This window comes from Coenobita brevimanus, chromosome 67 (assembly GCF_032717465.1).
Source record: "Coenobita brevimanus isolate Jiangsu-jjx chromosome 67, ASM3271746v2, whole genome shotgun sequence".
In the NCBI taxonomy this organism is placed as follows: domain Eukaryota; kingdom Metazoa; phylum Arthropoda; class Malacostraca; order Decapoda; family Coenobitidae; genus Coenobita; species Coenobita brevimanus.
The window spans coordinates 31,516,992-31,649,585 of NC_137020.1; the positions used below are offsets into that span (position 1 = coordinate 31,516,992).

Consider the following 132,594-nt stretch of genomic DNA (forward strand, 5'->3'; position numbering starts at 1 on the left):
TATAACTTACATCTAGAGAATTATTTAAAGATTTACTCGTACATTTTAGCAGAATGTCATATACTCTAACAGTTTAATATTAGGAGGGAAATACAGTATATCTTATGCTTTGTTCACCATGATGGGTGGGTATATGTGTAGCTAATACTGATAATTTCCCAGTTTGTGCAGCCCAGTGAGTGCGGGAGGTTTTTGTGTAATGATCAGCGTATCTTGTTAGCCAGAGAAAAATACTTAAGTAGTGCAAAGTAACTAAAAGGTTACTTAGTTTAACTGATGATGATGTGACAGCCAGGTACAGACAGACACAATTATCTTCCCAAAGTTTGATGAATACATGGCGGAAAAATTGAACCATCTGAAACACACACTAGAAGAGATTGGGTTTTCACTGTATTCCACCATCCGTAAATTTCCTTCAAACGGAAATGGGAAGATGGTTGTTTTTCAAGAATTTTATATGGCACTGAGAAAAGAAAATGTAAATTCAGGTAACTTCTAATAAGAACTGTGTGTACATGGCAGACTTGAATGTATGTTGGTTACTGTGCCTATTACTGTACTGATGGAGGGGATAAGTTGGATGTTTATACCTGTTTCTACTGCACTATATGAGAGACTGTCATATACTTTGTTGCTGCTGGCAGAATAATATGCTCTTTGCTTTTTATGATCAGTTTAGCACTGTACACTTTTTAATTTAACCCCTTCAGTATAATGATGTTCCTTTTTAAATTTTATTCTTACTACTACTACTACTGCTACTAATATGACTACTACTACTACTAGCAGAATATCCAGGGAATAGAGGAATTATTGAATGATATCACGGTCCAGTGAGGCTGGTCACCCTTGCCTTAAAATATTGGGACTGAGTAGCCTAACCCCATGCCCCTATACTCCTGATAGGGGGAAGAGAAAGGATTGGATGGATGGATGAAAGGATGAATAGATGCATGGACAAACAGATGGATGGATGAGTGGAAGAACCGGTGGATGGATGGATGGAAATATGTAGCAAGAATTAAATAAAAAGAAAATTAACATACTGAATGGGTTAACTAAAATGATGTCACTTTCCCCAATTAATTTCCTTACTGTTGTTGTTATTGCTTATGTTATTAGTTTCCCTGTACAACCAATTATTTAAGGATTCTAGTCATACAAGTTTTTCATTAGTTTAGAGTTTGATGTTGGCACTGAGTAAAATATTGCTGTAGTGTATAGAGTGTTTGTGAGGAGCATATCATCAGCTGTGCAAGAAGATTAGGAGTGCTTATGGTTAAATTACTGTCGCCACATTTCATCTTGTTTTGAATAATGTAATACTGAAACATGCTTCTCTCACAAGCTTATAGTAGAGAGGTATGTTTCACTGACCACTGCTTAATCCCTGGGTTGTATGATTACATTAACATTTAAATTATTGTGGCTGAATTCCATCCTGTTTTGAATACTGTAATACTGATGCATTTCTCGGATATGACAGAGACATGTACTTCATGGATCACTACAGGATACAAGAGTTGCAAGAGTAAACCAGCAAAATACTGGTATGTCATATGATTCAAGGGGTTTACCAAGGCTTGGAACTATAATCATAGCATTACCTTGCCAGATATACGGTTAGTCCTCATTTAAAGGTGTTTCATTACTAAGTTCCTTATGATTCATTATATAGTTACCCTGTGTAATTTTTTTCTTAACCTTTTGGTTACGAATGAGACGCATTTTTCACTCATACTGTGATTGTTTAACTCAAAGAAGCATTTTGCCTGCACACACACAGTACTAGACTTTAACTGAGGAGTGACTGTTACCCACATAGGAGGATATAATGTGTAAATGAGGCCAAGGAGTATTATCATAACATTACCTTGCCAATGTACATTATATTTCTTTACTATCATCTCTCATCTTCTGCTCTGCAATGGGTCATATTATTGTCAGATTAGAAAGTTGTCTGGCATCTTTTCCTTAGCAATTTATTTTGCATTGTAAACTTTACTACACTCTTGTATGTTATTTATGAGGTCGTGCAGAGGGATGCCTTCATGTGGTAGCACTGATATAACTAAGTGCATGAGCTGCCCAGTTATACAGACGTCCCACAGCTCCCTTATTTCCCTCCAGAGATGACTTGTTAACTGAAGGATATGGAGAGTGGTCCACCAGGTTCATATTTAGATTAGCCTAAGACCCCAACAAAAATATACTGTATTCTTTGGCCTGTATTCTCATTGGTTAAGGAAGCTTCCTAACACCTCTTCCTTTACAATGTATTTTTAAGTATGGCTGGTTAATATCTTTTTATCATTATTTATGCAGAATATGACGATACTGGAAGGATTTAAGTAACACAGGGGAGGACAGTAAGATGTAATAAGCAAAATAAATCACGTAGGAAAGGTGTTAGGAAGATATCTTACCCAATGAGAATACGGTCCTTATGTCTTTGTACGGTAATCCTGCAAACAGATTAAATAAATAACTTACAAGAGAATATTAACATGCCAGATGCAGAAAAAAATTGGTAGGGAAAAATGATAGACAGTCTCTTAAGCTGACGAATGTATGGCCCCAAGACTGTACCATTGTTGTTGAAGTGAGACTCATCACTTGTATATATATATATGAAATAAACACTTGGTGCTTTTATGTCATATGGAGTCTCCTATTCCTGCAGTACTATTTATCTTTGTTATCATTGTCATCATCATCATCACAACCACCATCGCCACCAGCATCGTTATAGCCCTTACTGTGGCTAAAAAAATATGGCAGGTAACATCCAAAAACAAGAAGAAGGAGGCACAAAGGCAGATCAATTAACAATGCCCAGAAACGACTAAAATGGCTTACACATCATTAAAAACTCATAAAAAAAAAAAGTGTAAGTCCATTAAAAATAAAAAACTTGTATATATTAAATCTTCAAAAAATTCACTACATACATCCTCCAGCAATATACTCCAAAATACAGTATGGCAATGTCTGAAACTTACCTCCCTTGGCCAACTTTGCATAAACACTAATTACTGCACAGTCTTCTCAAAGGTACAAACAAACTACCATTACTGTGTTCATTCCTCTCATATAATTCACTATACAACCACAACTCTCATAGCAAAGTCCACATCTTGCAAAACAATGGTCTCTTAAACTACAAGAATACAGTAATATCACTACAAGGAGGGAATTAAGTACAAAATTCTCTGCTCTGCTATTTACAAGTACTTACAGGCAGTACAATTTGTAACTACATACACTAATGGAAGATCACAGACAAAAGTTTCCTTATACTCTTATGATTAACAAATGTACACATGAAGCACCTACCCGTGTGGCTAAATTAAGGGTGCCTTTTTCTTTCTTTTACTGGCACTTCTCTCTCTTCTCTCCCTCTTATCCTTCTCCACTCTCTCCTATCTCTCTTCCTCTCTATTCTTAACTCTCCTCATTTCCCACTTTCATTTCCTCCCATTACCCTTCCTCTTGCTCTCTCTCTTCCACTCTGTCTCTCTCCTTTGCTTTTTTTTCTCATTTACCTTTAACTAGAGTCAGCAGAACTACATTTCACTTACTTTTCCTACAAGTTCTTGAGAATAAAAGGAAACCATTGACTGTGACTGTGATAGATCAGTAACAGGTGCCATGAACATTACCGGTATAAGGTGCTTTAAGCTACGGTTAGTGGGGAAATGAAATCATCAATACTAGCAGCTAAGGGGAACAATTTAATGTGGAGTAGTGATCATAGTTGTGACTGGTACCTTCAGCTGCTGTCTTGTACAACATCTTTTAAAGGAGATGACAGCCTCTATGATTACTGCTTATCCCCTCAGTCTGATGATGTATTATTATTATTATTATTATTATTATTATTATTATTATTCCTTTATTACTGTTATCTCTACACAATTTTCATTTAATCTGGGAGAAAAAGCTTTTAATGATGGGGTTATAGACAGTTTATTTAAATCCTCCATATGAAATGTGGTAGTCAATAAAATTTTAAAAAGCATCATCAGACTGAAGGGGTTAATGGTGAGTATTTAGCAGCCATGTACTACCGAACTATTAATAAAGCCCTGATGATAAATTGTAACTTCATTCCTACTGGAGTATAATCTTAACAAACTACAGACATTAATAACAGTCCTGGGGGTGTACTTATAAATTTTTAATCTGTATATTGTCAAGTATATTAGTCTTCACTTATGCAGCTACCAAATACTGTACTTCACAATCAGGGTGGGTATTCAAATAACAAAATGCATGTACAGCGTATGATTACCTGTACATTCACCTGACTATTTATACAGCTACCAAACCCTTCATAATCAAAGAGCAAATATTAAAGCAACAAACCATGAAAGACGAAATGATCTGTGATTGTGTATTTAGCTTCTCAACACCAGTTTATCCTGTTAATTGGCTAACACCATTTATAAATACTTCCCTTGGTCTGCACACTCAAAAACATCACAGGGCAACTACAGAAAGTGGCACCAGTCTAATTAATACCCCCGGTTTACAGATAATTCACATCCTCTTCGCTACACAATTACTGGTTTACATTTTAGATCACAAATATCATCTTAACTACCTCCTGCATCCTTACCTTAAACTAGAACTATCCCTTATTACAAGTCACCACAATATCACGTTTTCTGCATAGTTTAAAAATATCAACATTATCCATACAGTTGTGGAGAAAACTAGCAATTCAACTTTATAAGTAGCAAGGGAATTTCACGACATTTTTCTGGTGACTTTTGATTAGTCTAAGTTTGTTCTTGCTACTACCACAAATTTTAAGTTTAGGAGAGACTTCTGAAACTGTCTGAGTTACATGTTGACTTTATTAACTCTTTACTACAGTTCCTGAAGTTGTATCAAACTGTGTGTATACAAACTGTGTCTAGTAACGAGAATAACAGATTAGACTGACAAAGGCAAAATTTTAAAAATCAGTATTTGCAACTTATAACAAGGACTAGGTGTTTCTGCATGTTGGTCATCGGATCCTCAATTTCCATGGTACACAGCCAAAAACTATAAAGAAACCAGTTCTCTCCAAAAAAGTTGGATATCTGACTGTTTCTAAACTTTTTCTGATACTAATTTCTGTTCTCACAGATTTCCTCACTTCACTACAGTCCTGTACTTCTAAAATATTGCTGGAATACTTTGTCTAGTACTTCCTCTCAACCACATTCCTATTTATAAAACCATACATTAATAGCAATATTCTTCTGAGCTTCAGAGACTTTGCGACATCCATTCCTCAGCAATTATTTAGTATATTGCACTGTAATATTCTTGTGTATATATTACCAGTATTTATATCTTTTTAATATCAAGAGTTTCCATAAAGCAGAAGAGAATATAAATGAGCCAAATACACATATAAATAGGTGAGGAAGAGAAGCTAAGAAGCCACAAGTGCCCACAAGAACACAAAGAGTCCTCATTATTAAGCGAGGGATGTGATATTATAACAAACGAGTTTTCACTAAATTGTTACTGTAAATTTGGGGAACTGGCAAATCAGCTTTATAAGAAGCAATAGAACTTTAAGGGGCATTTTCTCTGTACTTCAATGTGAAATTAATACAAGGAAGGATCATAGGAAAAAGGTAATACAACGAGAACTTACTGTACAGGCCTAAGACGCTACTCTCCTTACTTCCATATGAGACCCCCTACCTTTGAGCACTCCTGTATGACACATTGTCCAGTGGAAGCCCTCGTTCCTGCCACTCATAGGATCTGGGTGGCTCTGAGCTCAGCATGGAGGCAGGTGGAGGTATGGGCTGTCCTGGAGGCCCTGGAGGTCCATTTGGGGGTCCAGGGGGTAGCATAACAATGGACCCCGGTGGCAGAACTGGACCAACAGAAGGCGGAGACTCAAGAAGGCGGAGATGGCGTTGGTGGCGCTTAATGCGACGGCGGTAGCGAGAGTAGAGGCAGCATACAGCAATGGCAGCAGTCCCCCCACCCACACCAATGAACGCAGCAATCACCAGCACCCACACTTCAACCCAGTCTGCACCAGCTGAGGCTTGACGCGGTACACAGCGCTGAAATAACACACACATTTCATTCCTCCACAAAATCCCCACACAAGATAAGAACAGTTGCCTCCTTTATGATTCCATCCATACTGATGAACGTAATAATCAAAAGCACCCACACCTCAACCAAGTCTGCACCAGCTGAGGCTCAACACAGCACACAACATTAGAATAACACAAATTCATTTCTTCACAATACCACCACACACTCCCTTCATGAAACTTCTGTACAGCTACAGTAAGATGTAGCTTTATATCATGTATTCCTCTCTGAGGGGGTTATACAATGAGCTGCAGTAACAAAGTGGTTGGCAATGTTAGCTATAAAGCTGCCATTTCATAAGTGTAAGACCTCCTAGAGTGGACAGCTATAACCACTTTAACTTGGCCCAAATTATTGCCCTTTGGCAGTTTATTTCACATAGCTGAGCGGCAGAAAATGACAATGTCATGGCTATACATTTTCCCATACCTCTTGTTCATGACTAGTATCATGGCCTTGTGTTAATTTATTGCCACAACCTGGCATTCAAGGTGAAGAGATGGCAATTTTAGGCCAACCCTACCAATTTAAGAGACTTGTTGAAACCTGCAGTATTATGAAAGTGGATTTTCTCTCTCTGGTTTCAGCCACTGGAACAGATACAGTCAATACCAAAACATAACTTACCTCCACCTTCCTAACAGTGAACCTCTCGAACACTTGGCTCAGGTCAGGGTTCTGCCGGGTGTCCAGAAGAGCCTTGGTGTCGTGAAGGTTCCGGCCCTCAATTTGGAAACATGACCTGAAAACATACCTCTGATTTAATACAGATACTATAGTCAGGTTGTTGCTACCTGACAAAACAGGGCCACTCTCCGTACAGCACATCCATGCTGTACAACTGTTCAGTATACAGTACTAACATTTTCTTACAAAATCAATAAGAATCTAGGACCTTTTTTTTGCTTTACAATTTTCTTTTTTGCTTTTACAACGACTGTGATGCCCAATTCTTGCTATACGATCTTTTTCATGCTTAATAATGCTGATGACCATAGTAATCTGAAACATCCATGAACAGTGGTAGCCTATTATCATCATCATTTCCAATGCCTTGCTCCCTCTAGGGAACCCCCAAACAGGGGATGGCCATGACAGAAATCCCTTAAAGATGCCTTATCCTCACACACCCGTCTCACTCTCTCAAACACTCCTCTTCCTCTTCTTATTCTACTGCGCCCAAAACATGTCATATGGTCCTACTGACTGGCAAATGGCAAACAAACATGCACACAAAAGCAGAAGCCACTGACAGAATGCCAAGAGAAATGGGCTTAAAAAATCCATTTACTTATCAAACAAGTCTCTGAAATTTTTTCCAGCTCACAGGCTGCAGTCGTATCATGTCATTTACAAAGGCTCCAACATGCTTGCATGTGTCAGCTTTGGTCACCTAATGGTGGCTCTCCTTACTGCTTGATCTCTGGCAGCCTAATTATCTCACCCTGTGGTAGTAAAGTCAATGGCGCCATCAGCATCAGAGTAGTATGTGGTGTCGTAGATGTTGAGAGAGGCGGCAACAGGCAGGGCGCCCTCCACCTCCTTCCTAAAGTTGTCCAGCTGCCGACGCACTTCACCAGGGGTCAGGCTGAACACAAACCTCATCAGGTCAGAATCACGTAGTACATAAATCTGTGGGGCAAGAAGACAGGCATTAAATATACATACATATCATCATCTTCACCTTATTACTCATTGAAATAAAATGCATTTTTTTACAGAGCACTATAAACACTGCAGGAGCTGTGACTTGCATTCCATGGGTTAATTGCCAAATACAAATCTATACCTCTGAATACAATGGATAACTGAGAAACCTCCAAGAACTTATGGAATATTAAAACCTATGTACACAAGACATGGTTGTCATGCTGACTGAGACAGTTTACCACTAGATCAAAGGCATCTCATGTTGGGGCCAATGATCTTAGAAACTACTTATAGCCAAAAACACCTTAACGAAACTCACAATAACTTTAGCCAGTGCAGGTGTTGCAGGTGGTGGTGCTGATGCAGCGGTGACATAGACAGTGAACGTGCCATGTGCGTAGCGTGTCAGAGGGGCATTGGTGCGCAGTGACCCCGTGGCAGCCTCCAGCAGTAACGTGCCCTCTGCATCTACTTCCTCATCAGGCAGGAGTTCAACTGTGTCTTTCAGGTGTGAGAAGCTGATGTTGTGGATGGCATACCTGTAAATATACAGTATGGAAAAATTTAAGTTAACTCCTTTCTACCTTCTTTTATTCTTGTTGCAGTGTTCCCCTCATGTCCACCTCCTTCCTGGGTGGTAATTCAACAGTGTCTTCCACATGTGAGATGCTGATGTCAATGGCATATCTGCAGTGACAATACAAAGTTTTATGTCAACATTTATAACTTGTAGGAAAACTTTTCTGTTCATTCTGGTCAGTGTTGGTCAATTTTATTCACCACTGGAAACCTCCCTAGGTAGGAAGTTAAGAATTACAGTACATGTCAATGATTAACTGCTTGTACTTCCTCAGATTTTCTGAGGATTCCTAACAGGATTATTTCATCATTATCATCCTATCCCAATTTTCCTTGTTTAATATGGAGGGCTGTTTATTTGGACTTAACAAAAAGAAGGGGGAGGAAAGAAGCCTCTGACAATCTCTCCCTTCCATGCTGGGCAGTTGGGTCATCACATTCTTCTGCCATAAAATCAAATTCCCTTGGTAACCATCTATAAAAGTAAGGCTATGACTCACTTTACTAATATCACTAACTCACTCCTTTACCAACAGATGAACTATTGTTTCTTCAGCCAATACAGTAGCTATATGTAAATTTCTTGAAAGGGTATACAGTATATCAAACCAACAGGAACTGACTTGATAGGCTGGGCAGTGGGATCCTTGTCACATGCCTTAAGCCGCACCACCTCAGTCTGCAGTGCTGCATCAACACGCACTCCAGCTGTCACCTCTGGATGCTCAAAGGCTGGCCTGTTGTCATCTAAGTCACGTACCATTATATGTACCTGCAAAGAAAATGTACAACATAAAAATACAAAGAAGTAGCATACAGTATATATACAGTATATATATATATATATATATATATATATATTGGCTGTACTTTTACCCCCACAATTTTGGAATGGTTCCAGCACATATGATTCTGACAGGTAGGGGGAAATACAGATCAAAGAAGACAGTGTCTGACTTGAATTTTACACTCAATGTCCAACACTAGCACACTGACCTGCATCATGGCGGGATTAGCACTGTCATACTCCATCCTACTGGGCATCCTACGACTCAACTTGCCACACAACACAGTCAACGTCACTGTGTCCACCTGCAGAGCAAATGTGACATCATACACTACTGGTGTTTTCTCCTCAAGACTGCTAAGTGCATTTTCAGAAATGTGAACAGTATCCAGCAAGAATAACTAAAAGGCATATCACTTGGATTTAAAGTGCTAATAATTCTGCTGTACAGCTCAGAATGAAGCTCCATCACTCACCTCCTCCCGATCGATCCTGCTCTTAACATAAATCATCCCTCGATTGTCAGCCGTGCGGTTTATACCAAACAGTCCACCATCATTACCATCTGTCATATAATATAAATACTGTTAGGATAATGACTATTTCTAAAGGAATATGAACAGTTATGTTAACAGTGATAAACTAAATTAAACAGCAAAGTAAACCTGACTATAGTAATAGAATTTGCATTACAGTGAATTTACTTACATAAACCTGGATAACAACACAAAATACTGGCTTGCATACTGTTTATCAGGTTGCCAATCCCCAACAAGCCTTACATGTGATGCGGTAGTCGACAAGTGCATTGTCCCCACTGTCGCTGTCCTGAGCTGATACATACCCCACCACTGTCCCTATGGCTGCCTCCTCCTCTACCTCAACCTCCATAGCCTCGTCACCCTAGAAGTGAGCGAGAGCAAATGGTGGATTACATAGTGAATTGAAAGTTATGAGGATTATCAACAATGTTGTTGCAGAACTAGAAGAAAATACAGGGAAGTGCTAAAAATTAAAAAGGTAAAATCATTGCCAAGTAACATATTCAAAATATCTGGGCCTAACTCTCCTCTCCTTAATCAACCCATTAACTTTAAAATGTACTGTACCTAAAAACTGCTGGAACACAATGAATTTTATATTGTTCATTCCTAATGTCTCACTATACTACCCTAACCCATTACATGACAAGGTTTCCCTCAACTAAAGAAAATGTTGTAAGTAGCCCGAATATACAGCCCAAGTGGATACATGCCTTTTAATGGGTATTAAGCAATGCTGGAAATGTAAGGGGCAGTAAAGAAAAATTACACTGTAAGCATATCAAACCAGTGGATGCAATAAATTCTCCATCCATCCATCCATCATCCAATCCTATGTTGTCCCATGAGGAACCTGGGGCTAGGCAAGTTGGTCCTAACATTAAGATGAGAGTGAGAGTCTCTCAGCTGAATAAAAAAATGCTAGTCTAACCTGCATAAAAAAGTTAGGTGTCTCCATCCCATGACACTGAAGATGATTAAACCATCACCTGCATCTATACAAACTTGTCTTTGAGCCGAATAAAAATGCACAACAGTAAAAAGCATGGACTATGAATCGTCTCACCGGAAGCCTGGCAAAGATGGGTGGATTGTCATCAGCATCAGTAATGTTGATGGTGAGGACACGTGATGCCAGCTGTGGGGGACGACCCAGGTCCCGTGCAACCACCACAACCGTGTACTGTTCTCGCTCCTCACGGTCCACTGCACCAGCTGTGCGGATCATGCCTGTCGTTGGATCTGGGGTGCAACAGAATAGTGGGGCTAATGTAATGGATAAAACAACTAGTCCTTATTGCAGTAATGGGGATAGTGTAACAGTAAAAACAGATAGAAAAAAACATTATTATTGCTGGTACAGTTGTTATCCCAGGCTCATATGGATGTGAGCCCAGTCCACTGTAGAAAAGGGCTGCTTCAACTGGGCGTTCCTAATCTTTTGTTGAGGTTATGCTGAATGACTGTCTTTGCTGTGCTAATATGGTACCTGACATGAGAGTCATATGGTGTGAAGAGCTATCTGAAGTGGAAACATCAGCAATAAAAAGTGACAGGAATGATGGGAGAAATAGGATGAGAGGAGGAGAGACAGAGGAAAAATGCTACAGATGAATAAAGAAGTAGGCAGCACTGCACCAAGTGATTGGATGATGGTCACCAACATCCACCACTACTGAAAGTGTGAGAAAGGTAAATATTAAAAAAACTGCATTCTCTGTGACCATTCTGCAACAGAAACCACAACACAACATAACTCACCAATCTCAAAAGTACCAGTGTTGCTGCCATCATCCAAGAAGGAATAGACAATTTTTCCGTTAGGAGTGTTTGGGTCATCTGGGTCCTCCGCCTCTACCTGGAACACTGCCGTCCCAATTTTCGAGTTCTGTGAAAAAATAAACACAAATAAATATAAAAATACAGTAAACGGCAAAAATCTTCCTCCTTCCATCCCTTATCTTTCTCCTCCACACCAACCTCTCCCCTTCTGTCCTTATCTCTTTTCTTCATATTAGTCTCCCATTCAGTCCTTATCTCTCCCCTCCACATGATTATCTCCTCCATGCAATATCTTTCCCCTCCACACCAGCCTCTCCCCTCCACATCAATCTCTCCCTCCACACCACACTTTTCCTCTGCTCATATCTCTCCCTACACATTACCCTCTGCAATCCATACCTCTCTTTCAGCCATCATCTCTCCCCTCCCTTCATCTCACCTCAAGTACGCTCGCTCCCTCGTTGGGTGCTGGGTGTACGAAAGACGGAACCCCATCGTTAGCGGAGACATCGCCTATGAGGAGCCGCAGCGTTGTCTCTGAGTACTGCTGTGGGGTGCCCTGGTCCACGGCTCTCACTGTCAGTTCGTATGGCTTGGTGCGGCCCTTACCATTCAAGGGAGCTTTAACTGACAACACACCAGTCTCTGCATCCACTGAGAAGAGCCCTGGGGTACAAGAGATGTAGCAAGGAGCATTAAGTAAATGTTTATTGCCATTTTACCTACCTTGATAGAAAATCTTAAAATAAACTTAATTTCAGGCATAATTAGCTACTCTGAACTGCTGAATATTCACTACAAATACCACATACCATCCAGCTCTCCCTGTGGCTCTGGCAACTGGTACCTAACGAGGCCATTCAGCCCCAGGTCAGGGTCGTTGGCACTAAGGGTGGCCACCGCACTGTCAACACCTGTGTTCTCCGCCACCACCACTGTGTTGCCACCACCATCCTCATGCCACACTGGACTCTCATCATTTACATCAACCAGTTCTACTTCAACCTGCATCAGTGAAAGAGAGAGAGATAAACATTGTGTATTTTTATGGCCAATGTTCCACTGTATCATCATCACCACCACCACCATCGTCATCATCATCACAATCATCATAAAGACTGTTGCAAAGGTGTTACTGTGTGTTCATAGTGTACTGTTGTTACTGGTTTAGCAATGTACTCAGCTGAATATGAATGCTTTGGACTGCAGACTGAAGTTATCTTTCTTCTGCAGTCCACCATTCCCCAACTTAGAGACAAGGAGGGAGTTGAGGTCTGTTTGTATACCTAGGCAGATCTCCCAATTATGCTGGTCCTACCATTACGAAAGTACCTCTCACCAGCACAAAGTATAGTACAAAACTGTCATTCTAATGATACTGACTATGACAGTGGTCTTGCGGCTGTTGATTCCCCCGCCAGGCATGTCATGAGCAGTGACCTCCAGGGTGATGATCGGGGATGCTTCACGGTCCAGCTGTGCACCACGAGCAACAATGATCTGCACACAACACACCAATATTTACTGTTCTGGCTACAGAGCACACCATGTTCATGGTGATGCTATTTTAAATTATAGTTCTTACAAGTTTCAGCTTTGGGGACACACATAACATAATTCAACTAATGACATTCTGAAACACACAATTCTTCCTCCCATTAGTTACCTCGCCTGTGGTCTCATTGATGACAAACAATAATGCCCCCTCGCCTCCCAGTGAGTAGCGCACCTCCCCTCTCTCCCCTGTGTCAGCATCTGTGGCTGCTACCGTCAGTACAGACTTGGGAAAACGTGCATCTTCAGCCAGCCGAGTGTGGTATTCCTGGTGGTACATGTTTATTATACATCTTTAACTTGGTCTAAAATCACCATCCATTCATCCTAAATACTGAGTTGTACCAAGAGATTAACATTAGACTATGATGCTGATCACGAAGAAGTGCTATTACAGAAAAAGGATGTAGAACTGAGGTATTCTTTAAGTCTACTATCAAGCTACATGAAACAAGGCACAAAAAGACAAAAATCAGGGCCAAGTCAAGAGTGAGAGGAGCATAGCATATTATTAAACTTTCTCTTTTCCCTTCACTAAGTGGAATCAATGGAACAGGGCAGTTCTACTGCCCCGTTATACAAATGTCCTTTAACTCCCTCTCAATCCCCAGAAGGAAGGATAGGGGACTGCAGCAGGGGGACAACATCAGCCTGCAGACTATCAGGTTCACCTTCAGATAAGCCTGGGGTTGCAACTACTACTACTATTGCTGCTCATTACCACAAAAATCAGAATTATTGAGATCAACTTTATCATAACCACTATGGTTATTCTCCTTGCCATTATCCCCACTAAGTAATGGGGTGGGAAGGATTAAAAGATATGATAAAGAAAATGTTAAAAGAGGAAGCCTCTTCTCATTCTCTATAATCCGTCTCTCCTTATGCCTGCATGTTATATCACTCTCTAAGTCCACCAAATACTCATCAGCAGTAGTTCACTTATATTCCCAGTTCTGCACAAATTATTAAACAGTTTCCTGCAACTCATCTATTTTCCTAAAGACAACTTAAAATATTACAAACTTTTCATTTTCAAATTTCCAGTCCAAAGGACTGCTCCTAAACTGAACATCATCATCTGTCAGCAACAAACTTAATAAGGAATGTTTTCAAATTCAGGAGGTTAAAGAAGACTGTTTCCAACTCCTTCATGTAAAAAGGATCTTTCTCCTGTGTCGAATAAATCAACTACGGGTAGCAAAATCTATAAAATATCCTCAAATAAATGGGATGTTCTTATACCTTCAGATAACATATATATTCTGCACCTTGCTCTGTGTAACACCAAATTTTCTGTGTACAACTTAGGAAGGAGATCTAGAAGTGTAGCAGTCAGTGAAGGCTGTATCTAACCATTCCAGTTCAAAAAGCCTCTGCTATGCTGAATAAAACTGTGTGGGGGTACCACAAATACATTGCAGAAGAGTTAAATTGAAGGGATTAACACCAAAAATCACTATGTTCAGTGCAGCAACAAGATCATTCTTCCATAAACTTACATCCTCAGTAAAGATGGGGCTGTTGTCATTAACATCTAGTATATCCACTGTGACCGTGGCCTGGCTTGAACGATCCCCAGCAATGGCCAGTACTTGCAGTGATGTCATCTGTAACAAGCATGGTCAGTCAGATATACAAAGAGCAGGTCCAGTAAATTATAACAACAGTAACATTAATGGCAAATGCCAATTTTAGTACCAGTAGGGTGATGGCAATGATGTAACTATGTAGTGCATCTTCTCCTCCAACTCAAGACATCTTGTACGGTATATACTGAGGTAATTTATGTTTTTTCAAAATGTAACCAACTTAACAGTCACTGAAATTCTACTTACTGCTATTCTAAAACAACAACTTTAACTGTCACCATAGTATAAAATGAATCCAATCTGTATACAGTACCATGAAACTAGATATCACACTACTGTACTCCAACTCTTCTTCCATACTCACCTTGGTCTGTGATGTCTCATAGTCAAGTCGTGCATTAAGAGTGACCTGTCCGGTGATGGGAGCCACACTGAACAAGTCCTCGGGGTCAGAACCCTCAACCTTCTGGTACCGACGCACAGGCTGATCTGGCGTTGGGATGGTGTAGGGGAGGATGGGATTTAATGGCTAAGTTTCTAATTCTCATTCTGGTAAGCTTAAGTTCTCTGTTACTTACTGGGTGCAAAGTACTGTACTGCATTCTGTACTATAAAACGCCTGGTCCTTTAATATTCTTCAGTGACAAACGGAATATTTGCAAGAGAGAAGTCTTTCATTGGAATCCTCAGGAACATATCCCTTCATATATTAATATATTTCACTAATATTAATATATTTCAAGAAAGAGAGGCCATGTGCAATTTGCCACAACAGCATGGGATGTAATTCCATCTTGTGTAGTGTCAGTGATAAGTGGGTGCATTAGGGTTGTAGTGATATCAGTGGTAAACTGCGAGATAATGTTGATTTCATGTGTGCAGTGTGTAGTGGAGAGCAGGTGGAGATTGTCAGGTGTGAAAGGACTGAACTTGCTGGTGAGTGTCTTGAGTACATGGAAGAGTTTTGTTATTTGAGGGACATGTTATGTGCTAGAGGTGGGGCTGGAGTTAGCTCTGTGGCTTGAGTTAGGAGTGGTTGGAAGAAGTTCAGGGAACTGTTGCCTCTCCTGACATTGAGAGGACTCTCCCTCTGTGCTAAGGCATCTTTGTATGCAGCATGTGTTAGGAGTGTAAAGCTGTATGGTAGTGAGACCTGGGGAGTAAAGGATGAGGATATCCGCAGGCTCAAGCGTACAGAAATGACAATGATTAGGTGGATGTGCAGTGCGTCCCTGAGAGTGAGGCCTGGGGGGACTAAGTTTATGATGGAAAAGTTGAGGGGTAGAATGGGACTGGAGTGTATTGGTGCTGTGATGAGGAGAGGTAGATTGAGGTGGTTTGGGCATGTGGAGAGGAAGGGGGATGATAACTGGGTGCAGAAAGTGAGAAGTGTTAATGTTGGGGGTTGGGCTGCAAGACGTAGACCTAAAATGACCTGGGAGGAGGTGACTGAGTAAGATCTCAGGGAAATGGGACTGAATAGGGAAACTGCTAGAGACTGAGCAGCATGGACAGCAGCCATTAGGTGACCAAGGGCAACACATGCAAGCATGCTGGAGCCTTCAAAAACAAAAAGAAACGAAACGAACTAATATTCATTACGCAGATACTTTATATTTACTTTTTTTTTTTTTCATCAGACACAGTGATACTCTGACATTCTATATCATACAAAATAATCATCCCTAACTATAATCATCCCTAACCTACAACCTATGCTAACCTCTAACCTGTACTAACATCCAACCATAACATACTTGTGACAGGATCATGTGCAGTGACTGAGAATACGATGGTTCCCGGGTCCTGCTCCTCCTCCACCTCCACCCTTAGCTGGGGCCGATCTGGGGTCCATGGAGGTCCAAAGATGGGGTTCTGGGCACTGAATGCTTGCACATACAGGGTCACCTCAGCTAAAGAGAAATGTAGGGTTAGTTTGGTTGTCAGAAGGGAGTTCATCATAGGTTATGACAGCACCTCGCCACAGCCAAAAGAGGGAAAGCATAAGAAGGTTTCATTTATAGAAGGGGAGGGAGTAGGGGTGACATAAACAATTTGCACAACAGAAGGGTGGCACCAACCTGTGTCAGTCTGGTTAAGGAACTCTGGTGCTGCACTGGTGTCATTAACAGTAACAGTGAGAATAACCACAGCCGCCTCATTGTGGTCCAACACACCAGACACATACACCTCACCAGATGTCTCATTGATGCTGTAAGGAAGGGAAAATTATCATGTCTTTACTATAAGTTGCAGGATTGGCTTTTGCTACTGAGTCCAAAGGAAATATGGTATATGAAAATGGTCTGTTCAAGTACTGCTTATAAATCTAATATGCCAGTTTCCCTCAATTTACAATACCAACTGCCTGGAAGAATTTATGATACTGGCATCTGAAAAACATTCTAAACAATTGATGAACCTATAATGAAAGCTGACCATATGATCAAATTTCAACAAGAATCATCCATACATATAATTTTCACTTGTTTTCTTTTAACCATTTTCATTCAAATTATACAATGAAACTCCAAAGCACTTTAGGCACTTACCTGAAGGCATTCATATAATCATAGGGTGAAGATGGTTTTAGGGCAACTCCAGTCTTGTCCCGTGCAATGACAGGCTGGGTGAGTTGATACACCAGCTCGGCATCCAGGTCAGGGTCACTCGCATGTACCCGCACCACCACCTCACCCTCTGGCAGTCGCTCACTGACATACTGGACATATGACTCCTAGGGGGAATTGAAAATAATAATCATAATAATCATCATTATTAGTACTACCTGTATTATTATTGTTATTATCCATCTCCATAATCACCTTCCTCAGGAGTATCACCATAACCATGATCATAATCATCGTCATCATCAGTATTGTCATCATCCTCTTTCACACTAATACATGGGGTAGGCAGAATCCAGGTATAAGATGCTTTAAAGCAAGAGTACTATCTACAGACCACTCTACTGGGGGGTCATGAAGGAGAAAGAAAATGTAACTCCAATGATGAAAGACTTCTACATAAAGAATAAAAACAAAATAAGGTGAACACACACACACACATAAGCATGCACACATGCACACACACACACACACACACACAGACAGACAGACAGACAGACACACACACACACACACACACACACACACACACACACACACACACACACAAAGAGTACAAACTGCAGGTACCTGATCAAACTTGGGTCTCTTATTGTTGACATCCTGCAGGTCGACAACAATGGTGGTGGTGGAGGTCTGCTTTGTCTGTGCCCCACTGTCCACCGCCGCCACCACCAGCTGATGAATGTAAACAGAGGAGAAGCTGAGTATATTGTCCGAGGCTGCATATCTTCTATGCACCCGACAGCATTGCATGATCATATCTCTTGCTACCTGTTAGGAATCTGATATTTTTCATGACTGTTTCTAAAGACCACACAACTACCAAGATGCTGTGGTCCAAGGTACATACACGGTACCTAATTTAACTCTAGTCTTTTTATCTTAATTTGACCCAGATTTTCATCATTTTACAGCTTCCTTCATGTAACTGTGGCACAATAAGACAATACTATCTATAACTCTGCACCCTTTCCATAGCACTTTTTCATGACTAGCATCATATTCTATTGTTACCGTACCTTATTGTTACAACTCTGTGTTCAATATGAGGGATGGCAATTTTAGGCAAAGTTAAAGTAAAAAGAATATACTTCCTAACCAATTCAGCCACAACTTGGCAGTCTCAAATATCCCTCTCCTCAGTTTTCCCCCTTGAGCTTCAACGTGACGAACTGACCTTGTATGTGGGTGTCATATCCCTGTCAAGTGATGCCCCTGATGCCACAGTGACCTGACCCGTGGTGTCATTAATGATGAAGTTATCCCGTGCTCCGGCTGTCAGCAGGTACCTCAGCCCTTCATCAGGTCCATCAGGGTCACTTGCATTCACACGGATCACTTCAGTCCCTATACAAAGTTGAGAATCAGGAGGTAACTAAGCAATCCAGTGCTAGGTTCCTACACTATATGTCATCCAGTCCTTTATTTACCCATCAGGAACATCTGGGCCCAGGACAAGCAAATTACATCTTTTTAAAACTTACTCTTCCTGCTACCTAAGAATTTATTCAGCTTTGAGACAAACCCTGGTAGTCAGAGTGTTAATTGAGACTAATATAACTGTTATTACCATACAATTTTATTCAACGCCGAAGAGAAACCTAGTTGTGCAAAGGTTAAAGAAGACTATCTGCTGTTGCTATTATTCATAATTTTATTCGGTCCTAAAGAGAACCCTAGAAGTGAAGGGCTACTGATGGCTATATCTAATCCCTTCAGTTTTAAATATCACTAAAACAATAGATGGAAATGAAAAGAAGCAGGTGAAATGAAGTTAAATGAGGTAAAGTAAGTAAAGTACTGTACTGTAATGTTAAGTAATGCAAGGTGAGGAAAACTGAGGTGAAGTGATGTGAAGTAAGGCAAAGTAAGGTGAGGGGCACAAAAAGGACGCAAGGGAGGTGAAGTACTGTAGTAATGTTAATGGAGAAACTGAAGTCCGTGTAACTCACCAGGCAAAGTGTCTTCTCGCACCTTAGCCTTGTACCCCCGCTGCCTGAACCTCGGGGGCCTGTTTGTGTCCCGGCCCACTGTCACAAACACTCGAACATCTGTATGTTTGCGTGGCTCTCCTGCAGTGAAGATATAAGCACAACTGAACTACTTGTTAACAATCAAAAGCTGAGGGTAACAAGCAATCCTTTTTTACCCTCTCTGAGCTGTGGGCGCCCTGGCTAAAACATACAGTACTTAACACACTATTAAATCATCCCATAATATAAATATCTGAAAGCTGAGATCTGCTTAACTTGCGTAGGATCCATACTACTGAAATGGATAAACAAAACACAAACACACACACAAAATCACCCACAAGCGCACCTGCATCAGTGGCACGTATGGTGAGTGCATACGTGGATGAGGGTGTGTCGAGGTGTGTAAGGGGGCGTGTGATGGTCAGCTCCCCACTCACAGGTTCCATGAAGAATGCCTCGTCCTCAGTGTTGCCCTCCTGCAGAGAGTAGAACACCTTCCCGCCACCCTGCTTCTCTCCATCAGCATCTGTAGCCTAGAGGTAGAAAACAGAGCTTTAGAAACAACTTTTAGAGACAGTATATAAAGTTTTCAGTATATCACCTTTTCTCACAATCTATTTTTTGTTTATAAGCCAATTAGTAACTGAATGAAAGTTTGGCCATGTGGAGAGGATGGAGGGTGAAAGACTGACGAAGAGAGTGTATGTGAGCGAGGTGGAGGGGGGAAGAGGGAGGGGGAGGCCGAGGATGAGATGGAGGGATGGGGTGGAGAGGTATATGAGAGAGGGGGGTGTGAGTTGGGAGCAGGGCAGTGAAATGGCAGGGGACAGGGCGACTTGGAGTCGATTTGTTTGTGGCCACCCCAAACGGGATTGAGGCGTCTGGCAATAGATAGATAGATAGATAGATGAAAGTTCCATTGTTACCTATAAATCTAAACAAAGATTTTCCCCAATTTGCATTACCAGCTATAAGGAAAAAGTTGTGGTATTTTGAACCACATCCTTTACTCATAATAAGGACTGCTGTTACCGATAAGGCACTGTAATGCAACCAATAAAAGTCAGTCCCACCTTAAGCCTGTATAGGTGCTGGGGCCCAAGACTAAATTACCAAAGCCCATCACATTTACCAACGCCATAAATTATCAACACTATCAACCATACCACAAAACACCAACAACCAACCTTGACGAAGAGTGGTGGGTCGAAAACACTGGCGCCCTCATCAACAGTTCTGCGGTACTCCCTCCTGGAGAACACAGGAGCATTGTCGTTCTCATCCTCAACATCCACGAATATATTCACTGACGTCACCTTGCCCCCTCCATCTGTAGCAGAGTAGGTGAGGGAGTATGTGCGCTGACGTTCGTGGTCCAGGCAGTGGTCTGAGCCACACCCCGCTACAAAGAGTTGGCCGGTTGTCTCATCTACTCGGAACTTCTCTGCCCCAAAGCCCTTAAGACTGTAGCTGTTGTGGAAATGTCATTTAAGAAAGTTAGTTAATCTTTGAAAACAGGGTTAATCTGCAAAGTGCGAACGTGATAAAGAAAGCAAGGTAACCCTATCCCGTGAAGGGAGGAGCGTAAATTCTGGCTGTGCGTGTAACTCTCGCTCGTGAGCTTTCAGAACAGTCGCGTAATGATATTTTACTTCTAACGCTCATAGGAAAGTTACTATTCATCATAGAAAGGCCAACTTTGGTCTCATTTTGAAGATGAAGAGTTTTGCTGACATGCTAAAGTTTTACACTGTCCTTTAAAAAAAAATTCGCCCAAAAAAAAACTATTCAAGAAGTAATAATACTTTTTGCTTCAATACATAGCAGAATATATTTCCTTTCCAATAATGCATTATCTGCTGTATATATTTAAATAATAATGCCACATATATACGCAAGAAAGAGGAGCATAAGTGTTCGGCAGGAGGTCAAGAGGTGTACATCCTACCTGTGAGGAACCTCACACCACACTAAGCCAAGCAAACCAAGTGAGCACACATGCACCAGATGTGGCAGGCTTAGTTCCACCCACTTTTGCCCATCATCCAACAAAAATGACAACTCCCTAAAAATTCCTTTAGAGATTACATCAGATAACAGGCAAAGTCGTCATATTGATGTCAGAGGCTGATAAATGCATGATGACCCAGGTTGTCATTGGCAAGTCTAAGGGTTAATCTATGAAGGATGGGTTAATGTATGAAGAGCAAGAATCATATCTGGACATAACACTTCTTCATTCTAACACGGATTCCTAAGATCTGGGGTAGGAAAGACTCAGAACCCCAGAAAAGAAATAGGCAAGTAGGCAACATTATCATTTCAATGTATGGCTCAAATGCATAAAATAATGACACCTAAACTCTGACCATAATCTATTACTTCTGAATATAAATCAGCATTACCTCCTGAAAAATGTCTGCTTTATTACTCACCTCAGTCGACCATACTCTCCTGAATCTGCATCGGTGGCCACAAGTGTAGTGATGGCATGGCCGGGACCCACACCCTCACTCACACTAAACCTGTAACAGAGGGAAAGAGGGGTAAATGGAGGGATTTAGTGATGCTGACGGGGGAGGATAATACTGCAGTCCATTTGTTTTCATATAATGGAACAGGGCTATTCTCACAACTTGTGATAGCATGAAATTATAAACAGAAACATGAGTAAAAGCACTGACCTATATGATGGCTTGGGAAAAGTGGGAGGATTGTCGTTTGCATCAGTGACAGTGACATTAACCACCGCTGAGGCTACTGGTGTTCCACTCTCACTCGCCACCACTGCAACACCAAATACACATTACGTAAAAATCAGAGCAATTACATGCTTAATCATCTTATGAATACTGTCCTCCATGAAGTTCAGAATATGCCTGTTTTACATACAGCAGTCATATATGCTACAGTACTGTACAACACAAGTCTCCCTGGTTAATAATGATTTTGTCTATTTACTGCAAAGCCAGCATCTTTCAGAAATTATCAATAAATGGATTATATTGTTTCTCATTCTGTCAATTATGGAACTTGTACATATTAATTTGCTTGATACCCAAGAGCATAATACAGTATATAATAAGTTTTGAAAGTCACTGTTCAAAATCTCATTGGATCTTAATGAAGCAAAAAGGAAAAATAGATGCATGCACAATTTCTACAAACAGAAATTATAGCATAAACTCCCTACCTTTGAAGACGAAATTTGATGCTTCGGGGTTTTCATAATCAAGACGGTCAGCACGTGCAACCTTAATTACAACCGGTGTTCTTCCCACAGCAGCCTCAGGGAAGACAGAGAAGGTGCCCTGTGATGCAAATATGTCCTCCAGAGCAAGGGTGAAGCGGGCATTCTCCCCAACGTCTCCATCAGTTACCACCAGGTTCAGTCCAGGTAGTGGTGTGCCATCAGCTGGGGAGGAAAATGATTGAATTATGAAACAAATACCTAAACTTTTTAAAAGGAAGGATAGGTGGGTGGTGTAAGGAAGAATGGGTTGATGGATGGCAGGCTGAATGAGAAGAGCAACCTCAGCCTACAATCTACTAGATTATCCTCAGATGAGCATGGGGCCACAACAAAAACAAGGCACTTACCAATATCCTCCGGGACTTGCACATCGATATAGTCATGGCTGAAGGTTGGTCGCTGGTCATCAACATCTGTCACCACTACTGTCACCTGAGCCACAGCTGCCTCACCACCTTCTTCCTGTGCCTGTAGACAGGAAACAATATTTTGCTTTACATAAACTCCTAAATATTACCTGAAGTACTGCCTTCCACATATCACATGACCATACTGTATTATTCTGCCAGATTTACACAAACAGGCTGCAGCTCCTGAAAACTCTTAGTCTGCTTCCTAACAGGATATAATTATGAGATACAGATATCAAAATGTTGTCGAATGCATGTTGCAATATCATCATCATCATCCAGACCTCCTTTCCCACCCTAGGGCAGAGTGAGGAGTAGCAACATTCAGACAACCAAAGTCTGCCTAATTCAATGGGCCACGCTTCCATTCACTCATCATTTAAGCCCCCCGAATCCTGGCTCTATCTGATATGCCAAAAACTTTCACCATATTCTACAGCGTCACATAAACTAAGCAATCCCTATATGCATTCCACAGGCTGTCCAAATCCATTTCATTCCAATTCATTGATTCTAACTCATCCCCTACATTGGTCCTGTATTCATCTGCCAATTCTTTGATTCTCAGCTTCTCGACTTTCAGTCTCTCTCCCTGACTGCTCCTCTTTTTCCTGGTCCACCTCATTCCTCTCAGTATGATCTTGCATACCACAAATATATGAACTGACAGACCGCCACATTGTCCTCTCATGGCCTTTGTATCAAGGAATAACTTTAGCAAAAGAAAAGTGCAAGTGTATGCCAAAAGAAAATATGACAGTTATGCTGTTTCTACTCTAATGACCTAAAATTCCAATTTTTCCAACTTGATTACAACAAATCAATGCTAGAATACAATGCTAGTTTAAAGAAGTGTTACGGAAAGGATGGTGAGCCACATTACTGTCTCTGTCTGCTAATACACTATATAACAAAAGAACAAAAATCAGGGCAAAGTTCAGGTGAAAGAACTACTGTATAGCATCACGTACTCTGCTGAAAACTTACTCTGACATAAAATGTATAAAGACCTCCATTGTTAAGGATAATAGGGTCCTCACGATCCAGGGTTATGTTGGACGTTGTAATGGTGGTCACTAGCGTCCCATCTGGTTCAATCATCCCTATGCCCAGCTGGAAGTAACCAGCATCGTCCCCCTCCAGGGTCAGAGCCAGGGGTCGTGGCTCACCCAGGTCACCATCACGCGCCTGGACTTCAACCACTGGGGTGTCCTGGAGTAAGATATCATACTAGGTTAAACATCATCATCATTATTGTCATCATCATCACATCATCTTATTATTTTCAATCACCAATGCCATCATCATTTTCAATCATCATCACCACCATCATTTCTGTCACCATTGCCATCACTCTCACCATCTCCATCACCAATAATATATCAAGAACATTTTCCCTGCCATCAAAGAAGACCAAAACAAAAGTGTACTAACTGGTGGTGAAGCTTCCCGGACAGTAGCAGTGAAGGGAGCATTAAGGAAGACTGGTGGTTGGTCCTGTACGTCCTGCACCTCAACCTTCACTGTAGTTGTTGCGCTGAGGGCCACTTCACGACCACTGTCTCGGGCACGGATCTGACAGGAGAGAGAGAGTTGATTTGATGACAGGGAATGGAAGATGAGACCAAAAGCTACGGGAGGGAAAAATAAAGAGCTACAGTAGAACAAAGAACAAAAAGAAATAAAGATATCATTACCATCATCATCATCCCACCTACGGATGGGGTAAGGAAGGATCCATAAATAAGTACTGTCAGCTGCCAGAAAGAGAGAGCATGAAAGTGGAGAAAATGTTAAAAGTGTGCCCACTGAAATGGCCCACACAATCACTCACACATCATTCATGTTCCCTAAGAGTATGAGAAGCATCAAAATATGAGAAAGATTGTATCATATGGGAGTATATGAATGGATGAGACTGATATCTGATAAAGTGTAGATACTAAACTCAAGGAAATGTAAATTTACAGAGGCAGTCCTCATAACGGTAAAAAAATGGGATGTGTTCTTATATATCACAGCTAGTTTTCACATGCAGATATATTGTAAATCAGGGGAAATTTTCTTTGATTCATTGAGGACTGGATAGCGAAAAAAAAAAAAAAATTATAATGACGACTTACTATACTGGTATTAATCATTCACGACAAAGTTGAAGCAAACAATCATTCTACCTAGCTATCTATCGGTTCATCTGTTTACTTATTCATCTACAGTCAGATGCCTTAACCACAAAAAGGGTGGCCAAGAACAAATCTGCTTCAAGTCATCCTGTCCACCATATTATATAAGCTTGGAGATGTAAATGGTACTCACAGCAATACTATATTCAGCTCGAGTCTCATAGTCGAGGAGTTCCCTGAGTGATATGATGCCCACATACTCCCCTTCTGCTACTCTGGCTTCACGCACCTCAAACTTCTTGCAGGCTTTGGGGGTCTGTTGAAGGGGATAACATTAGTGCAATAATTCATCATCATCATTACAGAGGGAACATTACCAAAGGCACCATATTCTACTCAGTCTACTCCAGATATGAAGTACTGAAACAGTAAAGCATATTACTTTGCTCATATTGCAGTTTCAACGTAATCTCATTTTGGAAATGTAAAAAAGCATACTCATAATATCTAGTACCCTACCTTTACCAGTAACACCTTGGATACTCAAAATGGATTACTAAAATCCCAGACATTTTATATCTGGTTTCCATATAGTGTAGGCCAGACAATTTCACTTGATAACACTTCTCACCTTGCTTTGTTTTGTGGCATTATGCTAGTACTACTCCTAGATCTGTGGTGAGCACACACCACTTCTGACCTGAAAAATCATATCTCTTTTAAGTAGAAAAATTACCGAAAGGCCCAAACACCTACCTCGTCCTTGATACACTCCAGCTTGAGCTCAGAGTTACTCCCACCATCAGCATCTGTGATTCTGATTTGGGAGTACAGGGTGGCACCGGGAGAGGCAGACTCAGCCACAGTGAAGCTGTAGGGGGCGTTGTGGTAGAGTGGGCGGTTGTCATTGACGTCGATGATGGGGATCTTGCGGCGCAGGGGCACTGTGTTTGCCTCGGCTCCAAATGTGGGTTCATCTGTTTCAGAAGTAGAAAAAAATTACTGTACAGCATAAGAAAATATAAAGAAGGCAACATATAAAAAGGATTTGCTGTATGCAGCTGTGATTCATCTGCTAAAGAAAGAGAAAAAATAGGAGGCCAGTGATTTACTCAGGAAATAATGACACAAAGGACTCACTGCACTCTACTTAATTTGGTGATGAGACAGAAATCAAGACAAGACAATCAACCAACCTGTAACTGTAATAATGGCCTCTATGGACGCTGTTGTCTCGCGGTCCAGTCCCTGAACAAGTTTAACAACACCCGTGTCCCGATCAACACTGAGGTAATCCCCAGACACTGTGAAGGAGATGCCAGTGCCTTCAGGGTCACGGCCCTTTAGGGTGTACACCACTGACCCCACTGCTGTGTCCTCCCTGCAACACACACACATATAATTACAATAATCAGGTTCTGTATCCACTCCTCCACTCCCCTCTGTTCATTGTATAGACTGTGGTAGTGTGCTCACTCTTTATCCATGAAAGTGTATTACATTACAACAGTACTTAAAAATATGATAGTGTAACACTAGGATAAAACAAATTGTATTAAGATTAATGTCATGTTGTGGATGCAGAATTTATATACAGTAAAGGTACAGTATTTATGAGTGAAAATAACAGCTGAATTTCCTATAACAATGCATAAAACATTAGCTTGTAAAACAGTAACAGCAAACCCCTTCCTATCCCTTGTTGGCCTCAGAGGACCAAAAGTTTGGCTACTCCAGTCTCACTTAAACCACAGAAAACAACACTCCATCTCTGGAAGCATTTTAAATGAATGAGTCTGTACTGAATTATACAACATAAAACAAAAATTGTCAAACCCATATTATCTACTTTGAACTGGAGGGACCCATGGATTTGCTATCACAGTTAAAGATATGAGTTCAACTTACCTCAAAGTAAACCCAGCCATATCCCCACCCGGCAGGAACTCAGGTGGTCTGTTTATGATCTGCTGAGCGCTGCACCAACTCAGCATCAACAGTACCAGCAGCAGCGGCCCCATCACAGCTGCATCTACTCCACCCATCTTGTCTGTGGCGGTTCCCAGCAGGACACAAGTGGTGCTGGGGAAGGAATAAATTGTGGATACCAACTTTTATCAGCTATACTGCACAGTGAAGGAAATAATGGAAGAAAGGTGAGTTAGAAAGAGGCCAATACGAAAAAGATAAGTCGATAAGATAGAGGAAAATGACAACAGAAGTTCTACCTTTTTTTTCTACACTGCACACTGAATGAAATATTGGAAGGGATAGGGAGGAAATGATCACAGCAAAAAATAAAACAAGGGAAGAGAGGATACAGGAAACTGACAACAGAAATAGTACCAATCAAATGCTTATTACTAGATAACTGTAACATATTCAATCTAATGATGTACTTTTCCACTTTGTTCTTGCAATTCAGATGATTTTATTTACTTTGGAGGAAACATTTGGAACTGCAGGGGTTAGATAATGCCTTCATGGACCCCTTTACTACTAGAGATCCTTCCTAAAATTAATAAAAATTATTTGATGACAATCTATATAAAGTGAATAATGCATCATTGGATTTAAAGAGTTAATCAGCTTGGAAATGGTCTCTTGCTGCTTACGGGTTAAAAATTTTCATTCTCCTCTAACAGAAATAGAAGTTTTCCACTATGTACTCTTCCTACTACCAAATAATTTTAATTCAGCTTCAAAATTACCTCTCACCATTTAAGGGGGTAATGATAAAGTTCAGTAATCAGAGATGACCCTTAACCTCACCCAGGCATAATTTGGCCTTTCCATGATTGTCATATAATCACTGCTCAATTACTCTGCCTCCATTTCTGTAACTTTCACTCCCCTGCCTTCTAATGCTTTTTCTTCTTTTATCAGCCTGTTTTCTTATTCCATCTCGTCTTAATCTCACTATCACTCCTTTCTTACCTTTAGGCTACTTCCCATTACTCTTTTACTTTTTACTTTTTCTTCCTCTTGTTCAACTTAATCTTATCTTCTGAAATTTTACTGCATTATCATCTTCCTCCAGTTCCTCTCCTGCTCTCTCTTTCTTCCTGACTTCCCTTTCTGTCCTCTTTCCTCCTCCTCTCCTCTCCTCTGCTTTTCTCTTCTCTCTCCTTCCCTCTCATCTTCTCTTCCCTTACCTCTTCTTATTGTCTCTCCTTCCCTTTTCTCTTCATCCCTTTCCTCTTTCTCACTGTCTCTCTCCTTCCTTCCCATCTCCTTTTCTCCTTTACTTGCCATCTCTATCTTCTCTTTCCCCTTACCTCCTCTCTCTCTCTTGCCCTCTCCTACCTCCACACACTATAAACCCTCGTACACTAGCAACAGTGTTTCAAATGGCCCATGCAATCAGCAGAAACGCAATTGTAATTCAAACTATGCAATCTCCTCTCAACTTTCCCATCCACTCTTACATGAGGGAGTATTCTGAAAGGATCTTAACTAATATTGCATCTGATTTTTTTTTTTTTTTTTTTTTACAATAAACAAGTACTGTATCTGCAGAAATGTATTACTCTTATTACCAATTATCATCCTTTCATGCTGATTCTGGAAAGAATTCATATGAATTTTAAGCAGTATTTATCATACACAAATCTCCATATAACAACTATTATCAGTAATAATTTCCCCACATTAACTTTAACAATCTCCCATCTTCCTTATCTACTGTTTATAATCTCTGCTTTACTGTATTTATCTTTTATAATCTCCCACCTACTTTCTCATTCATATACAATCTCCTATTTACCTTCTTTCCTTAGCAATCTCCCACGTACCTAATCTACCTTTTATAATCCCTTATTTACCCAATGTACCCTTTATACTCTCATATCTACCATTTCTTTCACAACCTCTTATCTACCTTGTCTTTATAATCTCCTTTGAACTTCATGTCCCTTTTACAATTGCTTATGTAACCTATGTACACTATCTCTACAACATACTATCTACAATGCCTTATCTCCCATTTACAATCTCCTATCTTGGAGGTACTCTACAGTGTATATTTAAAAATAAATAAATAAAATAAAATAAAAAACTAGCATGATTCTTCTACAATGCAAATCAAAATGAGGTGAAACTGATACAGTACTAAAAAAAAGAAGAGTGTAGCCAACTGTCAATAACCACAAATCAGTCGCGTATATTGGGGGGGGGGACTCGGCAATGGCCCCCCCCCCTTTTGTCCCAGTAGGCCTACATATCTGCAGATCTAAATACATATACAAGTAATCAATGAATTCAGCCGTAAATATAGGCTGCTTGATTTCAAATGATCAACTTTCACACGACTTGAGTACAGTACGCTCTCTCTCTCTCTCTCAACTTCATTCATGCGAGTTATAGTTTAATTTGCTCAATGTTTCATATACAGTACTCTCTCTCTCTCTAAGTCATTAATGCGAGTTTTAGTTTAATTTTTTAAATGTTTCATATAAAAATGAACATTGCAGCTTCCAGGAATGTAGGAATCAACAATTGCATATGATTTACCTTTTTTTTTTTTTTTTTTTAACATACCGGGTACTGTAGAATTCCCTATTTAAATATTTTTGAAACAGCTCATTTTTGTTTCAGCCAAGATGCTTAAACTTCGTTATATTGTTTTGCCACTGAATATCAAATAAGTGCAATGTATCCCTCCTGAGGCCTCAAAATGCCCCTAATAGTGTTTGATTTCCAAAAAATTTCCTGGGGCGGCTTACACCGCCCCCCCCAGACCCCCCAGCTGTAAAGGCTCGCTTCGCTGGCCCCCCACCCCCCCTTAACAAAATTCTGGATTCACCCCTGTGGCCCCCCCTTTCCACGGACCTATATACGCCACTGCCACAGATATTGGTACTGTTCACAAGTAAACATGTAGATGTTATGACGTACCGTGCAGTATTTTCCTATACTACTTTTCAGATACCTTACAATCCTTACATACACAGTTAAACGCAAAAATATTAAGTAATTTTAATGCATACACAGGTAGGTATCTATAATGTCAAACAGAACTTTATAATATTAAGGATTAGGCTGGTTGTATTGCAATAAATTGGACATTTACAGTAATATACATCACAACAAACTAACCCTTTAAGTATCGGTACTATTCTCAACGTCTCATTCTGTAGAAGGGTACACAATCTTACTTTAACGATTCGTGAATGGTCATCTCACATCTTTGCACCAAAACCCACCCTGAATCTCAAAATAACCTACCCATTTTGTTAGAGAACCTACAATATGCCCAGATAATATTATTACCACCATACTTAAGCTACGATATTGTGATTACCGGTATAACTGTAAATTGATCGTGACACTACTGGCCTTGTAGTGTCCTATTTTCATCACCACCATGAATTTTGGTTATTTGCTCATTAATACTTTGTGCACCATCTTCCATAGGGTCACGTCTCTTGATATAACTCATAAATGGTCCTGAAATCAATAAGAATCCTCGCTTTTAAAGGAAAATGGATACGTTGTCTTTACCTGTATGAATCAGCTGCTGGGGAAAGGTGAAAAAGTCTCTTCCAGAATGCTTCTCAAATACATCGCATTTTCCCGCACATTCGATCCCTCCTTACCCACAATCCCTGTTTCATATCACTCTCTGCACTTCACTACACACCACTGCACTGTCCTAACACATCACTGGTTGGGATAAATGGGGAAAAAGGAGGAAAATCTGAGGAGGGCTTCAGGCTCCAGAGATGTCTTGAAGGAACCTCTCGGCCTGACTGATGTACGATGATTCTTGCTTCCGCCTTTTAATTTAATCATCTTTCGTATATTACAAGGTTTTTAATATATTTTTTAGGGTTAGATAATGGTTAATTATTATATGTTGTTGGTAGTCGGTGGCTCGTACATAAAAGAGGATGTGAATGGAAATCGAAAATAAAATAGTCATCTTGGACCGCAAGTGACCCCATGATGGAAGTATTCAACCCACCTTCCCCTCCCCCTTGCGGTCTCTCTCTCTCTCTCTCTCTTTCTCCCCCCCCCCACCTCTTGTCGCACCTGTAGTTACCCCACATCCTTCTTAACCCCCCATCCCATCACCTCCCTTTGCCTCTTCCTCCCTCCCTACGCCGTCACCCATCCCCTCTAGCTGTACCTCTCACCCCCACGGTCCCCCATCCCTCACCTATATTTACCTTCCCCCTTGCTTCCCTCCCTCTAGCCGTCCCTTCCTCTCTCTCTCTCTCCCTCGCTCCCTATATATCCTCCATCCCTCTTTCCTCCACGCCCCTCTCTCTTGGTCACCTGCCAGCCTACTGCACCGTTGTTTTTGCTTTCATTTTCCGATGTCCGTCGATTTACCTGGAATGGGGACATAAACAAGGGCTTAAATTTCGTGACCCCTCTTCCTTAGCGATTTAATCTGCATATTACTCCTCAATATCCTCTGTGGAGGTATGTGCGTTAGCTGGATTAAAATGTTACGAGTCGTCCTTATCATGAGATAAACGTTCGTTAGATAAAAACTATATAAAACCAAGGCTCATAGAATTTCATAGAACCACGACTGACCCACTTCCATCTGGTAAGACCTAAGACCTTACCCCACCGTCCCCACGTCTCCTCACTCACTTGAGGGAACTGGACCACCCACAACTTGAACGACTGGGCTTGGTCAGGCCTTAGTGGACGTGGGAATGTCTCCTTGGTTACAATACTCCGCTCAAACTCGGTGATTAAGAGATTTAATCATCCCCGAGCTAGGCAACTATATGGTCACATACAGACCACCTGTTGATGTCCATATGCCAATTTTATGTGTAACACCTTTCCATGTTTCAGTCCAACACAAAATACAGTACTAATAAAAAATGCTCCGACATAGCTCCCCATATCACCAAACAAACCCACCTCAAGTAATTCTCTCCCATCACTGTAAGCCTGCCCTCCACACCATAACACATGTCATGCAGTTCTTGTATCCATCAATCATCCAATCTTATGTTGCCCCATGAGAAGCGTAAGAGCCCGGGGCTTGGCAAATTGATCCTGACATTTGAGATGAGAGTGACCAGCCTCACTCATCCCTGAGTGGCATTATGTGAGCAATAAACCCCAAGTACCCCTTGGACATAAAGCTACACAGGCTCAATCTGACTGGGACACCTTAATTACCCACTAAATCACCAGGTACCATAATTTGGTTATATGGTTACCACCCAGCATAGTAAATGGTTTCCTGGTGTACAGGAAACCATTTGGCTTGTCACTCAGTGTAGAGTCACCCATGAGCAGAAGGAAGCCGAAAGAATGAAGGAAAGAAAGACAGAAGAGGGAGTGCAAAGTCACCCATTGGCAGAAAGAAGAATGAATGAAGGAAGGACAGAAGAGGAAGGAAGAGAGGAATGGGCGGACACACAAAGCAGCACTACATTGAATGAGTGGATGGTAGGTACCCCCACCTACCACCATTTAATATTGACAAATATTTAATGTACCTTCAACAAATATATCCGAGTGTGCAAGAGTCCAGTTGTCTACAGTCCATTGGGTTCACATCCAGATTAGCCTTGGGCCATGACAGCAAGAGCATGGTTATTTTTTGGTTGTTATCACTATCATCACCATGAATTCTTTCTCCCACAAAAGGATGAGTTGATGTACGGGACAATAAGCAAGGGAAGAGAACACACACAGGAGTACTAGATAGATGTGGCACCATTCAAGACTTCACAAAAATCATACACCATGTGAGGCTTCAGTTGTGACGCATTTTGTAAGTAATAATCCTTGTGCCATGCCACGTTGAGTACACCGCTTCCCGTCCGATAAGCGAAGTTAAGCAACGTTGGGTCTGGTTAGTACTTGGATGGGTGACCGCCTGGGAACACCAGATGCTGTTGGCATAACTCCCTACGTGTCAAGTGGGGTTGGTGGAGGATTAGTGCCCCTCCCTGTAAAACAATTAACTCTAAGCCCTTGACCACCCCGTTTGGGATACATGGCGTCTGGGAATGGATGGATGGATGGATGGAGTTTCTGTAAAGTACCATATAGGGTTATAAGAGGGTGAAACATCTTTCATTTGGTAATCTTCACAAACCTCAAAGGAAGCACCACATGGAAACTCATTTGAGTAAACTACCTAGGGCATGAAAATTCTCAGTGTGACTGACTGGCCAGGTCAGTCCTAGAGATGCTCCTGCATCTAAAAACATGATAGAGGGGAACCCAATCAACAGCAGGCCCAATGAAACTGGGCCACACACATATTCATTCACCATCTCACTGGCATAACCTTCCTCACAATTTTCTTTGTATGACAAATAAAACTTCAGTACAAAAAGGGTTAATGTGTGTATTGTAAGTACAGCAGAATACTAAAGTACAGTTCAAAGTCTGGACTATGAATGCATTATATACAAAACAAAGTCACCAAAGCATTAAATTCTCTCATCCATATATATATATATATATATATATATATATATATAATAAATATATATATATATATATATATATATATATATATATATATATAAAGATCAGTAATGACAAACATCATCTATATATTCTATATATTCATTTCACAAATATAAGGCTATACTGTAATATCAAAACAAAACAATATTACCCCTTTCTCCATGAGGACATCTTTTCGCCTTTGATGTGTCAGCCCTAAATGATTTTACCCAACTCATGGAAGATTTTTTCAAACTGTTAAGGTTAGACACTGCTTTCATTAGTACATTCACTGCTTAATGTACTTCCTGAGCTGAAGTGTCATCTAAGTGCACCACAATTAAAATAAAAATGACATCCCAAAGTGAAGGGAAAAGAAAAAAAAAAATCTTGCTATACAAGACTGAAGCTGTGGTCTGGACAATTCCACCATTCTGGCCTGGATCCAACAGTATTGTCAAGGCTTTGAAGGGGGACGGGGGAATAACTATAGTATATTGCATTCAAGTGATTGTATATTCACAAAGGAAGGTTGTGAGAGTAACTACTACAATAGTTTCTCTCAGGCCTGTATACTACATGCTAATGCACTGATTCACCAATTACTTATGATCAATTCTCTCTTGTATCTGGGGTTGATTTCAACAGGACACAGAAAATGAATAATCTTCCAATAACTCCTTATCTATCAGTAAAAACATATCTTGGCTAATGCAGATGTCATTCTATACTATGCAAGGACGCCTTTGGTGAAGTCTGCCTGGAATCTTGTGAGTGGGTTGGAAATATCAACCATTCTTTTCAGTGTCTCCTCTAACCTACTAAACCAGAACAACTGAGAGGGAAATTATTAAACAATAGTTTGTGAATGTGAATCTTGGCCCAGTGTTTGTATATTAGCAAGATAAGGTTGCTAGAGCAAACACTAGCTTTTCTGAGATGTATATAAAAACTAGCTTCTCTGAGCTGTATACATAAGTATACTACAAGCCCAGTATGTTGTGGCACCAAGCCAGAGTGAAAGAATTCCCAATCTCTGATGACCTTTTCACTAGCCTCTTCAGTCCAATGACATATTCTACTGTATAATTGCTATCACCAGAGCTATCCACCTACTACCAGGCTGCTTTAATCCCAAAAGGAATGGTCACAAACAAACTGCTTCCAAATCACCATGTCCTCTGCCTTTTCACTCCCACATTATTTTATATAACTTAGGACAGACTTGTATCAGTGGGGGGAGCAAATAACAATATTAACCCATGGATTATGCAATTACCTTTTCTATCCCACCCCATGCTGTGCAAAAAATGAAGATTATTTTTTTTTTTAACTTGAAGATAAACATCTGGGGCATCATCTGGTTAAAAAAAAATAATAATAATAAAAACCTCTCTCCATGTTTGCATAGCACAATGCGTAAGTTTGCATAGGGGTGGAGTAGTTAGTGGTGATGGACGGCCACTGGAAGGTTAGCACAGCCTGAGCTGTGCCTTGCAATGCGATGCCACCCAGCCTGAGCTATGGCTCGCAATCCATGGGTTAATCAATTCAGTTCCATAAGCCTCCTTCAAGCTGGATAAAAATGTCTGGAGGTGGCATGAATATTACACAACAGATGTCAATGGATTCAAGGGGTAAACCCAAGCAAAGTGGAAGACGCCTGCAGGTAGCCTATGGGAACTAAAGCCTATAATTTCTTTAGCTTAGGAGGCTTTCCCTAGCACCTCTTCTGTAAAATCTATTTCTGCACATGGCAAAATACTGTTGGAAGGAATAATGAAGAACCAGCACCAAGCCATAATATGACTATATGGCACTAAATATGGCAAACTAATTTAATCTTGTACAGTACTATGTTTATGCAATCTACAGGGTGGCCCATGTATGATTCTCCTCTTCCACTCTGCCAGGAACTTGTGTGTGTTGTGAGGATGGCTCAGACAGCATTATCAGTGCCTGTCCTGCATCATTTATTCATTTCTTACTCTCAATGCCATGGCCACACCAACAGACTGAACCATCCCAGCAACACATTAGGTACCTTCAGCTACATTTATAGTGGAGCACTATTTAACGAGTCACCCTATGTGTTAAAATTACAGCAACATATAATGCAATACTGCAACAGTTGGGGGGTAATACAGAAAATGAACTGCAGAAGAAGAGGACCTACAGCACCTCCTAAGCTGCAAAGAATACCAATCTATGACTGATGTGGCTGCCATCGCTGTACCATGCCATTGTGCTTCAGGGTCAATGCTTTGAAAGCTAATATGATGACATGTAACAGCAGCCTGGGTCCCCACAGGAGGGTAAGGAGAAAAACATGTCCACCAGTCAATAATATTCAGGGCAGTATTCTAGGTGGCAATGGAGGTTTCACAACATCTCTTCTCTAGGAATTTATTCTGTATATTACACCTTAACACAGTCTTGTACATTACTGTATATAATTTTACTTAAGACACAGCTTGCATCAGTAACAAACAAGGTTATACTGTGAAAATAATGTAAAGAATATACAGTATAACTAGGGAAGTGATGTTATGAAATCTCCTAAGCCATTGAGAACTGTCATATAATACATTCATGGCATACAGGGGCCAAAGGCTGGGCTACTGCAGTCCAGAACATTTAGAGGCAGGTGATTTTATGCATATGAGAGATGTGGGTGTGAGCTGGGAGCAAGGCAGTGAAATGGCTGGTGACAGGGCAACATGGAGGCGACTTGTTTGTGGCCACCCCTTACAGGATTAAGGTGTCTGGCAGAGAGATATAGACAGATTTTATGCACGCTATATCATCAATCTAACTGGCACCTTTCAACCACAAAACCACCAGATACTTCAGACATCTACCAGTCACTTCTCAATACAGGGTATCCCAGGAGGAAAAGGCATAGATTTGAGAAATGACAGCTGAGGGAATTCAAAGGGGACAAAAAGGTATGTTAACAAAGGTGCAAAGCTCAAACATTACAGAGCTCAAGTTACTGAGGATCTTATAAGCGAATAATGCAGATCATTTTCACCCATGATACCGTCAGTAACTCTCACCCTGTAACCATTCTTACTTGAAATCAAGTTGACGCAGCACAATTTACTTAGAATTCCATTATCTCTTATTTCCTAAATTTAAACCATTTAACACCTAGTGGGTTAAGGCACCCCGACTGAATGGAGCCTATAAGAGTTTTCATCTATGGGGTGGTTTGGGTTTCTTGGTTACAAAATGTCATTCAAAGGTAAGCAAGGCTGGTCACAGCTAACTTAAATATAGGGACTGATTAGCCTAGCCCCAAGCCCCTGCACTCCTGTTTACATGGGTCACAATGGGACTGGATGTTGATGCTGATGCTGTTTCATGCCCTTTCCTCCCAGAACACTCTGTACAGCTATATGATAAATGCTACAGCACAAGTCCTGAAACTCCAGTGAAACAAGATATCACCAGTATGGATAATCAAGGGGTGACCAGTATTTACAAATCAGGGGCAGGATTTGCAAACGTACATATGATCCTTTCATAACTGCAATTTGTTTTTACGAGAGAAAATGAGTGTAGCATCATTCCACATCGCTTGTCCTTTCTGCATGTGCAAATCTTAGTTAAGAGAGAAGGAAATTATATACATTATGGTGGCAAATCAACTGTAATTACATCTGAGAATCCCACCTCAGAATTATACACTATCAAATCTCCTCTCATGCATACAACTAACCACTATGCAAAATTATTTGTTCTGTGGTTTGTACAAGCACACATACTAAAGCTAACACTAGTCTAAATGGTATTGTATATGTTCCCATCATTGTATACAACTATATCTTCAACACACGATAATAATGATTAAAATGTGATTGCATGACACATACGCTTCCCCCTTTATAAATGTACATGTGTGAACGAGTGAGAGAGAGACTTAGTCTGGGAGTGCAAAAATTGGGTCCTTTCTGGCTGATGAGTTATAGCAGGGTAGTGGGATTGTAGTAGCTCCTTCTCCTCACATCCCCCCCACCTGATGCCATTTCCCTACTCTTCCCATCGTAACTTGTCAGTCAGAAATGACCCTGTTTTGTGTGCCAGGGCTATGCCAGTGTCTGTTTCTTTTATCCACACCTGTACACTAAACCTTATCAATGAAAAATGACCATCTGCTAATCTCATTGTCTTCCAAGTTATATATTATTTAACTACAAAATTCATTAGGCGAGGTGTTCACCATCCACTCACTTGATGTAGCGCTGCTCTCGGGTGCCTGCCTTTTCCTCTCTTCTTTCATTCCTTTCTCCTCTCTCTTCCTTCTGTCTGTGGGTAACTGTACACTGAGAGACAAGTCAAACTCTTTTCTGTACACCAGGAAACCATTTGCCATGCTGGATGGTAACCATATAACCAAATTATGGTGCCTGGTGGTTTAGTGGGTAATTAAGGTGCTCCAATCGGATTGAGCCAGTGCAGGTTTATATCCAAGGGATAGTTGAGGTCAACTCTGGAACTGCTTCCCTCTCCATCTGTCTGTATTTCCTGCTTCCTATGATCTCCAGTCTTTCAAATGCAGTGTGTCCAGGCATCTCAAAATGAACAAATCTTGGACTTGACTCTCTTTTGTATTGTTTTTGTTTTTTCTTGGAAGGAACGTTTTGCAGGCTCCTGGCCTTTGGTTCCTTCTTCCTTGCATTAAAAAAAAAAAAACTTGGATATAAACCTACACACGCTCAATCCGACTGGAGCGCCTTCATTACCCACTATACCAACAGAGACTAATTGTCAAAGACAGAAAAGCAGGAGAGACAACAAGACTTTACATAGCAATACAGTAATAAAAAAAAATCCATCTAATGACACAGAATAAAATGTACATGTTCTGTTACAACTCAGGAAACCACGAGATTTTGTGATGGTGGTGGTGGAAGGTCATTTACCATATCAAACATCATATAAGGGAATTCAAAATATTGTATAAAATGGTGAATATTTTACAGTAAGCTTGTAATAATAAAGTAAATCACTACACCATAAGCCAAAATATGTGTATAAACAACACAGCAAACAATCATACATCAATCCTCCTTTCATCAGCGGTACAAATAAACTCACCATGACAAGAACATGATTAAAAATGTATATCGTGATGAAGTATCTCTGGGACTTGCTGGTAAACTAAAGTCTTGCATGAACTGATACACATAAACTCCCTACGTATCTGTCTGGTCGTTGCTACTCCTCACCCCGCCCTACGGTGGGAAAGGAGGTCCCAATGATGATGATGATGATGATGATGATGATGATGATGATGATGGTGACGTACCTGTGAAACCTTGGTAGACTTATTATACTGTGTTCTGAGGTTAAAATCCCTGTTTCATATACCTATACCACGTTCATTAGAAGGCAGCATACTTCAAAATAATCATTATCTTAATACTAACTCTTGAGAAGGTTTAAAAGTACTTACTGCTGCAATCACGTGCTTCAGGAGATGCTAGTTTCATAGTTCACAACTCCTACAGTTTATCACTCTTCAATAAATTCACTCTTTAAAGCTGTTGTTTTGTTGTGGGCCCTGGGTCACACAATCATAACCCAACAGGCTGCAACATCCACCCACATCAGCTGGTGTGTCTATAAATGATAACCATACTATTTTTAATATAATCTGGCCTAAAATTCTCTCTCCACCCTGAATGCTGCGATGTAACAACAGATTAATATCAGAATATGATGCAAGTCACAATGATGTGCTATGGTAAGGATAAATAGTTGGGGAACCTATTCTGCCAATGGGTTATGTGAAATGAGCACCAAAAGGATGAAAATTTGGGCCAAGTTAGAGTAAAATCAGTAAAGGTTTTCTTGAAGTACTTGTCTGTGCTGGCATGATGTATATTCTGTCATGTGTGGTATTCTTACAGGAGAAACAATGTGCAAGGTCTATGGGTGTCCTACTGTGTCTGGTTTTAGAATGAGCAAAATACCACAGCATTTTACTCTCAAACACTATTTGTAACACAACTTGCTATCATTCAACTGCTATTTATATAGTTTTAATTCTGACAATTTAAAATGACTTGATTCATCTACAACTCATTAATAGCAGCCTGAAAGTGTTAATACTGTGGTTTTCCCAGTGCTACATACAGCATCACTTGGGCAGTAACAGCACAGTCATCAATATTTACAGTCATTTCATAAGAAGAAAAAAAAAAATGTATACTGTAGTAACAGAATTGGTGAGAAAGTTCAAATAACTGGGTACAGTGATAGAAAAAAGAGGAAAATGTACAAAAGAAATGGAGAGTAGTGACACAAGGCAGGAAGGTAGCTGGAGCTATGAAGGCCTTGATAAGAAAAAAGGCTTGAGTATTCCAGCTGTGTGAGGCTTACATAACAGAGTGTTAGTGCCAACTTTAATATATGGATTTGTGACCGGTGTGGAATGAAAATGAAAAGTCAAGAGTGAGAGCAGTGGAGATGGAACTGCTGAGGAATGTATGTGGAGTATCGAGACTGGATAGGATATGTAATAATGTGATGCATGAAAGATGCGAAGTGAGGTATTCTGTGGACACCAGAATCAAAGAGAGTGTAATAATATGGTATGGCCATGCGGAGAGAATGGATAACAATAGAGTGGTGAAAAAGGTATGTCTGAGTGAATCTGAAGGAGGGGGGAGGCGAGGTAGGCCAAGGAGAAGGTGAAGTGATATGGTGGATGAGTGTGTGAGGAAGTGAGGTATGGGAGTTGGTGAGGCTGGGGAACTAGCCTCACAGTTAATATTCTCTGTCAGGTGTCCACAATCCATAATTCAACAACTGAGATATTCACCATAAAATATAATATAATGACTCCTCTGTACAGTAGTTGCAAATGCAGTATACACTTCAAGCATCCAGAAGCAATCATATAAACAAAAATGCCCTCAGGTTATTGTCATGGAATGTTATAACTGTATGTACAGTGGAGCCCCGCCATTAGTGGCATCATCGTTCGGCAGAGGAGGGTGGAGTGCCAGAGGTGGTAGGGTGCAGTAGCCTCATCACCTGCCTCAGAAATTACACCCCCACCCCTTCCACTAAGCACCTCACTCCAGCCTTCCAAGTGAGTTTCCTAGCCTATTATGTACTTTGTATTAATACTAGTTTTTTTTCAGGTGTGATCAGTAAATTTTCATCCATTCATCATCCAATCCTATGTTGCCCCATGAGAAGTGTAGAAGCCTGGGGCTAGGCAAGTTGGTCCTGACATTTAAGATGAGAGTGACCAACCTTACTCATCCCTGAGTAGCATTATGTGAGCAATAAACTCCAACTACCCCTTGGATATAAACCTGCACTGGTTCAATCCAATTAGAGCACCTTAATTACCCACTAAACCATCAGGTGCCATAATTTGGTTATATAGTTACCATCCAGCATAATAAATGGTTTCCTGGTGTACAGGAAACCATTTGGTTTGTTACTCAATGTTGTCACCCAAAGGCAGAAGGAAGTGGAAAGAATGAAGGAGAGAGAGATGGACGAGGAAGTAAGGACGAGAGGAAAGGGCAAACACCCAAAGCAGCTCTACATCACATGAATGGATGGTGAACACCCCCACCTACCACTCATTTTACATTGCATAAATGGGTTTTAGGGGGATTTGGCATGGGACCTGGAACCAATTAGCCTATATCCCAGAGGATCAATGCCCCAACTTAAGTGGTTTCATTGTTCGTGGTACTTTTCACAGAACCAATTAGGTGCAAAATGCGGGGCTCCACTGTAATGCCATGACAAAGAAGGGGGTGAAAAAACTTACTCGTGAAGTCATTGCATGTAATAGGCAAACTTCTATCCCCATTTGTTCAGAAAGTTCTAGTTACCCAATACAATAATATACTAGAAGAGCCGAGATACTGTAACAATAATATATCACATCAAATAATACCAGCCCCAAACAGCTCATCATTTATCCTCCTCCTAAACCTTCCTGATATTTCTCCTATCCTTCTCCCATTCACTCTGATGATGTATATTTCAATTTGTTCTACCACTCTTCACATTGTCTTATTTACACTTAGGAAAGACCTCTAGCACTGAAAGGGCTAATGAAGGCTATATCTACCCCTTGTTGTTTGAAGACTCCATGTGGCTGAATAAAATTATGTGATGATACAAAGAAAACAATAAGGGTAGGCAAATGCAGTGATGCTGTTAAACTGAGAAATTTAGTGTATTTCATTTCTGCTACCACCAAACATTTCTATTAAGCCTGAGAGAGACTTTTCAAACTGAAGGGACTAGTTGCTAAGGGCAGCCCCTTAGTACTAAAGAGGTGCAATCAGTCCACATTAACTTGACAGCATCTTTGTCACTTCATCCTCGCTACTACCAGAGTTTTATTTAAGCCAATTCCATCACAGTGAGAGGGTTACAATATGTCTCTATTAATTCAGAATACTGTCACACTAGACAATTTTAATTAATTAGATAAAACTCCTTTACTGCAGTGTTAAATTACATGGTGTTGAGTGAATGATGAATCCCCTTAACCATGACCAATGGATCACATATTTCTGCAGGGCAAAGAGAGATCCTTGGAAGAGACCACTACAAGTCTCACCAGAAATCTGTCTTATCACCAGCCAGTCCAATGAGAGCCTTGCGTATTTCCTGGTTGACCTGGTAGTTGTCCGGGTGTTCAGATATTACCCATGTGTCATCAGTGCTGCTTAGAGACTCTCGGCACACAGGGCAGGTCTTGTCCTTAAAGTTCCTGCAATGGAGACACAGAGTTATTGTTTTGAAAGGTTTATTAAGGACAGTACATAACAGCACAGTTTGGAAACTCTCAATCAAAATTACATCACTACTAATATTCTGATATACAGTACAAAATACCACATGCAAGATCCATATTCACGGTATTTTCTACCTCACTGTATTCCTGAATCAGGATACACTTCATCACATCACTGTTATGCACGAAGCATAAGTAGCCTCCTCTAGATAACAAAATGTTTTTTCATATTTAAAAAATTATGTTTACATCTATATATGCAGTATGTATCAGCATTTTACAAATCTGAAAGTCACTGAATGAAATAAGAATTAGTCTCTGTGCATGTCAAACAATGACATCAATGCATAATGTTACCCATCTCCTGAAAACTTCAACATTTCCTAACACCAACTTGTCTGACTTTTCACTGACATCTTCATCAGAATCTACAATATGGCTGTTCCTACTGTAATGTCTGGGTGTTTGTATGCCTATTAACTACACTGTCTACCTTACTGTTAAAGGGATGATAAATTACAGTACTTACTAATTTCAATATTCTTTCCTCTTCCTTCTGTCTTTGGGTGACTCTAGACTTAGTGACAAGCCAAATGGTTTCCAGTACATCAGGCAACCATTTATTATGCTGGGTGGTAACCATATAACCAAATTATGACACCTGGTGGTTTATTGGGCAATTAAGGCAGCCTAATCGGATTAAGCCGGTGTAGGGTTATATCCAAGGGATGGTTGGGGCTTATTGCCCGCGTATTGCCACCCAGGGATAAGTGAGACTGGTCACTTTTATCTTAAATGTCAGGACCAAACTGCCCAGCCCTGGGCTCCTACGTTCCTCATGGGACAACACTGGATTAGATGATGATGATGATGATGATGATGATGATGATGATGACTAATTTCAATGTTGAAAACTTAAATACTGTATTCCCTCTTAGTTTACCATGGGGATCAGTTATATAAGTGCCAAGTAACTGATACTGTGTTGACTTCTTGCTTCTTTCTGGCATCCCCATACAGTTCGTGCTCTTGGCAAGGCTGAAAAGATGATGGGACATATTCCACATGACTCTGGAAATTTCTTAATACCTCTACTTCAGTGCTTTATTCTACACAATACACCTAAATATCCTCCTGTACGATGATGATACAAACTCTGCTGATACTAAAACTATACAAACAACACACAAAAGAGTGTAAGATGTAATAAGTGAAACATATAACTTAGGAAGAGGTGCAATGAAGCCTCCTATACTATCCAGATAATAACCCAACATCTGTAGTGATCCAGTGTGCAGTGAACTACCAGCGCTGTCCTAACTGCTCAATATATCCAGCCAGCCACACAACTGAAATATGGGATGTATGACAGTATCTTAAATATTCAAGAAGGCAAATAATTGTACTTGGTCTGTATTAGAAAAATCATACTGGTACTCATTTTATCAATGGTCAGATACAGACAGTCCTTTCCTAAATACAGTATATATTTCCCCCACTTACGAATGGGTTATGTTCCGAGAAACTGCTTATAAGTCGAAAATGAATTTAATAACACCTAACCAACTGAACATCATAGCCTAGCCAAGCCTACCAAGCCTTTTAACTAAGCTTAGAACACTTACATTAGCCTACAGTTGGGCAAAACCATTTACAAACAGCCCATTTTATAATAAAGTATTATACATCTCATGTAATTACATGTAATTTATTGAATATTTTACTGAAAGTACAAATTCACAAGTGCGAAGTTTTGTAAGTCGACCATTCGTAAGTGGGGATGACCTGTACATAAGTTAGAGATGACTATATCATATAGTATTAATAAAAAAAAAAAAAAAAAAAAGGATAGGGCACAGACATGTGATCTGTTGTTGTTGTCATGACCCCAGGCTCATTTAAACATGAACCCAGAGGCCTGTAGCTTGAAGATGCCCTTCTGCAGTCCTCCAGCCTCCATTCAGGAGATAAGGAAGGAGCCAAGAGATATTTGCAACAACCAGGAAGCAAAGCTGTCCAGTTATACCAGTGCCACCACATAAAGGAGTCCCTTCCCAGGACATGAAATATTTATGAAATTAATATTGTGAGATTTACTAGAAACACATATATCCCATTGTGATTCAACTGAATGATTTACAATAATCAGAAGAGAAGATATAAAGCAAAACATCAGCAGACATAATACAAGGCTCAGCTGAATACAAAATTAGCCATGTTTCACACACACTTTGCCACATTATGGAAGATGAACACGACAACAAACCTGTGTGAGTCAAACTGAATCCTTTGGCTCTCTCAACCTTTGGTACTGATCCAAGATTATAGGAAACAACTTGACTGATATCAAAATAATTACTTACCTGAAGGAGTAAATCACTTAACTGTAGTTTACATGTAAAGGCAACCAAAGCATGATTTTTCTACCCTAATGAAGATCCCTCATCTTTTTCAGCTCAGCTGATGGCCAAGTGTAGTCATATAGGAGGGCTGATCCGACTAGCAAACAAGGAAATTCATCTCTACCTTGTAACTAATGCTCAGTCAATTTCATACAGCCACGATTTCATGCTGTATTCAGGCTGAAGGAGTGACCCAGTTACCTCCAATAAAAACATACTGACTATAGTGATGATCTTACTATTCAGATGCTTGAAAACACTGTACTGTACTCAAAATGATTGGATCTTGAATTTGGCTCTCTATTGTATTTTGTTTTTCTCTTGGAGGGAACTGTAACTGTGGGCTCATGGCCTTTGGTTCCTTCTTCCTCGCATTTAAAAAAAAAAAAAAAAAAAAAAAAAGTCAACTGCATAAAAACAACACAGACTATTCATGCACACCATGATGCTTCATCATCATTCTGACCCATTTTCATACCTGAAGATAGGGTTAAGTGGATCCAAAAACAAGAGAAAACAGAATTAACAGCATGCCTGGTGAAATGGACCTCACAATGATTCATACAACAACAAACTCACAGCATCCTGGCTCCATCTCATAACTTATCACCATCATTATACTCTTCCTATCTGACGACTTCCTCCCGAGAACCCTATACACAGAGGATGGCTATGACAGACCTGCCTCCTGGCTACTTTATCCTTACATACTTCTCTCATTCTCTTAACCAACCTTAACCATTTGCATATATTTTGTTGCTGTGATTTTTCTTTATGGCTGCACTTGCAACATACTTGCTAGATAACCATTCTATTTCCTAATATATCTATCTATATATGTGGAAAAGGTTGGGGCAGGCCTTTGTTCAACAGTGGACTAGTTATGGCTGATGATGATGATATTATATATATATATATATATATATATATAATCATTCATTCATTCTTCATCTAATCTAGCATTGTCCTATGAGGAGCATAGGAGCCCGGAGCTAGACAAGTTGGTCCAGACATTTAAGATGAGTGACCACTCTCACTCATCACTAAGTAGCATTACATGAGCAATAAATCCCAACCACCCACTGGATATAAACCTGCACCAGCTCATCCGATTGGAGTACCTTACTTGCCCACTAAACCACCAGGCACCATAATTTGGTTATATGATTACCACCCGGTATAGTAAATGATTTCCTGGTATACAGGAAACCATTTGGCTTGTCACTCAGTGTAGTGTCACCCGAACACAGACGGAAGATGAAAGAATGAAGGAAAGAGAGACAGAAGTGAAAGGATGGAAAGAAGGAAGGAAGAGAGGAAAGGACAGACAACCAAGAGCAGCACTACAATGAGTGAGTGGATGGTGAGCACTCCCACCAACCACTATACATGTATATTTATATGTACTGTACAGTATATATATTTGGGGGGGGGGGGGATGCCAAACCCTTGTCATGTGCTTCCCCATACATACTTCAACCAACTAAGGCAACCTTCAGTCATTTCCATAACTCATCAACTTCTAAATTTCACTTTCTCACACGCTCTTGAATAATGATGATAAGCTATACTAACCACAGGCTAGCTAATCAAAATAAAATACTCAAAAAATGGTAAGGTAATTACAATAAGACAAATGCAGTACTGACTGAACATTTCTATCAAGCAAAAAATATTATTATCCAAATTATCAACGATACTCCACAGCATCAAAAGTACAGAACCAACCACATTTCAGGTCTACCTCTTCAGTCATGTGGGGTGAAGACATATTATTAGTGCAATAAGTCCTTGTTATATACCACCATTCTTGGAGTTCTATTAAACTAACAGTATGTATTACAAAAAAATTGGTCTATTAGTGTTCCTAGTTGTTGTTGTGACCCAAGGCTCATCTGGATGTGAACCAGGAGAACTGCAAGCAGGAGTTGACCTTTAGCAGTCCACCACTGCTCTTTCAGGGGACAGGAAGGGAGCCAATAGACATTCATATAATCATACAGCAGAGCTGCCAGATTGTCAGTGCCATCACAAAAATGTATCCTTCTCCAGCACCTGATGTTCACTTGTATCTAAAAAGTTAATCTCCCAATTCTCTTTGTTGTATAAAGCAGGAGATGTAAAGAAAAAGTTATGATATTTAGGAACACATCCCTGACAAAGAATGGTTGTACTGAAGTTGCTTCCACCCGACATGATAAAGCCAGTGCATCCACCTCCCCACGTGAATGTGTTGAGTCATGCAAGCGTGAAGCCATGCAAACACACTGCCGCCGCTGCTTACACTGGGTACATGAGAGTGGCATGGCTCGGGGAGGAGGATGAAGAAGTGCACTCGTAGTCGTGAGGTCTAGTGTATTCCCACCATTGCTCGATGCAGGGGAGGCAGTAGGCATGAGCACAGGGCAGGATGACATCTGGCCGGCGCTCCAGGCAGATCACACACTCCTCCAGGCTGGTGCCCCCCTCACCTGTCCCAGGGCTCTCCGCACTCTTCCCAGCCTGGCAGCTGGCTCCTGAGGAAGCCCCGGAGACATCTTGCATCCCACCCAGCACCATGGAGGCAGCCATGGTTGGGGGAACTGCCACACCGTGTGTCTCAGGTCTGATGTCTGGTAAAATACACCATAACTTTTATGTTTAATAAAAGCATTACTGGGACTGATTAAAGTACAATGACTGCTGGCTGCTCAAGCTATTACTATCTTCAAAGGGATGATGCAGCAAGAAAAGGATGTCCAGTACTTAAATGATTATTACATACATTCAGCTGACCTCGCATGCCACATATGAACAGCTAATATAAGGTAATGGTAACCAAAAGATCAGAATTTTCCTCTGAAGAGTAAGCATATCATACTACCTGAAACCTCAGCACCAAATATCCCATCAATGTTCCCCAGCGTCCCACCTGTGCACTCATATGTTATTCTTCGGAACACCTGGTGGGAAGGGAGACGCAGAGGTAAAAACCATCATCCATTTGGGATTTTATCAAAAAGATTAATATACTACAAATATCTCATGGTCAAGTTTTCATTAAATGTTTCTCTTGCTTTTTCAGGAACTAATCTTCCTTCTTTCTTGAACACACTATCACTTAACTTTCTTCATATTACTAATGTATGCATGAAGGAGTATAACATGGCACAAAATTGCACCCCTGATTCCTAAGCAATTAATGAACAGTGAAGAGTAGAACTAAGAACTACCATTGCTGCAGAGTCTGCAAAACTGAATCTGACAGTAAGGAGTTTGAAATTGTAGCATCCAGGTGCCATTTAGTAATTATGATATAGTAACAGATGTAGTAGTGACAACCCCAGGATCAGCTGGATGTGCACCCAGTGAACTGGAGGCTAAAGCTGCCCTTTTTCTGCTGTCCAACATCCTACTTTTGTGGGATATAGAGAAGGACGAGGGTCATTTGTAAGGCCAGGTAATGATGTTCCCTGGGACCCTGGCCATAATGGTGCCAATGCAAGGAGTAGGCTATTTTCTCTCCATGACCATGCCAAAACAGTGATGTATTAAACAGAAATATGAGAGGGAAGTGTACTTTAAATCCCAAGCAACTACTGTAATGAGTTCTGACACACAGACCTGTAAGAACTGCCTGATGTTGAGAAGGCGACAAGACTGAACCTTGTTGGTGGTGGTGCTGTGTTTGACACAGGCAATACGAACAGTGGCCTTCCAGAATATAGTAGAGTCTGTGCCCTTCTTCACAGCAAACACTAACACTTGACCATCATCATCCTTGTATTCACGACATCTGAAAGTGATTTACATATTAACTGAAGTTTCATTTCCATCATCATCCGGACCTCCTTTCATTTCCAACAAGAATAACAATACCGTATGGATGGTGTCACAGTATTTTTGACACCAGGGGATGATCAATGTCCATACTTTTCATACTCACATGTTGTTGAGCTGTGTTATGTAGCTGAGGAACTGATCGTAGGTGAGTGTGGTGGTGGTGGCGATGTCGTAGTCAGCCCCAGCATGTCTCATGAGCTGGGTGTGAAGGGATTCCAGGTTCTCACGCAGGGGATTGCTGCTGCCCTGACCCATCCTGTATGGTGGAAGAAAATGTAGCCACCCTTGAAAGCTGAGCAGTAAAACACAAGTAACAAATCCTAAATAGCTACATTATCATATTTCCTACTCACTGTTACTACATCTGGGATGTGTTAGTAAATATCTTGCAGTATCTTCTTCTTTATAACTGGTACTATACATTGTAGGGATCAGATGATTAATTTTATAAAAAGCAACTGAGTTTAAATGAAACTGTTTTAACACCTATCCTGACTCCCAGCATCATGAATTTGGGACTAACACAGGTGATACTGTATGTGCATGCATGTCAAGTTTGAGGTGAAAGTGACTGTGATTGTTGCGCATGCACAGTGTGATGACACAAGTGAGAGAGACAAAGACAGATTTTGGGATGAGCTGGATGAAACAGTGGGAGAAATGCCCAGGAACTATAAAGTGACTGTAATGGGCGATATGAATGGAAAAGGAGGCACTGATCCTGAGGATGACATAATGGGTTGTAATGGAGTGCCAGGAGAAAATGATAATGGGAAGCAACTGAAGGATATGTGTCAGGAAAGGAGGTCGTGCATCTGCAACTCGTATTTCACACACAAAGATGCACAAATATACATGGTACAGAGGGAACGGGGATCATGCTGAAAGGAGCCTGATTGATCATGCGCTTGTAGAAAGGTCAATGCTGGGAATGGTTGTTGGTACGAGGGCTGTGAGAGGACAATGCGGAAGTCTGTCAGACATTATGATTGTGGTATGCAGGATCAAGCTGAGAGGAGTGAGGTGGACCAGGACGGAGAGGAGCAGTCAGGGAGAAAGACTGGAAGTCGAGAAGCTGAGGATCAAAGAAATGGCAGATGAATACAGGACCAAAGTAGGAGAGGAATTAGAATCACTGAACTGGAATGAAATGGATCTGGAGAGCCAATGGAATGCCTATAGGGATTGCTCAGTTAGGAATGGTGGAGTAACAACAAAGAAGAAAGGTATGGCATAGTGGGATGAAGAGGTTGAGGAGCAGTGGAGGAAAAGAGGAATAAGTTGCTAGAGTAGTAACAGGGCAGGGGTTCAACTGAAATAAGAAATGAATACTGTATATTGAGAGCAAGAAGCACGTAAAGAGTCTAGTGAAGAGAAAAACAAGCACTTCACTCTGCTCTCTCCACTACACTTAATCATCTCTGCATACACCACATCAACCTAAGCTGCTCTTCCATTTTTCAGCAGTTTCATAGCGTTCTTCAGCTACACAAGTGTCACGTTTTCTATCACTGCGTTCCTTCTCCGCACACCTCCAAAACCATTCATATATACAGTGGCTCTGCTCTCTCTGTTCCCATTCATTAAGCTTTCAAATATTCTTTTCATCTGGTCCTTATGTCATCCCCATGGGTTAATAATCTACCACTTACATCCTTCACACTTTCACATTTCTTTCTGCTGTCACTTTTATATTTCTGCACCTCTTTCCAGAATAACTTCCTATTTTCAGATTAATTTGCATTCATTTTTCTTCCTAGATCATCATTTACCTCCTCCTTTTTCCTCTTCACTAGTCTCTTTCCGTGCTTCTTGTTCTCAATATATTCAGTTCTTATTTCAATTGAGCCCCTGTCCTCTAATGACTCTAGTCACTTCTTCCTTGTTTCCTCCTCTGCTCTCTTAACCCCTTCATCCCCACTGGTATGCAGCAAAAGAGCAATACCTGTACAAAAACCAAAAGTACCAACCTGTAGTTTAAAAAGAGTGGAATGGAAACTGAGAATATGGTATGGGAGTTTTTGGCAATTATGCTGTGGACTCCTGTTTCATATTCTTTGCTGGGCCTGGTTGTTTTGGTTCACATCTTGTTCAACACAATTTTCAAGGATTAATATGCTGTCTTCTGTTACATGGGTGTTTTTGCAAAGAGGTAGAGTCTTGTGCTACTGAAAGATTAATGGTTAACAGGTTCTTTTTCAACATACAAAGTTATGCAATGGTTTTTCTTATTCCAGTCTAAACTTGTAAAGAAAAAAAATCTGTGCTTTTTCCTTGATACAGTACACAATGATGTGTGATATTCAGCTCCATTTCAGTCGAATATGATGAGGGAATTTCTGTTCTTCTTTTTGCAGTCTACAATTATCTGACAAAAATCTATCCTTTTTCCTGTATAAAATGATATGGGTAACTCTACACTATAGTTTGTCTCTGCTAAACACTGCGATGGCACAGAAAGTATCACACTGTCAAGTTAACTCATACTCTAGCACACACGGCAGATCAAAGCTAAATAGATCCAGAATCATGTGAGAGTTAAGTCACTTTGCTACCATGGCAATGACAATTAGCTTATGTTCAACACTAGGAAACAAATTATGGCAGAAGGCAGTGACTATGGTTTCTGAGAGGTAGCACTTGAAAATTCATAGCAGCAGCAATGAATAAAACTTGCCATCACTGCCACATCCAAACAAAAGGCTAGTCACTCGGCAACATATGACACTATTCCAGAAATTATGCCCATACTGTATTATACAACATATAACACTTTTTGCAACTATTATTCTGTTCTGTAATGTAGCTATGACACAATTTTCATGAACTATTACTGTTCAGTAATGTATGACACTATTTTAGCAACTACTTGAGCAGCAGAAGTTGACCAATCACTTTCCATCACTCATTAACCTCCACCCCATCCTTCTCCTCACTAGCAGCCAGCACAGATAACTTCTGTGCCAGAGCGGAACTGAAGCTCTCGCGGTAGAGTGGGCTGATGCGGTCCAGGAGGGCATATGGTGTCTCAAAGTATTCCTCCATGGGCTGTGAGTTGTCGTCGTACTTTTCACTTACAATCCTGCATGGTGAAAAAGACTGGAGATATAGTAAAGGTCTACAAAGGTCACATAATCAAAGAGGATATCAACACACCTATGATAAAGCAAGACTACAGTCTACAAAGACTTAAATACAGTGACATACCAGTAAAGCCTAAATCTCTGACAAATGTAACTGAAACCTGCTGTTATCTAAATATATGCTAACTTCACATCAGAATGCATGGATATATTGGAAAAGAGAACGGATATAATGATGATGAGTTTATAGTTACGAAAAAGTAATGATTAATCCTTCACTAACCATGTAAGGGCACTGGAGGGCCCAAGGTTGGGCTACCATGCAGTAATCCACACCATTACTGGTATAGCAGATCAACCTATGACCCTGGAAGTGCCTAGATGACTGGAAAACCTCTGATCACCTCTTAGATTTGAACCATGGTGCTCTCCTCCAACATTCCAAATATTTATTTGTCTTCTAAACAATATACTAAAATCTAAATAACAGTGACAAGTTATATGACTAGTAGCCCTAAAAGTTCCACTCCTGCCTTGTCATGTGGGGTGCCACATATCCATCCATCCACCTGCTCATTCAACCTATCCAACACTCACTCTTCCCAGTACCTGCGCAACCCACCAAGCACACTGATCTCAGCCATCCACCCTGCCCACCCACGAATGTCACCTACCAAGCTCATCTAACAATGCCACCCAACACATCTACCCACTCACCTACCCACCCTGAACCCACCCACCAAACCACCCACACAGAGCACTCCAGCCACACAATCTTCTCAGCCACCCTGGCAACCCACGCATTCCAACAACCTATCTTGCCCACCAACCACGGTCTCCCAGCCTCCCCACCCACTCTGCTCACCCAATGATGCCATCCATCACATCAACCCACCCAGCCCTGCCATTGTACCAACCCATCTCTCTCCGAATTCAGTGTAAATGTAGTGATTTCTTGTTCAAAGATGTGCATGAGAAACTTCACATCTTTTTCTGGCAATGTTCTTCTCGCTATGCATGTAACGTATGTGACAAGCATATGGCTCACCAGTTTCTCTTGCAAGATATCACAGGGCTACACTAGTAAGGTACTAGGATGCCTATTTATAATATAAAGTTATATTAGTTTTCTCCAATTCAAAAGACTGTGTATGGGAAAAACGTTAAAAAACATCACATGTTATTCCTGAAGCACTTCCACTGCAAGGTTGTGTCACAGTCTGACCACAAAATATATGTAAAAAATTTTAGTGACAATTATAACTCAAACAGATGCTATTTCAATAAAACCCAATGACAGTATTCCAAACACATGCATACTCAGGTCAATGCTGATACTCTCAGTTGATAGTATAGAAACTTTTTCTGTCCAGATTCATAAAATTCAATGTTTAAGCTTTAAAATGTTATATAATTTATATGTTTTTATATATTTATATATTTGTGATCAATTCTGAGACTGACATACACTAAAGGTTGAAATCTGCATGGAATGACCCAACAGGTAAGCCCTACCTGAAGCCTGATGCAGTGAGCTCAACACAGTATGTTTTGTCCTCTCTAGTTGTGAGGTTGAAAAATATGGCAGTGTTGGAAGAGGGCAGGTCAGAGACCACCATCTGTGCTACACAGTCCTTCACGTCCTGGATGACTGCTGCTGCCTCCACGTGCCACTCCTGCTCATCCAATACCCGCTCCTCCTGGTCATCCATTCTCCCACGTTCATGCTTTCAGGATTTAAAAGGTGTATTTACACTGAAGAAACTGTTGTAGGCACATTCAAAATTTAACAAACAATAAACCCTTTCAGTGCTCCTTATTTATTTAGTTGTCTTTTTTGCTGTTGTTACTACTCGTGGATTATATTCATCATATATTATTTAGCCTAAGAATATTATTCATAGCGAAGTGGTTAGCAGCAGTTTCCAAACACCCATTCAGTTTAAAATCTCCCTCCAAGGGTGAAAGCAATCTGATGGTAGCAAGAATACAGGACAAAATAAAGCATCATAGCGAGAGTTCTGCAAGCCCTTGTGATACTGAGCAAAGGGGTTAGATACATTTTTTTTTTTCCCTCTTCAGTAAAACAGATGCCTTTAATTTGGTTTGACAATCAATTTTTTTATTTATTTATTCATTTTGTACTTTTTATCTTTGACTTTTTCATCTTATTTTATTTTTTATTTACTGTATTTTTATTTTCTTTAGTTAAGATGGGACCCAAGTAATGAGAGGGTTAAGGTATTACAGCATTGCTCAGTCTTTCTTGCCAATAATCTTCTGTTAACAAGCAATGGATATTCAGTGCAGGAGAAATCAGAAAGTTTGTTCAGATATTACAATACTGTCATGTTGCAGCACAGTGCTAAGACTGGTACTGTAACTGCATTAAAATTGAGAGAGAAGTGTGTGAACAACATGAATGTCACAAGACTGATGACAGTGTGGCCCTGGGCTCTTCGGAATGTGAACCCAGTGGACTGCAGGCTGAAGGTACCCTTCTTTTGCAGTCCATCTTCCTCCATTCAGGGGACCAACCAGGAGTTGTGGAATGTTTGTATACCCACACTGCCCAGTTATATCAAGTGCCACCACATGAAGGCATCTCTCTCCAGCATCATTCTTTCAGTCTGTCAAGACTACAATTAAGATGTGTGGCCCAAATTAGTCATTCTTGGAGTACTCTGCCAGGGTCATGTTACATCCTCTCTGTATGCCCTGAATACAATAGTCCCTCAATCATCTGATGTAATAGGGCCAAAGGTATGACCAGGTAATAGCCCCGTCTGGATAATGGACTATTCCCTTGGCCCCCATTTGTACGTAACCTAACTTTGAAAGCCAGTGTAAGAGGCCACTACAATACATAGTACAACACTTGTTCCTGGTGTTTAACACTACTCTGGTCAAGCAGACCTATAAACCACAGCCAAGTAATTACCATGGTCAAGCAGACCTATCAACCACAGACAAGCAATCACCACTGCTGGGCCACACCCTACAGTGACCATAATTTCCACCTGGATGCAGGCATTTTGTCTGGATAAAATAGAAAAATGTATGAATAATGGTTTGGAACAGCCAGATCACAGCATCCAGTTAATGGATTGTCCAGATAGTGGCCATCTAGATAATAGAGGGATTACTTAGTACTGATGCTGTAAACTGGGGAACTCCATCATCATTAACTTTCTTACTATAATGATATCTGAGGGAGTTAATTCTTCCTACTTTCTAAACTGTATTCAGTTCTGGAAAAGGGTCTTGTATTGCTGAGTTGGACACACTCCCCAATAATCCTTAACCACTCTAAAATTGGTGACAGCATTTTAAGTTTATTCTTGATGTTACATGATGGCTGTTATTCAGTAAAAATAAACACCTCTTGCACTGATAGAGTTAATTAAGACTATACATAACCCCTCCATCCTAAAAAGCCTATCCTATGCTAAATACTATTGTCTGGTAATTGCAAGAGTAAAATTTACTCACTGGGAATATGAATAATGACTATCTTTTTTTTACTATATTACTGCCATCACCCAATGATTTCCTGCAGCTTAGGATCCTTCTCACAGTTTGAGGGTTAAGGGCTAACCATGAGTACTCATGACCATCATCACTTGTACAACACTAGTAAATGTTATGGTTAGTTTGCTTCTTTTTGTATAATTTTTCCCAGAAAAAAACAACTTGCAGACTTCCAACCTGTGGTTCTTCTTCTTTGCACAAAAAAACATTGCAACCACACACGTGCTAAGACAGTTTCAAAATGTCTGTGCTCATCATCTACATTCATTTTCCACAATTACTAAAGCCTTCCTTATCTGGGTTGGATGTATGTTTGGCAAGATGATGATGTACAAGTAAAGTGCAATGGAATACGATACTAAAAGGATTAAGGCAATGTTCTCTCTCTCAACATACTCTTAATCTTTTTATGTGTCTCTGCATATACCCAACTAATAGGGAATCCTGGCATTAAATATTCAAACCCACATTCATATGCAGCAAACAGTACATGCAACCTCGGCCCATTAGAAGACACTGTCCACACCTGACTATATACCCTAAACATTAGTGGATTTTTAACCAAACTTAGCTCAGTATGTGCTTAGTGTGTTACCCACGCACACAAAAAAGTTGTGAACACCATTTACCATAATTATTTGCTACATAAATCTAAACTTAATGTATTCTCTAAGCTTTCACTGTTTCATATTTGGTGAGATAATATGCAGGGACAACCACTTATCAAATATTTAAAGAATATCCACAGTATGGTATCAAAAATAATAATCTGAACAAATATAAAACAACATACTGATGCGATACTGTATTAAGTTAATTTACCACGGCATTATGGATTGTAGGCAAAAACTTCATGTTCAAATGCAAAGATCTAATTTCACTTATCAGTAGTCACAGATACTGTAGCTTTGCCTCTGCATATTTCATTTACTAAGCTTTAATAACTGGTACTTTTCTTCAGATTACAGTACACACATAATTAAAAGCAATAACAACTAACGAAGCACAAATGTACTTACATATCTGTCAAAGCTTCTTTCCTTGCCTGGTTACTGACAAGGACTAGACAGATAACTAGATGCTTCCCCAAACTTTCACAGAACATGTGTACTATTCACTATTAAGCAATTACAAATGGAGTACTGTGGTTATTATGGGTTTCTGTGCATCCGCAGCACATTTCCAACACTCATATTATGTAGAAGAAAATATGTGACTAACAAACATGAACTAGACGGAGTACTCAGTGCGCAACACTTGTACCCAACAACTGTTCAAAAGGTCGAACCCCTGACCACAGCCTGTGACCCTGACCTCTGACTGCCTGGAAACATAAAGAAAATTAGTTCAACATTCAGAAAAAAAAACTGGCATTCCTGCTGTCCACCATCTATAGTGCAGCCAGCTATGTAGGTCCTATAGGAGCCAGGGAACAGGGGTTAGGAACATGATTGATTTCACTGCCTCTTGATGAACTACCTACACAGGGGCAGAGAGGCCTTCCCAAAGCTTAGTAATAGTTGTATGAATATGAAGTGTGGATAAAGAAGAGAAGAGGATGGTAAAGTATGGTAATGAATTTAATCTAGGATGGCAGATATGAGAAGATGGTATTGTGTGAAATAACAATGAATGGAAGTGGATAACTGGGAATGAGTGATCTTGGTAAGGTCATGTGTGAACAGTAAAGGATCAGATAAGAATGTAGGAATGCTGATGGCTGGCAGAGAACAGTGAATGTGTATATTAACTTACTGTAGCCTTTATGTGGGCTATTAGGTGAGGTCTTAGTCATGATAAACAGCTCAAGCAGACAATTTATACCTTGAGCTGAAGAAATATACAGAAGAGAAAGACAATCTACCTATTCATAGCCAGATGCCACGATCCCATAAAGGATAGCCATTTGTCAAAGTTAGTTGTTTTAAGGGAAGGGGCACTAACCCTCTGCCAATCAACTTGTTGACATGGAGGGAACAATATGGCAAATTTTTACTCCTGGGCACTCTTGGCTTTCATAAGGAAACAAGGGTTTTCTCAATGAATCTGATGACTTTGAAGATGCTCTGTTTGTCAATAACAGAGGCTAACCTAACTTTGCATCTTTTTCAGAGGAAGTGATCAAAGTGAAACAAAATTTCCAATGACTTTTAACAATTTTTATGACTTTGGCATTCATATGTCACTGATGCTTCACCTGTCAAAAACAAAAATAAATATAATCTTACCTAACCTGGTATTTTTACACAGGGCTGCTGTGCAAGCCTCATGTGTTGGATGTCACTTCCAACGTACAGTACACATAACATGAAATCTATCGAAAGATGATTTGAGACTAGTCTTCCTCAGAAAGATGATATATACCTGTATAATAAAATACGTATACAGATTACTTGAAAGAAAAATCCACAAAATATGTGCCCTTATTAAAAAAAAAAAAAAAAAAAAAAAGTAACTAAAGAAATATAGTGTCTGTGATATGTGAGGTTAAAAACCTTGACAGTCCATTACTGTACTCTCCAACATGAACCAGGTCAGTGCCATATATAGATAATATTCAGTCAATTTTCAGCAATTCACATCACTCGATCCAGGAAATCTGACAACCACACTGTAGGCCACTTTATTTTGAATATATTCCACTATACATATATTTTCAGAAATACGGTATACAGTATATTTAATGTGAAAATCCGGTATTTAAATACCTTGGATCTCTGCTGATGTCTACCAGTAGCCAGCTATATTTAACATTATTAACATGCATTTTTTATATTTGAAAGCTGGCTATACATAGATAGATAGATAGAAAGCTGGCTGTCAAATGCAAGTAAGGTTGGGTTTGGTTAAATCAGTGTTTCCCATTGTTTTGACACAAGATACACTGACACCTCCAGTCAGTGAGATGTTAAATTTTTAGAAGTAACCAACGTTTTCTTTTATTATTATTTTTATGGTTTCCAATGCAAAATACTGTGCTTTAATTAGTTTTGACCCTCATTTTTGGGGGAAAATCCCCCTTTTGGAATTTTGAGTAAGATTTCCAAAAGTGGGTTTATCCCCCAAAATCATGATCAAGATTAATAAAAAATGCACTATTTTGCATTAAAATAACCCAAACTAACCTAACCTAACCTAGGCCTAATCTAGAGCCTGACATAGACCAAATGCACACGCCTGCACAAGCCAATATGGTGCAACATTCATCCGTTACTGAGCGACAACCTAACCTAAGCCACTATATGACTACCCCTACAAAATTTGCTCCCCCAACTCAAACTAGCCTTAAAAGGTAAGTCTTAGTTAGAATAGTTCAGAGACGTAACATAATGAAAATTGGTAACGTTGGTTACTTCTAAAGTTACACCAGTGAGATCGTTGGTAAACATTGTCACGGGCAACCTGCAAGCTTCCTTAATTACCCAAATATATATTTTACCTTGGGTTAACCTAATCCCCAAAATAAGTGATTTACAACAAATATCATTCATTCATTCATTGCCAGACTCCATGTATCCCAGATGGGGTGGCCAATGGCTTAGAGTTAATTGTTTTACAGGGAGGGGCACTAATCCTCCACCAACCCCACTTGACACGTAGGGATGCCAACAGCATCTGGTGTTCCCAAGCGGTCACCCATCCAAGTACTAACCAGACCCAACGTTGCTTATGAAGCTCAAATTATTCAGATCACACTAAAATTGACCAGAAGATATACTTTTTATTTGAAATCGAGTCATGTGAACTACCGAAAACTGACCTCATATTCACATGGGCTTAAGACAGGAAACTCCCACCAACAAAGCACAGACATACAAGCAAATACATATACCCAATACTTATTATTACAAATTAAACCTCACCCACATCAAGCTGTGTACGAAATTACAAAGCTCATCCTTGTAATGGAGGCAAGCCTTACGTAATAAAAATTACTGGTGATCAAGGAATACCATGTTAACAACACAGGTGCAAGACTTCAATGGGTTTAGTCAGCTGGCTCTCCTGGGAGTCTTTATGGCAAGCCGTGGTTAATGCCTCTATACTCACATGCTCTAGTATTAATGCAGAGGAGAACTATGGTGTATCAATATATTACCGCTACGTAACCCCCAGCTAAATATATTCACTCAAGTGTGTGGCTTCTGCTGCAAGGATGTCCGCTTACGGGGTTATTAGATTTTGCCACCTACGTCTAATGCCAAATATCAACATTTTAAATCGAATAAAAATCTGAATTGTTTATAATTACATATAATAAAGTACACATGAAATGAATATAAGCAATCAAGTTTTACCTTTACATTACTGGTTAATGAAATAATTTTAGCTCCGCGGTATTTATCTATCAGCTGATCATTCGGCAGCCTCCTAGTACTACAACTTTTCCTTGATACCATTTCATGAGGGCATGCCATTTTCCATTCTTCTGCTTTCTCATGTCACAATACTACAGAGTCAAGTTCCTCATGTATATCGTAGAAAGAATGTGTTGTATGTTCTCTTCGTTTTCTGTAGGCCAAGAAACCATTTACAACGCTGGGTGGTAACCATATAACCAAACCATACGTGCTCCGTACGTGTCAACAAGTGGGTTGGTTAAGGGTTAGTGCCCCTCCCCATAAAACAAATAACTCGAAGTCAAATGGCCACCCCTTTCGGGATTATGGCGTCTGACAATAGATAGATGGACCAGTGCTTGTTGGCATGGCCTCATGTCGTTATATCTGGGACAATTAGCCTAAAATTTATGATACATGTACAGTGCCTTGGCCTGTTCTTGACACCTTTTTCTTAGATGTTCAGTGTTAAAATGATTTTTATGGGCTGAAAAGTATGAAGTAATTACTGAAAAACGGGTATAAAATCACTAAGCACAAATTAACCATCCCAGTACAGGCACATGTTCTGTTTGGCATTGAAAGCAGTACAAAGTAAGTTCAACTTAAAACCCCTTAGCCTCTTTGCCAGGAAATCAATTTAGTTCCAATTAAGTGCTGTAAACGTATCTTTCTAACTACTGTTTTATCATCATCATCATCATCACCAGGACCTCCTTTCCCACCCTTGGGCAGAGTGAGGAGTAGCAATGTACAGACAGCACAAATTTGCCCAGTCCAATGGGCCACGCTTCCATTCGCTCACCATTCAAAACTCTGGAATCCTGGCTCTATCTGATATGCCAAAAACATTCACCAAGTTCTGTAGTTTCACATAAATGTATCTGATAGTCAATCCAGACACTGTCATGTTAAAAAGGAGTGCCAAATCTCTGATCATGTGCTCCTCCTCATTATATTCATCAAGCCAGCTCGATCTCTTGTCAATCCCTAGCCTCACCGACTTCCAAACCTTTCTTCCTCACACACTCATCCCCCATATCCCTCCACCTTCTCCTTGGCCTACCTTGCCTCCTCCCTTCTTCAAAGTTGTTCAGATATACCTTTTTCACCACTCTATTGTTATCCATTCTCTCCACATGACCATACCATCTCAGTACACTCTCTTCGAATCTAGTGTCCACAGACTTCCTCACTCTGCATCTTTCATGAATCACATTATTTTGTATCCTATCAACTCTCTGTACTCCACATACATTCCTCAGCAGTCCCTATTGATCATGTATAATAATCAATCCTTAATCCCTAGCTTTTATAAATATACTGCAGTATATAAACTGAATTAATGGGTATGTTTACTGTAAAAGCATGTAAAAACTTTTTCTTATTCCAGTCCCCTCCCCCTATATCCAGTAAGATGGGAAATGGATAAAATCATGATAAAAATCAGTAGAACTTTATCCATTTATTTACAAGTTGGAACCTAGAGCATACCTATACATGTCAGTACACTACGGCAGTCACAGTTGCTGACAAAGGGAATGACATCAGTAAAAGTCACGTTACAACTACTCATGCCCTCTCAACGCAGTACAGTACTTTACACAACTATTATTATATTATCGTGCTCATTTTTCAAAACAGATTAATATTTCACACCAATATAGTCTTGCAACATACATAATGATAAATACTCTACTACAGTACTTCATCAGCACTAAATACGATTGTCATGGTACAAATTTCATTCATATGAGGACAACTCTTAATTAGTTCCTTCTACCATAAAAGTAACACAAACTTCCTTAGATAAGAAACATGGTCTGGATGATGATGAAACTTCCAGTCAAGCCATTGAACTTCACTGGGCATACTACTTATGGTACATCAATCTGCTTAAAGTTATTATAATCATCCTAATTCAATTTTCCCTGTTTATGTAAGACTGGGAGACTCACAGCAATACGTTTTCATCATCTGAAGGACACAAGTCGGAGAGTGTTGGAGAGGGACGCCGTAACGTGGTAACCAGTATGACTACTCAGTTGTAGAAACACCCCTTAACTCCCCGTTTAAAAAAAAAAGAAGGCTCGAGGGCTGCATGAGAAAAGCAATTTCAGTCTGTGCCCCACTAGGTCTGTATCCAGATTATCCTGGGGCCACAACAAGAAAAGCAACACAAGGCAGAGGAATGGAATTGAACTGAAGAATAAACTACCCTGTACTAAAGCCAGACAGACATCAGAGATCATACAGCACTCAAAAGCCAGAGGAGAAAAGAAATCCATGGTACTACTATGACCAAAAACCAGAAATTTGCCAACATTTCCCAGCTGGCTGTGGCACTGGATGGTGTTACATGAACTATTTATACATGAAAGCATTATCAAGGAAACAAAGGAGTACGAGTAGGAAAGATACTCTCCAACGAAAGCAAGACACAACAACAGCAGTGGATTGTCAACAAACTTTAACTTGTGATAGTAATACAATCACTGTCATCTCTCTTCCTATGCCAAAGGAAATACAGTATTAAGAACTCATAAACACAGATGCTGAGTGGTCCAATTATCACATTTCCAGGCCAATACAGAAAGGAAGGGTGTCGAGTACGAGTAGGAAAGATACTCTCCAACGAAAGCAAGACACAACAACAGCAGTGGATTGTCAACAAACTTTAACTTGTGATAGTAATACAATCACTGTCATCTCTCTTCCTATGCCAAAGGAAATACAGTATTAAGAACTCATAAACACAGATGCTGAGTGGTCCAATTATCACATTTCCAGGCCAATACAGAAAGGAAGGGTGTCCCTAAATATTTTTTTTATTCCAACCTGGCCTAAAGCTGCTATATCCCTATTTTGAAACTAAGCTGTAACAAGAAATAAACACTAGAAATTGATGCTATTCATGAAAAAATGCTGCTAAATGGACGCTGGGGGTACAGTACTGTCTAAATGAAACAAGCTGCAAAAGACCAAAAATCTGGGACAAATTAGAGTAAAATAAGAGTACTGTATAGTCACCTACTGAAGCATGCAAGGAAGCATGCAGGGAATACACTATTTGGTTGGTAATTTTTAGGCCTGGTCTCACTGTTACCAAACTTAATAGGTATAGACATGTGAACATGTAACGTATATAAGCCATAAAAATTTACTACTACTAATTTTTTGTACATTACTGTACTAATATGCATAACTGGTACAATATGAATTAAATACTGACTCTACACAAATATATGTTACCATTTCTAATTATCATAAACTACATCATAAGAGTATCTTATATCACACATGGATACTTTTTATTTATGATGCCAATGGGTATGAGTAGCTGATAATGACTGTCTAAACACAGACAAAGACAGCACACTTTCTACTCCATATTACACAAATTATTCTCTCTCTCTCGCTTACAAATATTCAGTAGTTCATGCTTAATAATAGCCATAACAAACTTCCCTTCAAACACTCAACAAATTCTTTACTTCACTATAATCACAACTCTTTACCTCACAAATCACATTCTCCTAAAGGGATGTGAACACCTGGTGATCCTGCTGGGCACCAGTCAACTGACTGCCATAAATCTTTAAAGTTTTTTTTTTTAATGGCTCAAGTAATATTCCAATTAAAGTTTTAGAGGGACTGTTTAATAACATTCCAGTGATCCACAAATACTGGCAAAGGTAATACTTACTGCACTTTAGGGCCAGATAATGTATGAGCACTTCACAAAAAAGCAGTCAGCTGACACCACCACAAAGACAGACACTAACATCACACAGGCACACACGCACGAACGCACATACACTGGCTATTTCCTCTGATAACCAAACTCTGTGACTAAGCAGTGCACCTGCACTGAGAGGCATGAGCACATGAAAGTTAGTGTCAGTACAGTATAATAAATTATATTAGTTGGTTTTGTTCATAAATAACAAGTGACTATGTGCCAATACAGTACACTGACTTGGCATGATACACATATATGAACTTAAGTCAAAACACATTATAACATGTAACTACAGTAACCTGTACAGTTACTTCTCTCATCAACAAGCATGTAATAAAAGTATATACAAATAATCTTCGGACAATACATCTTCAAACAATACACAGCAATTGCAGTAATATCTCCAAAACTACAGAAGTTACCAATCTTGAAATTAATGAAGTTAACATTAAAACAAATCTTGTATATACAGTATGAAGGACTACTGTACATATGAAGATACTGTGAGTTTATATATTTAGTATATAAATCAGTGGTACCTAACAGTTATGTAATAATTGAAATTTGGATATCTGCATACAGAATACTATTTCTTAATATGTCATAAAACCAACACCCAAGGTCCGGCACACATATAGTGGTACACATTCTGTTCCTAATATATGTGTGTACATATTGCATATTAACTAGGTATGTATGATGATGATGATGATGATGATGATGAAGATGATGATGAAGATGATGATGGTGATGATGATAAAACTAAAGCATTCTGTATCAATGTGTACTGCACTGCACACACAGGCTTCAATAGCAACTTGCATGTAATTATTATGGAATACCACTCAGAATGATAAAATCACTATAAAAGCTTCAAAGGCTATACTTGGTCTATCTTTGAACAGATATTTAGAGGACTATGGGAATACTGTAAGAAGCAATAACTGAGACAACTCCATTCAGGTTGCAAATCAATTACTCTTTTTAAAGATATTCATTGAGCTATATAACAAAATTGTATTACTGGAATATATGAACAAAGATCAACCTCTTCAGTATGGCGACTTATTTTCCTTCATTCTTATCTCCTGACAATTTCACTTAACTCAAGGGAGATTCTGATTAAAACAAAAAAAAAAAATCTCAAGATGAGTTAATTGTCTGGGGATAGCAAGAATAAAAGGTAAGACATCTCCATACTGAGCAGGTTAAGTTGCATCTAATCAAGAGCATACTGATCTGAATAATATACTGGATATAACATTATGCAGGCACACATACTGTATATATTTTTAAAATTGAACATTGTCATTCTAACATCAGAATAAAGAATATGTTATTCTCTCAGTGCTGTATTATTTCACTGGTTCAGTTATGAAATGAATCAAATATCATAACTCATTCAACTCAAAGCTACAGTTTTTAGTTTATTCTTGCTCTCTCTCGATGATTTTATTCAGGTATCTTTAAAACTGAAGGAGTTAGATATAGCCTTCACTTCTAAGTCTCTCCCCTAACTGAATAAAATTATCTACTAGCAGTAAAAATAACCTAAAAAATGTCATCAAAATTCCCAGGGTTAAGGAACGCTACATCACCGAACTTTCTGATTTTAGCATTATGCTGAATTATGTACAGGACCGGGATACACAATGCACATACAAACAATTCCCTGTTTTAACTCAGGTTGCAATTTACAGGAAGGCCAAGGAGGATGTCGAATCTTCCTCTGTGCTATGCTCTAACTTCAACATCTTAGTTAAGAGACAAAATTCAATGTTGGTTACAACAGTTTTCTGCAGGAAGACCATGGAAAAGTAGAGAAAAATCTTCCCTGGTCTAGTTCTTCCTGTAAAAGCATATCTAAGTGACAACAGGGAACTGATCCTAAATATGTCTGAGAATCCCATCCCAACTTAATATTATGTGTCCATCTATAAACCTCTTTACAAACATGTCACCATCACAGATAAGTAAGTGCAGTCCTCATCACACGTCAAGCATGTGTTTAAAATTCTGGAAATTTTCCCATACAACTGGTACTGAAAACTTGGGAAAAGTGGCAAATATGCTTTATGGGTACAAATGGAACTTTAACTCCTCCAATCCAGTGACATATTTAATTTTAACTATGGTGCCTTCAAAAAGTCACCCTTAAGCTGTAGTAACAGATGGCATCAAGCTGAATGAGGTTATGTGTAACTGTTATGTTATACAAGGAGGTCTGTAAATAGCACTCCACTACAGACTCATTCGGATGTATCTCGTGTGTTGTGGGGACGTCTCAATCTCCTGGTATGAATACCAGTGTGGCAGTGGGAGTAGGAAATTAATAAATGACGCAGGATAGTCATCAATAATGCTGACTGAGCCATTCATCAAACACAAGAAATCGGCTGGTGGAGTGAAAGAGATGCATTATATATGGGCCACCTTGTATCTGGTGAACTTGATAACAGAAAAGAACATAAAAAGTCCGCTTGAAATGAGGACTCTACTGTTACTGCATTTTACAACAATACCATGACTGCAGTCCATACTCTAGCTGGTCTACAAGGCTTCATAATACCCTTTCCTTATTATTTTGCATATGACGTCTGAACATTCTCTTGTATATTATTCATAATGTAGTAACATTAGCATGGTTTGCATCAATAATATATTGGAGAATACTAAGGTGTAATGTGCAAACTAAATAAAAAGAGAAAAGGTGTTAGGAAATCTCATGACCTACTCAGAATATGACCTTATCTTATATATGTGACCACAGATACTCCTGTACACAACAAACACAGCACACTCCTTCAAAATATACATCTTGAGATACATGTACATAAAGTAACATGGAATACTGTACACTTCAACTCACTATACCATTACAACAAAATACAATAAGCAATACTGATCGTGGTATGTACACTGCTGGATTAATTCTTTCGTAAAAATAACAAGTGTCTTTTTTTATCCAACACAATCACGTACAGGACCTGACTAAACGCTACACAAGCATACACAGATATACAGGGTTGTCTGTAAATATTGCACACCCATTGACACTAGCTGGAGAAATCTTGTGTGCTGCATCTACCTGGCATCAAGGAAAGGGATGCCTTCATATGGGGATACCAATACAACCTGGCAGCTATTTTCTTTTTTTTAATAAGATGAACATAGGCAGGAATAACAAATATATAGAAAAAAATCCATACAGCAGACTACATTTGTCCTCCATTAATGAAAACCTGTAAAGGTTTGACTTGAACTGCTGTGGGTTGAAGTCTGGGAGGAAACTACGAGTAATCTTGGTAAGCAAATTTCAAGAAGCTATATAAATGTCCCTCAATTCCTTCTTTATCTCCCAGAAGGAGGATGCTTAACTGCAAGAGAAGGGCAAATTCAACTTGCAGCCCACTGGGTTCACATTCACATAACCCCAGGGCCACAAAAGTAACAACAACAACAACGATAACCCTGAATTATTTTCAATTTCCCTAACCCTTTCCATATTTAACAATGTCTATTTTTATAACTTCCACTGACTGCATGGTTGGTTGCTAATATCAAAAGGCAGGGTAGATACTGGCGAAGCTAAATAAGCTGTTCCCGCAACACACAAGAATTCAAGAGCTGACTATCAACCTGGGGCACAATACACATACCATATATGAACCCCCCTGTATGTGTATTTATGCAAAAGTTGGTAAATACTGTATGACAAACATAGCACCTCATATATATATATATATATATATATACACATGTACTCCTATGCAATTACGGATATATGTGTAACTCCTTGGAATGATAAGCCACTAGAGACAATGAGGCATATTCTAAGCGGTTTATTCTGCACATTACACTTTATTATCCTCTTGTATATTACTGATACAAGCTATTTCAATTTGAAAACCATACAAATATCACACAAGAGAATGTTAGTGTAATACGCAAAATAAATATCTAAGGAAGAGGTGCTAAGAGGATTCCTATACCACTCAGAACAGAGACTAATATTTAACATCAAGTTACTCCATCCTCTCAGTAACTAGATCACGATAAAGAGTAAATAATTATAGAACAACAATAACTGAGCATTTTACACAACACCTCTATATCTATATGGCAAAGCTAAATAAAACTAAATACTATCAACAAGTCACCTCGAACTACAAATCAAAATGCACAAATACACAAAAACTGTGATGCTGATACTGTATAAACCCTTTCAATCCCATGCTGTATTTTTATATTTTGTTACTGTTATCTCCACATGATTAAATCCAACCCAGCACAGATCTCTAGCAGTGGAGAGGTTAAGGACGGCCATATCTAAGCTCTCCAATTCTATCAGTATCTCCATAGTATGAAAAATAAATAAATAAATAAAAGTCTCGTGGTAGAAACAATATTAAATGTATCATCAGTATGAAGTAATTAACACCATCACATTAATGGTCATTTCTCATTTATTCTTACAGCCAACATACAATTTTATTCAGTCTGTGAGAGCCCCTGGTATTGAAAGGATTAATGACTGCTGTATCTATCATTTCTCAATCTGAAATGACTGTTGGGAGGCAGAAATAATAATATAAAAATGACCTGACTGAAGGGGTTAACTCCTTCAATCCAATGGTGTATTTTTTGCTTTATTCTTACTACCAGCAGATTTTTTTTCACCTTAGGAGAGACTTTCTTTACTGAAGGCATGAGATATAGCCCTCATTAACCCTTTCATTTAGAGCGGTCTTCCTAAGTTGAATACAATCAGGAGGGGAGAACAAGAATAACATAAATACAGTAAATATGTTACCAGACTGGTGGCCTAACACAATAAACAGTCAACACACTGAATAGGAAGACACCTCTGCACTCAAGTCTCACTGTCAACAACCCTGACTTCTCCGCTGGGTAGGAACAAGTTGTATAAATATCTACCTGCTATACACTACTGGCACAGGACAACAATTTAAGGAGACTTCAACAATCAACATGGATTTCTTCACTACAACAATGTGGAGCGGACTCGCCAAGACCATCTTGTTCAAAACTTTCTCTTTCTCTTAAGCATGATGACTCCACTGTACTGGGAAAAAAAAAAAAAAATAAAGTACTGTATATCTTTGAAAACTTACTCTAAACCCTCAAAACCAGGTGGCATCCTTTTAAGTTTGTTTTTGCTGGTATCTGATGATTAATTTAGCTTAGGATTGACTTTCTGAACTGGAGGGGTTACATTTCGTTTTCGTTTTTAAAGGCTCCAACATGCTTGCATGTGTCGGCCTTGGTCACCTAATGGCAGCTCTCCACGCTGCACGATCCATTGCAGCCACCCTGTTCAGTCCTTTAACCCTGAGGTCACACTTAATGACCTCGTCCCATGTCTTTCTCGGTCTACCCCTCGTAACCCCACCCCCAATATTAACACTTCTCATCTTCAATAAATGAGGCAGTGCTGGAGAATGATGCCTTATTGTGGTGGCACTCATATGACCAGACAGTGAAGCTACCTGGTAATACAATTGCCCCTCAATCTTCTCCCTATCCCCCCACCCCCCAAAAAGAAGAAGGTAGACTGCAGGAGAATGGCAACTTCAACATGCAGTCTGCTGGGTTCATGTCCACATGAGCCTTGGGTTGCAATTATAACAAGAGGCCTTCCCTTAGTTGAATGAAAGCATCTGGTAAACTGTTTCCTCCGACTTACCCTGAAACTGCCACTTCTCTATCTTCAATGCCATGTTCTAACAAGATCAACACCAGAAAATTATGGTAGTTACAAATTAAGTGTTGTGAAAACGTTGCAGAGCCATAGTATTGTTGCTCTCTGCCATTGAGCACTGTACGGAGTCAGTATGATGGGTAACTCTCAAGAGCAATTCCAGTCTTGTCACCTCATATATTGTATACATAATCAAAATGGCATTGGATTATGAGCATTCATTTCCATTATAATACAGTACCAGTCCCACAGTACCTTATGAACACAACATCCTAGTTAAACCCTCCAATATTTCTGATTTTATTCTTCCTTTTCCAGATGAGTTTATTCAATAGTGGCATTTTCATGGGGTTCTTTAACACTATATCTAGTTCCTCATTTTGAAAAAGCTCCTCAAAGCTCAATAAAAATGTCAAAGTAGCATAAACAAAATGAAAAAGACATCCCCAGTTTCAATGGGTTAAAGAACTATCAAACTGAGATCCCACAATCACCTCCTAGATGCAAATATCCTTGAATAGTCTGCTAGTAGTCCCTCAATGACCCGATTGTGCAGCATTACATCAGTCATGAGGTCATGTGCGTTGGTGTCCCTGGGCCACAGCAAACATGGTCCAAACACGATGGCCAGGTTTGAGATGCTCATGCGGTTCTCTTTCTCGTATTCACTCACCCTGGAATGAATGAAATACAAAGTACACTTACTTGCTATTTAAATTTGCTTCACTTAGATGTCTTTCAAATGAATTTGTAACAATATTAGAAAATTATGTTATTATAGGAATACAAAAACATTTATATCTGTTTATATTGCTCAGTTAGTGATCCAGAAAAGGATTTGAAATGGAAAAATTTGAAAGACACCAGTGCACAAAGAGGCTAGCTCAGACACACACTGTCTCAGTGTTGGCTACCAAATCTTTCAAATCATAGAAGAATTACTTATCAATACACTTCTGTTTGAAGAAGCTTTGGATTTTATTTAAACCTACATTGTGACCGGCAAACACATTATTGAAATTACACCTGTTCTTCACTACAGTCCCTTCCTCTGTTCCCAATGATGAAAATAATGGTAAGGTCATAACTATGGTGTTCATTATGTAGTTATTTCAATGATCCCTGCTCTTCTAAAATATCCCTCTTCCATTAAGGTGGGCACATAGCACTCCTCTAGCAACACATTTTCATCTCTTTTTGTGAGAGAGAGACACAAGTACATACAGCCAGACTGCAATGCTCCCACCACCCTTCCCTGCTGCAACACCAACACAAAATACAACTCATAAACACCAATTTGCCCACAATATAATGTAGCCTCCCATACCTTGACAAACCTGCTCACCACAGGCACCACATTTTCACAACACACAGTCCCTCACATAACCTCAACAAAAGACCTCCGAGAGTGACCTGTTAAGTTGCCAATTTCCTGCAGCCCACTGGGTTCACAACATATGCCCAGGATTACAACAACAACCTCTTTCTGCCTGACTCTCCAATGCAAGAGTTAACCAATACCATCAGCCTTTCATTTTTGCAACAGGTCACCATTGCAACTATTCCTCAGTCTGTATTTCCCTCTGACCTTATCTGCCTCTTGCCACTCACCTCAGAAGATGCTGCAGGAGGACCATCAGTGTGTCATAGTTCTCCAACGGGAGTTTGTTCACTGCCTTGGTCAGCTTCTCCGCCTGCTGGTTTTTGCGACGGTATTCTGTGAAGGTCGAGAGCTCTGGTTAGTACTACTTTGTACGTCATCATTATCACCGTTACCATCTCATACCAACAAAAGCCATCCATCCTCCCATCAAGAAAAACATAAAATAGATTATCATTCATCATAATCACTTACCTAGACCACCAAAAAACCATCCATCCATCCATCCACTGCCCAATCCTGCAGGGTTAGACATCAATGATCAGCCCTACCTTAGCCACTGTAACTCAGGCCATCAAAAAATAAAAGAGCATCAATAATTGCTGATCATCTTTGGTAATACTCAACTAGACCAAGAATCAAATAATGTGAAAGATGCATTTTCATCCCATACACACTCCTGTTGAAGGACAAAGGTGATGCAGTTGTTTCTGTCTACCTATCTATAGCCAGATACCTTATTCCAGCTGGTGGCACCAAGGCGCAGCCTGGTGATATAAAATTCTTTTATTCCCTCCCTATCCCCCAACAGGAGGATGGTCAACTCCAGAAGGGCAACTTTAGTCTGCAGTCCACCAGTTTCATGTTTAGAAGTGTCTACAGCAACAACAACTATAGTGGCGGCGCACGTCTCTGAGGTTGTCAATATCGTACCCTGGCAACCTACCATTCAAAAGTGCGTCCGATTTCGTATCATACTGTACACGAATCATGTTATTATGCACGAATATATTATACATGAATATTATTATACACAAACATATTATACACAAATCACACGAGTCTCATATTATACATGAAATCGGACGCACTTTTGAATGGTAGGTTGCCAGGGCACGATAATAACAACCTCAGAGTCATGTGCCGCGACTATAACAATCCTGCAGTCACTCCAGATAAAAAAAGGACAATCATGCTTGTTACACACACCACATCAAACAATCCCATACTAGTAATATCAGTCTGCATTTTGTGACAATTACACAGCATTATTAAACTTCACCCTATAATATAAAATTACTGGCCAACACAAAGACTCCAATAAAAATTATTTCAACATGCTAACACTTAACAGTCACACATATGGTAATACTTTAAGTGAACAGGGAACTGGCACTATTAGCAAAATAATCTGCAAAGAAACATTAGAAAAAATGCAGAGGAAACTTTACAAGTAATTCAAGTTTGGATGTATAAACCTATATCTTCAGCAGAGTATACTGTATTGTATTGCAAAAACTTTTTTTTTTTTTTTTTTTTTTTTAATTACATGGCTGGAAAACTTTCAAATACTTCTCAGGTATTCAAACCTGCATAATACATGTGACTGTCATCAAAACTGGCACATTTGAACAACTAAACCATTTTTTATTCTAATCCGTACAGTAAACAGTTCTGTACAAACAACTCATCAACATGATGCAGCTAAACAGGTGGACAGGGGTGGATGATGGAAGGTTGATATATCATGCAAAGATAACAGAGGATGATAACAAACTTCAGGAAGGGTACCAACATCTCCCATACATACCTCACCCTTAAGGTACTTGTGCTGGCAGGAAAAAAATGCATGAAATATTATTCAAATGCTAAAAACACTTAGAGCAACATATACCACAGAGTCTAGTTACACTGAATGGTAAACATGCCAAGAACTGTACCTCCCAAGATTATTACATCACTTGAATATCTATAATGTAATTCACAATAAAGAGGAGATTCACTACCAGTAAATGCAGCGTGCAAACAACAATATGATGGTTATAGTCTTCATTTACCCCTTCACTAATAGAGATTCTCCTTAGGTTGGGGAAAGCTTGTCTGGTGGTAGCAGGAATATACTGAAAACTGCAACACTGTATTCAAAGTGGATCATGTCCTGGTAAGCCTAGGGTTACAACAAAAACAACATCACCAGGGACTTAAGCATATGGCCATTTGACTCTACTTACTTGTGACAGAGTTTACTGACTAAAAAGTGATGACTGTGGAGCTACAACCAATTTGTTTTCACCTGACAGACCTGGGCCACTCCCACAACTTGAATACTAAGCAGTGGTTGCATTAAAATTCGATGATCTTTAAATATAAGATAGGAATTGTGTCTCCTTGGGAACCAAACAAACCAGCCCTTCAATTTGTCAGGAGTATGTGATACAGTTACCAAGTCGTAGCCACACTTCCCCAGCAGACCCCACAATAAGCCTTCCCATTCCCTACCTGAGCCTGTTGCCTGAATAAAGTCTTGGTAGTTTTCGTAAGGGATGAGTGGCTCCTTCAGTTCCCTAAAGAAGAGCTTCAGGGCACCAGATAGGTTGTGGATCTCCTTCTCTTTACTCAAGATGGTGTAGTTCCTCTGACCAACCTGCACAAAAATAAATAAATACAATAGAAAGTAAGCAGTGTATCCACTACTCTTCTTTGTTACAGTACTAACACAAAGCACAACTCATGAACAACCCTATGCTCTTACATAATGCATCCCCCTATACCAGAACTGCACTGAATTAGGATGCCTTCATAAGGTGGCACCAATATAACCAAGCAGCCCTGTTGTCAGGTTATACAAATGTCCTTCAATTCCCTATCCTCGGAAACAAGGATGGCGAACTACAGGAGAAGAGTGACTTTAGCTGCAGTCCACCAGGCTCGCATTCAGATCAGCCTTGGGTTGTAACTACTACTGCTGCTTGGCCCAACTGACCTCGTAACGAATCTTCTGTATCTGTGCAGCATTGCCCGAGATGCGGTACAGGCCGTCGGTGGTGAGGTTCTGCTCAGACTTCTCTATGTGGTTGATGCACTGCAGCACGAAGATGGGGATGGTTGTCTTGTCCTGGATGTGAAGCTCAGCTAGTGTGCTCCCAAAGACAGATTCTGCAGCGAATAAAAATCACCATCATCATCATCATTGTCATCATCACTACCATCAAATCATCATCATCATCATCATCATCATCACCACCCTTTTTCCCACATATGGATGAGGTGAGGCAGGGACCAGAATGCAAGAGAAGAGAAAGCATGACAAAGGAAGAACTAATCAGCAGCATACTCAATGAAACAAACCACACAATCATTCACACACCCTTCAGGCCCCAGAATCCTGACTCTACCTATCATGTCTATCTACACATCAAATCAAATGTAGCTATGGAAGAGAAGCATTAATTTATTCTAGTCTATCCCCATCTTTTCAGCAAGACGTGGAAAATAAAAGTGGAAAACATACTTCATCAAACTCCAACTTCCTCCAACTGCATGAGGCACAATGTGAACAATAAACCCCCAAACACCCTTTGCATTTAAACCCTATTTGTGCCACATCCAGGTTGAAGCACCACAACCCACTAGAACACCGGGCAACACATTACCTTTGTATATCCCCTTCTTCTCGAGGGTCTCCTTCATTGGCCGGCGCTTGATGAACTGGCGTAGTTTGTCAGTGATCCCTTTACTGTCTGTGTTCAGCTGCTCCATACTGGTCTCACGCTTGACTGTGTAGCAAGATGGGCAATATTAATCCCCTCATGATCAGAACTACTCTATATTCTATTTCAGATAATGCCAGATGATATTATTCAGCTTAGAGTGAGTCATACACAGCCAGCTCTTTCTTACCAACTTATTTTGCTCATTATGGATAACAACCTTTCGTATGGTATTGATGTAAACTATACTGATATTAAAATGCCTTAAGTAGTAATACCTTCTCTGTGCTTGCCCCTCCTTGAGTGCTACAGGAAAAAAAAAATACAAATAAATACTGTACTATCTGCAAGACAGAAAATTCTTACAATGAATGGTACAGGTATATGTAATCCCTAACAAAACAAATATGATGATGTTCTCCATGCTATCATTCTTGCCAAAGCACAAAACTGTACTTAGTGTAGGACAGATATTTAGAACTGGTTGGGTTTGACAAAACCTTCATTAACCCTTTCAAAATATTCTGCAAATCTATCCACCAACAATGTAGAAATAACCATGAGTAAGGTACTCTAGTGGCAGCAGCAGCTGTAATTCCAGGCACATCTGAACATGAACCCAGTGGACTGCAGACTGAAACTGATCTTACTTCACAGTTCACCATCATCTTTGGGGATAAGGATGAGATGGAGGAACAGTTGTATGGCCAGACAGCTTCACTGCCGGTCATACCAGTGCCACCAGAAGAAGCCGTCTCTCGCCAGCACAGTGAGTAAGGTAGGAATACAACAACAAAAACTCACGCTTATCAGATCCCCGCTTTCCTTTCTTCTCCTCCTTCTCTGCCTGCACATATTCCACACCATCCTGCAATACCATAATGACATTAATCTCTCACTGTGAAACTGAGGTTGTTTGTCGTTTTCGTTTTTGAAGGCTCCAACATGCTTGCAAGTGTCGGCCTTGGTCACCTAATGGTGGCTATCCATGCTGCTCGATCTCTGGCAGCTTCCCTATTTAGTCCCTTAACCCTGAGGTCACAGTCAATGACCTCGTCCCAGGTCTTTTTTCGGTCTACCTCTCGCTACCCTACCCCCAATATTAACACCTCACCTTCTGCACCCAATGATCATCCCCCTTCCTCTATGCATGCCCAAACCTCCTCAATCTACCTCTCCTCAACACAACACCAATACACTCCAGTCCCATCCTACCTCTCAACTCTTTCCCTGTAATCCTAGTCCCCTCAGGCCTCACACTCAGGGACGCACTGCACATCCACCTAATTATTGTCATTTCTGTACGCCTGAGCCTACAAATATCCTCTTCCATTACTGCCCAGGTCTCACTATCATACAGCATTACACTCCAAACGCATGCTGCATACAAAGATCCCTTACCACGGAGGGAGAGCCCTCTCAATTGCAGGAGAGGCAACAGCTCCCTGAACTTCTTCCAGCCACTCCTCTCTCTGGCCACAGAGCTAGCTCCTGCCCCACTTCCAGCAAATAACATGTCTCCCAAATAACAAAACTCTTCCACACATTCAAGAGACTCACCAGCTAGTTCAATCCTTTCACGTCTGGCAATATCCACCTGCTCTCCCTGACACACTGCACACATGAAATCAGCATCATCTTGCAGTCTACCTCTAATACCACTGCATCTCTTAAGCACCCACTTATCACAAACACTGCACAAGATGGAATTACCTCCCATGCCCTTGTGGCAAATCGCATATAGCCACTCTCCCTCTTCTTTGACAAAAACTGCCACCAGCACTAGATATAATCATTTTTGTTTTATCTGCATTTACTCTTGAGCCCTTGTGCCCCATACCATCTCTCCACTTCCTAAATCTTTCCTCTGCCAAGCTTTCTCATAGTCCACTTCACCACTTCTCAAGGGACTCTGTCAAAGGCCTTCTCCAAATCAACGAAAACAAAGTACTGTTCTCTTTTCTTTCCTATATACTTTTCCTGAATCTGTCAAACAATGAATATGGCATCAGTGGATGCTTTCTGAAATACCATAACTTTTTTTCCTATACCAGTAACTGAACTGAAATTAACTACTGTTTTCACAATACCTTGCTAAAATCTACAATCCCTCCATCTTGAATGCCACACTGTAACAACTGATTAGCACCCAAATATGATGCTAGCCATAAAGAAATGCTATGGAAAGTATGTAGAGCTGTAACAGTCTTTTCCTGCCACTGTGCTACATGGAATAATCTATAAAAAGATGGAAATCTGAACCTGGTTAAGGTGAAAAATCTATTGGAGATCTGCTACAGGGATCAAAAAGGAATTGCAACTGACACAAGCCAACACTCTTACCAAACACAAAGCAGCATGGCCACTCACATGCAAATGGAGAATCTTTAACCACTCCTGTTCGATCTCCCAGTCATCAAACTGCAGCAAGACTTCCGTCTCGCGGGCATTGCGGATCCCAAGCACCTGTTGTTTACTGGTCTTCTTGTCTGAAGCGTGTTCCAAATAGCACGGTGGGTAAAACTCAAAGATTTCTGCTTTCTGTGGAGCAAACATGGGGAATTTGTTACGAGGTCTTGCCAGTGAGTGCAAACATTTTAGTTACATTTTTTGCTCCTTTCAGTCTAATGACATAATCAATATTTTATTCTTGATATCTCATGATTTTTTTTTAAGTTTTCAGAATATCAAAATTGGAGGGACTATATAGTCTTCAATAAACCCATCACTACTGTGGCACTCTCTTAAACTCACTAACTGTCTATTAAAAAAAAAAAAAAACTATAACATGTAGTCACAAATGAAATGTCTCCATGTCACCCTGTCTTCTGCCATTTGGCTGCACTCTCTCCAACTCACATCACCCTTTCTCTTCTACAGTACCTCATCACATCCCTCCATCTCACATCCTTGGTCTTCCCATCCCCCTCCATCTCGCTTACATAGATGCACATAGTCTAATTTGTCTTTTCATACAATCCACAAAGAGATCTGATATCCTTGTTCTTGATGTAGGACAGAATTTAACTCAATCATACATAAATTTGGTCAATGTTCCTTCACAGATATGGGAGGTCCTCTGCAGATAGTGAGAAACTTGGTGGTGATCAGTGTCATGAACAGAAGCAATTTTATTCACACCAAGAGCAAATTTTGGTACTAAATTAACTTTCTCTGAACCCAAGACACTACATACTTCAAAATTTATTTATCTATCTATTTACCAACTGCCAAATGCCGACTGTAGAAAAAAAAGAAAAAAAAAGAGCAAAACAAGACACAGACCTTATCTTCATCGCGGGACTTTGAGAAGTAGAGGATGCCTGTGGAGCCGGTGTCAAACTCTCTCTGGATGAAACGTACATAGGAGTTCACCCAGTTCTTGCGCACCTTCTTCCCTTCTCGCAGCAAGAATGTGCGGTGGACAAAGCCCTCACGAATAACATAATCAACCAACTCCGGCTGTGTGAAAGGAATGAATAACTGCCTGACTAACTGCCTGACTGACTAAATGACTGACCAACTGACAGACTGACTGAAAGACAGACCAACTGACAGACTGACTAAATGACTGACTGACTGACAGACTGACAGAGCAGTTAACTCAACTGACTAAATGACCGAGTGACTGACTAACTGAATTATCGACTGACAGACTAATGAACTGACTAGGTTAATGACTGATTGACTGACTGAATGACTAACAGACTGACACACCAGCTGGCCACAAATCTGTGATACCAGCAGCACCAGTACTAATATTAAACTAACCAGCAATGATGGCAAAAGTACTGCTTTTTGCAGTAGATACAAATATGGTGTTCCTGTAAACAGCACCATTTTAATAATCAGTATGTCCACCAATGTTCTTACCTCTTACCCCAGTTCTGGTTCTATACAGAACACAAGGGAGGCTGGATGAATTTAAAAATATATAAACAATGAACACGCACACATTTTAAAAGGCATGGGTGAGCTGCAGTGTCCTGCATGATAACCAAGCTCCCCAACCTTCTGGATGCTTATCTGAATGTCACTCAATGTTTTACTTGCATCTTCCTGCATGGGTTCTCCTTCAATGTTCAGGTCAACACAGTGCTTTACCTAGCTACTCTCACATCATCTCATCATGTCCAAACTACCACAACCTACCAATAAAATAATCTCATAAATACTCTCCATGGGCAAGGATCCTCTTAATTCTGTTCCACTTGTTCTGTCCATCATTCTGTATGCTTAAATCCACAGATTTCCTCATCCTTCACTACCCAAACACTGTGCATCTGATCACATACACACCCAGGATATGACTGCAGGTGCACTGCATAATGCATACAAACCTCAGCTGAGATTTTACTGGATTAGCAACACAAACTGATAAGAGTTATATCACTAAATCATCAAATATTTCTCACTCCTTTATCTTGATACAGACTTTAAACTCCTGCAATCTGGTATTGTTTAACTGATCTATAACATACCTTCACTGTTTCACCCCTCCCTCCCTCTCTCTCTCTTGTAATCCTGAATATACAAACAAACAAACAAAGATACCTGGTACAGACAGGAATGAAAAACTCTTCACCTTTACAACAATACAGTATTTAAACTGAGTATTCTTCTACAATTATATCTACCACCTTTATTCTTATATTACCCTAGAATACCCATAAAACATAGCCCATGTACAGCCACAAGCAAAAGTTCACATTCCTCCACCAGCCATTGTGATAAAAGTTATATGAACTTCTTTTAAGCAACAGGAATAAGAAGCACACAACAAAAGAGTATGAGAAGTAAGGATACTCTCCTTTGCTAGGGTAGGAATGTGAAATACTAAAAGCAGGGCACAATACTGTCAGAGGATTGTCAACAAACAATAATTTTGCTCATGGCTGTCCCTATATAGTAAAGCTGCCTCCCAGTGTCAGGCATGAGCAAGCCAGCTACCACAATACATAGAGCACATACTGTACATCATCATACTATACCATACTGATGGATTACAAAATTAAGAAGAAAACCTGTAATACGGTGAGCAAAATGTCAGCTCGAACAGAAAAAGAGAATTACTCTTTATAAAAAAAATAATTAAAATTACCAGATAAATCTTCTGCATAGTTAATTAGACATGTGCATGATTGGAGGTTAGCTTCAGTCCAAGTATCTATCTATCTACCTATTGACAGCTCGATGCCTTAATCCCACATGGGGTAGCTACAAACAAATCACACCCATGTCACCCTGTTTTCCATCACCAGGCTGCCTTTACTCCAGTTCATTTCTCCCTCTCAAATATACCTCTGCACTCTATCCTTCCATTTTGTACTCAGTCTTCCCCTCCCCCTTTCCCCCTTCCACCTCACTCACACATACCCTCCTAGTCAGTCTCTCATTCTATTCTCTCCAAATGATTGTTAATATAAATTCTATTGATACCAGACGAATGCATTCGGCTTATTAGAGCCCCCTTGGAGAAAAGATGTTAATCATGGCTTACCTAACATATCAATTCATTAAGTCTCCTAGGCTGAATACAATAGTCAAAAGATACCTCTCCTCCCTGGTTTCTCCCAGCCCCTCTCCCCCTACATCTCACAGTACAGTACTTAAAATGACGACTTATCATAACAGGAAGGGAAGTGCATACGAACATCAGTACTATCAACACAGTACAGGAAGTCCTTGTATTCAGGGATATGCTCTACATTATATCAGCTTCATCTCATGACGAACTGTCAACTGGGACAAACTGACAAACTGAACTTTAATAACTCATGTCAAAGTTTACTATGTCATCATCATCTAATCCTGTGTTGCCCCATGAGGGGTGAAGCAGCCCAGGGCTTGGCAAGTTGGTACTGACATAGATGTTAGTGACCAGCCTCATTCATCTCTGAGTGGCATTACATGAACAATAAACCCCAACCACCCCTTGGATATAAACCTGCGCAGGTTCGATGCGACTGGAGAGCCTCAATTACCCACTAAACCACAAGGCGCCATAATTTGGTTATATGGTTACCACCCAATGCAGTAAATGATTCCCTGGAGTACAGAAAGAAATTTGGTAGTCATTCAGCGTAGACTCACTCACAGGCAGAAGAAAAAGGAAAGAATGAAGGAAAGAAAGACAGAAGAGGAAGGAAGGAGAGAAGGAAGGTAGAGAGGAAAGGGCAGTCACCCAAAAGAAGAACTACATCGAGTGAGTGAATGGTGAGCGCCCCCACCTGCCAAAAAGTTAGCTATGTACAGTACTTAATAGGAAAACACTATACAGTACTATCTGAGGTAGTAGTGTAACCCCTGGTTATCTTGATGAGAACCCAGTGGACCACAGAAAACCTGTTTGTGTCAAACGAGGTGTCTGGCAATAGACAGATAATCAAAAGGGGAAACATACAACATGGACTTGCTATAATCTTGTAAAAAATAAATAAATAAATAAAAAGACTGCAATAAACACTGAAAAGAGATACGGGAACTTGTACTCTAACAGAAAATGGAAAGGATAAAAAGCAGGAGAAGTATAAAAAGACTGCTGTAAACACAGGAACCTGAAACAAACAAGGACTTGCTGTACTCGTAGCTGCCAAAGGAAAGACGAAAAAGTAGAACTATATAAAAAAGTAACATAAACACATGAGTGAAAAATAGAAGAACTTGTATTTAACAGGAAACAAAGAATGGAAATAAGGACAACTTAACAGAGTGCCATAAGGATAAAACCAACAGAACTATCAAATGAATGGTGGAATGGCAAAATGCAGAATTAAAGAGTGGGATAAACAAATTCAAGGCAAACTGACCAGATGCTCGGCAATCTGTGAGATCCTGACGTTGTCCTTGGGTGAGATGGGTCTGTTGGTACTGTCACAACGGCTGTCAGGGTCATCTGTGTCATCACTTAAGGTCTGTAAGATGTATGGAGTTTGTTTAGACTTATTTTATATCAACCCACTTAAATTTTAGGTGGGAAATACAGTGGTGATGACGATATGTAAGATGACGATGCTGCTGCTGATGATAACAATGATGATCACAATGATGACTTTGGGTTTGGCTTGGATCTGGATGGGTTTAGGCTAGGTCTGGTTTGAGCATTGATGGGCTGGATTTGGACTGGGGTAGGATTGGTTTGAGTTTGGGTTAGGATAGGTTTGGTCTGAAAGATGGCTTGGGTTTGGGCTAGAATGTATGTCAACTTAAACCATAATCATCGCTTTACATTGATCTTTGGAGAAGGCAAGCAAAGCATCGAGGAAAAAGAAAGCTAAGGATTAATGGCCCAACTAGTATTTATTTCAGCCCTTAGTTATAGAAAAAGTTTATGCTATTAGTTTAATAGTAGACTGATCAGGATAACTGTTCAAAGGTTCATGCTTTGAGCAGGCAGTATGTTGGTCTTGCTACTTCTCTGGGGACACCTTTGATAATGACTGGGTGAAACTTACATATAAAACCTTATTTTGAAACCTCTCTCCTAAGCTGTATGAGGATGGCAAAATAAAATCAAAGAGGCATTCACTGATTCAGGGGGTTGGGATGTGTTTAGTCTGCCTTACTTCTACTTTGCTTAATCCTGTATCCAGGAATCACTGTAGGAAAAAAAAAATATGCAAATATGCTTTACTACAGTATTACCAAAGGGTACTGTACAACAAAAATAAGACATCTGGGGCTTATACTGTATGAGTAAACATTAGGATAACTGAACTAAATTAAATGCACATATGGATCCTTTGAAAAAAAAAAAAAAAAAAAAAAAAAAGTACAGTACTTTACTTATTCAGGTACTGAGATGGAAATATGTGAAACTAGGCAAAATAACTTATACTATGGGAACTTGTAGGTGTAGACACTCACACAGCCAGCCAGTGACCTCTGAGAACCACAGAACACTGCTTACCTGGAACAAATAAAAACCTGAGATATTTTACCTGCATCTCTGGCTATACTAATACAGTATATTACTATGATTATACTGTGGTGATTGCAGCCTGAATATACAATAAAATAATTTTTCATTACCATATCATATTAGTATAGCCAAAAACGCACGAACAACATCTCCAGTTTTCATCAGTACCTGGCAAGACATTTTCTGTGATTCCAAGAGGTCATCTGCCAGGTGTATGAGTGTTTACACCTCCAAGTTCCAGTAGTTGTTATGTTGTTCAATTTGCATCATATTTAGGCTAAAACATTCACTAAAAAGTTGTGTACACTGCATCCACATAGAAAAACATGCTTTTTTTTTTTTCTCTCTCTCTCTGCCCCACAATACAACACTGTATCAGGGAACCCTGTTCCAAATGGATACTAATCACTGATAAACAATAAGGAACAGAAACATGAAAATGTGGCTAATCCTGACAACACCATGTGGTTTACTGATGGGGGATGTTGCAAAAGTTTCCAAAAACCAATAAATCGGGAAAACATTAAGCACAAAACTCAAAAATACGTACTGAACGATGCCATATGACACTGAGTTTCCTTACTAGGGTTAACTAATTCCTTAATGTACTCTCATGCATAGTAGTTTAACAGACTGACAATACTGCTAACCACAGAGACCTACTCAGTGACTATGAAATTTAGATAAACAACTTTTGAAATGAGCTGGCTGGTCAATTGCACACTCAAAGACTGATGTTCACCCCCAAGGGGTGCATGCACCTAAGGTTAAGAACCATTCTTCTATATCAGTTAAAAACAGTATCTGTCTTACCTGTGGCAGGACCCACTGACTTTTGACTCCTGACTCTTCATAATAATAGATCTTGCCCTCGTCATTGAAGGTCGCCAGCCACTGTGAGAGAGCAAGGTAAGTAAAGCTGGCTGCAAGCTTTGGTAGCAATTATATGAGGGAGATGAACTGACAAGGCTAAAGGTTGCTTAAGAAACAAGAAGCTGCAAGTACTTTAAGAAGTATCACTGTGAGAGAGGTAAGTTGATAGAGCTGAAGGCTATATATGAAAGGAGTGGCTGCGAGTATGTGAAGAAATGACAATATGAGAGAGAGAGAAGTGCACAGAGATGAATGATGCATATGAAATACATAGCTGCAAGTATATGAATGATGAATGAAGCAGAATGAGATGAAAATGGCAATGACATACTATATATCTACAGTATATATAAATAAAACTCCTCTCATTCAGCATCTCTGAAACCAAGCAGGTGCCGAAAGAGCAGAAACTGCTGGATGACAGAGAAAACCTGCTAAAAAGCCTCTAGCAATCATGGTCAGTCACTCCAATGCAATCACAGTGACTAGCAAGTATTACTGGTCAATCCTCAACATAAAATATTTAATAAGCAGCTTATATTCAATGTATTTAATGATACAATATACATGAACTTACCTTAACCTAGGTGTATTTACATATGTACTGTATACCATAAAATAGCACAACAAAGTTTCCAAACTTTCGAAAGGTCCCACTCACAAAGCGAGACACTCACAAGTCATGATGGCCTATGGTGTATGCAGTGTTGGCAAGCAGAAATCTGCAAAATCGCTAAGCGCTAATCTATAGGTGAACCGTTCAAACTTTAGCACTAAATTGGACTTCAAAATGCGTTGAACGTAGAAGAAAATCTAATATTTATTGGTCCTAAATTATTATAAAAAGAGCTAGATCTAGTGCCAACAGTGCCAAATTGGCAACTTTGGGTGCACTGGTACCACCAGCAAGCCAGTGACCACGTCATGGGTGCCGAATGGCTCAGCATACGTGCTGGAAGAGCATGAAAGTTTCATAATGGGACAACTGTATTTATGAAAACCATCGAAAGACCAGAAATACCGTAAGACCAGATGCCAAATGAGAGGACTTTTACTGTATATATATACAGGATATATATATATATATATATATATATATATACAGTATATATATATATATATATATAGTATATATATATATATATATATATATATATATATATATATATATATATATATATATGCACTATGTTCCTGAGATAAAGGAGTGACATTTTTCAGTTGAAGGGTCATCAGAAATCGTACTGCTCTGTATTCCATGTGAAAAAAACAAACAAACATCAGGCTGAAGTGATGAAGGGAACAGAATAGACATCTGTAATCTATGTTATAACTTTCTACAGCAGGTTCTGTGTACTGATAAACTCTCAGACTAATGTTAATATGCAAGAGGTGTAATTATATTATGCAATATGGGGGAAAAAATTACTCTCCATTACAGTAATTGTAAAACATGCACACTATATTAACCAAATATTTCATGGTGCACGATCAGTATGTATAGTACAATATTATATATACCTGAAGAATTATACATTGTGATATATGTGCATTCAAAAGGTGTATCTCTTATATATATATATATATATATATAAAACCCTCTTTCCAGAAAGCATCCAACCTGAGGCTCAAAAAAATAAATAAATAAATAGTTCAACAGCACTGACTCCCCTCAAAGTATGCCCCTTCTGACTTGACACATATAGCCCAGTGTTCTTTCCACTGTCTGAAATATTTTTTAGATACATACAGTTTTCAGTATCTCCTGCAGTTGCTTCGTCGCATTCACCAGGATCTCTTCTCGTCTCAAATTGGGAGCACTTCTGCGGGGTTTTGAGCTTGGGGAATGACCATAAGTTCCACGGAGCCATGTCTGGTGAGTAGGGAGCCTGCTGGACCTGAGGAATGTTGTGCTAGGCCAAAGATTCCTGAATCAGTTAAGAGGAATGGGCAGGGTCGTTGTCATGGGGCAGCTTCCAACTTGCCACTTTCCGAAGGTCTAGTCTCTTCCACCGAACTGCGTCAAGAAGACGACGAATAACATCAAGGTAATATAGTTTGTTGATAGTCTGACCTTCTGGTGCATATTTGTGATGCACAACACCAAGGTGGTTGGAGAAAAAAAAAAAAAAAAAAAAAAAAAAAAAAAACAAGCAAGTGCACATTGCTGCGGACCTGTCGTGCTTTTTTTTTTTTTACCAAGGCGACCCTGCATGCTTCCACTAAGAGGACTGGCTTTGGTTTCTGGGCCGTACTCGTACACCAAATTCTCACCTCCAATGATAACAGTCTTCAGGAAGTCTGGATTGCGATTTGGACACTCCAACATGTCTTGTGCAATGTTCATCTGAGAGATCATGATGAATGCAACGAAGATACCAAAAACTCTATTTGAAAACTGTTTCAGGCACTGGATTGCTGGGCTACTTGTGTCATCAGAAGGGGCCTACTTTGAAGGACATTAGTACCATAGCTCAACTGGTTAACTATTATTTTTTTTTTTTTAGCCTAAGATTGGATATTTTCTGAAGAGACCTCGTGTGTGTGTGTGTGTGTGTGTGTGTGTGTGTGTGTGTGTATATATATATATATATGTGTGTACATATATATATATATTATATAGATGGATAGATAGATAGATAGATAGATAGATAGATAGATAGATTACATATGCAGTCACCTCTCGCATAACACTGGAATATTGTACCTTGAAGCTCCCACTTTATGAAAATTCCACATTATAGGGCCATATGTCTACATATTAAAGGGTATCATGGTACCCAAGCTAGCCTGAAGTTCACCTTTGGGGTAATTTTCAGATTTTTTCCCAGAATATTTACCTACCTAATCAAGACTTTATTACATACAAACACTAAAGGATGCCCCACCTTGAATGGAAGAGGTTGTGGACTTGCTGGGGGGAGGTTGAGTGGCTTTCCATGGCCAAAAAAAAAGAGCAAAGATCACAGAGAGCACATGAACAGCCAGACCGAGGGGAGAGGGTAGGCTCAATTAGGGCAGGAATGATCAGGGGACTGTGACGACATCTAATGCAGACACGTGATAGCCACACATCATTAACTGATGCAACCAACGCTATGATTATCACTGGCCGCGTTATGTCTGTTCCCACCGTGTCATGACCCTATTTTTCCACGTTACGACTATTTGAACCATAATTTGGGGCCAGTGGCCACATTATCTCTATTGTTGCAACATAGTATGGTTTTCAAAAAAAATGGCCAGCTTCCTCCACCTGCATTATGTCTATCATTTTCGTGTTGTGACCATTTTTTGGCCTCAAATTTTGCCATCCGTGTTATGTGAGTTTCATGCACTAGGACTGCACGTTGTGCAAGCGGTGACTGTAAATATAGTTAGATAGATAGACAGACAGAGAGACAGATAAATATACTGTATATAAAATGTTCATGTGACACAACCAACCACTGTTTGGATAGTGACAGTGCCATTTCTACAAAAATCATATAAAAACCATGTGCAAAAAAGTTAATACTGTGTACGACCATTTATGTTTACTAAACGTAACCTCTGACCACTGGTGATGAATTTTTAAATTTTTTCTTATTGTCTCCAGGTAATTTTATTCAGCCCTGAAACACCTCTTAGTAAAGGGTTATTGAGAGGTAAAGCTCTTGTTCAAAATGTCTCTTCTAAGCTGAACAGAAGCATCTGATGGCAGCAAGATCATAGTAAAAAGGTCAACAAACTGAAATGGATAAGGCAACTCTTATGGAAAAGCTGAGCTTGGATGACTGATTCGCTCAAGTACGAGCATCCAAGAGGGTGAGATGTGTGTGTGGTATGCTGCAAATTGGAGCAGCAAAGTACAAAATGTAAAGTTAATACAATGGTCAAGGCAATGATCTCAGTACTGTACTCTGTTATGTATATACTGTGGATGGTTCAGGCCAAGAAAGCCCTAGATAAACATCATGTAGCCTAAAACATTTACACAGGATAAATACAATGGATGTAAGTACAAAAGGTTCTATTATGCTAACTTATGGTGTTACATAAAAGAATGCATAACAATGAGCAGGTGTTAAAAAATGAAATTCAACAGCTACACATTTAGTAAGCCCCCCCCCCCCCACAAAAAGTTTGTAGTTAACAGATAAAAAACACTGAGCAGATTCACCCATAAACAACACAGTACTGAACAACAGCACTTCAAATTATTTTCTTTCACTGTCTAAACTACTTATCAGGAAATATTAACCTGCTCAGAATATGACATGGCACTTGATTATATTACCATTAGCTCTCAATTTTAAGAGTTAGTATTTAGAACTATACAAGCCTAAGTTTCTGCTATGATAGGTTAGTTTTTCGTGATTAATACACCAGTAATTTGCAGAGAATATATACAGTCCATATACTGCATAATTTAGATGCAATCTCTCTCTCTCATTAAATCCTCCACTTTTTCACTTCATTCTTTACTTTTATCAAATGATTTTATTCACCAATGATTAAGCTGATGGCATTATATACAGTAAAACCTTCATTAACTACTACAGGTCTGCCCTACGTTAAATAAATCTGGTGTTAGCAAGAATACAATACCATACAAACTATGTTGTCTGATTCAGGGGATCATATTCTTGTGGCAACCTTTATTCACTCATGTGTTGTGCTCTCTACTTTTTCCTAAGGTGACTCTAAAATGAGTGACAAGCTTCATGGTTTCCTCTAACTCAGGAAGCCATTTACAAAACTGGGTAGTAACCATATAACCAAATATTGGGGTGATGTCGAGCCTACTATGGTGCGCTGTTACATGAGTGGAGATGCTAATGTGGGAGTCACCCTGGAGAACAAGAGGGTGCATTAGTGGGTGATACATAAGGTGATACAACAGCCACACAAAAGTATGCTGTCGTTGGAAACCTAAATAATTGACCACTTGCAAGCTTTGGGCTACAAGGAATATCAAAATATCCATCCATCCATCCACCACCCAATCCTATGTTGCCCCAGGAGGAGCGTAGGAACCCGGGGCTAGGCATGTTGGTCCTAACATTTAAGATGAGAGTGACTGGTCTCACTCATCCCTGAGTGGCATTATGTGAGCAATAAACCCCAACCACCTCTTGGATATAAACCTACACAGGCTCAATCTGATCGCAGCACCTTAATTACCCACTAAACCACCAGGTGCCATAATTTGGTTATATGGTTATCACCCAGGGTAGTAAATGGTTTCCAGATGTACAAGAAACCATTTGACTTTTCACTCAGTGTAGAGTCACCCACAGGCAGAAGGAAGGGGAAAGAATGAAAGAAGGACAGAAGAGGGAGTGTAAAGTCACCCACAGGCAGAAGGAAGAGAAAATAGTGAAGGAATGAAAGATAGAAGAGGATGGATGGAAGGAAGAAAGGAAAGAGCAGACACTTGATAGCAGCACTACACTGAGTGGATGGTGAGCGCCTCCACCTACCACCAAAATCATATCACATTATTCCGTATTCTATCTACACTCTGTACTCCACATACATTAATCGGCAGTCCCATCTCCACTGCTCTCACTCTTGACTTTTCATTTTCATGCCACACCACAGAGTCACATTGGTATGTTAAAACTACACTTTCCTTATTTAGGGTATACTGCAATGTTGTTTAGCAAGTACTTAATATGATGTCAAAGCTATTTTCACACATTTTTCGTAAATGTGATTTATGCTAATACTACATAAATTAGCACTGTCAAAATTTTCAACTTTTCTTGTGACCCCAAAACAGCAAATGACCAATCAATAGTGACTAAGCTGTGTATGCTGGTGGGAGTCTTGCAAAGAATGTTAAGCAGATCAGATGACTCTATAGGATCTGTACAAGCATTCAGCTACATCATTCATGGCTACAGTGTTGCATGGCACATGGGCAGCAGCATTTGGTGAGCACTGGATGAGGACATCCCCCACAATGGCAAAAGGTTATACAGTACTATTAAGCAGCTGTTGATAAGCCCTGTTTCAGTATTACAGCTGATGATAATAGCAATTTTCAACAATATGTGGATGGCCAATAAACATGGTAAACAAAGTTTGCCCTTTCAGGCATTTGATGATTTAAGTGCTAAATCTCAGTGCTGTATTAAATAAATTCACAATTCCTGCAGCTTTTCAACTCTGTTTTTTTCACAACGTCATGTTTTGTTTCCAGAGAAAATATTGTTTAAATTATGCAGGTAAGAAGTCTGATATGTGTGTTTTTTATGTAGACAGATACCATCTGAAACAGATACCATCTGTCATACAAAACTTGTCTACATGTAACATCCTGAAAAAGCAAGCCTGTGCTTGAAGGAGTTAAAGATTAAAGGAAAATTAACACACAAATTGATGTTGAGAACTGCTATGCTCAACTGCTGAGAAAAGGAGAGTTTCTACCTTTTCCAAAGGTGTGTGGGGCCAAGGAGGGGTGTTGCAGTCGTTACTGGCCGAGTCATCCCCATCTGAAGATACCAAAGGGTTCAAACACGGGCTGAGGGGGGAGGTAGGTTCACACGGCTGGCCCCCAAAGCTCATGCTGAATTTATCTGCAACCTTCATCTTTGGCATGCTGACGAGGGGCTTGTCCTCCAGGACTGATTCTGGTTCATCCTGGATGATGAACGCAGATTTGCGTATTTCACATAAAGGCTTCTTTGGACTGGGTGTAGCTAATTTTACTGTTCCTGAATCTGCCACTTCAGAACACAGCTTCATGGTTCCAACATTTATTGTGGATCCTCTTGAATTCATAGCTTCATTATTACTAAGAGAATTTTTATTAGGTGGGGTTAAGTGCATCCGTGAAAGCTCCTTTATGATCTCATCTTGGTGCACCCTCACCTCAGGATCAACACACACTGCTTCATCATCTTTCTCAGAACCTTCCCTTGCTTGGTATTCATGGCTGCCTCCAGGAACCTGTCTCAGCTTATCAACTTTATCATTGCTCCTTCCTGTGCTGAAGCCACCTTGCTCGAACATTTTTGATTTGGCATCTAGCACAGCTTTATCGTCCCCTGCACCAATGTGAGGCCTTGGCACCAGCAATAAAGGACTTTTGGGATGTACTGACGGTAACTTGATTTTTGGACTATCTTCTGTTGGTGACCTGGGCTTTGGAGTGCCAAAGAGAGGTGAAACAGGGGCTGTGAACTGACTGAGAGGGGATATTGCACCAGTGCTGGTAACAGTGGCATCTTTCAAAGCCACTGATACAGATATATTCTGAGTACTCAAGTTCACAGTGCCAAGCTGGTCAACCTTTACTGTTTCTGACTGGCTTCTGGAGTGGCCAGGTGGTTTAGAGAAGCTGGGTGAACGTGGGGAAAATGAAGAGACTCGAGACCCAGGCTGCATGATGGATGGAGTTTCTGGAGGTGAGAGGATGGCCCTTGTGCCCTCTGGAGAAGGGTTTCGCCGCGACTCAATGGCAACAATTTCACACTCACCTGAGCTTAGGGAAATGTTTGGCTGCAGAGTCAGGTTGGATCTACTACGTGGAGGTTTTTTAGGAGGCACTTTTCGCTCCACTGGGGTATTCACCCCTGGCAATGACCCACCTAATGGACTATCTATACATGTCTTATGCCCTGCTACTGCCTGGATGGGATAGGTTTCTCTGGGAGGGGGAGGAATACTACTCATTCTCTCCACAGTCTCCCCACCAGAACACTGTCTTTCAAGAACATCTGCATCAAGCTGCAACTCCTTGGCCAAATCCATGGTACTCTGGTAGCTGCGTCGGATGTACTGCTTGTCCCTGCCCTGCGCAATATCAACCTCTGTCACCCACGACACACCCTTGGGCTGGAACACCACACAGTCTATCAACGTCACTTGGTTCACACCATCCCCACTCATGGTCTTCCTTCAAGCATTGTACACACCTCACCATATAGATACAGATGATATTACACACATATAGCCTTCCTCATATGTGCTGCTGAACACACACATATAGCCCAGCTCATACCAACATACAGCCCTTTCTGACATAAAATCTTATCTTTCCTGGAAGCAAGAACACATTCATTTGATTATGGATGTTTTGGAAACCAATACATCTATGACACCACATATTCATCTGAATTTCTCAGTCCTACATACATTAAATACAGTATGTGGAAATTTTCTGCCTCACTTACTGTTCACAATGCTGGCAAATCCACAAAATACAGCAAATATAATTTAGAATGCTTGCGATGATTCCCACTTAAAAAAAAAAAAAAAAAAAAAAAAAAAAAAAAAAAATCACTAATGTCACTTGTCACGACAACAAAGGTATCTGTGAATGATCCTATACAAGTCTCACAACAAAATATATACAGGTACAATAATGGGTAACTGAGTGAGATGGCACTGCAGTTTCGTACATTATGGGTCATGTTTTACATGACTCTGGAGATCCTTCACATTTCTTCCTTGCCAATTTATTTTGAACAATATGCCTCAACAACCTCTTGTACACTCCTGATGCAAACTGTGTCAATACTGAAGCACTATAAATAACTTCCATGAGAATGTTATACTGTAATATGCAAAATAATTAAGGAAGTGCTGTTGAGAAGCTTCCTTTGCCACCTAAAATGCTGCCTCATATCCTACCTCTTTATAAAGTTTAATGGGGCTAATAAAACCAAAACTAAATGACAGTCCTGTATGTATTCAGATCACAAAGCATTATTATTATTATTATTTATTTATTTATTTATGTTTTTTCATATACACATATTCGCCTCATGGCACACTGTGGCATGAGGCTGGTGGATGGAGTAAAATGCATGACAGTTATATCAAGGACTGCACTGGCTAGCTTCCCGTACACTCATAATTCATTGCACTTCTCAAGTTTTTAGGTCCTTTTCTTCAGACAATGAACTGCATGGCTAAGTACTGCCACCAAAATGGAGGGCACTAAATAGCTGAGGTACCAAACTTTCTCTCTTTTTCTTTCCCCTCCCATACACTTACCATTTACCATTGCATTTCTCAGCTTTCAACAATACTAAAGACAGAGTACCACAGTTGAATGCATGACTCAGTACAGTCGAGATCAAGGAGGGCAATGGCTAACTGAGATACAATGCTTTCTCTCCTTTCCTTTATGCATTTTTCAACTGTGTAACTATCTCAACTCATGACCAACAGCACCACAGTAAGATACATGCTCTGGCATTGCCAATATCAAGGCATCCACTAAGTAGCCAAGATGTCTCATGGGAGACCACTTCCTCTCCTCTCCTTACTTCCTTCAACACACCCAAAATCTATAGGTGCATTTTTCAGATTTCCAGCTATCCTCTTTCTTCACTGTACGAGACAGACAACACCACAGCAATAAGCATGCCTCAGTTCCATCAAAGAGTCCACTTGGTAGCTGAGATACCTTACAGACCACTTCCTCTCCTCTCTGTACCCCTCACATATACTCACAATTCATTAATGCACTTCATGATTCCTCAGTTCTCCTTCGCCTTCTACATCTAACTGATATATATTCACAGTAAAATGCATGCTTTAGTAACTACAAGGAGGGGACTGGGTAACTGAGATCCCGCACAGGATACGACTTCCTCCCCTTTCCCCACCTATACACTTCAAAATTTATCACTGCATATCTCAAATTTCCAGCTCCCTTCTTTCTTAAATACTCAGGATATAATGCACCAAAGCCCATCAAAAATCTTCAGAGGGTTCAATGCCATGATCTGTATAACTCAATACTAACAAAAAACTTTTCTCCCTCTTAATGGAGTGAAAATTACTTTACACAGGTTATCACTGGCCACAAAAACAGCCACACCTTCATAAAATTGTATAAGAGCAATTTTCAGTGTGGAAATATAATTAAATAATTCCAGGCATGCTATTAATATGTATACATTATTTTATAACTATGATGACACATTACCTAAATTACAGGACATACAGTTGGCGTAACTAAAAGACAATTATTGCCCTAGATAGTCCAACCCTTGCTTAGCAAATAAAATGCTACCATACTTATGACACCACATACAATTATACAACACCTAAATTCATATAATGTGTCTTCATGTATGGTAAATAATCAAGTAAAACAATTAAGTGGAAAAAAAAAAAACTGTTTATCAGCAAGATAATTGGTACTTCCTGTGTGACGTGCGTGGCGACTACAGAGTATAAAGAAACTTCACAGTGGGGGGATACAGTGGCATTTCCAGAACTGTTCATCATCATAATCATCATCAACCTGGACCTTATCTATAGCTAAGGACTGGGTGAAGTACTGACCAGAGATCATGGAAAGACAGAACATGTAAGGGGAAAATCTATCAATAATATTCACACACTCTTCAAACTCCTGGAACCCTGGCTTCATCATAATCCTTACCTTTCTTCCCACCTAAGGATAGGATGAGGTAGTGCTCTGGGGGCAATGATAAAGCACAATAATGGGAGAAGTATCAAGAGCATTTGCACAATATTCATGCCCCCAAAATCCTGGTTCCACTTCACATGCCTATCGTACGTACTGTATTTCTTTAGTATTTATCTTTACGAAAATCCTTCACATTACATTACAGATAATATCAGTTCATCAACTATAGTGCATTTGCTCTAACCTAACAAAGATCCTTAACTCTTCCTGCTTAGCTGACACCCAAATGTAGTTAGAATGGAGGACTGATTTGACTAATAACCATGGGAACTCATTTCTACCTCATAACTAAGGCTCATAAAATTTCATGCTACCACACCACTGTATTGAAGACGGAGTGGCTCAGCTCCCTCAAGTGATAACAAACTGATAACAGATATACAGTCAGTCCTCACTTTAATCACTTCACAAAGAGATCTTTACTTAAAAAAGAACTCATTTAAAGAATGGGTTAATGAAGGTTACATCTAACCCAGATATTCAAAATGTTTTCTCTCAGTAAAATATAAATGTCTGGATATATCAATAATCTACTAAACAGAACTAAAGTCTACGTCAAATGACTTTATCTGATGTGTTGCTTATCCTATTGTGGTAGGTGGGGGCACTTACCATCCACTCACTCAATGTAGTGCTGCTTTGGGTGTCTGCCCTTTCCTCTCTTCCTTCTTTCCTTCCTTCCTCTTCTGTCCTTCTTTCCTTCATTCTTTCCTCACCCTTCTGCCTATGGGGTACTTTCACTCCCACTTCTCTCATTTTTCCTTCAATTTTTCCTCTTCCTGCTGCCCGTGGGTGACTCTACACTGAGTGACAAGCCAAATGGTTTCCTGTACACCAGGAAACCATTTACTAAGCTGGGTGGTAACCACATCACCAAATTATGGCGCCTGGTAGTTTAATGGGTAATTAAGGCGCTCCAATTGGATTCAGCCTGTGCAGGTTTATATCCAAGGGGTGGTGTAATGCCACTCAGGGATGAGTGAAGCTGGTCACTCACATCTTAAATGTCAGGACCAACATGCCTAGCCCCGGGCTCCTACATTCCTCACAGGGCAATGCAAGACTGGATGATGAATGAATGAATATTATTTATTCATAACTGGGGCTAAGAATACTCATCTCAGGCTTTGAATAAATGTTACAAGATAGACAGGTGTTAATTCATCATCAAGTTAAAAAAGAAAGAATCTTAAATGAGAAATATGAATACCAGTATAAAATAATAAAAGCCAGAAATGGAATGATGCTGTAAAAGAATGGTACCATATGCTTGTACCTTGATTCCAGTGATTAGAATTGTTCAGAAATGACAGAAATGGAAATCAGTCTAACCAGCTCTGGACTTCCCTATGAACTGTTCTGATCATCCCCTCTAATGCCTTGTTTCCTCCTGAGAACTTACCAACATGGGATAGCTATGACTGAACTGCCTTCAGGCTACTTTGTCCTCACATACTCTCTCTCTCTCTCACTTCTTTTCCTCTTCCTTGTCTTGCCAATATAATACACCACTCTCTTCTTCCATACTACATATGGCATGCTTCTTCCATACCACATGAGGCATGGGGCTTCAAATATTAACCTCAATATTGCTTTCAGTTATTTTCTTTGGTACCCTATTTAAGGGCATTCTTTGTGTAATAAATGCCCATACCATCTCAATGTAACTCTTTTTATTCATTTAGTGATTCCACATCTTCCTCCTATTATTCTTTCTTCTATTCCAAAATACTCATAAATTTCTCATTATTTACACATCCCTCCCTCCTACATCTGTATCCTATAAGGTTCTGTCATGCACACTCCAGGTTTCAGTACCATTTATAGTATCACACTTTCATGTAGGGTTTATTGTAAATATTCAACACTTTCAGCCCAACTTAACCCTCCTGTGGTCAGGGCAACTCTGGTAATCTCTTAACTAATGCCAAAACATTTTACGCAACTAAGGGTGAGTGGAGGAACCTTAGAGGGATAATTTCACAAACAGTCCCGTGTTGTAGAGTCACAAATAACTCAATTTCATTATAAACGCATGCTGTATTTAATTCTTTTATATGTATGTTTGTCTGTGATTAATATGTAATTCGTGAGATGTATTCTTGATGCTACCAAATGACTTTATTTGGTTTAGGAGATTTTTTTTTTTTTTTTTTTTTTTTTCAGGTGGGGGGTTAGATATGGCCTTAACCCCTAAAGACCAATGGCTGTCAAACAAGAATTTAGGAAAATGTGGCATAAAATCCTATGGTTGTCAATGGTACAGAGGCTACCAAAAACTGGCGGCAGGTAGCACTGCCTCTTTTACCACATATGAGACCTGGCCAATGGGACCTAAGAGATCCGGTGGTGGGAGGCATGATCCAGCCCCCTCCCAGGGTGTGGGGACCCCCCTTCCCCGGGCCATCTTTCCACCTCCCTTTGTCCCACTGGATCCTGCCTTCTGTGTCCCCCCCCACCCAAACTACCCCCCATACCCCCTCTAAACCATATTGGGTGTGTGTGGTAGACATTTTCCCTCCCTTTCCCCCCCTCCTGATGCCCCCCCATACTCCCTCCACCTCCCTATTCCCCCTTATTTCTCAAGGACATCCCATTCTCACTCATTATTAGTTTTTTTTTTTTTTTTTTCCTGATTGCGCAGTAACCACTTGATATGTGAGTGAAATACTGTATACATTTTCTGGTATGTAAAATCAAGTTCTTCAAATCTCTGAGACAAAAATTTAGTTTCGTGCATTTTTTTTTTTTTTCTATACATGAGGGGTAACAATTTTTATTTCTGACATTCTTTGATGGTTGATATTGCCGTACCTGTACATCATATAAGAGTGAAACATACATTTTCTGATGTGTAAATTCCAGCTCTTGAAACCTGTAAGAAAAAATTTTACCTTGGTGAAAGTTCTGAAATTGGACCCTTTTGGTGGATCAGGGGATAGGGGGGCTGGGAGATTTGCAGTCTTTAGGGTTTAATAAACCCCTTTAATACCAGAAGCCTGCTAAATAAAGTCCTCAAGAAATGGCAAGAATAAGCAGAAAACATGTAACTTAGAATGAAGCTGTTAAAGACTATAATTTTACATAACCCTTTGGCTGTAAAATACAAACTTGGCACTGCCTCCACCTCACTTCCAACGATTTAACTGAACAAAGAGAAACTCCCTGCAGCAAAAAAGTAATAACACATTAATTTTCATTCTTGTGAAGACTTAAGAACCCTGTATAAAATTCCAACTCACAACAGACTACTGTATTAATCTCAGAGAAACTCACTGCAGTCAAGGGGCTGAATAAAATTTTGATATGGTAAGTTTGTAGTCGTGATAGTACCGCAGTTGTAGTTGTAACCAAGGTTAATCTGAAATATGAACCCAATGAACTGCCAGATAAAGACACCCTACTCCTGTAGCCCACAATCCTCCTTTTGGGGGACAGGAAGTAGCTGAACATGTTTGTATAAAGACAATTGGTCCACCCAATTACATCAATGCCACCACAAGAAGACATCTCTCTCCAGCACGTGATAAATCTGTGAAATCTACATATAAAACAATTGACAACTTGCAACTCACCCTCCCTTCGACGGCTTTGTTGCAGAAGTAAATGCGTTGAGTGTAGGCGTCGTACCGCTTTTCCCAGCCTCTGGGCAACTTCATATTGTACAGCAAGTCCACCAGGGCAGAGTTGTGACACCGGTCTATAAGACTAAAATCTGGGCACTCTGTGTTGGTCGGGGTGGAGGGCAGGGTAGGTTTGGCACTGCTGGGGGGCACCGCTGGTGGGATACCAGGGATCTGAGTGGGCACTTGAGATGGTGGTATGTGGTGAGAAACAGATACAGTCTTTCCTGATGATGATGTGGATGAAGGGAGGGTATGTGAGGCTGTAGGATGGGAAGTGGGACTCAAGTGTGGGACAGTGGAGGATGGTAGGGTATGCACTGATGTAGAGTGATGACTCTGCACTGAGGATGTACTGGATGATAAAACAGATATCAGAGGGGTATGACATAATGTGGGATGGGTGGTGGATGAATTAGAGGTTATGGCAGATGTTGGGATGGGTGGTGGAGGGAAAGAGGGATGGGGATGTGACGCTGAGAATGATGGAGGTGAAAGAGAGGGATGGAGATGTGATGTGGGAATGGATGGAGGTGGAAGAGAGGGATGGGCATGAGATATGGGGATGGATGGAGGTGAAAGAGAGGGATGGGGATGTGATGTGGGGATGGATGGAGGTGGAAGAGAGGGATGGGGATGCACAGTGGGATGGGTCTGTGAGGAGGGGTAAGATGGAAGGATGCCTGGAGGTCCCTCTGGCAGGCGACCATATGAGAAAGGTTTATGAGAAGACTTGGGGGAGGTTGGGTAATCTGGGACAGGGCTCCTTGGGGGACCCGGGCGAAGGTTGCTAGGTGAATCCTCTTCCTTGGCTGATGATGGAACCTGCAAGAAGTTCAGAAAGAATAAGTCCCATGAACACATGATGTAATTTCTTGATTTATTCTTGCTATGGTACTTCCAAGCCTTTCTTACACAAGCAGTTACCAAAGGCTACCTCTAACACATGCAATTCAAGTCACTGTTAACCCCTTGAATAAGATGTATTTTACTGGCTTATTCTTGCTTCGGTACCATATTATATAACTAATATCTTTATTCAACTTATGAAGGCTATTATATATCATCTCACAATGATGTAGTCTCCCACATAACACATTTACCTCATTTTCATAATACAGACAGTCCTTTAACATAATCTCAACAGAAGATCTCTGAGAGCACCCAGAACAAGAGGTCAGTTTCTTATACTCCACTGGGCTCATGTACAGAAGAACCTCAGCCACATCAACAACAACTACCATCTGCACACTCTTTTTGTTTTTCCAAATGTTTTCACATCACCTGCCAAAGAGATTCAATTCACCTACTATCACATTATAAAAATGTGTGCCAAACTCTCTCATGTGCTCCTCTGTACAAAGTTCATCCAACATACTTGATCCCTTATCGGTTCCCTAGCCTCATCAACTTCCATATCCCACTTTCTTACACACTCATTATTGTCTGCCTATCTACAGCCAGATGCCATAATCCTTGAAGAAGTTCCCAAAACATACCACCTCCATGCCACTCTGTCTTCCATCATCAGGCTGCCCTCTCTCCAACTAGTACTACCCTCATTCAAATACCTCTCCACCTCATCCCTCCATCTCATCCTTGGTCTCCCCCTCCCCCGTCTCTTTTTCCACCTGACACAGACGCACTTCTAATCAGCCTCTTATTCTCCATTCTCTCCACAAGGTCAAGCCATCTCAAAGTACCTCTTCTAGCAGTTTCTAGCACATGGTTTACAACACCCATATAAAAAACGCACCACAGGGATGGAGACGGAGTGAATAATTTTGCGAGGGGGCTTCCATCGTTTCTCACGTGTCCTGGGGTTGTAATAGTAGGGCCGACCAGTTGCCTCATCCAGGTACTCGCCCCAGTCCTCCATTACCAGCCTCTGCGGTGGTAATTGTGGCGATGGAGGAGTCTGTTGGATGGCAGAGAGAGATGTTATGTTAAAAGGAGTGTTACTGCTGCTGATGTTAAACTACATGCAGTATTACTGGCATTACAAGGGATGTTACTAGTATTACACTAGGTTGCAGTGACAATGTACTGCCATTAAAAGGAGTGATAGCAAAGGAATTACACTCACATAATGAAGTTGTTTTATGTTACTAGTGTTGGCCACTGAGACAAATGACCTGGTAATTTTTATTACCTACTTGCAATTTATTAAAAAATCTTTATAAATCTGCACTGCAAACCTACTGCTGCTGTTTTTACATGAACCCAATGGACTGTAGAAACCTGGCCACTGTGGTCAAGTGCTACAAAATTTTTTGTTGAGTTCATTTTGAAGGACCATCTGTGTTGTGAATGTGATATGCATGAAGTGAAAATTGACTGTCAATTTCCTACAGTCCACTTTGCTCTTGTCCAGATATGCCTGGGACCACTACAACAACAAGAGGTGAAAACTTACTGGCATCATCTTCCCTCCACGTGATGAGTCTGGAGTTGGAGTCTCTCTCTGGGGGACTACTTTGTTCTCAGCCTCCTTCTCCTCATCCTTCCGTTCAACCTCCTTCTTCGTCCCCTTGTTCTTGAAGCTTTGAAAAGGCGTCTTGAACCCTGTCTTCTTCGTGGTCTCTGGTGTCCTCTGGGTAGTCTTTGGAGAAGTCTGAGTGCCACTCGTTACACTCCTTTTTGATTCTGGGGTCCCATCGGTCTTCTTGGGGGGACTGAAAACACCATGGGTCTTGTCCATGGTCTCATGCTTGGATCTGTTACCATGCGACATACTCATCCCTCGCCTAAGCAGCCCTTCATCCATTGTGGCTGTGTTGGCATTGGTGTTAATACTGGTATGACTGGAACTCTTCTTGACTTGGTGGGTCCCATTGGTATCCCTCGAAAAGCTGTCTCCATAGTGGACTGGGAAAGATATCTCTTTCCTTAACCCTGTGTGAGCCTCCTCACTCATTTTCCTCATCTCATTTCTCACCCCTGCATGTGCCTCTTGACTCACTTTTCTGCCATCAAGAGAACTGACTTGAGGAGGCAAAAACTTTCTTGGAAGAGCAACAGGGGGGTCTTTGACATCCCACTGATCCCTCTGTGGACTCCGCCTCTCATTCTCCAATAAGAGAAGTGGATCTGATGCATGGCGCGAGTGTCTTCTATCCTCGTCCTTGTTTAGAGGTAATGAGGTGTTTAGTGAAGTGTTGGCTTGTTGATGCATGTGTTTTGACTTCACCTCTTGCAGCTTCAGATCCACTGGCCCCTCCAACTTACTGATATTCTCACAACTAGACTTAAATGCATCCATCCTATTTTTCTTTTGTTTTGGTGGGAGTTTTGGGGGGACATCCAGGATAATGGCTGCATCTACAGTCTCGCCTCTCCGCAAAGATGGCCGGAAACTGTCACTCCCTTCAACTGCCCATGATCTCCTCCTATTTCCGGGATCCTTGGAGATTCTAGGCTTACGTGCCTTGTCAAGGGAGCCCTTATTTGTCTCCGTTAATAGGGAGAGATCCCGCTGAAAAAGCTTAAAGTCAACAGAGTTTGACCTGTGACGATGACTGAGTTGGTTGCTCTTAAATAAATAGTCTCTGTTGCTGTGGTGGCCATCCAGCTCTTCATTACTGGATGCTCTGGGCTGACTCACATCCAAGGAGGACTGGCTTCGCTCACCCCTCATCAGCTCGTCATGAGAAGACGCTTTCATCACATGCTTCCGAAAGTGGTGGTGTTTCAGGGACTCGGCACTCCCATCACTGAGGCTGGATTTTGATGTGTGTGAGGATGAGGATTCCTGTCCGCTATGGAAGCTTGAGAGGTTGTTCACAGATGAAGGTACTTCACTGCTGCCGCTCCTGATGGGGGAACCTTTAGAGCCGTCACCCTTGAAGGATGAAAAACCTATTTGTCTGCCTGGATAAACTTCCTTCTTCTCAGTCAACACTCGGGTGGGTTCGATCTTTGCCATATAAGCCTGACCTTTTGGGGATGACAGGTCACCCCTGCCCTCACTCCCAGCCATTGCCATACCTTGAGGTCTTTTTCCTAAGCTTCCATCATCTCTCTTTCCTAAACTTCCATCATCTATCTTTCCTAAGTTTCCTTCATCTTTTGTTCTTAAACTTCCTTCATCCCTCTTTCCTAAAATTCCTTCATCTGAGGGTGGCTGCTGTTGACTCTTCTGCAAATCCTGCTGCTTTTCCTTCTCGACATACTTCTTTTCCTCCTCCCCTGACATCACCCTCAGATTGTTGGCTGGGGCATAAAAGGGCTTTCGTGCTGTCCGCCTGATGACCTGTGGGAAATCACAACATAAATCACAACATATAATCGTTTTCATTCCAGTATTATACCGGTACTCTGTTGGTTTCATTCTTGCCACATCCAGGCAATTTTATTCTGGTTAGGACAGCCTTGCATTACTTAAGAGGCTAATGATTTTTTTTTTTTTTTCCAGTTTCAAAATTTCCTACTAAGGTAAATAAAAGTCTCTGAAAGTAACAAGAATAGATGTAATGGCCTAAATGTAAGAACACTGTCACTGGTCTTCATTCACCTGCATTAAGCATCATATTCAAAGTGAATTTGCAGATTCTGTAACCCCACTTGCTCAGTAAATCATTCTGCATCAATAAATCTCAATTTCATCTTGCATGTTACTGATACAAACTATGTCAATTTTAAAATAACAAATTATATACCAGTATATACATATATTATATATATATATATATATATATATATATATATATATATATATATATATATATATATATATATATATATATATATATATATATATATATATATACCGTACATATATATATATATATATACCGTACATTTATATATATATATATATATATATATATATATATATATTTATGTGGAGAGAATGGTGGGCGAAAGACTGACGAAGAGAGTGTATGTGAGTGAGGTGGAGGGGGGAAGAGGGAGGGGGAGGCCGAGGATGAGATGGAGGGATGGGGTGGAGAGGTATATGAGAGAGGGGGGTGTGAGTTGGGAGCAGGGCAGTGAAATGGCGGGGGACAGGGCGACTTGGAGGCGATTTGTTTGTGGCCACCCCAAACGGGATTGAGGCGTCTGGCAATAGATAGATAGATAGATATATATATATATATATATATGAAAAGTAAATAGTAAGGCAAAAGGCACTATGATCCTATGTTGCCTACAAAACAGACCTAAAACATTTGTGCTGTAGCTTTACACCAATCCTTGTCAAAACACCTCCCCTATGAACACATATTCAGATGCTGGTGTGTTAAGCCTAATTATCATAACTGTGTGTCTTGTAACACCTGTAATAACTCTTCTACAAATGGAATGATAATTTAACAACAGCATAGCACAGCATTAAAATATATATAACTACTCTTACCTGCCACCAACTCACATCAAAACACCTACCAGTATCCCTCATAAAAAGGAATTACAGTGCTTAGCTATTCATCACGACTGTGGCCCTGCAAAATCTGTAATAACCCCTTTTCTTCTACCCTTCAAACATTAAATCAAGTACAGGACAGCATTAAAACACAACTGACCTGCCACCAATCCTTATTGTCACATTTCAGAAGCAGAAACACCTCCCCCTTGTACATAGATACTTTGGTGTTGTCATCTTTGTTGTAGCTGTAATCCTGTAACACCTGCACTAACTCCTTCTCTTCTGCACTTTTCAAGCTCCCCTCGCTCATATTATCTTGGCGAGGGGTGGAATGTTGCTGAGGTCCCTGAAAAATAAGTGTTCAGGTCAGTTTATGTCAGAGTGGGATGTTAGGAGAGGACAGAGAGATAGACTAGAAGTGTATATAGGGGAGGTGGACAAGGGGAAGGCGCAGGGCAGGAAGATGAGAGTGACATGATAGGAAAGGAAGGAGAATGAAAGACCAGCTAGAAGCGTGCAAGTGACTGAGGTGGATGGGGGAGACTAATGATGAGTTGGAGGGATGAAGCAGAAACCGAGAGAAGGGGGTGTGAGTTGGAGACTGGGTAGTCATATGGGTGAGGACAGGTAGATATGAAAAACTTGCTAAATGAATGTATGTGAATTGGGTGGAGGGTCAGTCCTAGGGAGAGACTGAGGGATGGTGTGGAGAGATAAGTCAAGGACTGGGGTGTGAGTTGGAGGGGCAGCAGCCAAGAAGCAGTGGACAGAGCATGAAGGTGATTTGTTTGCAGTCACCCCTTATGGAATTAAGGCATTTGGCAATAAACAGATATACAGATATTAATGCTGTTACCAAATGATTTTATTCTTCAGAAATGCCTCTCACATTAAAGGCATTAATGAAGGTTACACTGTATCAAGGTGCCACTAAGCAAAGGTTTCATGCGGTGGCACCAATGTTACTGGATGACTTTAGCGTCCATTTATACAAACATCCTTCCCTATCCCCACAAGGATGATGGTGGACTGCAGGAGGCGGGTAGCTTTAGCCTGCAGTCTACTGCGTTCACATTCAGATGAGCAAATACTACTACTACTACTACTGCTACCCGGTACTAGTACTACTACTACTACTACACTGTATATAATTCTCTCAGATCAAACAGTCTCTTTTCAACTGAATAAAACCATCTGAAAGGAGCAAAAATATAAAAGAAAATGCATCACAGTACTGCTGGAGCAAAGATATATATAATATGCATAATGTGTTGGAAAGCATTCAGTACAGTACGGTACACCCAGGACAGCATATTACTACTTATAATCCAGGTTCCAGGGTACCTAGGTATAAATTATTTCCTTTAGAATTTTCCTACACAACATCATTCCCAGATTTTCTATACTGCATGGTTTACTTTATCATTCTTTTATGACAGTTCCAGCTGGTGGGTGTGACTGGCAAGGGAAAGCTTTCTTCTGTGCTGTCCTTCGCTTATTCTAGTTTGTAGTCTACTCATCCCTTTGATACAAGCTGCCAAGTATGGGCAAAGTGGCCACCTGCAGGTATCCTCTTACATTTGGTATGTTATACTGAGTGTATAACTCACTGGTAAAATCAGCAATAGGGAAAAATTCTAGTTTAAAAACATCACCAGGAAAAGCTTTCCAACTCAATTATTTCTTGATTAGATTAGGTTGGGTTAGGCTGATTTATGTTAGGGTAGGCTGGACTTCTACATACCGTAGCTAATCTTACCTACAATAACATTTACAAGTGAACAAAACCTTGAAGGATTGGAAGAGATTACATGAGTATTTCTACTGCTGCCCCTTAAATAGTTACCGGTATACCTACTGGTGCCTGTTGCTTAACTCTGTATGTTTCTCTCTCATAAAGGACAAGTAATCACTTGTATGTGAGTGAGATGGAGGGGGGAAGAGGGAGGGGGAGGCTGAGGATGAGATGGAGGGATGGGGTGGAAAGGTATATGAGAGAGGAGGGTGTGAGTTGGGAGTGGAGCAGTGAAATGGCGGGGAACAGAGCGACGTGGAGGCGATTTGTTTGTGGCCACCCCGAACGGGATTGAGGCGTCTGGCAATAGATAGATAGAGAGATAGTTATCATGTTTACTTCTTAACTGCATTACTCTATAGTAACTGATCACTTACTATGGAGGTTTTATCCATTTTTTAATTACTGACAAGGTCTGCTTCCAGTACGGTACTTTCTTGCAGTGTTTCTTCACATTTTCAAGATATTACCAGAAATATCATTAAGATTTTCAACTTTCAGCAAACAAAAGCAACAAATCTATATTTCTAAGTCACTTCATGATCTCAAGAATTCTTAATTAGGCTGTTTTTCTTCCTTCATCCATCATGAATGTCGCTAGATCAAGTCTTGCAACCATTCCTCATATGTCACCTTATCAATGGCTCATATACCTCTTCTGCAATACGGGATTTTTCTAAATTCCAAATGAGTTTTATATACATTACAGTTTCAGTTTTATTACTTCTGGATCCAAGAATATATAAACACTGACATACTGTACACTCACTCCAAAAAGTATCGGTGCAGAATATGTTTTAAATATTATGACACATGGAACAAAGGAAACTGGAAATTGCGGTTCTGTCCTCCCTCACGCAGACATCCCACACAAAAGATGACTGCTGTATCAGATACCTCTTGTGTCCTTCATAAAGAGTTGGGAATGGCAGTAAATGTTATAATAAATATAGGTATTAACGGGCTGTCACTGCCACATGGTCGAATAATTCCGGATGGCATCGGACCGACAGTGCACTGATACTTTCTGGGGCGAGTGTACATACTCATAATACGGAAAGCAAATCCTGATACTGATAAATATCCTGGAGTCATCTGGCAGGGTCTCTCTCCTCTATCATTCACTCACCAGATAATTTCGCCTTTACAATTACATTCTGGTATAATGCACTTATCTATACTAGTGACACCCAATTCCTTATGACTCAACCAACGAAAAACATTAAATAAATATGCCAAAACTGTAACACGAAAACGCAAGTTGCATACCTTACTGAAATCCATCTTTTCATCAATATTCTACTTAAAATTGCACTAGATTTTGTCAAGTTTTGGTTTATTTAATCACCCAAAATTCACATAAAGAACTAAATAAGAAACAACATAGAAATTTGCCCTGTATTCATTAACTTCACAAATTTCGAAGATTGTACTATCGAAGATGAACTTGTCCAGCAACTTACCTTTTCCTGCATAATATTCCCCACATCCTTCATATATACTCCTCCTTATTGACACATACTTATCCAAGCGTTTCCATAGCACGATAATACTTGCCTAGAGTTTCATATTTCACCGATTTTACACTCTACTTCCCCCATGTAAACAGGAACTCTTATTCAGCTGGCTAGCCTCCCACCCCACTTCCCATGTCATTTGTATCCCGCTTCCTGATTGGTCGACTCTTATGACTATATTTATTAACTCTCCTAAATTGTTTGCCTTTACTCATAAGCCTACCAAACCCTCTATAATCATTATATAGTGATGTCAAGATAGAAAATAAGACAAGGAAACTTCCAGACAATAATTAACTCTTACTGAGAATTATTCATAGCAGAAACTGGTTAACATGAATAGAGCTCTTGTTGGTGCTTGCTTGATTGAAATATTTGTGGCTGTGAAGGTATACAGTTTACGTATATAACAAATTACATGAGAAAGGTGTGGGTTGGAGTGAGGGCACCCTAATGGCAGAGAACATAGTGATATGCGATTTATTTGTAACCACACATTGCAGATGAAGTATTCGGTTATAGATAAATAGATACAGGTAAATGGATAGATAAATAGATAGATATTCTTTTACCGTAACTTAAACTAAGCACTCCCGAACCCAACTAAAGTGTTTATTAGGCAGAAATATATACTCTGCAAAGAGATCCTTTATGATTTTATCCTCCCTCCCGTCAAGTTTTAGCCAATCAGACCTCCTGTATGAAACGCTGAAGCAACAGGTGTGATCTGATAAGTGACGACAAAGTTGCGTGCTGATAAGTAAATACCAAATAAATACTTAAATTGATCACGAGAATGTCCCTAGATATGGCAGGAATCCAGAAAAACGCAAAGTGTCAGTAGTTATTAAGCTGAGCCCTTCCATAATTGCAAGTTTCTGGTGTTTGGAGCGAAAACTAAAAAAAGCAGTATAAAGAAGACATTTTTATATGATAAAAGCTGTCATTTCATTATGCTAATTATGTATAGATCTTTGTTTTCTTTATTTACTGCCAACCACAAAAAATGAGCTTTCATATTTCGTTTCTTCTGTTACTGTTTTCCTCTTCTCCCAGACCCCGTGACCCTATGGAATTGTAATATTATCTTGACTTTGGGATGCTGTAATTATAAGATAAAGCTTTAAACTCAGTTCACTAGTTTTACTAATGAAACCACGACACTGTAATATAAAGACATTATTAACGTGCTTTCTATATATCAGTCTTTTGTCCTTGAAATAATTTGAACATACAAATTCCAAGTTTGTATCATGTGAATGTTGTGATGCGTCATCTGTCTACTGCTTGGCAGTTGAGGCCTGCTGCCCCTTGCTGGTCGTTTGGTGTTTGATGTTGTGATGACTGAGGCTGCTTTTGACCTGGCAGCCGGAATTAATTCTGCAGTGGCTGAAGTGACGTCTGCGCTGCGACTGCTGGTGTCTGCTGTGGCCGCCATCATACTAGATCCTGCGGGTGGAATTTCTATTCAGTCAGCTTACCAGATCAGAGGCGAGTTTGAAAATGAGGAATAGTGACCATTGTGATGTCCTGTAGATTCCAGTGGATGAACAATTGTGTGAATAATAGAGTGCCTTTTGTGAGGTTTCTTTGTTTTGGAGAAACAACATAACCTAGTACCAACAGGTACAGCATTTTCAACTTTTAATTATTTTGCATAATTCTTCTCCGTTTAATATCAGGTATAACATGGGTTATAGACTCATTTCATTTGTTCATGGTTTATTTTTTGTTTGCCCAGTTAAATGCTGTAGGATGAGAGCCACATTCTCTTCCCTGTTATCTTGTTGATCAAGGTATTGGACCATTTTAAATGACTCCAAGGCTATTTGTTTGTGGCCACCCCATATAAGGGATTAAGGCATCTGGCAATAGATAGATAGATTTATTTTTTCCATGTTTTATGAATGTCAGTAAAAAAAATATTGCATTTGTCAAATTGTAAGATTTTCCTATAAGACCATGTTGCCAGTAACTTTTATCACAAGTAATACTGGTCTATGTAAATCATTTTACCCATCATACTTTTCATTTTCAGAGCTTTCCTTTTATTTTCATTTGAGAATTTAGCAATAGATTTCAATGATAATAATCAGTAGTTTTTTGCATTGTATGTATGCAGAGTACTGTAGTTCTCCCTTGTTCCTGCTTTTTCACCATCCTTTATGGAACCTGTCTAACCCTGCCCATAGATAGGAATAAGAGGACAGGACGATGGTTGGTGATGATGTACTTCTAAGCATTTGTGATGTTTCAGACGCCTCATACTCTGGCTTGGAGAACACTGTGTGGTGGTTGGGCCTGACGCCTCTCCAGAGCAACGTACTGCGTGCCCTCCTCATCATCCTTGTTGTTAACTGCTGCCTCATCACACTCTTCTGGCACATCTACTCACGGCGGATCTCACACACTCTCTCCTTCAGTAAGTTCATTGGATCATTCGTTTGTTTAACTCTGAATAATATTCAGAGAAGTTATACAGCTTGTCCACAATATATTGGCTGTTCTGACTTCTAATACCATGTCCATATTTAACTATGTACCTGGTAATGTCTAAAAAAAACTTAAAGTGCCCAAAAAACCATTAGGGATCTGCTTATTTAAATTGTATTTTGAGATGCCTTTAAAACAATTTCAGTTTCAAAATACATCTTAACCTGATGTATTTTGTGATGGTTTACTTACATTGAAATGAGGACTACATTTAAAACATTTCTCAGCCTGTACTTGTCATCATCATTACAATGTTTAAGGTAAAGTGATATATTGGTAGGTATTATGTGGTATGATTAGTGTACTGTCCTGTGAGGCTAATTTTATTGTGATACCTGTAGAGCTAAGGACGAAAGTTTGCATGCTATTCCACAGCATCTGCTTCGTAACTATGGCTTGTCTGTCACTTTCCGTCCTGATGCATCATTTAAGAGAGCAACATTTATGAGCAAAGAAATATACCAAACCTCTCTCAGCTTATAAATATCAGCCAGCAAAGGAAAGTAAGAAGCAAGAGACAGTAGGTGAACTTTTGTCCCCAAGGATACAGTAATTTATTCAGTTTTTATAATGTGCAGTTGAACAAACACCAAAATATTGGAAAACATAAAAATCAACTGATAGCCTACCTGTAATTGGAAAATACCAGTGAAGAAACTAACATGAATGTAAAAGAAAAGTAACTGTTGCTAATTATAACCAACTAATTAATACACCTGAATGTTTTGTCAGTACTGTATACTGACTGGAGTGTGTGTTATAACAGACATTTAGTGGTTGGCTGAATTATTCTTTCTGACTTCCCAGTTTGAATCCAGGAGGTCGAGAGAAAATTTCAAGCAACAGTATTCAGGTTTAATTCTACAGTAATTTGGGAAATTGTTTTTTTCCAACTTTTCCCTTTTCATTATTAAATTTTAAAGAAAAGATTAGCTATATGAGGAAGGAGTATCTTGAAATATAGTATAGGAGTATCATGTTAAGTTCTTTATGAAATACAGTATACTGTACTGTAATTAACAGTGTGCAACCACTACAGTGTAACAGTATTGCTGTACAGTATTTAACAGGTTGGTTTATGTCTTCACTAAACATAAATCCCTCCACTAACAGACAGCCTGCGTATTGTGGAAGACATTTTAAAGAGGAATACTAATTTCAAACTCCCTAAAGAGCACAGCACCCGGATTTAACCCAACAGTTCCCAGGTGAGTTGTTATTATTATTATTATTATTATTTTTTAATTACAGAAATGTAAACATCCCATCCTATAGACAATTATAAGTTTATACTGTGTCATCATGTCAGTAGTGTACAGTACATGTTTTGTTCTTTTGTTCAGTGCAGAATATGCTTTTTTATTCTAAGTTGGCCTAAAATTGCCATTGCTCTATCTTGAATGCTGAGTTGTAACAGAAGATTAATGCACATATATGGTTGCCACTAGTCTTATTGAAGTGCAATGGAAAAGATGTAAAGCTGCAATATTGTCTTCTTTTACCACAGAGCCAAGTGAAATAAGCTGGAAAAGGATGAAAATCTAGGCCAAGTTAGAGTAAAATGAGTATAGTGTATACTGTAGTATGGTCTTGCACAACAGGCAATCTTTCATGGTTTGCCTCAATATGGTTCAGATACCAGTACCAGAAAAACTGCCTTTTGTATTACATATGAAATTTAGTCTGCAGTATTGGTATAACAGTTAATTTCCTTTATTTGCAGTCTGGAAGGTAGCAGTCTGTGCTCTAAGAAACTTGAGCCATGGATGCCATCAAGAAATTTTTTGATAAGAAAAAGTCTGATGCCAAGTTCAAAATGGCAGGTCAAGGACACAGGTAACATCAGAATATCCTTCATTGACTGAACAAATATAAGATTGTCATTTGGTTCTGGAATGATTTCACTCTCCTAACTTTTGTAACCAAATATTAAGCCTTAAGACTGCTCTGAGATGTTGTGGCCATGTGGAGAGGATGGCAAATGGGAGTGACTAGAAGAGTGGGTAAGGTGGAGGGGGAGACTGACAGTAAGATGAACTGATGAGGTGGGGAGATACATGAGAGTGGGGTGTGATTTTGAGGGGGGGTAGCCAAATGGTAGGATGACCTGAAGGCAGTTTGTAGCCACCCCTTGTGCCAGTGGGATTCAGGCATATCGCTATTGGTAGATAGGCCTAGTTAAGGAGTGCTATATCACTTACAGTTTTGAAGTGTCACAAAATCACAGTGCTCATTTTAAACTAGCCTTATTTCCACCAGCCTAATTACTGTCAGTGAGAGTCCAGTAGCAGAGTTCTGTTTAACATAGTTGTTTAAATATTTATTAAGAATTCTGTATCACTAAATCACAATGCTTATTTAAGACCAGTCATATTCTACAACTCCAGTTAATACAAGTCAGCAACTTCATCCAACACTTTGATAAAGAGTTCCGTATCACTTGATTTTTTTTTTTTTTTTTTTTTTTTTTTAAATCTACCTTGTTTCCCCAGTGAGAGTAACATGTCAGCAAGAATTTTGTACTGTTAAATTATTTGAGTTTTAATAAAGAAATCTGTATTAATAATTATTAAAATTTTGAATAAGATTTCTACATCACTGAATCACAAAGTAAAATAAAACCAACCTCCATTCCACCAGCCTAAGTCACACAGATCAGCGAGAGGGTAGCAGCAAGAAGAGTCATGGCTACAATGTTCCCCAGCACCGACAGGTACCCACACAGGATGTTCGCAAGGCCGGCGCTGCGGCCCTTGCCAGATTTGAGAACACAGCCAAGAAGACAGAAGTTAACTGGTGAGTGGATAGTTTATACCTACATGATACTATAATAATATGCAATCCATCCATCCATCATCTAGTGTTGTCTCATGAGGAGCGTAGGAGCCCAAGGCAAGGCAAAGTGGTCCTGGCATTTAAGATGAAAGTGATCAGCCTCTCATTACTGAGTGACATTACGTGAGCAATAAACCCCATACACCTCTTGGATATAAACCTGCACTGGCTCAGTCTGATTGGAGCACCTTAATTACCCAGTAAACCACCAGGCACCATAATAGTATTAATAATAATAATAATAATCAGTGCCTTAGTTGAGACATCAGTTTTTCCTTTAAGGAATTCACCAGCACCTGACACACGTTTACAATTCTCTACAGTTACAAGAACTGTGATATCTCGCATGTACAGTACAAACGTCAGCCATAGAAATTACAATTGAAATGCATAAATGCACTTCATAATACTTCTGAGGTAGAACAAAATATTTAAATATTACCATCATGGTTAATCAATTCAGTCAAATGAGGTTATTTATATTTTATTTTAGCCACTGTCAGATGGGTAGAGGCTAATGATGGTAATAACTAACTTGTTCATTTAGAAAAATGTCTCCTAAACAGAATACAGTGTCAATGGTAGCAAGATAAAATATAAATCATGTACAGTACATGCACTGAAGGAATCAAATGTTTCTTGCAGGTCCCTACAGGCAATTAAAGCACAAGCACGGCGTGAGATGGAGGCGGAGAAGAAGGCAATGGAGCAGCTAAATCTTAATGAAGCCACAGAGCCACAGGGACCTAAGGAAATCGAGCTGGAGGGGTTGCCGATGCTGGCTGTACAAGGCGTGTTCTTCCATTGTCCACTAATAGGTCAGTGGAAATAGTAATCGTAGTCTAGTGGGTTTGGCAGTGAACAGAGTCTTTTAGTTTAAAGTGCTTTGTTGCCTAGATGTATTTATGCCTCTCCCTATCAGTGAAAGAGTTATATAATGTTTTTATCCCCTTCAGTTTGAAAATTGAAAACTATAATCCTAAGTAAAATTTTCTGGATTGAAAATAAAGTAAAAAAAATACAGTACATCACAAGATTTTAAAGGTTAATGGCTCATACCATTTTCTCTGCAGGACCTGAGGTTGCTAAGTACGACGAAATTAAGAGACAGATCCGAGAATTTCTGTACAGCCAGATGGAGGAGGACAAGGGTATTTCTTCATGCCTTATTATTCACACATGTAACAAGAATAAGGAAAAGGTACATCAAAATTCCTTGTCAGTTTGCATGATGTACAGAAAGGCTCATGATATGCACGGTAATGGACGTATGCTAGTAGATTATGCAGTCGACTGATAAAGTACTGTATATCATCATCAGTGTCACTCTTTGCAATTAAGTAATGTATATATGGAGAAGCTATGACGGATTTAGTACCTCTGTTTTATTGTGGTAGTTAATGGAATGATTATCTGGCAGGTTAATGTGAAGTGCATCATTTGAGACAAAACAAAATACCGTACAGTATGTGCCAAAACGAAGGTTTGTAAGACAGACCCTGGATTCCTTGGACTTGAATAATGTGTGAAGTACTGTTTCTCTTGCCATGCTCTTTATCAGTTTTTGCTCCTTCCTTAATACATTTTTGCTCCCTTTGTCTGGATTCTTTGGCACCATCTTTAGGTAGGAATAAGAGTGATGATTATGATAACTTGACCAGCCAGTCACACCTCAGCAAAAACACTCGAATACCCCATTACAGGTTGGAGTTTGTGTGGAGACATTATGTAAATACATCGAAAATATCGTGTCCAACCCCATGGAAGAAAAGTTCCGCAAGATCCGTCAGTCCAACAAGGCGTACACGGAGCGGATCCAACCCATCGAGGGCACACGCGAGTTCCTCTCAGCTGCTGGATTTGTGGAGCAGGAGTTACCATTCAATGATACGACTGATAAGTTCTGGGTGAGTTTTAACTGTGAACGTATGTTAACTCCTATACAGTGAGGTCTTCCTTATTGTATTCTTCTTTTCTCTTGTAGCCATTCTTCATTTACAGTACATTTTCATTTTGTACTGGGCCTAGCTTTTGACAGGACTCCTTCTTTTGTAATTTATCTTCTTTGTTTCTGGATCCAGATGCCATCCTTAGGTGGGGAAAATAGAAGTTAAAATAATGGTGATGATGATGATGATTCAGTACATTAGTTAATCCATGTCTTCAAGTGATGGCACTGATATAACTATTCATTTAAACAAATGTCCCTCAACTCCTTCCCTGTCCCCAAAAACCTTAAAAGTGAACTGCAGGAGGACAGCTTGAGCTTGCAGTTCACCATGTTTACATCCAGTTGAGTTCTGGGTATTCTCTGAGGAGAACACTGGAGATCCTGAGAAGTTAGAGCAGCCATGTGATGCCCTCATGAGTGCCAAACCTTTGTGATGATAATAATTCAGTATATAAGAAAACAAGAAAAAACCATTTTAACAGGTGTTCCCTGAGGAGAGCATGGGTGACATTGAGCAGCTAGAGCACCTGCGTGATGCCCTAGTCAGTGCTGAGCCTCTGCGTCCCCAGCTAGACCGCAGTGTGACTGTCCTTCTGCCTGCCAAAGCTGCCTCACACATGCACCTTCCTCCAGAATTTTTCAACCTCACACAAGAAGAACTCAGACGGGAAGTGCAGGACAGGTGCGGAACATGAAGGCAGTCTTCATTTTAAGTAAAAAATACAGCTAGCTCTGGGCTCCTCCACTACTGGTGGAGCAAAAAAAGGATTTAACGCTAGATAGAACTCCACTACTGATGGGGGGGGGGATTAAATATTAAACAGCAAGAACAGAATATAAAAGAAATATAACTCGAGAGTTACAGTATACATCATGATATCCATGCCCCAACATACTGATTATGTTATTCTGATCTTAATTGTTTGGCATTCCAGAGCGACAGCCGTTGAACGAAGTCAGATGCTGATGACGAAAGCTATGAGAGAGCGAGTAGAGATTAAGGAAATGCGGAAATATAGATTTTCCCTCATACGGTAAGAGAAATAAACGAATCACCTTGCTCCTTTCCTTATTTATGTTAAGTGGTGTCCAGTTTGTTGATGAACTTCATATGATGATTTGTTGATGAGTTTCATATGATGATTCAGATACTTTTGAGGGGATGTACACAGTACTGTACAGCATCAGGAATCATCATCTCTTCACATATTGTGGGTTACCCTTTGCAGATGTAATTATAGAATGTAGTGGTTAATGTTGTAAAGACTTTCTCCAGGTCTTTTGCTTATGCTTTTGGAATGGTTTTGATAGAATGTATCTTGTATTCACTTACCCAATGTTAGAGAAGGATGTCGTTGGGTGGTGGCCTGGCTATACAGTCATCCTTCAGCTCCCTCTTGTTCTCCTGAATTGAGGATAATTGACTGCAGGAGAACACTTCAGCCTGCAATGCACAGTTTTACAGCCAGAGGAGCTTTGGACCACAGTGCAGCTGCAGCTCCCTCTTGCCAATTGCCATAACTGAAAATGATTCTTACTTTATTGTCTTCAGGGCTTGTACCCTTAAATTCTGGGTTATTGTAGCCTGGCCTTGGACCTCTATGCTCCAAAGGGAATAAGTTAATGTTGTACTGGACAGTTTTTGTTGCTTCATCTCCTGATACTTTTTCATGCTGGAGAGGGAAGCCCTCATGTGGTGGCACAAACCTGGTGTTTCTGCTGCCAGGTTATACAAATATCCCTTAGCTCCCTCTGTATTTCACAAAAGGAGTATAATGGACTGCAGGAGGAGGACAGCATTAGCCTGCAGTCTACTGGATTCACAATGAGTTGATACTGGAACTATAACAACAACCCAATATTTTTCTCTACACTTACCCGCTATATCACTTTGTCAGAGTGCGTTTCCCTGATGGGCTGATCCTGCAGGGGACATTTGGAGTGCATGAAAAGTTTGAGGAGGTAGTGAAGTTCGTAAGGGAGAACCTGGTCAACGACTGGCGACCATTCTTCTTGAACCTTAGTGGCGGCGGCAGGGTGAGTTGCGGGTGAATTTGTATAGCATCGTAACTAAGGTTCATCATATTTCATGCAGCCACAACCTAGTATTTGAGAGTAGCCCTGTTCCAACAGATGAAAACAAACAGCCTATAAAAGGAGAGGTGAGAGATGTAAAGATAGAAAATTAAAGGGTTGAGGAAGAATGTAGGGATAGAAAATTGGAAGAGAGGGACATAGAGAAAGTGAGCGATGAGGAAAAGTACGGTACCAGTAGATGACTAAGGTTAGTGTGAGGTCAGGTTTTTAGAATTACAAAGGTTTTCTGTCAGAGACAAGAACAGAAAAGCAGAAAGGCCCTACCACCATCACTGAAGCCTCAAATGCAGCTGTTAGTTTTAATCTTGATATCTAAAGTTAGGAAAATAATTAGTGATTAGTGACTGAACTTTGAAATTCTACAGTTTTATTTTTGAGATTACATATGAGTATACTGTACCTGTTAGTTCTCACGTGCTTGCTGTATGCATTACATGCTTACAATAGGTCACAACAGGAGATTAATGGCACTTACCAAGTAATTAACCTTTCAGTATACTGTATAATGTTCCATGTAAGCTTAAGTTCTCACACTAACGTGGCTAAGATTTTTGTCCTTTTGCAGCTTATTTCGTGTATCTCGGAAAGTGAGACAATACTATGGCCCTGCATCCTTTTTATAGCACTTCTTTGTGACTAGCATCATATTCTGATGTTAATCTGTTGTTGCAAGGTGGAGAGATTGCGGTTTTAGGTCAAGTTAAAGCGAAAAGAATGTAACCAGTCTGTTATCAAGCTCAAATGATTTATACAAACTTCTCATGGTTCCCCTCGTGTACCTTTGAAAGAGGATGGTGGGTTGCAGGAGAGGGGCAACTTCAGCCTGCAGTCCACTGTGTTCACATTCAGATGAGCCCGGTGGTGCAGCTGCTACTGTTGCTATCCATACTACCAGACATTTGTTCTGAAATTATTAAAAGATGTCCAGGTATTAAAGGGGTAAATTGAAATTGTTTCCATTATCATCACTCCCACATGTCTATCTGAAGCTTGATATTGGCTGTTTTTTTATTCATTTTTCTTAGAAAGAACAACATGCAGGCTTTCAGCCTTTGGTCCTTTCTTCTTGGTTTTAAAATATTACTCAGATTAGGGTAGAAATAATCTCCATTAACCCCTTCACAGCAAGTTGTTTGACTGAAGCTAGAAGAACTTGTTGGCAGTAGTAGTAAAAGAAGAAGAAAAAAAAAATCCCCACACTGAATGAGTTTAGATTTGTAGACAGGACACTCTGAAACAAGGTTAAAATGTGATTTATTTACCTTAGGTGAGTGAGGAGGAGCAGAGCTTGGTGGAGCTGCGTCTCGTTCCAGCTGTCATGTTCAACTTTGAGTGGGACTCCAGCGTGCAGGACCCCAACCTTGATGACAGTGTTTACCTCAAGTCTAACACCCTCATGTTGCTCCAGGACCAGGACCCACAACATTGAACTGTGTATAGGTAGATAGACCCATTAGCTACTACAGTCAGTCCCCAGTGTGAGCCTGGGATGTGTTCCGAAAGACATTAAATGTTACATGTTGGTGATGTGTTCCAAAGTATCAAAATTTTTTCCATACAACTGATCCTGTAAATTTAGTGACACTGGCTGTGAACCATTAATGATCATTATTCTGCACTGTACACTGGACTTCAGAGAAAGAGAACTATCAAATCTGCTCATTTGAATTGGCCAGAGTCCACTTACAATCCTGACCTCACCTTGTAGGCATGTGCATTCATAGTTATGCCAATCCCTTGCCGCATGATCACCCTCATTATATGAGCATTCGTTTACACGATTATTAAGAATTATGACCTTTTTTCATATTACAGTTGTTTTTTCAATTACAGCATTGCTGTGATCCCCAGGTTCTCATTAGGTGAGCTTTGTCTCACTTACTGTATATGATTTTTACAATACTAAATTTGTTATAATGGTCTTCAAAAATGCCTCCTTGTCATAAAATGATGGCATGCTGTACTTTACCATACAAAATTCTTCCAACTTGCTTGATCTGTCATTTCCCAAGTATTGTCATATTACTTATTAAAGTTCTATTAGTACCAGTTGTGTGGAGGAAATAGTGGTATTCTAGAACACATCCTTGACTTAAACTTGAGGACTGCCTGTGGCATACAGTAACTTGAAGGAAAGGGACCCGATAATTTTACCCTTGACGGAAAATATATCCATCATGCATTGCAGGGAGTCCTCATTGTAAGTTGCCTTACTTTATGCATATCTTTATCTGTTCACAGTAAATTATGAAGGAAATTTATTAAAAGTTGAAGTGCTACCTGTGTAGTTGATTTGTTTGCATTGCTGGAGAGGGATGCCCTTCTTGTGATGGCAGCAGTATGACCGAGTGGCTTCACTACCCAGTTATACAAATATCCCACAGTTCCCTCCCCGTCCCCCAAAAGCAGGATGGTGACTTGTAGGAGGAGGGGAACTTTGGCCTGCAGTCCACTGGGTTCACATTTCAGATGAACCTGGGACGACAACTACGACTACTACTACTACTACTACCACCACCACCACAGTGCCAGTTGTAGGGAAGCAGCTATGAAATTTATAATAAATCCCAACTTACAATGAGAGCTAACTGTACCCTTTATGGAAAAAGATATTTATGCTCTAACTTAACATTGTGGTATATATCAAAGCTTATCTATATTATTCTGAATATTGACCCATTTAGTTTTATGGGAAAAAATTATCAAGATCTGTGATGATGAATCCTTAAGTCTCTTATTATCCTTTAACATAAGCATGAAAACTGTTAGAGTGCCAATATCCTAGAAACTGTGTACAGTACAGTATTTAGAACAAAACAGATTAAGGTGAAAAAGAAAGCTGCATGCTGAGAAATATTGAGATGAAAATATACAGACTGCTGATGGTTAGGTGAAAGGAATGCCAGTTGCTGAGAAACCAGTAGTCAGTTTGTAAAACAAAAGTGGTGGTAGGTGGGGGTGCTCACCACCCACTCACTCGATGTGGTGCTGCTCTCAGGTGTCTGCCTTTTCCTCTCTTCTTTCATTCCTTCCTCTTCAGTCTTTCTTCCCTTCATTCTTTCCTCTTTTTTCTGTCTATGGGTGACTCTATACTGAGTGACAAGCCAAATTGTTTCCTTTTCACCAGGAAACTATTTGCCACGCTGGATGATCCATATAACCAAATTTTGGCTTCTGTTGGTTCATTTGGTAAGGTACTCCAGTCAAATTGAACCAGTGTAGGTTTATATCCAAGGAGTTGTTGGGGTCTGTTCCTCACATAATGCCACTCAAGAGTGAGTGAGGCTGGCCACTCTCATCTTAAGTGTCAGGACCAAATTGGCTAGCCCCACGCTCCTGCACTTCTCATGGGGCAGCAGGATTAGATGTTGAATGAATGAATGAATAGACAGTGTATGTTCAGGGAAAAATACTTTTAGGTAGGTACAGTATTTCACTGTATATACTTGACAGTCAGGACATGTCCATCATTTTCCTCCCTGATGCAGTATATCAGTGAACCATCTGCGTGCATAGAAGTATGCCAAGTCCCTCTCAACTTAGGAACACTAGCCAGGTGAAGTACATGAGGAAGAGGTTTAATATTAGGCATATTTTTTCCCTATATGGTACACAAAAGCTGTGAATTATGGTTCTTGCAAAATTAGACTATGCAGTAGACTCATTATTTATTGATACTGGTATTTAAAACACAGAATAATAATATGTATACTGTACTGTCCTTTCCATTCAGTTCCCGCAACGCCCATCTCAACAGTTACTTCAACAAACAAGGGATGAGGCTATGGCACTCCTAATGTCTGACGTGGCTCGTATCTCTGACTGGGGTAAAAATAATATGGTTGTTTTTAATGCATCTAAGACTCAGTTCTTACACCTATCAACCCGACAAAATCTTCCACAGGTATACCCACTAATGTTTAATAATATTCAGCTTAATCCTGCATCATCCTTGAACATGCTTGGGGTTTCATTTACTCGGGACTTATCTTGGAAAGATCATATTACATCTCTTGTAAAATCTGCTTCCAAGAGATTGGGTGTGCTAAGCCCACTCCGCTCTTTCTTTACCCCTGCACAATTGTTGACTCTATACAGGGGTTTTATCTGCCCCTGTGTGGAGTACAACTCTCATGTGTGGGGAGGCTCCCCACATACAGCTCTTCTCAATAGGGTGGAGTCAAGGCTTTTCGTCTCATTAACTCTCCTCCTCTTACTGACTCCCTTCAACCTCTGTCTCTTTGCCGCACTGTTGCATTTTTATCTCTTTTCTATCGCTACTTTAATGGTCACTGCTCCTCTGAACTGTCTGCTTGCATTCGTCCACCTCTACGACGGGCGCGTAGCACCCGTCTGGCAGTAAACTCTCATCCCTTTTCTGTCCAACTCTCTAATGCAAGAGCTAACCATTACTCCCAGTCTTTCATTTATGCAACAGGTCAACTCTGGAACTGTCTCCCTCTGTATGTATTTCCTGCTGCCAATGATCTCCAGTCTTTCAAACGCAGTGTGTCCAGGCATCTCAAAATGATCGGATCTTGAATTTGGCTCTCTATTGTAGTTTGTTTTTCTCTTGGAGGGAACTGTTACTGCGGGCTCATGGCCTTTGGTTCCTTCTTCCTTGCATTAATAAAAAAAAAAAAAATAAAAAAAAAAATGCCACATTGACCAGAACAATGGAAATTGACCTTTGAATCTGCTCATACTGAAAATATGGATTGTGACACTTTTAGGACCTCGCTGTTTAGTTGCGAAGACCACAATGATGAACTCTACAGCACTTTTATGGAATTAGTTGGATTATGTCTCAACCAGCTGGTCTTAAAGTAAAATATGAGAAATTACAGGGGAAGAGATGCTGCAAGTATACTAAGCCAGGTCCACGAGATTATGACTTGTAGACCTCTGCACCAGTTTCCATGATTCCTGGCTTACCCATCACTCCAGGTTGCATTTGCATCTATCTGTCTTCCTACCCTTGTACCATCCATTTTGCCTTTACAGTAAGTCCTTATTTTAAGTTAACCTTTTTCAGTGTTCTTTTTTTACTATTAAGTCAACAGTCAGTCATCATCGCTGCCACCATCATCATCATCATCATCATCTGACACACTGCTCCCTTTTGAGAACCCTAAACAGGGGCTGACTGACAGAAATGCCTCCAGGCCACTTAATCTTCATACACCTCGCTCAAATACTTCTCTTCCTTCTCTTCTCAGCAACATATTGCTCCACACTATATCACATTAAGGACTGACTCTTCCAACACTGCCCTCAACTCACTTTTGCAAACTTTCTCTGGAATCCTGTTGTGCTTTGTTTGTACATGTCCATACTGTCTCAGAGTAAATTATTACTGCATGTTACAGTCCCATTGCTTTTTGTTAAGCTGTTTTGCCAATTTCTCCCAATTTACAGTATGTATCAACCTTATGGGAAAAGGTGTGATATTTTGAGACACACAAGTGACTTACAGTAAGAACTACCTACTCAGCATTCCAACTTGTCTTTCCAGCAGTGTCTTCCTAACCTTAAACCATCCACTTCATTACCATCAGTTTGTTTTCACTTGACAGAACTAAACCATTCCTGCAGTTTGAATATTTCTAAGTAATGGTTACATGATATTTGATGAGTCTTATTATGAAGGAAGAATGAGTCTTCTTGGTTACTGATCAGATCATACTTGACTGTCAGCTGACCTGAAAGGTGTCTGGGATCTTTAAAAAAAAAAAAAAAAAAAAAAAAAAAAAAAAAAAGGTGTCAACACAGAAGCACAGTTCTTTGCCCATCTGTAATCAAACACATTTTGGAGAACAGAAGTATAGGGGATGTCTGTTGCAAAAGTACTGAGAGAGTTGTTATATAATATTTTATGAACTGGTTCTCTACTTAATATACCCATTCCAGTCTTTAGGATGAGTCAGTCCTGTCTTTGTAATGCAATGGATCTTGAGAATTCATGCAGGGGCACTTTAACATATTCAGATTTCTGTTTCTTTTCCCCATTTTATGTCTTCGGATTGACTACCCCTCATTGACAGCTTAGTTTTTTCCTGATACAGTGCTTGAAAGCTTTAGTTTCAGTTACCACAGGTTACAGTTCCCAGTTTGCAATGCATTTAGTCATTAAAGTTATGACTCCCTTTGATTTTTCTAACTGACAGCTAACTGATTGTTGAAAGGTAAAGCGTAAAATATTTGTCAATCTTGGAAGTACTTTCTAAAGCAAAGGTTGGACACTTATGGAACCTTTGCGATTGATATTTAGAAATACTAGTCAAAGCTGTAAATCAGCTCGTTCCTCTAGAACAGATGCTTCCAAGGACATTTAGTTATTTCACTACCATACGACAAGCCTGAGCTCAGGTCTGTATTATGAAACATTGTACAAGCATAATACAGGAGGCTACAGAGAGATACTGAATAATCCATTTTGGGTCCAAGTGTATGAAGAGTGAAGGACTGTATACTCGTACTATAGGCAGTCCTGATTTTATGTCCAGCACCAATATCTATTTAACTAATACTGTTATCTACCAAAACTCATGATTAGGAGTTAGAAACCACAGGAACACATTAACATAAATGTCCATTTACACACAACCAAATGAAATCCATCCATCCATCATCCAATCCTATGCCACCCCATGAGGAGTATAGAAGCCAGGGGCTAGGCAAATTGGTCCTGATATTTAAGATGGGAGTGATCAGCCTCATTCATCCCTGGGTGGCATTACATGAGCAATAAACACCGACCACCCCTTGGATATAAACCTTCACCAGCTTAGTCTGATTGGAGCACCATAATTACCCACTAAACCACCAAGTGCCAAAATTTGGTTATATGGTTACCACCCAATGTAGTAAATGGTTTCCTGGTGTACAGGAAACCATTTGGCTTGTCACTTAGTGTAGAGTTACCCATAGGCAGAAGGAAGAGGAATGAAGGAAAGACAAAAGAGGGAGTGTATAGTCACTCATAAGCAGAAGGATGAGGAGAGAAGGAAGGAAAGACAGAAGAGGATGGAAGGAAAGTAGGATGGAGGAGAGGAAAGGGCAGACACCCGAGAGTAGCACTACATCGAGTGAGTGGTGTGTGTGTGTGTGTGTATATATATATATATATATATATATATATATATATATATATACACACACACACACAAAGCAACAGAAAGTAATGTAGAAAGCAGGTAATGGGAAAAAGCTTGGGTGGGAGGCAACAGGCAAGGTCCTCCAATCTAAGTCAAGAACACAAACTGTACAGGAAGTACTACACTCAGATATAAAACTCTACATAGGGCATTCTGACTAGTTTTATGGTACAGTATTCAGAACATGTTACAGCTAACAAACAACAATTACAACATATGAAGTTAATACTTGTTCAAAATGTGATAGAAATAAAAGGGCTTATTGTACTCTATTAATACAATCTATAGTAAGAAAAAATAATAATAATAATAAATAAATAAACTTTACTTATTTGATGGCAATGCTGTCAGGTTATTGGAATTTATAGTACTGTACTGCAACTAGTATAGATAGTTCATAACTCTTGGGAAAAATTGCTCTTAAATCTTAAACATTACATAGTTTCATCATTACCATATGGCTCCAAATACTGTGAACAACTGTACCTGATGGGTTACACATTTATTTCACTCAGAGTTTTATGAAATAATCATATACTCAAACAAGAAACACAACAGCACTGTCCGATGTGGATAAAAATCTCCATTAAACAAACAATGAACAGAAATATTAAAATAAAACTGCTGTATCCCAAGAAGCAAATTAGAAAACAAAGAATCCTGGTAGCATAATCATGGGACAAATACCAGTATGCCCCTTGTGCCAAATTTTATCTAATAATGACAACTTTATACTTCACTAACACTGGCAAGTTATCTGAATGGTTTGATTTGATATACAGGGTGCCCTGGTACCAGTTAGGAAAAAAAGTGGGTTCAACTCTCAATGGTTAAAGGGCTTATGGGTGAACATGATCTGTTTCATAATTCACCCATAGCAGTATTAATAACTGAAGCTTCTTACCTGCTATGATTTGGAAACATGCTGATATACCATTTTTTTGCTCTAATGCCCTCAACTATCATTTCCCCAAGTTAAGCCTTTTCCTCCTGGGACACCTTGTATAGTGAACCTTATGAAATTCAGGGATACTGTCTTTTTCATGCAACAACTTACAATTTTGTTACTCTGAGTGAAACCCCCTGCATAAAAGGTTAAGTACAGTACTGTGCAATGCATCAGTCAAGGTCAGCATGATCTGTGATATGATGACAATGTGGTGTTAAATGTTCATGCTACCAAGACTGCTTAGAGTGTTATCCCTGTGCAGATGTGTTCTCTTTGGCAGTGTTGGCAGTGGCCACACTGTTGGCCTGATGGAGGGAGTCGCACCCTCAGCACCCAAGAAGAAAGATTATGAAGTACTAGCAAGTGTTTACAATACCCTCCCAAAACAAAATATTTATGGTTAGTCATGCAGTTATTTGTTAAAAACTTTTAATGGAATCTAACAGAAAGTATGCAACAGTTTTACACTGTAATTTTCCATTACCAAATAAATTACTAAATGCAAAACATTAGCCAGATTACTGAAAACTGACACTGCTCATTATTAGAATGATTCATAAGTACCAAACACATAAAGCCTATGTACTGTACTACAAGACACAGGACAGACTGAAGGTACATCTGTCAAAAAGATATTGCTGCCCTACATCTTACTACACATTAAATACAGTACTGAATAGGCAGAATTACTTTCCCTGAAAGCTATAGCACGCAGTCAAGTACATACATCCAACATGGTGAGCATTTATTTAGTTATGCAGTAATTACCACCATATCCTAGTTAACCTTTTGACTCTAAATTACCTACTTTGCTTCTTATTTCCATCAACAACATACAAATTTACTATGCTCACAACACCTGAGGCACCAAAAATGTGAAGAGAGAATCTATTATTAAAATTCCAACTTATGATGGACAACTGTTAGTTGGCTTACACATGCTATAATCTTATTACTCTACCTTAGCCAAGATCTTCCTTGTTGCAACTTATTTCAAGTAGCTTAGTGGTACAAAAATACAAAAGTATGGTTCTACATCCTTTATATAGCACTTTTTCATGACTGGCACCATAATCATGTTAATCTCCCATCACAACTCTGCATTCAAAGGGTCGAGAGTCAAAGGGTTAATGTGCTTCATTTTTTTAAGCAATATGACCACCACCACCACCAATGATTTTTCATCATGAAAAAATTAGTAAGAGACAGTAAGAAGAGAGTGAATGATGAATTTGGAAAGAATTTGAGTGTAAAGTGAAAGGAATGTAAGAAAGTGTTCCGGAAAGAGGTAAAGAGAGTTAGACAGGATGATATAGAAGTAAGTTAGGGAATGAAAGATAAAAATGGCAGACTGCTAGTGGAGAAGGGAGAAAAAGTGAGCAGAAGGAGAGAACACTTTAAAGAATTGCTGAACATACAGAATGAAAGTAATGCAAGCATAAGTGGTTGGGGAATGGCTGGGAGAAGGACGGGGGTGAGATGAAAGGAAAAAATCAGTAGGATGGAAGCAGTGGAAGAAATGAAGAAAGTCAAAATGAAGAAAGCCCCAGGAATTGATGGAGTGTGTAGTGAAATGCTGAACCATGGGGGAAAGATAGTAGTAGAATGGATATGCAAGATGTGCAGATTGGCCTGGGAGGAAGGTACAGTCCCAGAGGATTTGGAGTCAGATATAATTATTCCTCTATACAAAAGAAAAGGGGAAAAAGAAGTGTGTGGTATTCATAACGGCATTTGTCTCCTTGGTGTAATAAGAAGAGTATGTGGTACGGTACTGACAGAGTTATGGAAATAACAGAGGAATTAGTGGGAGAAGAACAGGGAAGTTTTAGGAAGGGAAGAGGTTGTATAGATCAGATACTCATTCTCAGGTCTTCGGTGGAAACGTTTCTACAGAGGGGAAAGAATTTGCATGCGGACATCATGGATTTGGAGAAAGCATATGACAGCGTTGGGTCTGGTTAGTACTTGGATGGGTGACCGCCTGGGAACACCAGATGCTGTTGGCATCCCTACGTGTCAAGTGGGGTTGGTGGAGGATTGGTGCCCCTCCCTGTAAAACAATTAACTCTGAGCCCTTGGCCACTCCGTCTGGGATACGTGGCGTCTGGCAATGAATGAATGAATGAAATATGACAGGGTGGATGGACAAGGAATGTGGAAAGCATTAAGAATATATGGAGTAAATGGGAAGTTCTTGAATGCCATGAAGAGTATGTATGAGGGGGCTAACACTACAGTGCATGGGGATAGTGAACTGAGTGAATTCTATTTGAATGCTGGATTGAAAAAGGGATGTGTCATGTCCCCAAAGCTGTTCAATCTGCATATGGATGGGGTTAGAAAAGAGGTACAAGGTAGGGCAGTGGATGTTGGAGCAACCCTAATGAGAGAGGGCAGCGTTTGGAAACTCCCTGTACTGTCGTTTGCAGATGATACTGTATTGTTAAGTGGAGGTGGTAATGGGGAACTGCAAGGCTTGGTGAATGAGTTTGGGGGTGTTTGTAAGAAATGGAGCCTAAAGGTGAATGTGAGGATGAGTAAAGTTTGAGTCTTCGAGAGATATGAAGCCACTGAACATACAGTGAGGTTGGATGAGGAGGAAATGGAAAATAAGAGTACGATAAGTACTTGGGTATTGTGATGATTAACGATGGAAGTTGAGGGTGAGGTGCTTGAAAGGGTACAAAAGGGAAGAAATGTTGCTGGTTCTTTGGGGGGGGAAATGCATGACAGTATTGTGATACCATCTCTAACGCATGGAGGTGAAGCTTGCAACTTGCTGGAAGGATGCAAGTCAAGAGCGAGAACAGTGAAAATGAGTTATTTGAAAGAAGCATGTGGAGTTGTGAGGAGAGAGAGACTTACAAATGAAGAAGTGAAGGAGTGTTGTGGTGTGGATGTTATAGAAAGTGTTAGAAATACATTGAGGTGGTTTGGCCATGTGGAGAGGATGGAGAGTGAGAAACTAATGAAGAGAATGTATGCGAGTGAGGTGGAGGGGGGGGAGAGGCCAAGGATGAGATGGAGGGATGGAATGGAGAGAGAGGGGGGGGGGGATGAGCTGGAAGCAGGGCAGTGATATGGCATTGTACAGGACAACATGGAGGTGATTTGTTTGTGGCCACCCCTTACAGGATTCAGGCATCTGGCAATAGAGACAGACAGACCTATCTATTATTTTTTTTTTATGTGGGAGCATCTCCAGAAGTGTTCACATGTCTCTCACACTACAATTTTCAGTATGAGGACCTTCACTCCCATACACTTCAACACTTTTGGTAAAGTTACTACACCACGCAATACCCAAGCTCACTAAACTATATCATCCACACCACCACACCACATCATACCACACTCAAGGCTCACTGAACAGTATCACCCACAACACCACACCAAACCATACCACACTCAAAGCTCACTAAACAACGTCACCCTCACACCAAGGATATTAACCAAAGACTCCCAAAGCTCCTGAACCTTGGATATACTTTTGTACTTAATATGTAAGTAAGGTTTACAAACAGTTACTCTGAAGGACCAACAACTACTATGTGTACAGATTCCTCCACACTGAGAAAAACTGTGGAAGACAGATAAAGTTATGAAGCTGCATATGCAAAGGGAAGTGTTATCCAACCACGGCTGGAGATCAATGCATTGGATATGGCTCGTGTGTGATGGCTCAAGTAACCAACTGACTTAACATGCATCATGATGACATAAGAGGCTGGCTAATTTTCCAGATACTGTAGCCAAATTCTTAATCCTGACAAACATGATTTAACAAGCTGTACAAAAAACCACTGAGAGCTAAACAGCCTACATTCTGATATTGGTCCCAAGTGACGTTCTGTGAGGCAGTGTTTTGATCAACTATTGTTGTGATACATGGCAGCCAAAAACATCTGAGGACATCAATCTAGACCAAACTTGGAATGCTGGCTGCTGAACCTCATGGTTGCATATGTTGTGCAGTAAAACTTCAGACCCTGACAAAAGATTGCACAGACAACCACAAGGATACAAATGTTGACATTTCAAGTTTGTTTCACACTGATCATCTTCAGATGGATTTTTAGGCCACCACTTGCAAAGCATCATTGCAGGTGTGGTCAAAACATCCCCACGGAGGACATCAATCCAAGCCAAATTCAAAATGTTAGCTACTGGGCCCCATGGTATAACAAAACTCTTAACTGAAAAATGTTTTTAATGAAACTGCAAACTAGACCATTAGTGACCCTCTAGCTGACCTGAGTTTGATCCACTGGTATCCTCATGAAGTGTGTTTTGGCTGTTATATGTGACAGCTTCACTGATACTAGTCACTACCACATCGTAGGCAGGACAAATGCCAGCTAAGGCACCTGCCCATTCTATAACTGTATGGATGCCAAAACTGCACAGCGTAACTGAAATGTAATCTTACAAAAGCAAAAGCAAACTGAGTTGTTATTTTTGGTGACCTATTGAAAAGCTTCATTACAAACACCTATACCAATTATTTTCTCCATATACTTCAAAGTTTCATGGCTGACATCCCCAAATACCACTCCCCAAGGAGCTGAGCATCAACAACAGAAATATACTCAATATTTCCCAGTCTGAAGAGAAACCTGTACACCAGAAAAATAATCCAATATACAGTATTACTATTATGCCAGGTACTGAACCCTAGGACTCTCAGGTGAAAGCTGGGCAGCAAATCACTATCCCACAACCAGGTAAAAGCTCTCTCACATGGTCACAATCTTGTAACAAATGTCCCTCCACCCCCACTGTGGGCCCAAAGAGGATGAGATAACCCCTTGGCACTTGGGCAAGTTGATGCTTTTAATCTAACCCAAGCCCTTAAGGCAAGTTAGAATGAAGAGAGAAACTTTTACCTGGTCGTGGTATAGTGGTTTGCTGCCTGGCTCTCATGAGACCCAGGTTCAATTCCCAGCATAATGGTAATATATTGCATTTTCCAGTCTCATCCAACTAGCTTCCAGGTGGCCTATTAACCCATTGGTTTTTCCTTAATACCCCCAACAGAGGACTTCACCGAACTTCCTATGCCAGCAACCTGCCATATTTGTAACCTCTTGCCTTAGCAGATGGAGGCCAAAGCACTCCATCAGACACCAAACTGGACCAACCTTCGCTTTCAGCTATTGGGCCACCATTTTTTTTTTTTTTTAATGCTACTAAAAGCATAAACTGCAGTATAATTGCCAATTCAAACAAAAGCAGCCCCTAGTATATCATCTTACCCTCTTCATAATTCACTGATGACACCATTGTCACACTTCTTTCTGCTTACAGGGGTGCAGCAAAGCAGCAAGACTGATATTTAGAAGGGAAATTAGCCACCCTATTCACAATCATTCACCATTTGATGGTATCCATTATCAGAGTCTTCTGAGAAGTTCCACTTCGAGATTTTCCTTCTTTCTCTTCCCAAGGACTACATTTATGACTGTTAAATTAGCTTATTCACTTATGTACGCATCTATGGGGTTATATACATTTATTCTTGACAGACAATACATTACATTCAATATCAGCTCTTCAACCATGACTTCTGCATCTACTGTAGACTGAGTTAACCTGTCTAAAGACCAGTGAATGTGGTGGAAGGAGGACTGCTGAGCCAAGCAGGAATGAGGAAGGCACACCAAAACTCAGTGACAAGGCTTTACTTTGTATTTTTTTTTTTTTTTTTACTTACATCCTTAAAGCTACTGTTCATTCTGCAGCTTAGAAAACAATATGAAATATGGATAGGCTTCAATCAAGCATGAGTGAGTGTTGTCCATTTCACAAGGCATGCTGCTGGTAATTTTCTGTTGCTATGTTTCTAGATTATTCTTAATTTCTTTTAACTTGGAATTACTTCCGAGATGATGATGATGATGATGATGATGATGGTACTCAATGCTGTATTCCTATGCAATAACTATTGTTGATACTTTCATTTATTTGTGTGATTTATCTAAAACTGTTCTCAAAAATTATTTTTGCTTAACATTTCTCTTTCTTGGGGAAGCCATTCCCTGTAATACAAACCTATCATACTAACAAAAAAAGCAATTCAATACTAACAACAAAACTACCACTTGGTGATAGTTTTCTTTGCTAGGTGATTGGTGATAAAAAAAATCAATGAAATACAGAAATATGCTGCAAATCATATTCTAAAAACAGCCCATATTACCATTACAAAAATAAATGATTATGAATACAAGTAACCACTGTCTGATCAATATGACTGCTACAGGACATGATGTCTGCTTACATTCTTGTGTGATGGCAATGGTACAAGTTACTACTGTGCCACCAGATTTTACCTTGTGTAGTGTTACTCTATCCTTGTCTTATTATAGTAACCTGGTCACACTAAGAGCTGCCTGGCACAGGCCAATAGCCTACTGCAGATACCCATTCTTTCTATGTTCAGTTCATTTATCTACCATTTTTTACATGAATGACAGATTCAAGACAAAGAAAAACATGTTTGCTTACTTCTATGCAATGGCATTAAAAGGTCAGCAATCCCTATAAGTATATACCAGACATGATAGAATCTACAAAATGCTGTGATATTTCTATTTTAATTTAAATGATGACTTTACAGTACAGTACTTACATTTTTTTTTTTTTATAGGCTCCTCTACAGCTGTAGTTCCTGTCATCTTTTAGCATAAAATACCACACCAGTGTTTTACGCTGTATGGTTCTCTTTCCCACACTTTCTAGGCAGTTTTTGTTGGAGGGTTCAGTGGGTAATGTAGAGCCTCTTATTGTTTTTCTCTAAGAGTCTAGTTAAAAATTTACAGAAATAGTCCTACATGGGCCAACTGTGGTTATCCTTTCATGTTATTATATATATCTAAGTCAGCAGCATAACGCCAAATTAATAAAATAAACATTTATATACAAAGCTCCCTGTGGAAAAACAGTTACATCTCCACTAAAACAAATTAAATATAGTGCTGAGAGGAGCTTAAAGGTAGCATAATGATTGCAAATCTCATGCCTGTGAGGTGGGTTTCCAGGATTACCAGTTTTACTAATAAACCGTCCTGTAATTCCCATTCCTTGACTTCTCCCTTTCCACTCCCTCCTACATCTACTTCCATTTCTCTCTCTCTTCCTACCCCCACCCTCTCATTCCTACTCTGCTACACAAACATCTTTCACCCTAATTCAAGAGGATCCAAGACACGCCTGAAAATTGCTTTAACTCCCCAACATATCTCTCTCCTAACTACTGGAAAATATCTTCCTTTACTGGGGTGTATATCTGCCACATTTATACTGTACAGATGGACACATATTTCTTCCCAAAGTCTGATGAATGCATGGTGGAAAAATAAAACCATCTGAAAACATTAGTAGAAATACGGCTCTCACTGTATTTCACAAGTTGTAAATTTCCTACAACTGTAAAGACAGATGTTTCTCTGACTGTACCTACTTCTGTAATTCTCAAAAGTTACTGGTGGTAGGTGGAGGCACCCACCATCCACTCACTCAATGTAGTGCTGCCCTCGGATGTCTGCCCTTTCCTCTCTTCCTTCTTTCCTCTTCTGGCTTTATTTCCTTCATTCTTTCCTCCTCCTTTAGCCTGTGGGTGAATTTACACTCCCTCTTGTCTTTCTTTCCTCCTCCTTCTGCCTATGGGTGACTCTATACTGAGTGACAAGCCAAATGCATTCCTGTACACCAGGAAACCATTTCCTATGCTGGGTGGTAACCATATCATGGCACCCGGTGGTCTAGTGGGAAATTAAGGCGTTCCAATTGGATTAAGCCAGAGCAGGTTTATATCCAACGGGTGGCTGGGGTTTACAGCTCACGTAATGCCACTCAGGGATGAGTGAGGCTGGTCACTCTCATCTTAAATGTCAGGACCAACTTTCCTAGCCCTTGGCTCCGACGCTCCTCATGGATTGGATGATGGATGGATGGATACTGTTACAGAATCCTATGAATCCTTTAACAATGGCATCACCACTGAATACATTCATAATTTCCAGCCCAATAAAGCCACAGGGATTCCACACGTAGTGATGTACTGCAATTCACAAGGAAGTGGATAGTTGCCCCTACTGTGTTACTATAAACCTTTAGTTATAACTACTTATTTCCATAAACTGGTCACTTCTTTACAACCCTCTTATCAAACACTGATTTTCTAAAATTCTTGATGTCTGCTCTCTAGCATAACAGAAAAAACAGATAAAACAGAAATAATACAAACCTGTTTTAGGTCCATGATGTTCACTTACCTTATCCAGCAATCACACATGAAACTGTCAATACCTATATGGATAAATGAGGGTACTGGATAAAGCTTGTCAAAAAATAGGTAAAGGTCAATATAAATAACTCACTATGACTAAACCCAAGGTGATCCAGTTTCTTCATTGTTGCCTATCATTACTTCACTTACATTTGGTCTAGCTACAGCTAAAAAGTTGAAGTAAAACAAGTATTTATCAGTATACAGGATATGTCAGCAATTAAATTTACTATATCCTCCTTTCTTTAACTTGGCCCAGATTTTTGTCCTTTGGCAGCTTTCAAATATCTGTGTGACCAAAAGAAAATGCTAAGGCTCTACACCATTTCCATAGCACTCATTTGTGATTAGTTTCATACTCAAGTGCTAATCTTTCTTAATTTACAGACTGACTGATTCTCTGACGGGATCACCTTGGTATAGCTCAGTGGCAACTCTGAAAAATAGGCAATTACTGTTATGTCCATTACTCTATGATATGAGAAATGTTCATATGCAGAGCCAAAAGTCCTGCACAACAAATACCCAACATACAGCTGTACATTCAGTTACAATGCTATTAACAGAAATTCATTTTCTTTACCAACTTTTTCCTATTGCTGTACAATACATAGTTCAAATCAGTTCTGCAGCAATTAAATCATAATGTACGCTGCAATGAAGTACATTAAATTTTGGGTGGAATGAAAAATGAAAATATACAGCAAATACTGTACCATACATTGAGCATCTGGTGTACATGACTTTATTGTCTGATTATCTTACCAGAGTATTGTGCTAACTTTTGACAAACCAACTGTTAAAAATGGAAATTCCTCCCATTAAAAGTTTCATGCAAAATAATTAAGAACACTAACTGATCTGTCCAAGTTTACAACAATTAACTGGTACTGAAGCAGTAAATAAAATAAAAACTAATGTCAAATTACGTACTACAGACGTTATATATAAAAAAAAAAAAAAAAAAAAAAAAAACTTTATATATATATATATATATATATATATATATAAATGTCAGTGGAACAGTTTTACATAAGCACAGAACTGGTCATACGATTCCTCATTCCTGAAACTGAAACAGAATTAGGTAACACTGCGAAGGTCTCTGACAACGTATTATCTCAAATTTTTTCACTGGCCTGTTAGAGTCGCAGAGCATTTAGTCGAATGGAGAGTGGAGTGCTTTATTGGTATTCCACCGACCAAAGTCCAATTGTGATTTACTCAGTGGAAATAATCAGAATTACGTGGTTTTCACTGACAGTGGAGTCATTATATCTGGTTGAGCACAAGACAAACATTTATCAGTATCTTCTCATGAAAGAA

General features: G+C 39.9%; 5 protein-coding genes and 1 pseudogene across 6 annotated transcripts; 2 read left to right on the plus strand and 4 right to left on the minus strand.

Annotated features, from left to right (window-relative positions):
- Positions 1 to 5,369: 5,369 nt before the first annotated feature.
- LOC145405531 (cadherin-87A-like) lies at positions 5,370 to 30,729 on the minus strand. The gene is made up of 35 exons (XM_080276876.1): positions 30,493 to 30,729; positions 26,910 to 27,051; positions 26,198 to 26,382; positions 25,758 to 25,978; positions 25,195 to 25,317; positions 24,313 to 24,453; positions 23,866 to 24,090; positions 22,816 to 22,936; positions 22,409 to 22,630; positions 21,900 to 22,002; positions 21,651 to 21,740; positions 20,403 to 20,685; positions 19,562 to 19,748; positions 19,192 to 19,311; positions 18,417 to 18,586; positions 17,807 to 17,914; positions 17,162 to 17,346; positions 16,691 to 16,821; positions 16,367 to 16,522; positions 14,974 to 15,098; positions 14,520 to 14,627; positions 13,130 to 13,285; positions 12,847 to 12,963; positions 12,276 to 12,468; positions 11,903 to 12,129; positions 11,443 to 11,569; positions 10,748 to 10,923; positions 9,922 to 10,042; positions 9,616 to 9,704; positions 9,349 to 9,444; positions 8,976 to 9,124; positions 8,093 to 8,312; positions 7,568 to 7,755; positions 6,751 to 6,865; positions 5,370 to 6,086 (listed from the first exon to the last, which is right to left on the minus strand). The coding sequence occupies exons 2-35, from the start codon at positions 27,044 to 27,046 to the stop codon at positions 5,709 to 5,711; spliced, it is 5,493 nt and encodes a 1,830-aa protein (XP_080133002.1). The 5' UTR covers positions 27,047 to 27,051; positions 30,493 to 30,729; the 3' UTR covers positions 5,370 to 5,708.
- Positions 30,730 to 32,762: 2,033 nt separating this feature from the next.
- On the plus strand, positions 32,763 to 32,881 carry LOC145405713 (5S ribosomal RNA; annotated as a pseudogene).
- A 9,065-nt stretch (positions 32,882 to 41,946) lies between these two features.
- LOC145405454 (RING finger protein 141-like) lies at positions 41,947 to 50,896 on the minus strand. Its single transcript, XM_080276799.1, has 6 exons — positions 50,417 to 50,896; positions 48,550 to 48,702; positions 48,228 to 48,399; positions 47,488 to 47,566; positions 46,909 to 47,236; positions 41,947 to 42,198 (listed from the first exon to the last, which is right to left on the minus strand). The coding sequence occupies exons 2-6, from the start codon at positions 48,699 to 48,701 to the stop codon at positions 42,042 to 42,044; spliced, it is 888 nt and encodes a 295-aa protein (XP_080132925.1). The 5' UTR covers position 48,702; positions 50,417 to 50,896; the 3' UTR covers positions 41,947 to 42,041.
- Positions 50,897 to 50,952: 56 nt separating this feature from the next.
- LOC145405455 (GSK3-beta interaction protein-like) lies at positions 50,953 to 59,190 on the minus strand. Its single transcript, XM_080276800.1, has 3 exons — positions 59,111 to 59,190; positions 53,045 to 53,256; positions 50,953 to 51,528 (listed from the first exon to the last, which is right to left on the minus strand). Exons 2-3 carry the CDS (start codon positions 53,239 to 53,241, stop codon positions 51,348 to 51,350), a joined length of 378 nt encoding a protein of 125 aa, XP_080132926.1. The 5' UTR covers positions 53,242 to 53,256; positions 59,111 to 59,190; the 3' UTR covers positions 50,953 to 51,347.
- Positions 59,191 to 69,354: 10,164 nt separating this feature from the next.
- On the minus strand, positions 69,355 to 102,491 carry LOC145405480 (uncharacterized). The gene is made up of 16 exons (XM_080276833.1): positions 102,339 to 102,491; positions 100,922 to 101,065; positions 99,230 to 100,828; positions 98,570 to 98,731; positions 97,464 to 97,638; positions 96,766 to 97,121; positions 82,690 to 82,770; positions 80,765 to 80,869; positions 77,241 to 77,417; positions 76,326 to 76,496; positions 74,760 to 74,823; positions 73,899 to 74,021; positions 73,229 to 73,401; positions 72,745 to 72,889; positions 70,476 to 70,581; positions 69,355 to 69,538 (listed from the first exon to the last, which is right to left on the minus strand). The coding sequence occupies exons 1-16, from the start codon at positions 102,489 to 102,491 to the stop codon at positions 69,355 to 69,357; spliced, it is 3,918 nt and encodes a 1,305-aa protein (XP_080132959.1).
- A 4,262-nt stretch (positions 102,492 to 106,753) lies between these two features.
- LOC145405456 (UBX domain-containing protein 6-like) lies at positions 106,754 to 117,575 on the plus strand. 2 transcript variants are annotated; one of them, XM_080276801.1, is made up of 12 exons: positions 106,754 to 106,984; positions 107,751 to 107,915; positions 109,100 to 109,194; positions 109,710 to 109,822; positions 110,627 to 110,782; positions 111,467 to 111,639; positions 111,895 to 112,022; positions 112,525 to 112,728; positions 113,255 to 113,454; positions 113,708 to 113,806; positions 114,671 to 114,809; positions 116,137 to 117,575. In XM_080276801.1, exons 4-12 carry the CDS (start codon positions 109,749 to 109,751, stop codon positions 116,296 to 116,298), a joined length of 1,335 nt encoding a protein of 444 aa, XP_080132927.1. In that variant the 5' UTR covers positions 106,754 to 106,984; positions 107,751 to 107,915; positions 109,100 to 109,194; positions 109,710 to 109,748; the 3' UTR covers positions 116,299 to 117,575. The 2 variants fall into 2 exon arrangements, with proteins under 2 accessions (XP_080132927.1, XP_080132928.1); XM_080276802.1 differs by lacking the exon at positions 109,100 to 109,194.
- The last annotated feature ends 15,019 nt before the right edge of the window (positions 117,576 to 132,594 follow it).

Bases quoted from the DNA above. Each gene is read 5' to 3' on its own strand.
- LOC145405531 (XM_080276876.1), bottom strand. From the start codon at position 27,046: ATGGGTGGAGTAGATGCAGCTGTGATGGGGCCGCTGCTGCTGGTACTG. The intron at 14,628-14,973 runs GTGAGTATGGAA...TGCTTGTTACAG, and splicing joins ATGAGACATCACAGACCAAG to ATGACATCACTGCAAGTACT. The intron at 12,130-12,275 runs GTATGTGGTATT...CTTGTACCCCAG, and splicing joins GCCACAGGGAGAGCTGGATG to GGCTCTTCTCAGTGGATGCA.
- LOC145405454 (XM_080276799.1), bottom strand. From the start codon at position 48,701: ATGGGTCAGGGCAGCAGCAATCCCCTGCGTGAGAACCTGGAATCCCTT. The intron at 47,237-47,487 runs GTAGTATGATAT...GTATTTTACCAG, and splicing joins ATTTGGTGCTGAGGTTTCAG to ACATCAGACCTGAGACACAC. The intron at 42,199-46,908 runs GTAAGCAGCGGC...TCTCCATTGCAG, and splicing joins GCCACTCTCATGTACCCAGT to GAACTTTAAGGACAAGACCT.
- LOC145405455 (XM_080276800.1), bottom strand. From the start codon at position 53,241: ATGGATGACCAGGAGGAGCGGGTATTGGATGAGCAGGAGTGGCACGTG. The intron at 51,529-53,044 runs GTAGGGCTTACC...TTCACCATGCAG, and splicing joins CTCACTGCATCAGGCTTCAG to GATTGTAAGTGAAAAGTACG.
- LOC145405480 (XM_080276833.1), bottom strand. From the start codon at position 102,491: ATGAGCGAGGGGAGCTTGAAAAGTGCAGAAGAGAAGGAGTTAGTGCAG. The intron at 74,022-74,759 runs GTGAGTTTTTGT...CTTGCTACACAG, and splicing joins AAAGCGGGGATCTGATAAGC to TCAAGCGTGAGACCAGTATG. The intron at 73,402-73,898 runs GTAATGTGTTGC...TATTCGCTGCAG, and splicing joins GAAGAAGGGGATATACAAAG to AATCTGTCTTTGGGAGCACA.
- LOC145405456 (XM_080276801.1), top strand. From the start codon at position 109,749: ATGGATGCCATCAAGAAATTTTTTGATAAGAAAAAGTCTGATGCCAAG. The intron at 110,783-111,466 runs GTGAGTGGATAG...TGTTTCTTGCAG, and splicing joins AAGAAGACAGAAGTTAACTG to GTCCCTACAGGCAATTAAAG. The intron at 114,810-116,136 runs GTGAGTTGCGGG...TATTTACCTTAG, and splicing joins ACCTTAGTGGCGGCGGCAGG to GTGAGTGAGGAGGAGCAGAG.